At 41.0% G+C, this 144,179-nt stretch overlaps 1 protein-coding gene across 7 annotated transcripts; it reads left to right on the forward strand.

Annotated features, from left to right (window-relative positions):
- Positions 1 to 50,424: 50,424 nt before the first annotated feature.
- pbx3b (pre-B-cell leukemia homeobox 3b) lies at positions 50,425 to 105,649 on the forward strand (the record flags this gene model as incomplete). 7 transcript variants are annotated; one of them, XM_079161382.1, is made up of 10 exons in its annotated part: positions 50,425 to 50,636; positions 51,232 to 51,305; positions 94,288 to 94,529; positions 95,521 to 95,711; positions 96,766 to 96,901; positions 97,715 to 97,744; positions 101,619 to 101,784; positions 102,920 to 103,032; positions 103,882 to 103,971; positions 105,557 to 105,649. In XM_079161382.1, the coding sequence occupies 10 exons, from the start codon at positions 50,440 to 50,442 to the stop codon at positions 105,647 to 105,649; spliced, it is 1,332 nt and encodes a 443-aa protein (XP_079017508.1). The 7 variants fall into 7 exon arrangements, with proteins under 7 accessions (XP_079017508.1, XP_079017512.1, XP_079017509.1 ...); XM_079161386.1 differs by lacking the exons at positions 102,920 to 103,032; positions 105,557 to 105,649 and adding an exon at positions 102,375 to 102,452 and having other exon boundaries at positions 103,882 to 103,928; XM_079161383.1 differs by lacking the exon at positions 97,715 to 97,744 and having other exon boundaries at positions 50,440 to 50,636; positions 96,766 to 96,922.
- Positions 105,650 to 144,179: the final 38,530 nt, after the last annotated feature.

Below are 144,179 nucleotides of genomic sequence, written 5' to 3' on the forward strand. Positions count from 1 at the left end.
GTCATGGAGGATGCTGCGGGAGTTGTGAGAAGGATAATATTATTGTGATGTGAAGTGATAATTCCGTCCTGTCCACCCTCATTATCCAGCAGCCTGGTGTATTTCTGGCTCGCAGCTGTATGTCTAAGTGTGTGTGTGTGTGTGTGTGTGTGTGTGTGTGCCGATGCCCTTTCCTTTCTCCGCACACTCACAAAACAGGAAACATCGGGAGAAACATTTGGCATCTTTGCGTTTTATTGTTGTCAAGGCGCCCAAATTGGGGCACAGGCAGGACATGTTTATATGAGTGTGTGTGGTAGAATGAAGGGTGTGTCCTTGCGTGAGTGCGTCTTGTGTGTGTTCGGATTGGTGATTATGTTGTGTTTGCATAAACTCAAGTACACTCAGTATCAAAAGTAGTTCCCCTCACTCCCCTCCCCTCCACAGCAACAATGGCACAAAACAAAGCAGAAGATCCCATTCTGAATTACATGCCGAGGAGCAACACAACAGCAAAAAATAACAACAGCCTCGACAAACAGCAGCAAACCATCCACATGCAACACAAAGAAATTGAACAAGAGGATGATCCGGAGAGGCTCCACATTCATGCAGACCCCAGCAGTCCGAGATAAGGTATATTTTTGTCGGGCAAGATAAGGGTGAGAAAGCAAACATATTACAGGGCTCAAAATTCTATATCTATAGCTCCTTTTCGTGAGTCCAATAATTCATTCATTCATGGCCTCTGTTTCCTCTGCCTCTTGGAACATCTGCCTCATACATACATCACTGCACTGATAAAGATCGCAGACAGAATTGGTAATACACTGTGAATGGGAGACTGCAGCGCTGATTAAATAACTTCGGTGGCACACTAAAATTGAAGCGGCCATGGGATGAAAGGGGACTTATCGGGGGCTTTATTAAAGGCAGCGGAGGATGATTTTAGGTTTAGGGTGATGTACACAATTTAAGACACAATGTCCGGCAACACTGCCAAGGGATTTAAACGAGAAAACAAAAATGGCCTTTTTAACCTCTGTCAATGTATTTTCCCCTGACACACACATAAAGGGGGAGAGAGTATTATCCTATATGTGCCGGGAATGAAAATAAATCTAAGGTTAGGACATGTGAGGGGGAAGTTTTTGTTGAGAACTTTATATCATCAGAAAGTGTTGCTCTTGAGAGTCTTTTTTGAGAGATTTTTGTTACTTTACTATTGTGTTTCTTCTCAAAATTAATCTTGAAATCATATTTTTTCCTGATAAAAGTGTAAACATCTTCCCTGGTTTACTTTCTGATGTATTCCTGTTTGGGAACTATTTCCTATGTCTTATGGTGTCACTTTATTCAAAAGTAAGAGTGCAACGTCATCTAAATCAAGTCATATAATCTCTCCTGAGTATGAGATTCCTTCTCAGTCTTCCTGGCATATTATAGTGGAACCTAATGAGGACAGGGTTGACCAGTATCTAATCTAGTCTGGTAAGGACTCTTTTAATCAATCACATTGTTTTCTCTTCATATCAAACACTACCAATAGCCATCGGGGGATTTGGATTGCTGATATCTAGCTTCAATTTAAAACAACAAACACACAGAATAAAGTGGTAAAGATGGCATCGCTAGTCTTGCACATCTTGATGAGGGTGACAATACACATGAATGATACAAAACATTGTCTTTATACCAAATATGGGGATATTTAATGTTTTATGTTATATGGGCTACACATGAACAAATATGTCACAAACTAAATGTACGTTATATTATCCTATAGGGTCATTTTACTTGTGTTTCCAGTCAGTTATCCCTCTGTCAGACCTCTTATGAACAAACAGTACTAAATGTCCAATAACAAAAAACTAATCACAGATGTGAGAGCAAATCAATCCATTGTTCTTAAATCACTCTGAGACTCCAAACTAAAGTAATGTCTCATTCTCTGTTTTCTTAAATATGATAATTGTTCAAAATCATGTTTTAAGCAATTTTCACAAAAATGGGGAAAGTCTTGAAGTGTTAAGGTGATAAAACCATGGAAAGTATGTTTTTTAGCTTTTATGGATGGCCTGGTGTCTCCAAGACATAACATTATTATTAACATAAATTGATTTTTTTGTTGATTCCTGTACTGTCAACGCTCTAGCCTACAATTCACAAATTTCCCCTCAAGGGCTTTACAATCTGTGCAGCATATGACTCTCTCTATCCTTAGACACTTGGTTTGTGTAAGGATAAACAGAAACCCCAAATAACATTTAATAGGAGGAGGAAAGAGGCTGCATGTTTAGTAGATGTGCATATGCATATATAAACGACTAGACATCAGGACACAGCTTTCAATCACCGTAAAGTTCAAAGGTGAAATGTTTCATTTTGTTGCAGCTTTCAGTAAAACAGTTCGACTCTGAATAAACACTCAAAGCATTTTAATAAGACATTTAACAGGAGGTTTCTTACTGTTTTTCTTTTGTGTTTTTTATGCAGCAACACTTCCTTGCAGAGTTTCTGACAAACCATAAAAGTAAAAATGTTATGTTTCTATTTTTTGCCTGCACGAGTAAAGATTACACTCGATTTAGATTCTATTTACATGCGACTCAGAGAAAGCCTGAAGGAATTTACCCGGTGCAGTTAATCCACACTGATGGTCTAACAGGGATTGTCTACACAGTATCTCCACAGCCAAATCATACAGTATGAAACTGCATCAAATGAACAGATGGCAGTGACACGAATTAAAAGCACAGAACAATAGTAGAATATAAACCAGAAATGACACCCAAAGTGGCTGTTGATTTATAGCCGTAGCGAGTTTGGTCTGGGCTTCCATGTATATTAGTGCTACAAATCTGGGTCCATTTAGCAGGGAGATGCTCATACATACATCACCGACTCCTGCTCCAAGCCAAGGTCAGTCCTTATTGCATCAATCTTTTCAACAGAGGCTACTCCACACAGCAGCAGTTTTGTAACTGTCGCAGCTGTAATGGAATCTTTTTTCTCGCGCTTCATCTTTCTCTTATCACATGAAATATATATTCAACTTCTCTTCTTTCCCTCATTCTCCTGATTCTTTTTATTTTATCTGTAAAACATTCCCCAAGACCTCATCCCTTTTCTGGGGGGGGACACACTCCAAGTGGCACAGATTTTAACCCCCTCAGGTCTCGATCGCAGCAGGTCACTTTGGAATAGCCTACATGGATATAACAAAATGAAAATTTAAAATACATTACGTAAAAATAGATTTGTCTCATTTATAGGATGCTTTAAGTAAGTGACATGACATATATTAAAATCTCTCCACTTCCCTCTGCTGTATATATTATTCACAAAGTCATTTCCCAAAGGTTTGGCAGACATAAAAGCACTTCTGTGCTCCACTTAAAGTAGAAATAGGATGTTTCTTTAAATAGGTGTTTTTTTAAACATGAAATGTCCCTTTTCCTGAATTTGTATCTGAAATGTCATGAAAAACCTCCTCGGTGTGTTATGCCTAATGGATCCGGTCAAACCACTCCAGGAAGAGAAAAGTCTGAGTTGCTGAATTGTGAGGTGCCAGTTTTCGACATTCATGCTGAGTCAGTTTCTGTTGTCCTGATTACTCATGCTACAGCCTCACATAGTACTTTAATAAATGAAGAAATAATAAAATCAATCATTTTAAATAGCACTGGACCATTTACAGCGAAGGGAGAAAAAAAGAGTAGACTTTTAATTGATGAACTTGACCCGCTTTTCCCTGATAACAAATTTCATTTGTTCTATAAAAATTATGCTCAAGTGACATTATTTGACGGGATCTTTATCACCTGCAGAGTAAATAAGAGTAATTTATGCTGTTTAATTTTGAGCGTGGATTATAAATCACAGCTCTATCATACATTACGGAGCTTGCATTGATGAGGGAAGTGAGAGCGGGGGCCAGCTGATTGGGTTGTTAAGGTAGCAGTAGAAAGCAACAGTAACAGCAGAGACTCATTCTCCCAGCATGGTTCTTTACAGCCAGGCGGATTGATGCAGATGATAAATGATGATAAACACCCTGCACAGCCAAGTGGTGAAAGATAGACTTTTAAATAAATTATAAAGTATGCATCATTAAAAATCAGACAACGGCTTGATGCAGAAACAGATTACAGGTATGTGTATTGTCTTCCTTGTAGTTCAAGTTAATAATCATCACTGTAAATCCAGTTGTGTGTTCATGCTACATTGCTTTTGCAGTAATAACAATATGATTAGGTGATACAATAAAGTGCAATGCGTAGTAATAATGATAAAAAAATGATATATTTTGCTTTGATATGACAAAATGTAATGTATATTAATACGGACATAATTTCATCTGCAAAGGCTGATTGCAGGCATCGCTCTCCTGAAGCCTCGCAGCGCGATGCAGCAGTCATACAATAAGCCGTCTCTTGGCTGAGAAGACCCTCAGATCCTCTGTCAAAGAGACGGCTTCTGACAAACATCAGTCTGCAGTGATGAAGACATGACAGCTGTCAATCATCTCCTAATAACGGGGAAGCGGAGCAGCTCGCTCGCCGTGAGTTTGACCTGCAAGGCCACATAGACACGCACACACTTGATTTATCTATCGGATTTTATTAGCAAATATAAAATAGCAGGGGGTGAAGACAGTAATATTTAAAACAGCAGTGGAGCAGTTAACATCATCAGAAAATACAGGCCTAACATAACCCGCTGAGCATAAAAACATCATGCAGAGGTCGAAAGAAATAGTTTGATATATTGGAAGGTATGCTTATTCACTTTTCTGTCAAGAGGTCAGGCCTTTACACTCTGGGGGCGTGAGAAATAAATAACACGAAAGTGCGAAATACCCGCCTGCGAATGTGGCTAGGGCTTTTATTGTGAAAGGTAAGAATGGAAGGAGTTGATCTGGTATTCGCTGTCTTTGTTGATAGGAGGATATATTTTACCCTCTTGGTTCGGAAGCCTCAATGTTGTTGTTCCATAAATATAGGTGCAACTGTCGCATTTTGTGCGAATGACAAAAAACAAAACTGTAATAATTTAATACATATTGACGTGTGAATTAATTGCACGGAAAAAAAGTGATTAAAATAACATAACAAGAGATGCATTTGTAAATGTGCACAATTTAAAATATTTACATTCTGGAGATTTAATTTTTAATGTGATTAAACAACTTGCTGTAAATTATTATACAACTGCTGGATTTTAGTTCTGCTGTAAATTCAGTCCACTTCTCTGAAAACTTTAAAAGTTTACTATTTAAGTCTTTTGCCATCTGACTTCTGAAGTGTCCATAAAAACGACATCTGCAATCAGTTAACGAGATGCAGCACAATACCGGTCTCAAGACTGGATGCTGTGCAGCACAGAGCGCCGTGTATTCAGATGAAAAAGGATTAATAATGCTCGTCCTCCTCTTGTCTCATGCTGCAGAGCTTTATGAGTTCCTTCGATCCCTGCTTTCAGAAGCCATTAGTGCTCTTCCTCTTGAGAGATAGAAGGCGAAGCCCGGAGCCATAGTGAGAGTCCTCTTCCTGCTCTAACTAGAAATGACACAATGTCAATAAGTATACTGATTATTCTGCCCATTTGTTTTGCGCAATGCAGTTAACGAGCTTTATTATACAAAAGACATTGTGAAAACCCAATAACCATTCTTTATCATTTGTTTTGATGAGAGTAATAGAGTGGCTCATGCGAATGGTCTGCTCAGTAGAAACTTCTGTTAGTGGAGCACAACGAATGAGTTTGCCCATCTGTAGCGGTTGTAGCAGGTACGAGGAGGAACCCGCCACTGTGCGTAGTGGGATAGGGAGACCGGCCTCAGGCCACTCTATCGTCTTGAAGTGTTTGTGTTCCTGCATCAGCTGTCCTCCCAATTCACCATTTATCTTCCCTGAACTGTCCTAACCTTTTCAAGCTTTCACTTATGACAGATTTTAGATACAGTGGGCCAAGCCTCAGTGGGAGCCAGCTACAGTATCATACACACAACTGTCAGTATAAAGGGAAGCCTACACATGGCCTGGCACACTGGATTGGCCTCCTCCTATACAGCCACATAAATCTCTGCAGCATCAGACAGGTGGGAGGAGGCTCTGGCAGATGTAGCCGTGAGGAATGGAGGTAGTGATGCCTCAGACAGTTCCTCTTCCAACCTCTGGCCCTGTTACTCCGCAGAAAGCCAAAGGGTTGTGGGAATCTGAAACAAAGGTGAGATTTCTTGCGAGCACAAAACTTTGGCGGCAGGAATCCAAGTCTGAAGCACCACCTGTCAAGAGTTTGGTCACACAAATACAATTAAAAATAATTACATAAAAAACTAATATTTGGTAGCAAGAAAGACAGTGCATCAAGATAAGTCACTTTCTTTTTAGCATGACCTAGAACAGCTTGATTATTATCATTATTATTATTATTAATTATTATATCAATGCGACAATTAAATCACCAAAAATTCCTGCTACTTGTCATTTATTAATTTATATACATACAGTGTATATATGCATTGCATTCAATAAACACAAACACAAGTTTGTGGTTGCTGTCTTCAGCTGATTTTGACAGCTAGGAGGAAAGTCCCTGGTCTCATCTTCGTGCTATAACAAGCCCAAGGAAAAGATAGAAACATGAGATCTCTTCTTGGATTTGTTCTCTCCTATGGGGATAGCTGAAAACGTCATTTCTAACCGAGAGCCTTAAATGAGCAGCTTTGAAGCATACTTGATTGACCGAACCTTACAGCCTGTCATCTAATCAGCGAGCTAACCAAGTCTGTGCTGTACTTACCTTGCCATTCACTCTCTGTTGTTGTTGGAAAGCTGATAGACCAATTCACTTCTCGTCCTTCGCAGCTACAGTAACAAAGCCGAGGCACACATCCAGTCTAAGGCTACATCCAAACGTATCCGTTTTCGGTGCTCGAAAACGCCGGCGTAGTGTGGACATGGCATAAGAGGTCTGGATGATTCAGTGTGCTGAATGTGTGCTGACATTATTTATTTTTTGTGAATACTTCATAATTCCAAATAAAAAAACACCATTAAAAAACACCTTTATCTCTCAATGGTCACAATGTGTGAGAGTTAATGTTATCATGTCTAAAGAGTTTCACTTATCCATTGGTGTGTTTGTAGAGGATTTTGTGTTTTGGGTCTTCTGTTTGTTCTGTTTTTCTTGATTCATGTGATTCATTCAGGCTTAGTGTTTCATTTCGTAATTTCACTCTCCCTCTTGTGCCTTGTTTTACTTCCTTGTCTTTTGTGTGTTTTCCCGCCTTTGTTGACTGTCTGCCCCGCCCTGATTAGTTTTTAAACCGAATGGTCATGGTCTAAAGAGTATTTTCTTAGGTTGAACAGCCATCATTGATATTAGGAAGTCTGCACTCAACCCAAAACTGATAGATATAGAGGGGAATGAAAGTGACCAGGTGGAAAACCACAAGTATTTGGGTCAACAAGTTGAGCTCCCAACTAAACCTCGATACAATTTATAAAAAGGTCCAATAACTTCTGTACTTCTTGAGAAACATTGGTTATTTTAATGACTGCACTTAAATGATGAATTCTGTATTGTGGCTTGGTCTGGGAACCTGAATCTGGCCAGTAAGAATATGCTTGGCTGGCTTGTCAAAGTGACCAGCAAAGTTTTTGGGGTTAGTTAGCTACAGCTTCCTTACTACTAAAGGCAGGTCCAAGGGAAGGCCCAGGCCATATTGGACTGTCCTGCAGAGGGACGTTGAGCTACTATCTTTAGGCCGTAGATAAAGAGTTCATGCTTAGAGGACAAAACAATTCAAGGTATCCTTTGTTTGAACAGCAATTAGTAGATTCCATGTGTACTGTAACCTCAGCACCTAAACACTTTATGCATTCGGCATTCAGTTTGTGTTTGCTACTTCACTTCAAGGGAATTTTGTGATTATATTTTTAAGATGAATGTGTTTGTTTACTGGCTGCCACCAGATTTCCCCGGTGGTATAATAACTTTGGCTTGAAAATAATATGAATGATAGTAATCGGGGACGATCTTAATGTGTGTGGTCATGAAGTGTGGTGCAGCTCTGTGTCACTTACATTTGGGTTTCACAACATGGCAACTTGTCATGCCACACAGCTCCAGTCACATGCGTGGTCTCCTCCTGTGGGCAAAACAGTGAGTGTAATGTGGGTTAGTTACAGGAGACTCAGGCTTGTTTACTTATCTCTAAATGAGCGATATGACAGGCTGACTGACGACGAGCTCTTGAATGTTGTTGGCCCCCCTTTACCATCCGGCAATTATCTGACAACCTTGATTAACATTAAAACACCCAGTTATAGGCTTTATGTAAAGCAATAGTGTGTTTTTCTTTTCATTAAATCTGTCTTCCTTGACAAAAATTGGATCCAGACTTTGTTCACTGCATCACATTTTCATTATTTATTGTTTGGTCTTGACTGAGCTAAGGGACAGCACAACATGTATTGGGCTAGGGAGGAGGGCAAAATGTTATATTTCATTTTATTAAAAAAAAAACAAGGCTCTCCACAGCATTATTATTATTGTCTGTGGAGCCTGGAGCCAACAGCAGTTTTTGCTATAATGCAGATGATATGCAGCTATCATTATTATTATTATTATGTTCATCATTCTCAGAGAATAATTGACACAGTCTTAAATGTAGGACTTTTCTGATGGGAAAAAAAATCTTTGTCAGTATTAGATTATTATTATTTAATTGTTTTCAAAATAATAAAAACGCCACTGAATGGCCTTTAGACCAAGATATCAGTAATTACATCATAAAGAACACCTTAGTACTATCATGAGTTCATCAAAATCAGCTAATTACCAAACAATGTGATGGGATTGGTTTTAAATAAGGCGCTAAGATACACTTGTGAATCGACTTTTGGATTTATGAAATAATATCTATGCAGATAGCTGCATTAGCTCCAAAGGTAGCAGGTTGGCAGTAATGATGTTTGCGCTGTGGAACAGTGGGGGTGGTTGGAGGGGGGTGTGTGTGTGTGGGGGGGGGGGTGTTGTTCTCAGCCATCTCCTTGATGGGTTTGCATTTCAAAAGACCTTGGTCCAATCCATTAGGGGTGTAGGAAAACAAGATGCTCCTCTCCAGTTGGACTAATTAGGTTTTTTTGAGAGAACCTTCCATATCCTTAAATTGCTGTGGGGATCCAGATGTGTAACTAGGCTAATGACTGACTGGCTAACAAAGAAAAATGGGCTGTAATCCTTGAGCAGCATAATAAGTCACCTTCTGTGAGGCAGTAGTGAATAGTCATTGTCCATGTAGCTCTGCTCACTGTGCCCACAGTAAACAGCCAACCTTGATCTACTCTGGGGTCAAAGCATATGCAAGTTCCCCATTAGATACACTCTAAATAGAGTGATTACAAGTCCATTTACATGTGGCAACATCCTCTGCGCAGAGACAGAGGAGATGAAAAGTGACCATGAGAGGATGGGAGTGGCCCAGAGGGTGAAGGGTGAGAAGGCGCGGCAGTGTTGTGCTGAAGCCGTGTGTCTGCTTTGAGGAGAAGCAGAGCTGACAGAGGCCACCTCAAGAGACTCTTCACTCTCCATCAAAGAGCTGAGAAGAAGAGGCAGGGTCTGTCAGGGGTTCCCAATTCCTACAGAGCACCCACATGCTGCACCTCCCACCCTAAACACCTTTAGTCAGTCTCACAAAGCTCCTCACGCTGCCACAAGCCTCCAGACTCATTGGTAATGCATGACCAATCCCCAGCTCAACCACCCAAACATCACCAGAGTTTAGCACTTAGGACATGACAGACACGTCCAGGGGCTTCATTTCCACACAGTCTGCAAACACTGGGATCATGTAGCAGGCAGTGTGATAAAATCTTATTATAGGGGGTATCAGATTAAATGTACAGTACTGTTTCACATCACAATTATCAAACAATATTATATTATATCTGATAGAAATCCTAAACTATTGAGACGACAACGAAGATAAGAAATCTCCCAGTGGACACAGCCCGACCATATCTGGACAACCAATTTGACTTGTTCCCCCTGCAAATTGAGATTCCTTCACCTGCTCCCCCCTTTTGAACAAGGGCTATCAGTTTTAATTTTCCAAACTTTCTCTTTTCCGTCAAAATTGGGTAAGAGGAAAAAGGGGAATATAGAGCAGAGACCACCATTCCAAGTTTTATCTGCTCTACGAAATGCCGTTATCTTAGTGCGGTGTCAAGAACTCTATCTCTTTTTTTCCAGGTGACAGGCACAGACGAGAGATAAGATTGGAAAAGAATCCCACTCCACTGAGTAAATAAATAATCAATACTCATCTAAATGTAAATGAGAAAGTAGCCCCCTTTGATAGGAGGGTTTTTATCAACCAACCAATTTTCTACAGGCACTCACTGGGCCTCAACCAAATCACCATCATTCAGCTCCCATGTAATGGATAAGAAAGGGGAGGGGAGAAGGCTATGGGGTGGGGGGGGTGGGGTCTCTGCGGGAGAAAAGAGGAAGGGTCATCTGAGATCAGCCATGTTCAGAGGGCTGCATCAATAGCACAGTACCAGTGACTACTGTATGCACAAGCTCTTTATGAAGAGATGGTCAGATACACAGTAGGATTTTCCTTTTTATCGCATGACAAATAATGCTACACAAGTTTTCGAGATAATAATGATGAATGATTAAAAAATACATAAAAAAATAACAATTGCAGATTACAGATACAAACAGCATGCGCTTGACTTATTGTACTTTTCTTTTGTCAAAAGTGGAAGAAGCTAAACTAAAAGAAGTTTCTTTTGACATAGATCAAGAGATAACCTGCTTATTTGACCATTCATCACATCAACTTTCTGTAGCTGAATAATGTGTGAAAAAATATGTTCCCACAACGAACCCATAGCTCTATGTTTGGTGAAGATAACTAATCACATTCGCTGCTGTCAGGTTAAATTCCATCAGAATGTCCCTCCAAAAATCAAGAAAGACAAGTCCGTAGACGCGAGGGTAATTTCTCACTCTCTCTTGTGTTTACAGTTTTGATACCTCTGCACTTTTCTAACCTTTTTGGATGTCGTACACGCTGGACGAGATCAGCATTTTATTGTCATCAGGATGCACTGCTCTGACTTTAAATTGATCCAATAAAAACCCTCAAATACCATTTTCCTCATCCTCATTGCGTTAGGTTTTATTTCATAACTCATAGATGTCAATAATGGAAACCATTATATAGCAGTATACTCAATAACAGAATTTTCCTGCTTGAAATGCATGCAGTATTGATTTCATGTTTTTCTGGGTCCATAAGGGCAAGTAGCGTGGCGGAGGTTGTTTTACTGTACTCAGTCAGCAATGCAGAAGCAACGTGGAGAGCTTCACAGCTAAAAAGTACAGCTTATAAAATGTAATAAAAATAAATAATATGAAATAAAGGACAATTCAGACACACTTCTTACAATTTCAGATTTCTGCCATCAGTTCACCTTCACACATCTGCACACGTTATGCCCAGTAACATAAAAAAAATCCAAGGAATAGCGTGTTATTTCAGACATATTTAAACCGTAAACACCACTATGATTGTGATTGCTGTTGATGCAGCATGTGAGTTATGAGCTATCGCTGTGCAGGAAAATGCTTATTTTTCAATTACAGTCCATTGTTTTATAAAGTATAAAATGAATGTGGACAGCAGTATTTTTACAGCAGCTGTATAGAGTCTGAGTACTGGTACTGCATGTGGAAGGCTCCAGGTGAAGCTGTGGTCTGTGGCCAAGCTGCATTTGATTTTTATTGTGCTGAATTGGAATGACAGAGCAAAGCATTTCACAGAGTGTGTCTTCCATTTCTTCCTTGGGATCCCTCCAAGCTAGCCTCTCGTGTCCCATGGGAAACAGACCCATCCAGCTAATATGCCATAAGCTGACAGCACTCCTCTGAAATGTGTGTTAAAGAGCCTGGTTTGGAAACATAAAGGCATTTTTCACAAGCTGACGCAATTCCTTTAGAAAATCACACCTCCCAGTAGAACGCTCACAGCTCTGTTAATACAGGACCACACGTACATAATACAACATTATCCATAAGAAATACATTGTCTATTAATAACAAATGACATAAACAGACAAAATGTTTTAGATGAACTTCTAAATTCAGCACAGGGAGGCAACAAAGTCACAGTGATGCTTTAAGCAGAAATACAAAATGTCAAGAAAATGGACTATACAGTATTAAAAGCCTCTGACTCACTCATATCTATGCAATTTAGCAAGTACATGAAATTGCCCCAAGTTTTCCAACCTCAGCTGTAATCCGCTCAAGGAGGATTTGCAGACTGTTCCTCCAAACCATTTTAAATCAGACAGAACTGCGAGGGTGAAAAATAACGCTTTAAACGGATATCTTGACAGGATAGTGCAATGTTGATGTTACACCACAGCTGCTTTTGTTTAAATCCGGCGCATACACACCTCTTAAAAATGTTGCATCACTGCTGCTTTATAATCTCTATGCAATTTCACTCTTTGATGGTTTTAAAGAATAAAAATGCTGCTTCCTGACTTAATTTCATGAGAATTACTGAATACCTAATATGAGCATTTATCACGCCACACAGGCCAAGCTGAGCTGCAACATTTAGACAATGTCCACACCTACTGAGACTCCCCGTTGTGCCGTTATTCAATTTACACAAAAATATTAAAGCCAGAACTTTTAAGTACAAAAGGCAATATTGCTGTTTCATAGAGCAATCTCTCGCAAGCACATTGTTCAACAACAGAATCACCAGCCATTTAAAGACCAATACCAGAGACCATAACGCCTTTATAGTTGGTGTTGTCAACTCAATTTTCAAATTCCACCCCACACTCCGGCTCTTCTATTGAAGTGTCATCTGATCTGCTGAATTACTGACAAGGCCACAGTCATCACTGTACTGCTCTGCCTCTCTCTCTCCAACAACACCCATCAGCAGCTGCATTACCTTCACCTAAACCAGGGAAATAACAGCTCTGTGGAGAAAAAAAAGATGCTTGGATCCAGTGTGTCTTTTATCTGAAGGACTGCGTTTCTGCTTATTGTTGTACTACTAGCTGCAGCCCACAGTATCATTGGGACAAGATATTTAATACTTTTTTAGATATAGCACATATGACAAACTACTGAACTGAAACCGCCAGCAAGCTGCATTCAGTCAGTGCGAAGTTCTTTAAAATATTTCAAATTAATCAATGATTATTCTGTCTTTCTATTAATATTTACATCTGAACTGTCTTCTTTTTAAACTTCCTTTCACTAGTATGTGCCTTACCACCTGCCTGTCAGACTGTACGTCAACTCTAGCTCTGCCTTAGCTTGTGCTGCAGCTTTATCGGACTGCATCATATCGAGAGGTGCTTCTAACAGGCTGTGGTATTGTGCTACGTTTTATTGTATATCTACCTAGCCTAAGCAGAGGTGGTAAATCACTACAGATAAATCAGTTATTTTTTGGGTCAACAGGAGTGAGCTCACTTTTACAGTGGTAAGACCAAGATGACCCACAACTCATCAGCTCACACTGAAAGATTCGGCAACCTCACCTGAGGCTCTGGTCCCGGGGGCAGCAGAACGGCTGAGGGAGGTCCCCTGGGAAAATATGCAGCTGTCTACCCAACAAAACTCAAGGACACCAAGTACGGCGGGGAAAGGTTGCCGATATGACCACTGGGTAGGAGCGACAGACTGTCAAAGAGAAGAGGTGCCATGAGCTGGCTGCACTCTCGCTGCTCATTGGTGAGGTTGTCAAGCGCAAGCTTGCTCAGATTCAGTTTTGTGACAGAATCAAGCAAGGACACTGGGACTCTTGTGTCTTTGCTGGTCAGTGATAGCGAATGTTATTCCTGCATTGGTTTGTTGTAATTCAGCCTCTTATCATGCAAGGACAAGAGGATGGAGCACTTCCTTGTTTCTGTCTAGGAGACAAATTGCATTTTATTCTATTTCCACTTGCCACTTCCATTAAGTGTAGAAGCATCCTAAGCAACGACCACAGCTTCCATTTTGGGGGGGAAAGGGTTGAATTAATAGAGTCTTAATTAGGGTGAATGGAACCTTGCAACAAATCATTCAGAACAACATTCTTCCTCCCATCAGCACCACTTAGAAAGAAAACAAACATTTCACATAGGAATCCTTTCAAATTTAGAACCGCTTCTCTTTGTGTGTTATCTGAATAAAACTTCTATCTCCCGCATATCACAGCAAGAAGCCGTTCTGCGCTTCTTGTTTTGTTTTTCTTTTTACATAAATGCACTTTCTGCCCCAGGCACCATCACATGGCAGGTTTTGAGAGACCTACTGTATGTAACTGTTTTACAAACTTGAGTCCTTTGAAGACTTTTGCTCCTCTATTATTCATTATCAAAAAGACAAGCTGATTTTGGATGCTGAGAAAGGGTGAAGAAGACCTTTTGACCTGCAATATGGAGGATCAAAATAAATGTCACAAATTGCATGAAGTGAATGAAGTAGAGCATCTTATGATTTCACAATATACTTCACAATACAATACTCATTGTTTAGCCTGGGACTGTTTACATGTCCTGCACCAAACCTCAGTTACTAATGTCAGAGATATGTATGTGTGGTTTTTAGAAGAAATCATTAAAAGTTTAATTTGAAAATAACAGAAACTGCACTTAATCATTTCTGACAATAGTCACGGGTGCAGCCCTCATTGTTAGAACATCATTAAAGGTTCCCTGCGGACTGTTGACTGTTACTTGTGCTATGGAGCAATGTTTTTATGAGTGGGCCTCTGCTTTGTTTGAATTAGATGCAATGCCATCCCACTCCTGCACACAGTTTCACACACCAACAGTTGGCGGGTGTAATGCACCAAGAAACATCGCATCGTTCCAGCAAGCACAAGAAGACTGCAAACTAGCAAATATGACGCAATCAATGCATGATTTAGAAATAGTTGAAAATATCAGCTTTGCACATGTTTTATGAGGAAGGAAATGCCTTCAATGCTTATGTTAGGCCTCAATGCTAGCTGGCGTAAAGCACTGACTGTAATAGTTACTTGTCTTAAAAGAAAAATCCATTATTTTCTTTAATTTAATGGGTCAGTTTACCCTTCTAACCTTGCAGATAGTTTTAGTCGCTGAGATTTATCCTACACTGAGACTTCAGATGTTCCCAACACATCCACTGTTTGAACCAACAACTCTCATTTCATTTTATTAGAAAGTATTTATGTAAATACAGTTTAAAGTGAGGTTTCTGGTTAGAGACATTGCTGTTGAGTTTCAGTTTGAGCCCCACAAATGATATTTAATTCACTTCCACTGCATGGAGGTTATCTCAAAACCTCAGCTAATGCAATTGACACTATCTACATCACTGGATACCACTAAGGATAACTGAAAGAATATATGTGTGTGTGTGTATGTGTGTGTGTTGTGAGTGAACTGACCCTTTAACTTGCGTGCCTGTACATACAAGGCTTGTTTTTCAAGCCGGTCCTCCTCCACACATCTGCTCCTGGTAATGCCGTCTCCTAACAGCATTCCTGATGCTCAGGTGAGTGTTCTCCTGGTGTGAATTGCAGACCTTGTGCTGAACATTGATGCACTGCCTCCATTACCGCCCTGCCTCCTTCCGAGGAGTCGACGCTATTGTTTATGACACTGACACATGCAGTAATGGGTATTTCACTTCTGCACCTATACTGAGCGTGTGTTGAAACTGGAAACACAGATAAATATGGTGCGTATCCACAACATCAGTAAATTTCTATTTCATCAAGTGAAGCATTAGACTGATCACTAGGAAACCACAGTGTAATGGTAGCATTGCTCAGGCGCACCGCTATTAGAAACTGAAATTATAACGTTGTCTTCTAAGATCAGGAATACTCCCATGGGTAAAACAGTTGCTTTTACAAACTCACTATCACTCTGTGTTTGGTCCCTCTGTTATTTTTAGGACTTAAATGTTCAGGGATTTCAAGGCTCAAAACTTCTGAAAAGATTTAACTGGGACCTCTCTTCAGAAAAATCATCAAACATGTAAAGATGTGTCTCGGGGGATTTGAGGAACTTCAGACATACTGTACAAGTCAGACGAATCCTCCAGTACAGTGCGTCCCTGCAGACTGGGAAACATGGCAGCTGTCACTAACAAGGAAAGTCACATGCCACTCTTCTCCTTTATGTTCAAAAACAAACACAGACTCTGGTGTATTAGTGCCAGATATTTTCAATTATCTGGTGTCAACCTTTATCTCTTCACATTTACTGCCGTACAGCTGGATTGATGCCTTGCTTTTTTCATATTTAGAGCCCTGTTTCACTTCAGAGGAGAAGGAGGAGGAGAAGATCACAGAAGTTTCATCCAACTTTTATGTAGGTGTTTTAGATTCGGGTAGCCTCGGGGTATATGGTGCACACTGTTAAATTCTTTAACAATGCTCTTAGCGGCACAATGACTATGAATAAAAAAGGAAGGCTCCCAGGAAATGTTTGTCTTGAAGAAATCTTGTTCGCCAAACAGCTCATTCATTTCAAACACAGAATTATTATCAGTTCAGATAAAAGACTGATAGAGTTTGCAGATGCAGAAAAAAATCCTGTGTAGTCACACTGTTAATGGTACACATTTGTATTACAGAGTAGCTGTAGAGCACAGCATGGCTTTTACATCTCCTCACTAGTTTTCTATTACTGTACAACAAAAAGCCTTTTTCTGTTTACATAGCAAGCTTGCATCAAGTGGAAGATTGTGCACATATAATTACCATAATAGGTTGGCCACCGAGTTTGCTAATGTGCTTCTCTGGATGATAGCGCATGCAGAGACTTGCTGAGGGACAGACAATGTGGCAAAAAACAGACAAACCCTCAGAATATCCTCATTTTTCCAGGCCCTCTTTAGTACATGAGTGTGCAGCCACCCCAGGAGCAGCGAGGTTACCCCACATCTGGAGAAATGAGTTTGACCCTCTCAAAGGGCACAGGAAGTTGCCCCTGAAAGCTGCAAACAAAAGCAGCAGTGGCGAGCAGGAGCCCAGAGCGCCATTCATCGCGGCTAATGACTTGTTCATTAAGAGTGATGATGGATAAAGACTTCTCACGCTGAGATGAAATCAAGATTTATATGCGTTGTTTCCTCACCCAACTTGTGGGAAGATCATCATCATTTAATTCTATCTCTGCGGCCGGTGATGGGCATCCAGAGAGCGGGCTATCAAACGGTGCAGTCAGCTGGCAAAATCCAAAACGTGCCGTTGGCACATCTGGAGCTTGCCGTCGCAGCTGAGGGTGAGCAATGGCTGCTGGCGGGTGGCCAAATTACAGGCAGAGACGCTTCAGGACTCCACAGCCTCCACCCTGGCTTCTCCTCGTTTAGATCATCATCATTATTTATTTGCTTATTTATTATTTTTTCCATTATGTGTGCTGTGTTGCATTTCAACAGCACTTTTTGTTTTTTCCTCAGCATCAGCGTATTATCACACTACGCTAGACCCTCGACCCACCTCTCTCTGTAGGTTCTTATCTCTAGCTGGAAATAGGCCCCAAGACACTTCATCAGTGTCCTTCACCCTGCTATCTGCTGCTCCCAACTTTTATTAAAACTTCAGCCTTTATCAGCTCCTGGGTAATTCAGGCATGACAAATTGGGCACCAGATGCCACCTCCATTTGAGGCCGCTGTACATCTCTTGCTCCCCTATCAAGACAATGGGAGGTGGCGGGCTGCGGCATTGTGGGATATCCACCTTCAGCCCACCACATCAGGTTACTTCAACAAACTTCCTACATCCGTCTGAATGCTGAAAACAGTGTGTGCCATGGAAAAAGTTCTTCACTATGCATCTCTTCTTCATCAGTGCAGGGCCACTTACTGCAGCCTGTTGTAACCTGTAATCTCATCCAGGATTATTTCAACAACCAGTTGTCTTTTCTTCTCATAAAATATAATGTTGTAAAGTATCACAATTTCTCAGTCAAGTATTCCATACAGTAGACACAGTTTATGCTTTAAAAACATATACTTGTTGTTTTTCATTGCACTGGTATTGAAGTTACAGAATGCATCTGAACCATCAAAATGTATGAATATAATGTTTATTTTGTAGGAAAATACATCTACCTTTATGTTTTCTTCTATGGTGTAGGAAAGAAGAAAAAAACAGCAGTTTTTTTTCATGGTGAAGGGTGACAAGTGACTTATTTAGCCATGTCAAAATCATTATTTTGTGTTTGACTGCCTGCATTAATCTATCTTTGTCTTGAGAACATGAACTGTACGATCATTAAAAACAATAAATAAATAAAAAATATTTATAGAGGCTTGTCTTTCGGGGCCAGAAATCCACAATTAGCCTTCCACTGTGCCTTTGAATGCACTCATCTTGATGACATGGACAAGAGGAGCACTGGACAGCTCATATTTACTGTCTCCTCCTCCTGCACATTTCATTTTGGGCATGTATAAAGATAGGACATAATTTATGATGCATTTAAAAAGAGGGAATGTGGAGCAGAGTTCTACGGTCTGTTAAATAAAACCACAGCAGCTCCAGGATATAGAAAAAGAATCAGTCAATGCCATTTGTTCATTTATATCACAGAGATTAATAATCTGCAAGGTTTTAGCTGACTGTGGATCCTCACCCTGACAATAGACATCTACTCACATGTGAAATAACCTAATTCTGAAGTAAAAAGGTTTTCAAGTTGACAGCATTCATTGCCCTGCACATAGTGGAGCTAGTTGGATCAGTTACTGGAACTCTTGAATCGTATTCATAGTGATAGGGACAGTATTCATAGGATATGGCCTCAACCTAGACCTGCACATCATCTGCTCCTCGGGGGATTCAGCGAGGGTCCTGCCTGTAAATAAGAATCCATGATAGAGGGGCAGCAGGCGTGAAGCATGAGATTGGAAACCAAAGGCATCACACTGGGCTGTTGGATCTTAGTGATGTTTAGCAACACATAACTCTACACATAGACCCTGAATTTGGCATGAGCTAGTACACACAGGGGCAGCCATGCATGTGAGCACTCTGTCAAGCACTGCATTAAAGTGAACGCCCCTTTTCACAAATGTATAATGCCTTTAAAATTAGTTTGCAATAATCAAAGCGTGCTCTCTCAAAGAGTTGTTAGGTTAGCACAGGGGATGTGTTGGGAACGAAATGCACACAAGATGCACTCTCATCATTCCAACTGGGTTCCATTTTAATTTCGCTCTAGCATCTACTTTTGGTCCTTCCGTGCCCAACACAGCGGTGCTGGCCAAGATGCCAGCTGTGTTTCAGGGCTAAAATGTGTTTTAAGAGCTGCTGCAGGATGGTAATGTGCTGTGCAACCTGCCAGCCCACGAGCATCCTGAGGCAAATGGGAGAAACAGTGGTTAAAAAGCAGGCTTTTTTGGGCTACAGCCAGGGAGTAATCTACCACATGAAGGCCTGGCATAACCGGGGGCTATCATAAGGGACATGCTTCCCAAAAGACGTTATTTTGTTTAAGAGACCTCCCATTATTTGGTGTCAATGGAATTTGGCACTGAAAGCCTCTTTTAGTCAATTAACATTTAAAATTCAAAAGCACTTTACATAGCCATGTTAAGTAAATTAGCAAACAATAGATTAATTTGTCAGTGATGTTGCCACCATGATATAACTACAGCGGAGAAAACGCTCACACTGAACAGGACGTGGATACTCACCTCGAAGACAGGACTGTGCTTTTTGTTCACACATTTACCTTTTGGTTTGAAAAGTCTACCAATTCCCCGGCTGAAAAGCCTTTCATTTTGGCAATTTGTTATATCAAATAAGTTTGCTGGGTAAACTGGACTTGGGTACAGAAGCCTGTGATGAATAGTATCCATTAAGCAGGAATCTTACAAACCTTATAGTGAAAACATACCTAAAACAAGAGCATCATTAGGAAAATGAGCAAACCTGGAGTGTTTCTGAGCAGAGATGAATGATGGCATCACACCTCGGTCCATTATAGACTCTATTTATACACAGGGACACAGAGGAGCAACACTGGTTAGAGGCTTCTCTCCAATTAGGTTAATACTGGTCTGGGAGCCTCTCTACTCAAGGAAAATTCAGAATAGAAATAGTGTCTTTAATCAACCATAAGGAAATCTGTCATGGAATAGTTGACTTTTAATGTTGTTTCTTTTATATGGAATCGAAGCCCTTCCTTATGCTTCCTTATGATTATTTACCATTTGCATCCAGTATAGAAATATAAAAGTAAATATTCTACTGATTAATATTTCTTCCATCTATTAATTTTCTGCTATAAAATGAGTCACAAAATACATCGCTGGAATGTCACTCGTTGGAGAATATTGTACACAAATATAGAAAGAGAGATTATTTTGGTGCTAGGGCATGTTTGCTATGATGTCTATGGTTCAACTCTTTCCTCAAAGGTTTTGCTTTATTACCTTATTTTTCTTATTGTAAACGAATCCATTTCAAAACCAACAATACGTCAGTCCGTTTCTTAATATTTTGTGCCTGTAGCTCTAAGTCCCAAGTGTTTTGTTTCATACTGAAGATGCAAATCTTAATAAAAAAAAAAAAGACACTGTAGTTTTTAGCAAATGTAACTCAAACTATTGACTAGGGACTATTTTCAGCTGCGGATTAATATCCACTAAATGGTATTCATGGCATTCATATGGGATTGACTCCAAACAAACTATGTGTGTTCATAGAAACACAGGAACCAAGGGCAACGGTGTTGCTCATTGATATGTTTGGACAACAATGGAGGTATAGCACAGAGGAATGATATATCACATCGTTTTTTGTCTTTTTTCATGAGATTTGTTGACAATAATAACAGTAAAGATATAACCAGTCATATCCTTTAATGCTGTAGTCTATCCATGCCCTTGTTCTGAAGGGTTAGTCTAAGGGATATGAGCACCAATGTGTTGCCAATAAAACATGGGGCCAATGTGAGGAATAGTGTGGCCCCTTGCTCGCAGCCTGTGCGCTGAGTGACAGGTCAGCGTGCAGCCCTGGAATTCCCCCGCGCTCCTCCTCATCGCAGGACATGGTGGCCTCACTTGAAGTCGAGCGAGGAATAAAGGATTGCCTTCTGTATTTTTTCATTAGACTTTTCTTTTGTTACTGAATACATAAATCCATTGTGGCAAGATGCAATATGTATCATGGCGCTCCACCTGCGGACGTCTCATAATGGCTGCCATGTCCCTCCAGTCAGGGATGATAAGTGAACCCCCCGTGAATGTTAATGATAGTGATCATTCTGAACCAGACCGCCTCTTCGTCTTCGCTCACTGCCCGGGTGTCACACACAGGGTGGCAAGGTTCAAGGGACTAAAATGAAAACAAACACTCAGGGAGATATATAAATAAATAAAGATGGAAATGAATGAATGAGGCACTAAATGAATGCATGCTGCACCTGGGGGGGAAAAATAGGTTTGACCATATAGATGCATTGATTCTTTTGGTGTACTTTTACTTCAAGCTATGTTTTGTTTCATGTTGCTGATTAATTATCGTGTCATTTAATGCAAAGTCCATGCTGCTGTAATATTTGTTATGCAGTAATACGCTGGACTTATTTCATTATTTACAGGGCCAGTAAACACTGGGGAGCAGGTGGGTTCAAACAGATGTGGCTGTTTACATGACCGCCATAGTCTGGGCTTCATATCTGGTCATTGCTGGTAAACAGCTTTGACAACATGCACACTTGCAGGGCCAGACAAAGGCTTGACTCAGCTAATCAAAACTGACAATACTGAAATCACAATGAGCCTTTTTCTATCAAGCACTATGAGTCAAATGGGAGATGAGCTTAAGCATCCCAATAATCTTGAACAGCACCCGCACAACAGAGATAACCTGGAAAGTGGAAGGACTCTGCTGCTTGTTACCAAAATTATAGGAACAGTTCCACAGTCTAACATGTAATGGGAACCTCATTTAATCACATTTTCACCCCTCTCTCAGCAGCTTGCTCCGTCTCTGTCTCCTTCAGCGATCGGGTGGATTGTATTGACCAAAACAGCAGCCTCTCCAAGCAACACACCCAGCCCAAGTAACAGGCAGGGGAGAAAGCAAACACAGAGCCCATGCCAGCTCATCCCCCTCTCTACATCTCACCGCTTCCTCCTTGTCTAACTTTGCCAAAGTCCTTGGAACTTGCCAAATCCGGTCATGCCTGCTTAGCTCGCTGGACTGATTGTGCCAGAAAAGAAAATAAGACACAGATGTATACAAACTCTTGGTAGTGCCAGTGGAGAGACAGCTAATGGCTTCATCTCGACCCTCCCATTGTAGCCGGGCACAGGTGGGGATAATTAGAGATCTCTCTCTCTGCTCAAAGTCGATTCTTTTCTGTTGTGACAACTCAAAAGGAGGCTAAGATTCTCGACCCCTCGCCTCATGAACCTCCTTACCCCCATCACAGCCTTGGTAACAACATCAACACCTCCCCCATAAAGCCTCTCTTATATAGTTAGTGACACCACTGGACCAATCCCAACATTGGTTTGTGTTGGCAACAATGGAGGAAATTCAGAGTTTTCCAAATAGACATCAAGAAACATCACATTGGGAAAAACAAAACTCCTTAGCAGACCTTCTCCTGTCAGGCCAGGCTGTGTCATAGCAGTGGAAGAAGCACAGCAAAACCACAAGCAGAGGGACTCATAGCCAAGACTAATCTACTGCTCAAAACAGCTCACGCTTGGTAGACATATGTTGTTTTTTTTTATATAAATAAATGTGATTTTTGAAATAGAATACCTCCAAGTGCACCATGAAAAACTGTTAGGTGTCTTAGTCCAGATTGCTGCCTCATTTAATAATTTATGTTCCTGAACTCCAGATGTTTGAATGAGCTCCAGAGTGTGACCTCTGTCCTCTCTCTGGGAGACTTCGTAATGAAATAATCCTGCATGAGCAGTTCCTGATGCAAAGCGGAGCGCTATCATATAGCCCGTGTGCTTCAAAAGCCTCGAAAAAGCCCTTTTCCCTGCGTTAGCCTGAGTGACAGCAGAGAGACATGTGTCTTCAGATGAGAGGAGGCGAGTCTCATTACGCCGTATTTGGTTGACACTGAGTGATTCAAGTGTTCCTGGACAATTCAGACACACTGATATAAAACACATTAAATGTCTTTCACAGCACTTTACCTGACACTGTTCATCTACGCTCATCTGTTATCCCTGACGAGCCGGCTTCAAGTCTGGGATCAGGACTGTGAGTAAAAAGGAGCTGTAATGAAATACAAAAAAAAAAAAATACTATTAGAACATAAGCTGTTAAGATGAGAACTATCACATATTTCTATTAATTTGGTTTTCAAAGACAATTTGCAACTTTTATATTGCTCATAGGTGTAATATATTTCAGCTCATACGCACAATATCTGGGTTGCTGGAAATCCTCGGCGGGTAGCAGCGTAGTTACACTTTTGTCAAATTTGATAGATCACATGCGGATAAAAGCAAACACATCCTGTTATATAAGCTGATAGTGTCTGACAAGGTAAACCTTCCTAAAAAAATACTATTTCATGTTGCACAGTAATCATACATGACACACCTTAATATAAATTTGACAAACTGCATTGAAAAAAAAAGAGAGAACAGTAACAAAGGCAGGCGTACGTATATGATGTACAGTTCCTCTCAGAGTGACAGGCACAGAGACAAGATGACACATGTGAACCTGAAAGACAATCACTGTGACAATGAGGACTTGCAGCTCAGTGAGGATGAAGAGGAAGCTCCATCTTCTACATACAAAACTCAATGAATGAAAGTTGTCCGGGTAGTTCCCAACTATTATATAATCTAAGGCTATGCAATGCATGCAATCACAAAAAAAAAGTTTTTCACCAAAACTATTACTTCCAGAAAAAAAACGTCATTCTCTGTTCACTAAAGGAAATATACGTGATAAGTCACTTACGTTTAAAGTGAAGGTTTGTCACTTTGTCAGACTGGGAGTATAATTAAAATACCAACAAACAGAAGTCAGCACGCGGAACCGATACTTGTAAGTCCGCAGTCAGAAATTGTTAGCCTACATCCCTCCTCGTTGACACCGAGGCGTTGATCCTCATTCTTGCTGCAAAGGGTTTGAGGTGAGAATGAGGCGAGGGATGGAGATATGGCGGAGGCGGTGATAGGGCAGGTGAGTGGAGAGGATGCCAAGCCCAGTGGTCAGCGGGTAACAGAGAGAGGGCGGCTGTCACATCCTGCTGACTTAGCCAAGACAGATGAGACAATCAGCAACCCGAGGCCCGGACAGTTCTTCAACGCTGTCCGCATCCTGTGTTTGAGGGCAGCTATCCACAACATCTCAAACCTGAGACTAACCTTTCCCTCTGCTGCAATGTGAAGGTGAGGCTGCTGCTCGGAATGTTCTCCAAGTGTTGTTGAAAGAAATGACACCTCGGTAAGACTAATGCTAACTATCAAAGTTGTATAAACTTTTTTAAATAGTAACAATGGATGAACGGGGGTTCTCCTGCAGTGATGAACCCACAGAAAATGTCGTGTTTAGCGTTTAAACTTCACTGATTTGGTTGACTCTTGAAACTCCAAGCGGCTGCAGGCAAAGTTAGCTTCTAGCATGTTCAGCGTATGAAGCATTTAGCAGTTAAGAGCCCGACATTTTTTTTCACTTGATGAGACCAAAACAGAGCTAAAAAGTTTGATGATTGGACTGAGTGAACATCGATATAAGTCAATACTGGCCAAACACAACTCCAAATAAATGCTCATGTTACTCCGTGTCTGCTGGATGCGTAAATAATACCTTAGCCATATCAACTTCATAAGTTAATAATATGCTAATGTTGAGTTTTCGGCTATTTTTGCTGCTCTAAGTAGCCCGAAATTGAATAATTAGTGTTTGAAAAAGTGAATGTCAATCAATATAAAATATAAATTAGTTTTTCTTCTTTTGACCTCATATTTTTATCCCCATTTGTCACTTTAGCCTCACGAGTCTCTGTGAACTAAACTAATGGCATCAATCTCTTCACTGCACAGTATGAAATATATCAAATATCTTGAGTTCTTGAGTTCTTGAGTTTCTTGCCCAGTGCGCTTTGTAGCACTAAACCCGATCAAGTCCTGTGTTCCTTCACTGATAGAGGCAGAGCTTCCTCTTGATAACAGACACTGGACAGAGTGAAAAGCTGATAGCAACATGTGCACTTGGACCAGACCAGAGGTATTGAAAGCAAAGGGGTTTATGGGAAATGTGGCCTTAATTTTGATTAGCGCTAACATCAATAAAGGTGGTGTGAGACAGGGGCAACCAATCATCTGGACCGTTGTCTCATTTGTTTGTGGTAATTACACCGTGGTGCCACAATTAATTTGACAATGACATATTGATGTTTAGAAATGCAACACACTGCACCTTTAAGCAGTGCTTCAGATATTTTGCTGAGTACTTAGTGGACATTCAGTATTACTGCTGCTAATGCTGACCTTGTATGTCCCAAATAAGAAATAAATAATAAGTTTTGAAGTGTGTGTGGGTTGTGTGTGTCAAAAAATGTCCTAACTGGACCCCAGACCGCCTTCCAGCCTCTCTTCTAATTGCATTGATTTTTAGCACAGTAAATCTAGCCGTGTCACAATCTGCACTCCCCAGGCATGATGTACAGCTCCGACGCCAGCCTGCACGTCTGCTCCCAAATTTGCTGGCTTAAAATCTGAACAGTAATGACGTGATTAATGGTTAAATTAATTAATTGCTAAATGTATGCTAATTGTTTAATTGGTTGCCTGATCTATATAAGATCATTTATAAATGAAATGAGTTGATTTACAAAGTTTATTGATTAAATGTGACAATGAGTTATACGACTGACTACCTGATTTGCAATTTTCCCAATTAAATTCACAAAGTGTGGTTTTGCAAAGTGTGCCCTATCCAAGTGATCTATACCAGACCTGACACTGCTGTAGTTATTTATGAAATCAGACAGCTGATAATGATGCATTAATATTAATGCCAACTGTAAATTTTCATATTGCTCTGCAGAAACCAGTCCAAGAACATTTGTCATTGCAACTTCACATTTTTAATGCAAATGAAATTGGAAGTCCTCGGTAAGGTCAAGTATCTGGGAGGAGTCCGATTTTTTGGTTCAATGAGCTACAGGTGAATTATCTTGTGAAGACATGTGAAGGACACTTTTAAGGAAAAGTTCATGAATAAGCTGCATCTCTATCTATTCTCTTTAAGACCTCAAAGGAATTCTTTGCATTTTGAGCACATGGAGAGCATGATGATAAGCGTGCTTCCCAAAATGTCTCACCATCCCTTGAAACAAAAACACTGATGAAATACATTAAACATCTCATCTTTAGCAATATATATATAGTAATGGATGTACATTTTTGACGACTCTCTCCTCTTTTATTTATAAGAATTGTATTAAGATACAATACAGAGAAGCTCTCACTGTGTTCTGATCCTCTCAATGAAATAAAAACTACACAGAAACAATCACTGAGGCACTACGCTACACTCCACTTCCTGTCTGTGAATTACCACTTTTGTTGTTTCTCCCCCAGGGGCTGCATGACATGAAGGGATGTTGGGAAATACGGCATTATGGCGACCAATACGACTGCCCCTTTAGGCGTTTAGATATGTTCCAAGCTCATTAATGACCCAATGACCTCTGATCCCAGGTACTACACATCATATATATTATTTTTATTAGAATAACATTGACTGTGGTTTGAATATATAGTGCAAATTGTTGGTTAGAACAAATATAATGTAGTTGCAAGCAGATATAATTACATTTTTACTAATGTATGTTTCAACAATTAATTATAACTCTTCATGTAAAGCAGAAATCATGTTGACTTAATGAATGAATGAATTGTGTCTATTCAATATAATACAAAATTATATTATTATTTATTAATTAAAGAGTTACAAATACATCACTCTCACGACAACTGAGTAAACTGAAGCAGCTGCGGTTGAAAGCTCTGGAAAAAAACTAGTAAGTGCACATCAAGAATTTCTCCATGTGTGTTATCATGTATGAAGACATATGAGCTAAATTGTACAGCCATGATTATTAAGTTATGGATGCGTCACACATGGAGATGTGATTGTTGACAAATGTCCCCATATATCTGCTTACAATTGCATTATAGTGTGTTATTAACCATGTACTGAGTGTTTATATACAATGTGTGAAGCTACTGGGGAGCCTCCAGTAAGTTTGATAGAAACCAAGAGTCTGAATTCATTGATCAAAATCTCAAAAAATATTTAAAAAGTATCTGTTGATATCTCTTACTGAGAGCTATTCAATGCATGCAGAAGCATGCTCTTAAGTAATATATATTTTTAAAAACCTAAGGTGTGATAAGATGAAGAGCTGTCACTCTTTTGGTCATGGGCTTCCTTGCTTGAAGTTGGGTTTCAATACATGACAGATCATACTTTTTGCTAATGTGCGCTGATGTAAATAAATTTGATTTAGATAAATACTGTAGGTAATAAATATAGTGGTGGTCCAATCCAACTTGCTAAGCTCAGCACTAGATTGATAGTGAGGGTAATTTACAGTATTGAGCTACAGGAAAACGCTTTCAAATAAATACATGGTGCACGGGGCAGGCGCTGTCGGCTGCTGAGTACCTGGATGGGGTGGCAGAGTGTGGCAATGCGATACAGAGATGGAGGCCAAAGCAGAAAGCAGTGAGGATATCTAAGTCAACTTCAGCATTTTTTTTTTATCTCTAAGTGATTTGTAAATTATGTTGAGCTGTTCTAATGTGGAATCATCCATTAATAGGGCAATACAGGCACACTTTTTCATCCAAGACAGTTGTTCCAACTTTACAATCATTAGCATACTTGGACAAATGGATGCCTTTTCTTTTTTTTTTACCTTCACCCTCCATCTCCATAGTGATTAAAGCTATGTCATACTGAAGCTGGCAGGGAACCAAAGATGATAAACAAAAACACATGCCGAGAGAGAGAGAGAGAGAGAGAGAGAGAGAGAGAGAGAGAGAGAGAGAGAGAGAGAGAGAGAGAGAGAGAGAGAGACAGGAAGACTTGGTCTGTTCATGACTAGTTTGGCTAATTTGTTGTGGTCCACAGCCAAAACGTCTATGTATGAAGCACGTTGGTCTGGACAAAGCGGATGAATTCCAAAAATGAAATCCAGGTTTCCGCTGAATTCAGAACTGCCAAGAATCCTACCTTTCAGACACATTCATCTTCGTCTTTGTCTTGTCTCCCACCGTCTGTTTATTCTGGCATTCATCAGCGCCATTACTGCCATGCCCGTCAGATCCCTACGAGGGAAATGAAAAAACAGTCAGTTTTTACGGCGCAGGCTAAAGGTTAGTCCATGTAGAGGGAGCCCGGATCATCATTTCTTGCATGCGTCTCTCCCATGCTGGTAAATTATGTATTGCACTGAGCATATGAGTGCAAAAGTACAATAAAAGTTCATGAAATGCTTCTGAATTCTGTGTCTGGGTTTTAGAAAAGGTTACGGGAAAAAAGGAGGGAGAAAATACAGAAAACAGTTCTGACACTATACAGACGCTTTGGGATTTGATTTTATAGGCTGTCAGGATTAGTTCACGGTGTTAAAATGACCAAAAGAAACATATTCTACCACAGAAAACGTGTCCTCAATTTAGCACTCGACACTGAAGAGATTTACTCTTTGAAAAGTCTTTCCTTGTGAGAAAGTCATATTTTCCGTCTCAAATGCCTCATTAGATTATATCCATCCCTGCGAGTAAATGAAGAGTAATTAGCTCCGTTAAATTCTCCAAAAGGCCACACTGGCAATAAAAAGGAATGATTGTGCAGGTGGCAAACATTGCATTGTCTTCAGGAGAGGAATGCACTTGTGCTAATGTTGGTGGTGTTGGTCCAGAGGTTACATGGGTAGCTTGTGGTGATTTTTTTTTAGCTTTTTCGTAGTTCCTCGGAGGTGATGAATGGCAATGGGTGTAGTGCCAGTAGCGATGTCTCTAGAAGTAGCTTATTCTGTGCTGCCAAGCATGATTTATGACAAGAAAGGGAGGGGGGAATCTCTGACTTCACCATTTGCCCTCCTGCACTTTTCCATATCGTCCAAGAGGAGTTTGGGGGTAGTGGATTGACACAGAAACGGCACACATCTGGTTTGGAAATATAGGCCCTTTACAAGCCAACAAGCATTTGAAGGAAATAGGTGGAAATGGGTAAATGGAAATATGATGTGGCAAAAGAGGTATCCGCAAAAGAAAGATTATTATTGCTTTTTTAAAGATTTAAACATTGTTGGATTTCAGTTGAGTTGTATTCTGTTAGGGCTTTTTCAACAAATGTGGATAACGGAGAGGCTGTGTGCTCACATGCAGACGTATTGACTGGCTGGTGGTTCAACTAATACTGCTGAGTGCAGGTTTTCTGAAGGGTGTGCCAATTGAAATATTGCTCTAACCACCTGACTGACTGGAAGATTTAAGCCTGTTTTTGTATTTTCTTAGATGGTGATAATGTGATGCATTTGGGAGCTGGTGCTAATCTAAATCAACTGTGTTCTCCTTTGTATTTATAGAAAATACATTATTTCTTTTAAAAGGCGGGGACTTCTCAATACTTTCTGAGGTCTTTCAGGCCAAATTACTTGTTAATTAACCAAGTAAGTAATCGGCAGATCGATCATAAATGTATCTTTTTTGCTATTATAGCGGCTATATGCACATTTTAGCTAAAAGGTAGCATTTGTAAATTGCAGTGGTAGAAAAATAACATTTGCTCCTTTCTTGCATTTAGGTCCTGAGATACTTGAGTATTTCAATTTTCTGCTATGTCATACTTTTACTCTATTACATTTATTTGATGGATTTGAGCTTTAGTTACGTTGCAGATTACGTTTTAACAAACAAAACCCAGGATCAGTAAATACTTTTGGTATTGCTATCTTTCTGGTAAATAAGTTCTAAACTGTCACCATTTTTCAAAGCTAAAATATAACAAACAACAACCTTCCTCTAATGACTCATTATGATCTATTTTTTCTAGAAAGATTATCTATCTAAATCAGATTTTTGCATTCATTTTGATGATACTTTAAGGAGGGACAAGGGTACGAGACAGAGACGATAGAGATGTCTACATTGGGTCAAGTGCTGTATTTAAACTCTTAAAGATGATAAATACTACAACCTGTGATGCCAAAGAGCTCCTCGACTGCTCCATAAACTTTGCACTTAAACAGATTTGTGGCATTAAAGAAGAATATAATGTCCCTGTGACCTCAGGCCATTAGTCGATTCAAACAGGAGTTAAACATCTACTTTGGTTTGTTTTTCCACCTCAACCATAAAGTTTAGGCGTCAACTGACAAGGTTCCAAACAATCCCACTCTAATGTGTGTGATAAATGTAATGCTAATGATGCAACTTCAGTCTCAAGTAATTCTGTTTGAGCATTTTTATCCTTTAGACATGCTTTTAAGGACCTCTGTCTTCCTAAATAATATTCATAAAAAATCAATACGGTTAAAATGTTCAAGGAGGGTTTTAGCACCATAAGGATGAATTAGACATTCAGAAACTCTATTAATTTCAGCAGTACGAGGCGTCATATTTAGATTTAATAGAAAGTTTTTAATGAAGCAGATTGGAAAAGGGATCCTTGCCTCCATTACCAGATGATGGATAACTGAGAAAGGTTAGCACCAACTCATTAACACTCTCTTAAATTACGAAAGTACTTGCCGCTTTTTTCTCTCTCCACCTTTCATTTTTTCCCGTAAATGAGATAAAATAATATTGAGAGGATGAGCGTTGAATCAAGTCCAACCATAATTAAATACACTGATGGGGTTAAAGTGTTCTCCAGTGCTGCTGCTGTTTGAAAATGTTGCTGTGAGTTAAGATCATGTTTCAATCCACTCGGCTGTCTGTGGGAGTGTGATGGATACGTGCAGAGATCCACGTGTTGAAAGAGATATGGCAAAAAAGTACAAACTTGTATGTGTGGCTTATAAAGAAAAACGGAGTTGTGTTTTGAGTCAGCAAATGAAGTCATCTGCTCCAAATTAATATAATCCTTAAAAGAGGCTTGAATATTGTCTATATGTAAACGTTGTGAATGTATGTATTACACGCGTTCTAACCTGTCAGATTTGTTCTCACGACAGGTTAAGAACTACAGTAGATACAGAAAAGGGCGCGAGGGGTAACAGAGCATCTGATAAAAATAGAGGTCATAAGGTATTCTTCATTTCGCTGAGTGCTACAGAATTGGAACCACTTGGGATGTTGGTATATAGGACACCCGCTGCTAAAACACCGGCATGCAGCACCATGATTACGACTTGATCCTTCCTCCTCTGAAAGCTCATGCTGGCGGAAATCTAGTACCCCGAGGCTTACAGCTCGCAGCCCAAGGCCTAAAAGGTAATAGCATGAAATATAGATACGGAGGTGACAGATGTTTACAGTGCGTTGCGAGATGGCATTGAGACACAACACAGTGGCTCCCTCCATTGGAGAGGAACCTGATGAGTGGTGTATAGTAAAGAGATGGAGTGATATAGGAGTCGCTCCGGCAGTGTTTGCAGGCAGATCATTAGGGCCCCTCTTTAACTCAACCCCCAGTGACAATCTATTGCTCTCCTCCCCTGTCAGCGAATCATTATGGTCTGATCATTAGTGACATCGCCACATGCCCATCACTCAGGCTGGTGCCATATTGGCAGATGAACAGCCTCTGCCCCAGGCCCACTAATCTAGAGACTTCAGACAGGGAGGATGAAGGAATGTTCGCCGAGCATCAAAATGACTGGACTCACTCAGATCAAATGTGGACCTCTAAGCATCAGTGTACACAGAGGGGAGCAATGATACGTGTAATAGTTACACTTAAAATGAAGGGCACGTCATTATTGTCTTAATTTATTTGTTTTTTTTCCTTCAAATGTTTTTTTTTCTGACAGTGATTTGGAAGGTATCTGTAGAAATGACATCCAGGTATATGTTGAATTACACGTGACTGCTTCCATGTTGGTGATACTTTTATAAGGTCACTATCTCTCAGGTCGGCTCGTCCTGTTCCTACACAGCAGATGAGGAATGCTACTCACAAACATTATTTGGGAGAAACAGAGACTGTGAATTTCTTGAAACCCCTTAAACTTCATAAACAACCAGAATGTGAGATCCAATGGTGTCCAAAGACACCAGATACATCCATTTTATTTTTTTAAATCATGCAAAAGACCTCAGAGAATATTTCCATTTGATGAGTTGGTGCAGCCATAAAACCCATGAAGTATTTTATTATATTTTATTATATTTAACATTGTATAGCTTCAGTTGGTACAGAACATATAAGTTGTCACACATTGTGGAATAAGATGCTTATTGGTGGGTTTAATCATTCATTACAACTTTTCTTCTCCAACTGTTTTTAATGACATCTTCTAATGGAATCACTTCATTTCAACATCCACATGGCAGTGACTATTAACAGCAGGAAAATAAGCGGTTTGATTAGTTTGATTATGGTTGATTGTGACATGAACTGTCTTCATACATGTGGCTTGTGGAATTAAAGAGATCAAGGTGGTTTGCAGTCAGATTTCAAGCCACGTCATAGGTCTGGTTTATGACTCACAGACCTCTCACCAGTGTAAACTCATCAGTGTTCATCATTATACTCTTCCTCTATAATTAATGTCATTGAATCAAAAAATTATTTAAGCTCAGATCAGTTGATTTATACTTGTATCACCTTTGTTTTAAAATGTTTTAACTACACATCTGGTCCACATACTGTTCACTCTGTATTGCACTGTATTTATTTTTGGTTGCTTCTTTCTCTCATCATTTCACATTCATAACAGTTACATGAGCAAAAAGGAAACATGCATCGCGCTTCCACATGTACAGTAATACCAGGACAACAAAGTCATTAGTTTTGAACATAACATTCATGTTTTGATTGATTTCATGTAGAGGAACTCCAGCGATGCTGTATGTTTTGAGGTGACGATGCAATGAGAACAGAAATGCATGGCCTCTGCTCTGTGACCTGTAAATAATTGATAAATCAATTTTCTTGACTAAAACACCAAATAATGAAGCAACGCAATTCTTATCAATTACATTTTCGTCTTAATTGTTGACTTCACTTAGCACAAAGCAGCACAGCGAAACACCATGCCATTTTTCAATTAAAAGGTCCAGATGTTTTTGGAGGCTTCAGTAGACACAGGCAGTTGTGAGAAATGCTTTATCTGCATTGTAATAATCACTAGAACATCAGCTCCAGGCTGCATTTACATACTCATGTTTTATTCCAGCCCTCTTTTTAATGCACCGCTTAATTATACTGAGCGCAGACAATGTCAGACCCCCATAGCCGCACATTTATTATTGCACTGTGTGAAGCCCCCACATCACAACATACCACACTCATCACTGCGTTCACTGTATGAAATGCATACATAGCTCTCAGCGTTGAACACATGTCTACATGTCTGATTTTCTGATCACATTTCATACTAATTTTCCTTCCCTGAGATGAGAGTGGAATGTCGACAATTCTTATGTAATATTGGAAGAAACAGTAACACTTAGGAAGAAATCTAACAATGTCAGAAATGTTTTTGCAAAGTCTTTCTGGATAATGCATGTGTTCATCTTTATCAGTCAGTAGTGACTATAACATATGAAACTAACTATAACATGTAATAAAGCAGAGGTGTTTCATGATGCATGATGCACCAGCAAGATCTCTGTCTAATGGCTAACTGCATGCTCATTAATGTCCATAGGGTGTCTAAATAATTGCTATTGAGAGTTTGTATTGTTAACTGCACACGTTTTTCATGAGAAAGATTACATTGTTATGAGAATCATAATATAAATTGGATTCAAGATGAATAATCATGAGATCTAATTACTTTCTGAGGCCTAACAGCAGTCTATCACTTGGAGTGTCTGCCTCAAAACTATTGGCTTTTTTGTTTCAATCATTTCAGTTGTAGCCTTCATTCATAACGCTGCTAAGTGCAGTGGAAGGAGTAACTATTCAGATCCTTTATTGTTGTAAAAATACTGCATTCATATACATCCTGCGTTCATATCGTTCAGTAAAAGTTAGTATTAGAAAAGTTTATTAAAAGTACTCATAATGCTGATTAATGGCTTTTTTGATTGTTAAATTATTGTATGGGTTATTTTTAGTGATGCATTAATGTAACTAGCATTTTTAAGTTCTCGTTGTTCTAGCTCTTAAATAAATGCAGTGGTGTAAAATAGTGCAATATTTCCACGGATGTGTAGTAGAAGTATAAGGTAGCAATGGAAATAATCAAGTACCTCAGTACTTATTAATAGTATTTAAATAAATGTAGTTAGTTGCATTCTAGCCCTGATCATTTATACCATACACACATTTGACATTTTGTACTTGGTAAATATTTACTTCTGGGGTTATGATTTTACCTGAATTTACCTTCAGAGACATAACTCAAATAGAAAACTTAAAATAAACCTCTCATCCAAGTATAAGTTCAGTCAAATCATATAAAAAGTTGATTTATGATTTGGTTCTTTATGCGGGGTGTCTTCTCATATCTTGGGATAAAACAGACATCCTAAGTGCACAGTACATAAGAAAACACTTCTTCTAGCAATTCAAGCCGACATCTCCAGTTTGGTGAGGTCACATGTTCCGTTACAGTGAGCAGAGAGTGGATCTCCCCCCACCAACAACGCAGCCCTGCTCCACACCAATCCCTCTGAGAACAGCCAAGCATGGAAGAAATATTCTTATTTAGATGAGGGCTCTGCGAGGGACATAGTATGGCATAACAGAAGAAGAATACAAGGTACTGTAGCATGCATTGAGAGTGACTCCAATACAGCCCCTTTTACAGAATGCAATCAAATCTGGCAGTCATGTGTAAAGATACTTATCTGCCTGGAGAGGATTTCAACACCATATTTCTCGGAGAAATGGAAATCAATGCTGACAGCAGCTTGTCAGTGTTATATATTCAGAACATCTGATCTCAATAGAGGCACTTCCTTGAGAAACAGGGAATAATGAAGAGGTATTTCATAGTGAAAGGTCAATCCTACATTGTGAATAAAGTTAAAACTCAGGCCAGGAAAGATTTGTTCATGCTGTAAGGTATTCGGTATCCTGTTGAGGTTTGATATTTCACGAAAACCCGCTGATCTTGCAGCATGCGTTTTACAAACTTTACATTCCATAATGATTCTTGCTTTTGTTGGGATTCTTCGTGCTTTACCCTGCTTCACAAATGCAGCATATTTCTGAATTCACAAACAAATATCTCCCCTCTGGTATGCTTCTTCAGATGCGTTGCTGTACAGAAGTCCCTTGACATAATCTATAAATTAAGTGTCAAAACTAACCACAGTGGAGACTCATGAAATATGACAATACTCCAGTAAAGAGAGGCTTCGGCATGGACAACGGCACTTTATGAGCTGGTATTCCTGCAAATGTGGAATTATCGCCCAACCAGCGAAAACGACTTCACAATTTCAGCAAGCGGCGTTAATCAGATTTTCCCACCAGAGCTGTAGTTCATTGTCATTGCTAATGGAGCCTCCTCTGCAGGTTGTTGCTCTTCACTAAATTAGTGTGAAGTCTTATCCCAAAAACATTGACTAATACTGCACTTAATCTTAGAAACTCTCAACTCCCGTGAAAAATCTCATCTGGAATGACACTGATGCATCGGAGCGTCGCCCCGCATTGCATTCATCATGTTCCTGACAAAATTAATCTTGATAGACTGAAACCAAATTACACCTGAGTTCACACCCATTGCTCACCACAACCGCTGAATAAATATTTATTGATGATACGTGTAATTTCTTCTGCCTGTGGTGAAGTAGTTTTAGAAAATAAAGACGACATGAGAAACTTTCAAAAAAACAAAATGCAGAATGTTTTTCGCTGGTTGAAGTCTGATAAAGAAGATGCTCCCAGGCAAAATGTGGAAAAGAGCCGAGGGCATTTCCTCAAGGTGGAAAACTTGAAAGACGAAGAAGGCTAGTTGGAACTGAAGTAATTTAAAATGTAAACACTGCAGTGTGCCTTGACCAGACTGAATGTTGGAGTTATTAATAATTTCAATATAAACTGACCTCATAAGACAGACTTTCAAGTCATTAATCTCTAACTTCTACCTTGATGCTGCTTCATGAGAAAACTTAAATACTTAGAAAATGTGTGCTGCTTTCAAAATGTGCTTGTACTGACATCTCATAGAATAACTCAATGACAGAAACAAGTTAGCAAAAGGATTACTGTTTGTCACTGCATAGAGCCATTAACTGACATTTACTTACATTAATCAAGTGGCATTTGGTGTGATTACAGTGCACATATGGAAATATTTTGAGAATGCAAATCCCTCTTAAAAACACTACTATTTTATTTGCAGGTTATACTCGATAATTTTATATTATTCTAAACCAGCATGAAGCCATCAGCGTTCCTCTTTAAGTAGCTTTGTAAGCTATGCAAATTGTGTCTCTCCTCTCTGGGGTGAAAAACACCCATCTTTAGCCCTGCCAACCAAAAACAGACATGCACAGCTCACGTTATTTATCTTCCAAATGAACTCATTTTTCACTACTAATTAAACCATGTTGAGATGAGGAGGAACATGGGAAGAAGGGAAGCATTTGTTTGAGAACTGCACAGTCACTCATTTAGACACGTGTGTTTGGCTTCTGTTTAAAGAAAGCAGAGTGATGTAGGAACACGGAGCAACTTGTTGTCACTAATAGCGAGAAGGAGTTGTTTGTATTGTTGCGGTGACGCTGACACACCAAACGGATGGACGGACCTTAAAAATATTGGGATGTTTGCCAACCTTTTTCGGGCACCATGTTATAAAATAGATCATACCCGTCACTTCTTTAATGTATCTTAATCTATTAGGTACACAGTAAACCAGCAAGAATATTTTTAGATGATGGGTTTTATGGCTTTGTGTTGGTGATTAATTGAATAAAAAGGAGGCCTTTCACAAATCATCCCTTTAATTAGTCTGCAAGCGTCAGAGTGACGACGCTGCCTCTGTCTGAAAACACGGCGACGGGGCTGGAGGTACACGCCAGAGCTCCAGCAGGGGCCGGGGGCTGTTAGGGGGCTTTGTAGGGGGGGGGCATTGGGAAGTGCTGGTAGGGGGGCCGGCCTGCCCCCGGCAGCCTGCGCTGCACACCCAGGTGCTATTGTCAGCTGGAGTCCTGCTCCAGCTGCTCGCCAAAGATTGATTTAATTATTTCTATTCCCTCTGTCCCTGTATTTCTTTAATTCTTTGTCTTATACCTTGTAGCCTTTTTGGCTTCTCTCTCAGTCTTGACTCCATGATGATATGAAAACCTAAAGGTCTATTGTTACCGAAACAAAGCTTGATATATATTCAAATATATAATCAGATACACAATCAAATGACGCTCCCTCACTTTGTTCCTCACATTTCCAAGCAGCACATTTTAAATTCAAACACACTTGATAACGCACATCTTCTAAGCCACATTTTGACTCTCGTATCACTTAATCTACTTCCTTTCATTCGGGTCATTTTCACACATAATGAGACAGATTCATTTTATAATTACGGATGTACTGTATTGTTACAGTCCATAAGTGCTGAAGGAGATTTCGGCTCCGCTCGCTGAGTTTGAGGTCGTAGGACTTGTGTTATCCATTCTCAATGATTTAAATTACTAAAGTTCTTTTTCTCTTATCTGATCTTTTAAAGGGCAATGAAAAGGCCCATCTTTTCACTGAAACCCGTCCTCAATCACTGTTAATGTTAACTCCATGTACACATAAGAGGGCTGATAAAGAATCATTAGTCTCGTTAATGGAATCACAGGTCCAATCCCTCTATCCTTTTCTATTGAAAAGCGCTCTTCATTTCAAAGTTGTTCTGCTTTATTAAAGCTCATTACCATTTCTCTTTTAATAAGCACTCTTTAAAGTCATTACCTGCAGTGGAGTTAAAGGCTCAGCTATTAAAAGGTTACTTTAATGTGAATAATGGCCTCCCGATATACTCAAGTTAATTACTATTGGATACTGGATCTAGTTTAATCTAATGCTTAAACCTTAATGAAAGATATGTCACGGTACAATGAAATGGTAAAAAAAATTGTTCCTGATCAACAGAACTATTTGTGCTATCTCGCCTCACACAGGCAACATTCCTCCACCTTCACCTCCAATGCAGCCTCCCAATACATTGAATGGTAATGGTTACTATTTTCTCAGAATATCAATAGACACATGTTTAGCAAGGTTAAGTGCAATTGAAGTCAATCTTATCTATTCACTTTTTCTAACATTATGTATGTTACAGCTCTTTCCTTTTATTCCTCAGGCAAAGATGTTATCATTTTTCACTTTAAAAGAAATGTTGCGTTTAAACGCACAATGTGAGTTACTTTCTGTTTTTAAAATTTTCCAAAAGCCTTTTTCGGGTCTGAACTGACAATCCAGTATTCTATAATAATAATATGACATTTAGTATATTCAACATTTTCTACAGCAACTGCATGTTTTCTGGCCAAATAACATTCCATTTTACTATCAGGATCAATTTGAATGCATCTGCCAAGTCGCAAAACGTTATTACGTGTTTCGTTTATTTTCTTGCAGTATCCGCTCTATAGCATGATAGAACATTTGTGAGGGTGTATTACCACAAGCAGCAGGACTTTGTTTATATAATATTTTTATACTAACAATGAATCACATGACTACTTGAATGTGAAAGTCCTCCAACCCACAATACCACATGGCTCGTTTGTTCCGACTCTCTAAAAACTACGAATCGCAGCAGTGTTTCCTAAATTAGCGCCCCAACCGGTGGCAGGAGATCAACACGTCCTCGTACCTAAACGTAATGGTTGCAGTTTTGGACATGGGGTCAACGTCGTGAAGCGGTCGTAGTATGGTTGGGTTTGGGCAACAAATAGGCAATAGGTTTCGGAAAAGATCAAGTAACAGTGTGTAGCATTAAGTGGCTCTTCTGGCAGAGATGGCTTATAATATTAACAAGTACTGTATGTATTGTTGAGTCTATTATCACTTGAAAATATGAATCGTTGTGTTTTCGTTGCCTTAGAATAAACCTTTGACATCTTCATGCGGAGCGGGTCCTCTTCACAGAGCCGGCCATCCTGATTCTACTGTAGCCCAGAAAGGACAAACCAAACATTGTCTCTAGAGAGGGTCACTCACGTTTTCACATCAGCCGCCGTAGTTCTCCGACACGATCGGCACACAAGAGACATTTCAGTTGGTTATAATCTGACACCTCCCAGCTAGAGGCCGCAAAATCCTACACCCTAGACCTTTAAATTGGGTACGTAAGTTAACCTTTGCTAAGCACGAGATGTAAGTTCAGCGTATTAAGTATGTGACGTAAGTTAACTTGTAGACGTAAGCTAAAATGAGTCAACGTTGACATTTGGTTTCACACGATGCACAAACAGTGGCTTCTCTTTCATCCACCCTGATTTTCCTCTCTGTGGGGACTTTGTCACTTTTGTCTGTTAAATATTTTAAGCGTCAGCAGTGAGTTGAAGTTCAAGGCACAACAGGTTATTTTTCAACAACCTTCTTTTCTTAATGTTCACAAAAGTGCTTTTGTTGCCACATGCAGGACTCAGATTGCGAACCCCTGGTCGTTTTGTTCACTGGAAGAAAAAAAGCATCCCCACTGAAAATAATCCTGACACTAAAGCTTCACCCAAAACTTTACTAGGAACAAATTTAGTAGTATACGGGATTGTTATGGGTCAGGGTTCCATTCAAGGCAACAAATTAGTGCAGAAGGAAACCAAATATGTGCACATATTTGCAAGAAAAACAGTCAAAACCCAGAGGGTGCACATCAAATCATTCACCGCCCAGAATTCACTCTAATCCTAGCCCTGTAATATGAAACCTTTGAACTCTGTGTTATCTTCCTCTGTGAGTGCACGCGGTCAGATGATGAAAGCTGACCTCTTCATTTCAAACGGATTTAATTCACAAGTGAAAAGCCTAATTGCGGTGATCTGCACAGAAGGTCAGAGGTAAAGGCTCCTGAGAAGCATTAACCTTGAGATCCTGGTGAGGTACATGTTCTAGAGAAATCAGTGCTGCAACTCGGACAGAAAATTGAGATAAAATGTGTGACAAATTTGACCAAACACATTAGGTCAGCTGCTGCTGCTGATGTAAAAGCACAACACATCTAACAGTGCTGTTAAAACAAATCCTGAAAAACATTTCTTCTAACCAATTCAAACTTCCCACCTTCCTTCCAGGAGACTGACATACATAATTAATGAATTTCAAGATGCTCTCGCTAACACACTGAAAACCTCTCAAATCAGCAATTTTCTCTAATTCGCATATTCTCACAAGAAAAATAATCATAGCCACGATGATATCACCATTTAACAAATTACATGTAGTCCTAATGGCTAAAGAGCAGATTCCATTAATGTTTAAGATAGAGAAAGGAACGCATCACTCTTAAGCTCCATTTTTATTTTTCTGAAGTGAAATATGAGTCGTGTTCATGCACAGAATTAATGTGCACCAAATGCACCACATTAGCATTTTCTAGTGATACGTTTTCCTCTCTCTTAAGGTCATGTGGCTTTAACTGGAGGCTTAAGCAAGACTCGTGTGCATGTGTATGACCCATTTCATAAATCCCTTCGCCTCTTCAGCAAGATAGTGGTTGCTAAATGTCACAAACCAGTGGGTCATCAAATCCCTTTTCCTCAACAAACTGCATTAAAACAATGATAAGGAATAAGCAGCGGCTGTGTTGGAGGGCTTCACCGTGCTAAAACACTCTGATGACAACAAGCATTTTCCATCATGTCAACAACAAACGGCGCATTCATGAATAGGTTTGCTGAGATGTGGTGGACAGATGTTGTTATAGTCATTGGTCTCCATGCTTGACAGATTATTTTTGCAGAACTTCAATGTATCTTTGAAGCCCAGGGGTCGCCCACTGCCAGCCAAACAGAAATGGCACTGTCAGAGAAAGGATGGACAAGCAACTTCCAGCAAAGAACGGCATGATGAAAAGACACAACATTGTTTCTTGATCAAGAGCATGAGGCTTCTATTGAGCATTGGCTTTTAAGATCAAATATTTCAACTGAAAATTGGCTGTAGCACAGGCTGTATGATGGTGTGCTTCATAAATATTGTACCGTATGTTTCACATGAATGCCTTGCTAACAAGACGAACGGGACACAGACAGACATATTCACCTGGAGATGTTTGAAGCAATCTGACAATAAAAAGTGTAATCTTGAGACTTCATAGATGCTAAAAATAAGATATATTGCTTTTAGCATTTATTAAAATGCTCCTGATTACACAAACCCGGCTGACTGCTGAGATGTACCTGATCTTTATCTTGCTTTCTTTTTGTTTTCATTCTTCATGTCTTTGAGCTCTCCATCCAGGACACATAAGAGAAAAGAAAGACAGTTATTGGTGAGTACGGTCACATTCGCTCCGCTGCTTGTCAACGCTCCAACATTAATGAACTCACCGTTGAGTTGTTAGGTACAATAGGATTATTTTCTATCCGCCGTGTCTTCCTGAGAAATAAAGGATGACAAATGTTTGGAAAGAGGAAAAACAACTTTCTTGACTCCTGCCTGGCATATGTGTCAGCATGTCAAAATGAAACATTAAGATGTAAACCGTATTAATACTGTAAAAATACATTTCAAGCTTATTAAAGAAGTTTCCACTTAAAAATCTGGAACGAGTTGTAAAAAGGCATTGTCGTCTATGGATGGCTCAAAATCATTGGATATACTATTTGTATGCTGCGTGAAAAATCTGTTAAATTCAAAGAAATACACTTATTCACCTTCTTGCTGAGAGTTGAATGGGACAAATAAACCACTCAATCCATATAGTCAAAATGAAGCTACAGCCAGCAGCCACGTAGCTTAACCCTGTTTTCAGTCTTTGTGGTGAGCTACTGTAAGCTAACCGGCTGCTGGCAGTAGCTTCTTATTTACTGTACTAAACATTACATTACATTACGTTACAGTCATTTAGCAGACGCTCTTATCCAAAGCGACTTACAATAAGTGTATTCAACATAGGTATTCAAGAGAACTACTAGTCACCAGAAGTCATAAGTGCATCTCCTTTCCCAAACAAGCATTGAGGTGGCAAGAAGGCATCCTTCTTCACTGACGGAATAAGAAAATGAAACAAGCTCTTGGTACCTCCGTATAAGATATCAGCACGTAAAACCAATTCAATTAGCATGGCACATGATCCTATTCAGCAGCATGTAAAATCCTAGCTTGATGTTCAATACTAGCATTTAAAAAAATGTTTTTATCTGCATGACATTAGATCTACAAATAGTCAACAAACATTATGTGGTGTTCCTCTTCTGTTACATGGTCCCACTAGCCCAGATATGGAAAATACTAAAAAATACCCTAACATAACTATGCAAAGGACTATGGACAACATTTTGATATCATCATAAAGACAATTACAAAATCAGCCAAACATCACTGTAACAATATATCAAGAATTCAAAAGAATCTATAGCTTGAGTCCTCAGGAGACCAGGAGAGGGGATTACATCCGTCTCAAAACCTCCCGTGTTTCATAGAATTGATTTTTAATTGTGTTTTTATAGTGCATTTTTACATTGTCACATGAAAGAAATATTAATAATAATGTGTCTTTTCTTAATCCCTTTTGTGTCTTATTTAAATCATGTTCAATTGCCTTGTTGTTGAAAGGTGTGAAATAAACTTGCCTAATCTCTGCAAGGAAGCAAATAATTCAAAGTCTGAAACTTTAACTTTGATGAAAGCATTTTTATCATGGTTTCATTACATTTTTATCCAGAATGTGATGTTTGTTTGCACCCCACTATTTTTATTCACAGAGGACCTTCAATACAATGGCACCTTTAGATAAGACAAGTTATTTCTGAACAATGCACAATATACTGCTCGCGCTACACTCTTTCCCCGAATGGAGAGAGAAAGATAGTAACACTGCACCTCCATAAGAGCCTCTTAAAAATAATGAAACTCTGATGCTAGCTGCTCTCCCTGCTTCCAGCAACACTACGTTTGAACTGTATGTCAACAAAGCAACAAAGTCATCACTATCTACAGCGAGCGCTTGCATTTTGCTGATGAATGGAGAGCCCTGCCAGATTACTTGATTTGATAAGCAGTACAACCCATCGGTAACATAATACATCACAAATTGTTTTGTCAACAATTTATGATACCATTTATCAAATGACCATCGCAGTGGGCTGAGTTATGGTGTCATAGCTGGCATAATGTCAATACTCATGCTGAGTTGAGGGCAGTCTGGCCACAGTGATTTAGACACGCTACACTCTGACCTCTTCCGAGATTTTCTCTTCATTACCAGACAAATTGATGTTGAAGGGAGAAGAAAAGTTGTAAAATGTAATGTTTAAATCTTTACAATTACATATATGAAGGAGTTAAAGTAAGTAAGATAAAGGCCAAAGTCAATGTTGTGTAGGCCCGCTGCAGTTCGATGAAGACTTCAGATTCACGCGGTTTATCTTAAGATTTAATTTTGACTTTGAAAAATGAAAAATAAATTATTTAACACTAGTCAATTTTTTTTTTTATATATATATTTTTCCTTTCCCTTTCCCTTTCCCCAGCAACTTCCTCCAGCTGAACACTACATAAAAAAGTCTTTTTTTGTACCAAAAGCACTGCAATCAAGGTCGGATTTTATTCCACGCTTGTAGAATCAATTTGGGCTGCAGCCTGGTTGACAATTAAAATGTAAGGCCTTAAAATGCCTCCCCAAGTCAATCCGGGTCTCTGGTATTGATCACAATATATGGCCCGTGTCCAAGCCACCACCACTCACTGGCCAATCTTAAAGGTTACTGCAACCACTACATGTACCCACATTAGCAGGACACTCACCTCTCTGGGTTTATGGCCTGTGTAATAATTTTAAGCAAAGAGAGAAGTGCATTCAGTGGAGACAGTAACAGCGAGAGAGTCGAGGGAGGACAAGTAGAGTATGATTGATCGCGGTGAGCAGTGTGGCTGTGTACCTCTCACCTTCCCCCCCTGATTACTGCCTGCTCCTGATCTCTCACATCTGTCTTGACTTCCTAAAGAAAGCGATTCCCAAGATGTGATACTTTTCACTCTTGGGAATAAAACTTTGTCTTACGGTTGATTTTTGAAGGAGCACCCTGCTTTACATTTGTGCAGTAATGCACATGGATGGAGTGTACACTGAAGTTACAGTTGTTGAAAGGTATTGATTAGGAGCATTTACATGTTAGTGATTAAAGAAAAGGGAAGCTTCTCGTTTTGGACGTTTATCACCTCGTATTTTTCCAGCTCGTCCACAACAACACACCACAAAGTCACCGGCTAAATTCACTTCTGTCCCACAAACACGTTGGAGATGTATCAACTCTCTAATTGTGCATTTAACATTCTTAACCGTTTATTAGTTTACCTCCCACACTAACACTTGAAATGATTTAATAACCACAGAGGGAGTTAACTACACTCATTAGCAGATGCAATATTTCCTACATAGTTATCTACCTTTCAAGCGCAGAACTGTATGTGCAGATTGTGGTGGGATGTCACCATGTACATTTACTCAAGTACTGTACAATTTAAGGGTACTGTACTTTTCTCCTGCTGTATTCTTTTACTCCACTATAAGTCAGGGGATAATAACTTTTTACTCCATTAAATGTATTTGATAGCTACATGCTTTGCATATCAATTACCTTTTTCCATACAAAATATGATCAGCTCATTAAATATGACACATTTTTGTAGAATTATCAGCAGTATAAAATCTACTAAGAAATGTGTTCCCTCTCGACCCCCTACAACAGTAATAATGATCCATAATGAGTACATTATTTATAAAGGAGTTTTTGTTCTTTTTTTTTACAGTGCTCTGATACTTTTTCTTAAGTTACCCTTCATTGTCGAGCAGACACAACACCTGATATTTTGAATTTTTAAACATACATCAGAGTTTTTAAAGGCACCATTCCTGGATGTGAGTTTACGACACAAAACCAGAGAGCAGATTCAACAAATAGTCCTGCTCCCTCTCTCTGCTCTCACGTGTGCAACCGTAATGAAGACAAAGTGCATGCACACCAGCGACAAATACCAGGAAATAAATAAGAATAAAATATCCAAACCCAATGAAAGACTGTTCATAATTGGGTTAGTAATGTCTCTGGCACCGTCTGCTCGGCCATTTCCTCCAATCTCCCCGAGCAACAGGGGATTATACAGGCAACACTCAAACCAGGAGGTATCTTGCTGCGGTGTGACAGGCTGCCATCGCCAGGCTCCAACATTCTTTCACCGTCTCCAGCTCCAATTCTGATACGAGGAAGCTCGGAGAAAAGACGAACGTCATCTGCAGATGTAAAACACGCAGCGATCCCACAAATCTTTGAATGATTTGTGACCCCTTTGTGGACAACGAAATTGTGAAATCATGCACCCATAACTTCTCACTTAATCTGTATTACTCTCATCACAACAGAGCAAGCCACTCTATCAGTAAATGCTAATCTCCTAATTAACAAGCTAATTAGGCAATTACAGCTTTGCAGAAGGATGCCTAAATGAAATATGACAACACAGTCACTTTCTACAGCACCTGTGGGTCTTTTCAAATGTCACAATGAGAGCCATGATGACAAAGTGTTGTCTCTACACTCATAGGTGCTAATTCCTATGCCTCGCTTAGCTCATTTGTAAAAATATTGTCATTTTATTTAACCCATAAGTACAGTCTGTGTGGAGGCAACTTGTCAAATTACAATTTTAAAGAACTGCAGCATTTTCAGGACTTTTTGTATTTACAGCAATGTGATTTTAGAAATGGAGTGTACAGAATGCAGGAGAAAACAAAACCTTGTGGTTATGTAAACAAGGTTATGTGAACTAGTAGCGCCACAGTGTCTTACTGTCGGGAGCTGTCACATACGGAAATGAATTATGTTGACATATGGCTGAAAACAACGGTGAATAGACCTGCTATGCAATGCAATGAAGAATCATGCACTGCAACAGAGGAGAGGAGCCGAAGCTGTACCTTTGAGCCCCTCTTGACAGGTATGTAGTGTGACTTGACAGCTCAGTATTTCAATGATAAATGCAGTAGTCCTGGGACTCCCAGTCACTAAACTCAAGAGTGTGTTGCTCCAATACTTCAAGGTCAAATGAATGAGCAGAACCACACAGACTGCTAAATACAATCTGTATTTCTTTTTTTTTCAAATGTTAAAATCTTGTTATATTACGATTACCAACTTAAGAGTTTAACACAGTCATATAAACTGTGTCTGTGTGCATCAAGTTGCTTTATAATGACAAATACATGATGCAGAGCTTTTAATCTATACAACTATTTGTTTTAATTTATTTTGATTCTATTCTAGATCAAATTAAACGTCATCTAGTTCCTGGACTGAAAATTGAAAAAAGGACAGGTAGCAGCAGGGTAATGTTCTCCTCCTTCTTTGTGGGGGATTTGAAGAGTTATTTTAAGAAATGAATCACCGTGTCTTAAGTTTTACCAAAAGGTGTTTCTTTTTCTGAAGATTAATCCAATCACACAATTCTGACTCAAAAAGATGAAACCTTTCCTGAGACCTGGTGGCCCGTGATCTATCTATTCTTTGTACTGACCAAGAAGAACATGCAGTATTTCAGAGGATCACTGACTAATACCAGGTCCATATTATAATGGGTACACTTAACTCAGGATTCCTAAGGATTCATATTTTTGTAATAATGAGAAAATTAAATAGAATTTGATGAAAATACAATTCAATTTTCAATCACAATTGGAGATCATGTCCGTACGTGTAACATGTGAGAACACTGAATACCTTGGAATAATTACCATAAAGGAATTAGGGCTTCCATGTCAGAGATGCGTTTTTTTCATAAAACCAGTAGATTTCTGTCAAAAAGATGGCGCTGTGCTTGCACTTAATCTCAGTGTCACCCTGCAGGTGTGTTTCCTTTCTCTTCTTAATTTCAGTGAAGAGGATAAACACACATTTGACTAATTTCCCAATCATGTGAATATTATTTGCCCCGTTTGTGTTTTCCTCTATTTTGTACCAATCAAAAAGTGTTCTTTCGTTTGCTGTAAAGCAGTCAAGCAGATTCCAGCCAAATCTGACCCAAATGCTGCCATAACACAGCACAGAGACAGTTACAGACTGCTCGTGATGCCCAATGATGCTTTGTCGGTTTGCTGACGGTGTTAAAAACATTTATTACTCACAACATAATCAACAGGCTGAATAAAACTAGTACCAATAACAAGACCTCTGAAATATTAAGATTTTGGACTGGGGGGATTTCCACAGAAAGTGCTCCCTTCCATCGTGACTGAAAAAACAGTCAAAAGTTATTTCTTCCCCAGCAGATCCGGTTCCTCAGAATAAACTGCAGTCCATGAGGATGACGTCTGACAGGACTTCTGTTTAGCTTGTCAGTGTGCGGCATTATAAGAGAGGAATGAGACTGAAATAAAAAAACAAAGATGGAAAAATGTTGCAGACAGTTACCAGCTAGATTTTCCAGGGATAATGCTGATCATTGCACATTTTTTCAAGTGGAATTTTATGCGGTTCAACACATTTATTGATTCCCTGATGCCTAGTTTTGGGAGAAATGACATCCACACAGTCTACTTTGGTTGCTGGAGGATAAAATGTATTATGTGAGCAAACAGTAGGCAACATAAAGCAGTAGAATTGTCCTTAAAGGTTATTTACTGCATGTATTCAAAGCATTAAGGTGGCAGCAAAGAAGTATTTGCTATGTTAAGATATAGAGGAATTCATAAGACAGTTGTAATATGAGCTAGTCTGTTCCTTGTTTATATAAGCGGGCCGCTACACTACGAATCCTGCTGTGGCCAAGGCATGACCGGCTTTACTCTGCCTCTGATTGGCTAGTGCTCACTGCCATCGTTGGTTGGATTGGTTAGGTGTAGGCACGAGGAGTGGGAGTGGTTCAGTATATGCGAGCTGTGCGCTGTGCCCCACTGGTTAGCTAGCAAATGGCCGCAGCGCTACACTGCCCTCATACTGCGGTTACCGCTGCGAACGATGTAATGTTACTGACCCATGGTGTCATTGCGGAAGTTTAGGCCTAACTTACTAAATGAACATCATGTTGTATTGAAGAAGGCCTGAAACTAGCGATTGAGGCCATTAAACTCATGTTAACAATGTTTACTGAGTTAGTAAATCAAGTGAGAAGTAGGCTCATTTTCTCATAGGCTTCCATACAATCTGTCTTCTTTTTGCAACCAGAGGAGTCGCCCCCTGCTGGCCAGTAGAGATAAAGCAAGTTTACGACACTTCCATATTGGCCTCACTTTTCTCACCAGGAGCTGTCCGCTTCGGTTTAAGCAACAAACCAACTTCATGAGGTTTGGGAAAAGATCATGTTGGGGTTAAACTAAACTCTTTCTGTCAAAAAGTCCTGAAGCTAAAACTTCTCCTGCATTCAGTATTGAGCACCTTTACACTGTTTATGTTGACTTTGTGACTTTATGGTCATTGTAAAACCCTTATCAAACTAATACCTTGTGTCAGCAAGTTCAGCCTCCAGGTCTGTAACATCAAACCTGTCTCTTTATTCCTGTGTGGTTATAATGAAACCCCCCTTATATTCTCTGTTTCTTTACAAACGCACATCTAGATGTTTATTGTGGAGGTGCGCAGTGGGTTTGCTGCCTTGCATCCAGCTCAACAACTCGTCTGCTGCCATAGCAACTGCGGAGGAGCACGGAGCAGCGCCGCCTGCCCGCGCAATGGATGTCACTCGTAGCAACGACCAATCAGAAGTTCCCATCCTTTTGTGCGAGCGGGTGTGAAAATGGAGGGATGGAGTGGGTGGGCTTTCAGCATCATGTATCTGCCAGTAATAGGACACACTGATCGTCAGTCTTCGTCATTCTAGGCTGCGATTGGTCGAGGAGCTTTACTTTCCAATAATATAAACATGTCTGCTGCTTGCCTGGCTTGAACCAAGGCTTACAAGGGACTATGCAGTTCTACATCAAACTGTATAAAACTCTCATTATGCATTTGCCTTGTGTTGTTGCAGGGCTAAATCTTTATTATTGGTAGAGAATATGCACATAGCTGCACGTGCACGCGTGAGGAAACGAGGATACCCTGCTGTCGCTGCTGCAAGAAAGAGAGAGGGATTTCTGCCGTGCTTTCATCAATATAATCACCATCCTAAGTACTAGCTCTTAACATTTTGTTTTTCGGTGTTCAGGCGAGAAGTGACAAGAATATAGACCCCTCCTCTGCAGGGCGGAGCGTGCATTTTCATTTCGTATTTTGTATTTTGTATTTTTTTTTTTCTACCCCTGTTCCCTGCTCTGACACGTCTGCACTGAGTGAGTGGCATTGGCACACTGTCAATCGCTCACTACCGCTGCCATCAAACAACATAAAACACACACAGGCAGAAGCAGGAGCTCATAAATTTCAGCAGGGCAAGATATTTTTTTTCCGCATCGCCTTTATACAGCGTTGTGTCCTAATTAATTTCTTCTCGTTGTTGCTTTTTTTTTTTTTTTTTAACCGTAATCTCCCAACTTTTTTTTGTACATTTCATATTTTTATAGACACATTTGGACACCTTATGCCGCAGATTGTGTATTTTTTTTAATGCTGTCAGTTGTCGCGGGAATCATTTCTGCACATTTATAGTTGGCAACACCTGCAAGATTTTTTTATTTGTTTACACGTTTCCACATTGGATATTTTTGTTGCCGGTGCTTCGCTAGGAGGATTTGGACATTTTGGAGAAGGAATGCGCCGGGAATCCCACGAAGAGCGCTAATAAATGAGAGATCACCAAGGAGCGTTTCTGTCTACACTACCCGTTAAATCCCAGAGAAAAGACAGATTGGCATGAGGATCCGCGCGGATACGATGGACCGTCAATTTTGACAAAGAAGTGTTAAGAAGAAGAAACAAGATTTATGCATTTTTCTACAAACATAGTTACGCGTTTTGGCACTTTGGACCGCGCGTAAAAAAGCGAGAGGACAGCAACTTGGACACAAGATTTACGCTTTAACATCACTGCTATCGGCTTTTTCTTTTTTAAACAAACGTGTGTTGCCTGTGTCGCTGAAGAATCTCAGCCGTGCATCCTTCTTATCTGCGGCACGTGTTATAACCGATTTCGTATATGAGTTTTTCAATTTGTGTGGCTCAGTGCACAGACTCTTTAGCGGCTAGTATGGACGATCAAGCCCGGATCATGCAGTCGATCGGCGGTGTCAGTCTGGCTGGCCACTCGGTACAAGGAGGCATGGCATTGCCGCCTCCACATGGACACGACGGGACAGACGTAGACGGAAGAAAACAAGACATTGGTGACATTCTCCATCAAATAATGACCATAACTGATCAAAGTCTGGACGAGGCGCAAGCAAAGTTGGTTGATTTATATGTTTTATTAACTTCGCCCTCCCCCCTTAAAAAAAGCACAAACGCTGAACGCATCATTATTGAGATGTGGCCCGCTTAACTTAACTCCCTCATGCATAACAATAGGCTAAAGTGGCTTTAATGATAATCATACACTGAGGTGTATTTACTGCCTTGCAAATAATAAACACATGAGAAAGTTGTCACTGAGGGGACAACAGCATTTTATTTAAAGTGCTTATGTGCTAACTGAACCTGAGTGAGCTTGTGTTGTTCCAAAAGTTTGTCTGCACACATGTCCTATATGTTCATATATCTTCAAACTATAACTTGTGCTGGAAAATTGAAGCTCATGTCAGTAGGCTCATTATATAAATTAGATGTCATTGGACATTATATATTAGTCTAACCCGATTAACCAGTACTTTTTTTACTGTATAGTAGCAAATTCTAACTTTTAAGAGACGTTTGGGTTGAAACATTGCAAGGCATGACATAGTCACAACTAAACCTAATGTCTAATCCATTTACTTTTTATGTCTAACATGTGATTTATCAGTGAATTTATTTCAGTATTTTATCTTGTCTTATACTGAAACAGGAAACATGGACTGAACTGTCACAGAATGAAACCAGCACTCTTCAGCGTTCTCTGTGAAATCAAAGAAAAGACAGGTAAGACCTTTCTGTAAAAACATGTTTGAAAATGAACTCAAAGAAAAATAATATTGGAGCCTCAATACAACAGCACACAGACATTCTCACCTCCCAGTGATCCGATGGCAGCCTGCATCCAGGTTACAGGAGACCTCTGGCCATATTAATCAATCACTTTTTTTTCTTTCTAAATATGTCATTGTGCCACACAGAAACACTCCTGTTGTCATAGCAGAGGTTGGTTGTTTTTTTTCCCCCCACGGTTTCGGCAGGAGCATCTTTCTCCAGCACTGGTTGGTTGGATTTAAACAGAAAGTGACCCCCAGCTTTCACCCTCACTACCCTGGCACCGAACAGGACGGGGAAATCCCGTAACATATGCTCTACATAGCTGAGATCCCAATGAATTCATGCTTTATAACCTGACACAAATTGCCAGGTTTTCAAGGCAAAAAACACTCTCGGCCAATAATTGTGCGGCAATTGCATGCAGACTCCATTCCTACAAATGTAATACATGTAAATAATAGAATCAACTTGTAGAAAATTATTGAAAAATAATTTTGAAAAGAATAATTGCATGTTAGGCATTTGCTTTTAATAAGTATCAAGTCTGCAGATTTCTATAACCAGTGTTGAAAACCTGCATTGCGTGTGCACGCATTAAACATATATGAGAGACTGCTGAAATTATAGCTAATGTTTTCATGACTTATAACTTTTTCTAAAGCCTAAAGTTTGCCATATTATATTTTTGAAAAGTCACCTTTGTACAGACAGATTTCTGTACTCTTTCCCCGTGATGTTTATGAGATAATAAAATCTGGTTCTCTTAAAATTCTTAATTGAAACAATTAATTTTATAGTAATAAAAGATTTTTACAGACCAGGTATATTATGCCTTATATTTATGTGATTGTCCTGTCTATGAAAAATAGAAACATAGTACTGTTGAACAGATGCTTCAAATGTTCAAACTACTCTACATCACTATTTACTTTCCAAATATAATGTTTGACTGTTTTCTCAATCAAAGGAAATGTATGAAGACTACAGTGCCGTGGGTTTGGTGTAATTCAGCAGACTTGATGCCTTGTCATATTTGTGACCTTTGTGCAGTTTATGAGGAAATTGGCTTGGGAGAGATCATAAAAGTTTATGAACTTCCCCAACACAGGTGGCGTCCACAGGGGCAGGCAGAGTGTCCACAGTCTAGCCGAGGTTATCTCCTCTGTGTGTGTGTGTGTGTGTGTGTGTGTGTGTGTGTGTGTGCGCCTGTTGAGTTTACATAATGAAAGAGACAGAGCGAGAAAAAACAGAGGCTGCAGATCGCACATCACACAAGATGCCAGCTTTTATTTTGTATGCGACCATTGATTTGATGTGAAAGTGTTTTCCAGCACAGAGGCTTTGCTGCCTCTCTAGAATGTAGTCCTCACAGAAAGAACATACTAAACAAGTGACTTTATTTCTAAACCTATACGTCATATTAAAATCCCGTTCCAATTACTCTGCAAGTTACTTTAATTGGGTGATCTACCGATTTGTTGGTTGAAACTTGTATGACGGCTCCAGTTGAAATACTTCTGCTGTGAACTGAGCTCTCAAGTTTAAATAAGCCACTCAATGTGCATGAAAAAAGTAAATGAAAATCACAAAATTGTCCAATAAATACATTCACATGTACGTTTTTTATGTGCCCGGGAATGAGTGTGTCTGACAAAGAGATGAGACGGTGGAGGAGAGAGAGAATAAGTGTGTGTGTGTGTGTGTGTGTGTGTGTGCATGGTTAACCTGTGGTTTAGAGTCACAGCCTCCCCCTCTTAGCCATTGACAGAGCTCAGCTGGTCTGGTGGCCTTGTTGACCGGCCTGTTTTTCCAGCACACAGTGAGTCTTTCACTGGCTCCTGCGTTCACAGGGCTTCCTTGGCCCTTTCATGTCCGTTCTCATGGCACAGGGGCCGCTGTCTTTTAGCCACGGGATCCACCGTTGGCTGATCTTGACTTTTTAATAATACATTTGAAAGCGGTCCAAGAATCATCGGCGTAATTGCTGCGCGCATGTATCATGTTATCGAGATGTATTGTCTAGTGTACAGATAAATAGTGAGTTCAGGGTTCCGCTTCAAAGCTTTTAGTGTTCATGTTTAAAGTATTATTTTGTGATCAGTGGGGAGAACAGTCTTACTCTGGAGTTTCTCGTAGCGATAAAGAAGATCATTTTCCAGAAATAGCAAGAGATCTTGAAGCCGTTTCAGGGTGTTCGGAAGTTTCTGGCACTCTTCTAACTTGTTATTGTAGAGCTACAACATATTTCTGCATTGCTAATGCCCTAGAAGTATTAATTCACTTTGATATGCTAATTAGAGAGCATTATGCAAGAAATGAGATTAAGTGGCAGCATGAAGTCATTTGCCTGTCACTAAATTGAGTGTTTTTAGCAGGAGGGTTTTTTTCCCCAAAATTTCCTTGGTTTTGCATTTAGATAAGCTAAATGTGAGATTCGGTTTGGACTTCTTTGTCCTTCAGTGTGTGATGATTTTCTTTTGGAACATATATATATATAAAACTGGCAACTAAAATGTTTTATTATAATGTTTCCAACAGTTTCAGGACAAAGGATACATTCATGTACCTTTTCCCCTGTAGACTGCCTGAGAAGACAATGAATGCATTGAGTGAAAATTGCCTGCGATTCAGATGAGCTTTGCAGTTATTCCTCTGTGCTGGGGTTTGTTTTATCCTGCTGGCTACTCCCTTGTCTTGCTCTCGTGCTTGGAGGAGAGGCTCACAGCAGCAGCAGAGGGAGCGGCAAGAATAACAAAGGTGAAAGATTACCTCCATATGGTATTTCTGACCAGGAAAAGAGAGGTTCTGTAGCAAGACTCCTTTTTGATGTGAGGTTTAATCAATAGAAAGAGATTACAGAAAACTATTACAGGCTAAATCACGGAGTGCCACAGAGAGGCTTAGCCCTCTCCACAGCTCTCTCAGCTGCATGGCGCTTCTTTTGGCTGCGTATTGACTTGTTGTTTTCCTGACCTTTGACTCATCAGGTTCAGAAACAGGGGGTCTGGAGAGGTAGGGGGGGAGGGAGGGAGAGAGAGAGAGAGAGAGAGAGTGTGGCAGATTCAGGCTGATAAATGCTCCGATCCAGTGTTTAAAGCAGTGGATTAGGGAGGGACTACACTCACACTCCCGAGCCAATGTCGGCGTTTTGTTCCACATGTTTGATTTGGCTCCTGAAAAACGCTAAACATGCGTTCGTGTATGTTGATCAGTTCGTCTGCGTTATATATAATGTTCAGCAAGGAGAGACTGTGTTAATTAAATACAGTTCAGGATGAGCCTGTAATTAACCACATGCAAGGCCGACTAAAAGCATTACCTGGAGTAAATAGAGTTAGGACTGAGGAGGTAAGCATTTCTGAAATCTACAGGAAACATTAATTTCAATGTTCCCTGACAAAGTTAATGACTTCTCTCATTCCAATTGGGATATTAATAATATAAATGTATTATAATTATTATTAATAATAATATTATTATAATTATTATAATTATTATAGCAGCTGCCGCTAAAGTAAAAATAATTCCATTTACAAGCCATGGAACATAGAAAACATATTGTGTTTGACTTGATTTTTCTACCTTGAGGGTTTTCTCGGTCCTAAAGAAAAAGCTCCAGTAAATGCATGACAGAGAACAGAAAGCTATTCAGCAGGAGAGACAATTGACGTTGGCTGCTTTTTGTCTCAGAGAGCCCCAGTGATGCGGCTGCAGTGACTAGATAGTGTTGTGCCGAATGGCTCGCACACAGCTGGGTTCCTGACTGGCTCAATGGCAGGGCCACTAGTGCTTCCTCCTCTAAAGCACGAGGGGGACCGGGGAAGATGTGGCTATTATCTAAGTAGCTCCCAAATACCCTCCGTTTCCCCATCAGCAAAAGATGAAAAGAAGAAGAGCCAGACAAAGAGGAAAGGGGGAGAAGAAAAAAAAAGTGTATACATCAGTTTCATTTGGAAGGCTAAATGCTTTTGTGCTGAGGAGATAGATGCCTCTGCACCGGTGCTGCCTGGTGTCTGCACGCATGGCTCCTCAAATCTTTTTTTTTTGTACGATGATTCAGTGCTGTCCCTCCATCTGCACACACACGAGCACCCATCTTGCAAACGTCTCCCCTCGCTCCCCCTCCATCGCTCCGAGCGTTTTCTGCCGGCTCCTGCGCGATCAACAGCTCATAATTGTTTTTTGCACATACGTTATGCAAATGAGTCTTTATGGCAACTGGCACAACAATTAGCATCCTCCAACAATATTTTAGTAGGTTAATTGCAAAATTTCTGAATTGTACATCTGAGTTGTTAATTAGGCATGACAGAGGTGGTGAAATAGTTATCTTCAGGCGATGGCAGCCAGCAGAGGCTGCTTGGGATGCAAAGAGGAAGGATTGATTGAAATGAGTTTACAGCAGTAGCAGCGTGTCTGTTTGAGACTCTTTTTGCTTTTTCAGGCGTTTGCCTGTCGCTGAATGTAGAAATAAAAACCCGAAGCAGGCAGGGAGAAGCTGGATCAAACTATGACCCCCTGTAGAAATAGATTAAACATGAACGATACAACTTGTTGTCTTGTCGGCATGAGTTACCAAGGATTTTTTTTCATGCATCACTGGGGCTGCACTCTTGTCAAAACAATAAAAGACCTTTGACCAGCCAGACATAGTTAAACCAAGTGTTTCTTCTCTAGAAGTTACAGTATGGAATTGTTTAAATAAAGTGAATGCCAGCAACACACACTTTTAATATTTCACACTTTTTCATTTTATGAGGCCGAATTAGAAAAAAAGGAAGTGTTTCCTTGTTCATTTTTGGCACCAGAAAGAAAATTAAAAACCCATCAACCCGCGTTAATGAAACACACAGATGCAAAAGATGAAATTAACTTTTGATGCTTTTATGATTATGAGAAACAAATGTGTTATTATGTAATTGTATATGATAGGGTTAGGGTGAATGCTTTCAGTTACCTGTATTTATTTACAGCTAAAAAAAGAAAAGAAAAAAGAAATTGTTTTTTTTCCAGTCTCCTGTGTCATGATGTTCATTACTGTGTCACCCGATGGCCGAGTCTATGCAATGCCATGGAGCCGGTTATTAGTGTAAAAAGGGTTAGAGTGAAAGAATGGTGCAAAGCAAGTCCTCTCTCAGTAATGACTCTGCTATTTATAGGTCCCTATTTCATTAGCTCTAGTGTTTCAGGGAAGAGTTCTCCTCATGGGACAGTAGACACCATGATGTTCATTTACTCTGTACACATTACATGTGGACAACTAAATGACCTATCATTCGTGAGTGCAAGAACACTGAAAACAATCCCGCTTTTGTCGCTATTTTTTGCTTTTGCTCGAGTAACCTCTCCTGTATTAATCTTTTATTTTGAAGGATCTAGCGTTACTTCTATGTTTTCGTAGATAGTTAAATGCCTGTATTTTAGACTGTTTTGTCATGCGTGTGTGGAGCTTTTACTCCTACAGGTGATGCATTTCTGTAAATAAAGTGATGGAAGAATTAGAGGCAGAAGTCAGTAAATGTACACATTTTTAATTTAATTTGTCATATTTTGACGCGGCAGCAGTCTGCAGTTTGTTACTTGACAAAAACAGGACGAGACGTTGTCGTCACCTTTCTTTTCTTTGCACACGATTGTTTTCCAAAAGCAGAAAAAAAGAAATCCTTTCCTCATTTGCAAGCTTGAAAAAGAAGCCCGTCTTCCCATTGTTCCATATGCCATTGTTCCACATGTTTCATACATTACAATGATAAATTGAAGGCAGAAATGGGAAAAAGACTGCAATGCAATGAAATTTTAATCAGCGTCTTCTGCTGCTTTAATAAGGCAAATAATTCTTATTGGCTGCTGTGTTAAGATTTCTAATATTTAATTCATAACAAACCTTGCATTATTCTGCTTTAGCCCTAAGACAAGCTCCACTCTGCTGCCTGCCAAGAGGCAACTATGGGAAAAATAAAGGGAGCATGGGGACATAAAGGGAACTGCACACTGAGCATTTTTCTGGTCAGTCGTGGCAAAATACTATCACATTGTTTTGAAATTGTTTGTGAGTTTAAACATTTATCTCGAATCTTTTTAAATAATATGGTTGCTGGAGCCGATGATAAAGAAGCTGGACTGCTGCTGCTGCTGGTGATCGGTGCACAACACCTGAAAATGCCTCCTCTTTTTAACTTTGCCAGCGGTCAGTAAAGTACGACCAATCCACAAACATCATTTTATTTTCTTAAGTCCTTGAAGCATATTCTTGTGTCTGAAGTAATGGAAAGATGGCGTGGGGCCAGCAGCTAGGTGCTGGCTCATGTTACAGTGAAACGGCGGGCCCTGTTTTCGTCTCTCGTGAAATGGCTTAATTGGTGTCAGAGCCCCAGGGATAAAGGCCTCTTGCTCTGAAACACAGCCACACAGGCCCTGTCTTCCCTCAAACCAGGAGGAACGGCCGGCGTCTGCTGGTGAATGAGGACTAAGCCGTGGCATAACAATACCAAATGATGTTTGGGATGACAGAAATTAATATGCGCTTGCTCCCAGAAAGCTGTGATTAATGGCGGCGAGCAGGGGAATGCTGTCCCTCCTTTTTGCTCCTCTTTGATGGGGATTGAAAAGCAAAAAAAAAAAGAAAATGGTTTCTCCTCTCTTTAGAAAGTGGAGGTCATCCAGAGTACATTACAGCTATTCTTCTCTTGTTTTTTTTCCGAAAGCAGGAGGCAGGAAAGGACGGAGCGCTTGTAATGAATGTTGGAATGATTCACTAACATTGGGAGCCGGTGTGTATTGTCCCATGAGCATGTGGCTCACAGAGACACTACCTGTATATCTTTACCGCGCTGCTCATAATTTCAACCGTAATAATTAATAGCTGATAGTTACATGTATATTTTACATAACTCATTCAGGGTCATTTGAAGTGAAATGAAGCCGTTCTCATTTTAATATTAGAGTTGAGAGCTGATGTGTCTTCTTTTCATGTGGAATTTTGAACACACATTGATTTGGAGCCAAAACGTGTGAACAAAATGGTGGTGCGCTGTTGTCATGATAATGATCTGTATCTGTTGTGTCCTAGGAGGAGACACATGAATATTTAATTGTGTCTGCTAGAGAGATCCCCAGACCCTTCTGTTCATTTCTTACTTTCTCTAATGTGTTTCCACCCTCCCAGGTACTTCCTCTCTTAGTAATGGAGAATTAAAGCGTGCATTAAAATGATATAAATTGCAATGTGAGGGATTTCTAAGGACATTTGTCTCCCCACAATGCGGTTGAAAATTCAAATGGCAAGTTTTGACAGCGGACATACTGCTGACATGGCGTATTTGCCTCACGTTGGCTCCTCAAATAAGCATTTTCTCTGTCAGAGTGATTGATATGTATTAAGCATGCACTTTTTTTACATCTAGAAGATGATGTGGGTGCAAGGATATGAGTTTGAAACAGTGAATGAGTTCCCCCCATATTGATCTATTTGTGTTGCTGGAGTGGCAGGTGCTATACGAAGACTGTGTCAGCTTTGATTGTTTGTGTCAGTGATCCGAGCCGACATTGAGCTCTCTTACTGTTCGTCACTGCACTTCCTTTTGATGAATGGCAGCACACTGCACAGATTCTTAAAAAAAAAAAAAAAAATGTCTACGCTGTCTCGCCAACCCTGTGAATCAGCATTGGTCTACAGAGATTATTTATCACTCGTGTGCGCCTAGATTTCTTCATGCAAATACGTGGGACATACCTGCATTCTTTGCAGGAAATGTCCCGAAGGTTGTCTTTTAATGCAATTATGTAAAAGCTTTCCATGTGAATAGAAACATCAGTTGTTGAGAGACAGGAGGTGTGGTTTCTCTCCTTTTCTAAATATTCAAGATTAGTTCTTAACCTGTGTGTCTCTGTGTGCGTGTGTGTGTGTGTGTGTGTGTAATGGCAGGCCTGCTAGGTTGTGGCGTGAAGGTGAGGTGCGTGGAGCCTCTGTAAGTATGCAGAGCACGGCAGGCGTCTCGCGGGTGCTGAAGGAGAGCATGGAGTGGCAGAGTTAATTTATTTAATGACTGAGCGTCTTATATCTCCCCAGCCCTGATTAGAATCCATGCTTGATGAGGGAAGCGATAGAGGGGTGTGCACTGCCCCTAGGCCCTAGCACGTACGTCCACGGTTTTCTTTCTCCAGTGCCTTTTTTCCCCTGCCCCCTTTCCACTGGGTTTTGCAACAAAAAAAAAAAAAATGCTCCACCGAGTAGGATAATTTCCACTTCTGTCTGTTGCGATATTTTGCGATTATGTCGGTACATGTGATCGGTGTGTCGCACATGGACAGGGAATGCAGCTCTGAGGCTGATTAAATGTGTGTGTGATTGTGTGTGTGTGTGTGTGTGTGTGTGTGTGTGTGTGTGTGTGTGTGTGGCGTGCCCCGTGATAAAGACGAAGTGCTGTGGTGCTCTATGAACGTGGGAAAGCCAAACAGAGTGTGTCACTTTGGCAGCACGGGCTGTCAGCATTGGGGAGCTGCAGTTGTAAAAACCATGACCTTCCTCTTTGCCAGCATGTCTCCTGCAGAGCCAAAGCGCTGCCCTGTAGTTCTGGGCTGGCTGTGGGAGGGAATGCAAACACAGAGAGAGGACAGGCCGTGGAAAAAAACGGTAAGAGCCATAATTGTGATGGGGGTGGGGGGGGGGGGGGGGGGGGGGGGGGGGGGGGGGGGGTGAAGTAATGAAATACTTCTTGAAACTATCATGACTGAGAAGGTGAGGGAGGGAAAGCGAGAGGACTGGCGAAAAAGGAAAAAAAATACTCCGCGGCTTCTAACATTTCCATGAGCCATCATCAGTAATGCCGCAGCAGCCTCACAAACCAGAAATTATTTCTTCAGGCGTTGCTGTCAAGTGTTATTCAAATAACACCAGCCTCACATTTGAATAACAGCCGACATTTTGAATTAATTAATCAGACAAGATAGTCTGGGCCTTTTCTCATTAGTCTACGGGTCAGGCTGTGGAAGATATATGCGCTGGTGATGATATACTTGTCTTTAATAGTGATTTATGGAGATTTTGGATTGTATGCGATTTGTCAAAGGGCCTGGTAGCAGAAAAATAGGACAGTGCATATTTCATTACCTAATCTTTGATACGTTCCATGATGCTAAAAGATACAACCCCCGTTGTTTAGATGCACAGGAAGCTCTTTTACGTTCACTCTTCTTGAGTGAAGAGGGGCACAAGCACACACTCATTTTTGCACGCACGCACGCACACACACACACACACACACACACACACACACACATTTAATCTCCTCTCATAGACCTCTCCCATTTTACTTTTCCTATGCAATTAAGCGAGGGCTGTAAATTATAACTGTGTCGTACTTTAATTATCATGGTGTAAAAATAGAGTTCCTGTCTTTGAGAGGAATTCATTAACTTACTCAATATTCCATGTCAGCTCAGAGAATCACAAGATTGCAGCGAGGTTTGTGTTTAACATGCTTTGAATCAAGTGTGTTATTTATTTTCATGTAGTTTAAACTAGGTAGAAGGGTAGAACAAAATAAGAAGATTTCCATATAAATGTAGACTATAGATTTTTTATGATTCACCTCAGTATATCGACTGTTTACTGGATGGTGTGACATTTTATGCTGGGTTCATTGTGTGAGTGTGGTCACGAAGGTGTGAATGAAAACGTGTATTTCTAAAAGTGTGCTAACGATGTAGTGTCACCAGCTATATTGGGCGTTAAATAATAATGAACACGTTCAGTTTACCAACACATTTTACATACACAGGTTTTAATTATCAAAAGTAGACATGCAGCACATGCATTGTGCATCTGGGATTTTGTGCTAGTCCAGGTGTATGTTTGTGTGTGTGTGTGTGTGTGTGTGTGTGTGTGTGTGTGTGTGTGTGTGTGGGTGTGTGTGTTTGTGCACAAGTGTCAGGAAGCTACGAGCTGTTGCCATTCCGGTGAGCAGCCCACACAAAATGCACCAACACCAGTGTGACAAAACATTCAAATAAATTGCTGTCAGGCTGCCGAAACACCAAGTGCAGCGATTTTTATCTGACATGTGGAAGACCCAGACATGTAGTCCTGACAAGTAACGCCGGAGCACCTGTGAGAGACAGGCGATAAAAATCAGGATATGCCTGATCCTCGGCATAACAATACCTATCATTACTTGATATTATTACTCTTCTTTAAGAGAGAGCTCAAGATGGGAAGATAGTACTCACGTGTTGGCTCGATAATAAATGATCTTAGCCCGTGTTTTTGCATAGGTGCACTTAAAATGTACACTGAAATTGAATTTTGCAGTCATGACAAAATCAACAAGTACGGAACGGGCTTTTATATTCATGTATTGTTTATTACTCAAACTACTATGTTTTTGTTCTGCAGGCTCATTGTAAACAACGTCCAAGGTTAGGACATTTATTTATTCTGGTTCAGCATCATTGTTCACAGATGTATTATTTGGAGAACACAATCAAGTTCATGTGGACAATAATTGTGTAGGATTCATTCTTTTTTTTCTTTTTTACGACAAAATGTATATTTTTTCCCTTTACGTTGCACCGCTAGAAACATAAAACATGTAATGATGGATTCTACTTTGTAGCTCTCTGCAGTATGAACACAATTTAGTCCACATTTGTTTTACGACTGATGACTCCGATTGACTTTGTTTTAAGCAGCATGGAGGCACAAACAAATACTAAGGAAGCCTGTGTTGCTCCACGTATTTTCATTGTGTCTACAAAATTGACTCAGTAATTCTTAAATCCAATTGAGAAGCGTAAAAATAATGCTTTTCAGTAACACTGAGACAAAGGACTCACTGTGGAATGCGCCATCCATTCTCTACTGTATTGTTATTTTCTCCCTTATAGGTTACTAATGAGGAATCGGCCCTCATTATGATTTTAAGGATGAGAGAGGAAAGCTTTTAATTAATGATATGTAAATGGTTCTGAATTGATTATGTTAGAATATCAAGAGAGATGGGTAGAAGCTGTGGTGTAATATATTTTAATTAAGAATTAATTAAAAATGATGGCAATTTTATAGAGGCTCACAGAAAATAGAAGAATTTATTCTCTGTCACAAGTAAATCAACCCTTGATTAAATAAACAGACACATGCTGTATTCATTGAGGAGTTATATTTATACTTTGCCAGGAAGAATTATCCTGATTATTTAAAAAAAAAAAAAAAGATCAGTGGGGTATGTCAGTGGTCGACCACAAGCTGGGTTCGCTGGGGTTAATGGTGATTTATCTCATTCCTAATTCATGAGATCCTCCTGGTCTGTGTTAGGTGGATCAATAAAGCTGTGTTTCCTTTTTGAATTCAGTGTCTACAATTAGATTTGCAACGTGGAACACAATTATAAGTAAGACATGAATGCCGGTTTTTATCACTTGTGGCAAGTGAATGTGCACCCGAAAAGATATCAATCTGTTTATGAGGTAAAAAGATTTGTGTGAAAAAGATGAGTTGTGACTCGACATGCACCCTCGTTAACCTTTTTAATTGCTATCTGCTTTCTTTCATTCATTCTTCAGGGCAGAGGAAAACAGACGACATTAGCTGCATTAACTGCATGCGCCACTATTAAAGGGAGAGAGGTCTTTGTTTTTCCGCGAACGGTGGCATGCATGCTCTGTGCTAAACTCCGCGATCAATGGCAGAGAGGCTGCTATCACAGCACTCAGAGCAGGCGTAGCTCAGGGGGGAGGGAAGGGGGGGGGTCCCTGGTGGTTCATTTTGATTGGAGCGCAGAGTTTTGTGTTGAAAGGCGAGGGAGAGACAGGCTGTTGGAAGCAAATCCCCCTGGATCAGTTAGAGCTTTGCAACAAAAACACCTTGATATTCCTGGGAACATTTGCTTAGGAAAGAGAATGAATTTAAATAAACGGGCAACAAGAGAACGAATGATCTAAAGCATTTCTGAAGGTTTGTACGTTCAGAGAAAGCGTGTGTACCTCAGGCTGAGAATTAATTTACAATCCACGTTTAAAATCACAGTAAATTGCTGCAGCGTAAAAAAGGGAATATTAATGTAACTGTATTTTGTCGATATGTTGTTCCACATTTCTAAAGAGCTTTTTTTTTTTTTTTTTTTAGATCTACAGAAATATATGTTGGAGGATTGTGTGATTAGGGTGACGGGCAGACAGAGACAGTGTGTGAGTCTGTGGCAGCGGAGAGCCTTTATGAGCTAACCAATCTGTTATGGGCGGCAGGGAGGATGTGCTGCTTGAGATGGAGGGAGTGTTGAATGGATTATTAGTCCGAGTCCCCCCAGGTCACATGTAAAGGCTTAAAGGCATCATAAACACTCACATGTGCACACACCCATGTACACACACACACACAATGTGCAGAGGGACGTGCGTTCAGAAAAAAGAACATGCAGGGACACAGACTGTCTGTATGCATGCATGCATGCATCTATACAGTGCATGCACAGCAATGGCTGGCAGAGCATCTTCTTTTTGACACCTGCAACTAGTTGCAATACATCACTGTCAGGATCACTTCCTCCACCTATCCACATTTGTGCATTAGTTATCCACGGAGGCCTTCGTCAAAAAGTTGAGCAGCCTTGACATCCGCTCCCTAGTGGGAACAGAAAAGGTGCAGTTGTGCTGGGGGATGCTACGGCGGGTGTCATCGCTGGCTGTACTCTTTGCACCCAACAGCATCCCAATGAACATACATGTTTAACATACAAACATTACGACACAATTAATTCTGTAATTGACACAGAGAGAAATTCTAAACGGCAAAAGCAAATATCTTTTGTTGTTGTTGTAGTTTCTAGTATTCATCTGGAGTCACACAGATTTGTGCACGGTGCAAGTGCTGTGTTTATGAAACAAAGGCAGAGGAATGACATAATAAGAAGCCAGGTTGAGGTTTATTTTGTAGTGAGTGTATGTGCTCGTGTAACTGACAGTGAGTGTAGTTTGTGAGGAGGAAGTGAGTCCACCGCGCCTCCTGTGTGAGCTCACTGTGAAGACGAGGAGAGTCTGCCAGTGGCACTGCTAGCGGTGAACACCAACAGCTCCGGCCACGACAGAGAGGGAGGTGGGGGAGTAAAGGGGGGGGGGGGGGTGTTGCAGGGGAGGGTCAGCGTCTGAACTGGCTGATGGGAGCCAGAACATGAAACAATGCCGGGGGAACGTCTGGTGGGTTCGCTGCACAGAATTACAAGCGAGGGAGCAGGCCTGCTGAGGCAATTACAGCTTAATGGGGTCATTTGGAAGGCAATTGCCAGGGGTTAATGTAGTATGGAGAGATGAGGTGAGATTGAAGTGAAATTTTTGGCTAGAAAATGTGTTCAAATGAAAAGGGAGCAGGCAGACAAGTTGTGCACTGATGGGGTGGGAGGTTGATTGGGGGAACTGGAATGCAGGCTTTCCACCGCCGCACAGATAGACGCGAAGCCTGGACGCGAACCCGTATGTAGGCGGCGCCAGGACACACTGTACACACAGGTGCTTTCTACTCCTCAAGCCAAGCCTGTGCTCACTTTTCTGGCCTGCCCTTGCTGCCTATCCCAAGAACAATAGCTCCACTGTGTACTCCTGATCGCTGTCTGTTTTACTCACAGACATACAGTACTTCTTTCGTCTTGAATTACCTGCAATATCACTTCCTGTATCGGGGAACACCAAACCAGCAGGACACAAAACTGAATGCAAAGCTGTTTCTGAGCGATACAGAGAAAGATGTGTCAGAGAGACTACAAGAGGCACCTTAGAGAACGAGGATAAAAAGGATCATTATGCGCTGTTACGTTAGCCAGTTCATTACCTTAATTGCCCAACATAATCCGGTGTTGGACGGGTGCACTGGAGCTTTGGGAAGGAGTCTTTGCCAGGACCTCCTAGCCCAGGTCTCATCTCCCTGATCCCCTGATCTGTAGCAAGCAGGCCGATCGTGCTAAACTTTGATCAAAGCCAGACTTATTTAAGGTCAGCCATGTGAAATCCCCTGGGAGCCTCCGTGTTCGCCGAAGCGGACTGCAGTATAGGAAGTAGTACAGCACTGTGCCTTGCTGCTGCTGCCTGTGACCGTGTTGGATCACTGGACAGCAATAGCATTATCATCAGCCCTTTCAAGTCTTCGACATTTTTTTTTTTTTTTTTGCGATTATGCTCAACAGAAGAACTTAACATCATCCACGGGTAGAGATTCCTTGAGAGTTTGCTCTCTCACTCTCACCCTTCTCTGTCTGTCTCCCTCTCCCTCTCTTGCTTTCTGTCATCTCTGTGAAGTCTCTGCCCCCCTCCCCCCTCTCCTCCCTCCCCTTCCCCTCTACACAGGGTTTTGGCCATGAGCCGGCCACTTCACTGAGGCAGATTTTTCCCAGGCTCCCCAAAGGCTATTTTACCAGGATTCCCATTAGGTCTTTACCCATTACCAATGTTCCAAATCATTTACAGAAGAATCTATTTACTTTATGTGGTAATAGATTCATTTGACATGGCTTGCTCTCAAGAAACTCAGCATTTAACACACAATTTCCCCCAATTCAATCCCTTACAGTATTTTCTACGTTTGGTTTACTTTTATCTGTTACAGCGGCGATTTTCTGGTACATGCCTTCAAATCGTCCCCACACTATGCTCTCCATCACAGTGCAATATTGCACAATGTAGAGGTGGTGGAGCATTGTGTCAGTGCTGCAGGAAAAACAAGTATGATGCAACTCTGTTGTCATTTAAGAGTGACAAATAGACAGTGGCAGACCATCAGAAAGGGGGAGCGAGTGGAATGGTGTCGCTGACAAACTGCTGTGACCTTTGGGTCCTTTTGGCCTCCAGAGTGCATGGCACATACAGTGTTTACCTCAGGTCAGCAGCAGTGTGAACATGCTGGTCCCTTGTGGAGAAAAGCCCGGCCTATTGCTCTCATCACATTTGAATCGGAAAAATCAATAATCAGTCCGATAACCTTCAGTCAAATTGGATGCATGTGTCTGGAATGCAACGTCTGTATGTCTTTGTACATTTTAAAATACTATTAGTTGGCCATGCTAAATCACACTTAATTCACAAACGGTCCATAAAGCAAAGCAACATCAAAGGAGAAGCATAGCGCCTAAAGCTATACTGTGCACTTCCCCTGCCTCTATTCCATGTCACCAAAGCATCCCATCAAAGCCTGCCTCCTTCCTGTTGTAAGGTAGGGAAAAAAAAAATCAATGCCGCAATCTTTTCTTTTTGCCTCCTCCAATCCGTAATTGAAATGGAAAATCAAATGAACGGCAAGCAGATAATTGTTTTATCAATATTCCCTGCCTGCCCTACAAGGGTCAGTGCAGAATGATCATGAGTCGGGGATATGACGAGGACAAAATGTGAAATTGAACAGCTAGGAGGCAATAAATCAGCCCTGACAACTAAGAGTGACCAGCATGTTGCTGCAGCAGGCAGCGCTCCCTTCAGAATTTGTCCTAAAGCTGTCTACACTAAATGGGGAATATTCATCTCATTATTGTTGCACTTAATATTGCTATCAAATATTATTCTTGCAGTCCAGACGGGAAGTCAAGGTCACTAGTGCTATTATTGTTGTCATTGTTAGTGTGTGATATTGGGAGAATAATAGAGGGCAAAGCCATATGGTCTGCAAGCCTTATGAAGACGCAAAGAATAAATGTAGTCATTTGTTAGAGTTTTGACATTACTATTACTGCTGCTCATAAATAGGTATACAATTTTGAAAACCACCAAAGAGTGTTTTTTACAAAAACACCAAGACAGATAATCTGCCCGTTCCTTATGTTCACAAGTTGATGCAATTATCAGGTTTCACTGTCAAACTGTCGATGTTTGCGGAATTGTGTGTAAACTTAAGTCGGACAATAACAATAAACGGATGCAGATACAAAGACAATAAAGTAGTGCTACAGCTAATCATTTATTTCACTATCCATACATTTTGGAAAATAGTGTTACTGTCCAAACGCCAAAGATATTGAGTTTACTAAGATATAAGACAAAGAAAAGCAGCACACTGTCATAGTTTACAAGTTTGGCATTTATGCATAAAAAATGACTGAAAATATTCATTTATTTTCTGTCAATCAACTTATATATCAACGACTAATTGTTTCAGCTCTACAACAACGTATGCCAGCTTATTTGTCTTATATGTCTTTAAATAAACCCATCGTGCCAGCTTTCTAAGTCTTGTATAAACTGCAGATAAAACTGTTGCCAGAAAAATCGACATCCTAAATCATGTGACGTCCCTTCCCATCTGGCTCATCCAGTTGCAAGGCATTGACAAAAATATGAAATTGATTTGGTTGAAGGGTGTTAAAGAGCCGACAGGAGAATGTCACAAACAATGAATGGTCACAGCTTGGAGGAAAATCAATGACAGAGGTTGAAGCCAGTCTGGAGTGCTACTTGGCAGTGTTGCACTCTAGCTGGAAAAGAGCTGTCTTCTGGCCTTGGTTGTCTGATCAAAAGGAAGACTTGATAGGTTTAATGAAGGAGGATAGAAATGACAATTGAAATAAAGACATTGCAGCAAAGATTGCGTGACTTCAATGTAGGTGGCAGCTACGTATATGCACTGTTTGAAATTCATTTTTAATTTGCTGCTGTGGGATGACTTTCTATAGCCGGACTTCATACGTATATGCACGATTGTAATGCAGAATCACAGTGACTCACCTTGTAAAGCCTATATGTACTGTAATGTGTACATATCATTACAGTGTTTGCAGTACAATTTTACGTTGTGGAGATCCATAAATCATACTGTTCTAGAGTCAACGGATGAGACAAATGTCTCTATTTTACACGAGTTATGTTAATTTTACAGGCTATATTATGATCCTTGGAAGGAGGGAAAAAAATGAATTGGCAGAGTGTCTTTCAAGTGGACAAAGTGATGAAAATCCCCCCTACTTTGTTGGGATTGCAGTTGTAAGCTTTGCACCATATGCTACTTTCCTCTTTAGCTGGGATTATGCCATCATTATTGCTGATAAAAGCTGTTTACTGCCTTGGCTCCAAATCGATGCTCGGGGCGCTCTGAAACTGGCATTCCCTCTCCAGAAGAGTTCATTCCATGCCAGCTGCTCAGGATTCAACCCCCTTTGTTTAAGATTTCACAGTTTTTGTAATGTTTATTTTCTATTTAGTTTCTACCCCCCTTTTCCTCACACATGAGGTTTGTCCTGCATTAGCATATGTTTGCAGCAATTTGACATTTACATTTGATTTGCTTACAGCAGATTGAAGGTGTCTGAGACATGGTTATACAATGCCTCTTGGAGCTACAGTGCTCGTTGACACAGTAGCCAGAGACTGTAAAATACAAATAATAAGGCCTGTTTTAAGGGGTTGTTTTCTGCACCCAAATGCAATCACGGCATTGAAAAGGCTCTAAATTCAGAGTAGTATCCTAAAGGCTCCCGTCTCACCGTGTTACCAATCAATGGCATAATCAGTCAATGCAGATTCAGCCCGACAGCTGTGTTAAGATAACAACTGGTTCTCATGACTATAGCGGCCTCAATGACCTTGTGTGTCTCAAATTAATAATGTAAAATCAACACAAGACAACCACCCCCCTGGTTCCCATGCAGACAATGATGAACTACCTTCGCCTTACCATCAAAGGCCACTCAGACTGAGTCATGTTTCAAGGCATAGACCATAATGTCACGTTTTTGTTTTTTTTCCTTTTCCTTTTTTTTCAACTTAGGCTCCATGTCCCTTAAATAATGTCTCTCACTCTTCCTCTACAGCTCCATAGTACCCAGGGAAATCATACTGATCAATATTTCCCATTTGAGAGGAACTGCAGCAAACATTCACACAGGATTTACTGTAGCCCTCTGTTAGACTTTAATCAAGCTATAATTTAGATCCTACAAACAAAAGGTTGTGTTGGAAATAAATGTAAAGTCTATTTGCAATTTTACGGATTTAGTCCTTTATACGTTTTATTACCTATTTATCTATCTATCTATCTTTTTACGTTTACTTATTTTTAGCGACTGTGTGTGTGTCGGTGTTCATGCATGTGCTTGCATGCATTCATAATGTCTTCACAGGGCATAAATCAGAACATGCTATCTCAGTACTTCTTTATATTGGTCAAGGGCCATTGAGCAAAACAGCTTAATGCGCCCTTAACCATTTCAGTCGTGGCAGGAAGTGAAAAGACTGCTGACTGGCTGACACTGGGACCGACACACTCTATGTCTGTTTATTGTTGAATAAAGTGTGGAGGATTTTCTCAAAAATGCTCCAAAAGAACATTTGTTAAGTTTAAAACAAAGGATGGATTTTAGTAAGCTAGCTGTTTTAGTAACTGAGCTGTTTTATGAAACTAGCTGTTTTAGTAACTGAGCTGTTTTATGAAACTAGCTGTTTTAGTAAACTAGCTGTTTTAATAAAATAGATGTTTTATTAAACTAGCTGTTTTAGTAACCAAGCTTAAGCTAACGTTAGCTGTTTTAGTAAGCTAGCTGTTTTAGTAACTGAGCTGTTTTATGAAACTAGCTGTTTTAGTAAACTAGATGTTTTAGTAAACTAGCTGTTTTAATAAAATAGATGTTTTATTAAACTAGCTGTTTTAGTAACCAAGCTTAAGCTAACGTTAGCTGTTTTAGTAAGCTAGCTGTTTAAGCCTTGCTTTGCTACGCAGACAAAATTAGCACAGAATCCAGGTACATCTCAGGCATAATACAACTAGTGAATGTTAGTGATGGTAATACTGATAGCAAAATATTTGCTAACAGTATTTGACAACAATACAAAACTTCACCTGTAGTCTTTTATCATATCAAGGTCTGTTGCTTACGTCAAAATTGTCAACAGTAACGACCATCAAATCTGTGTGAAATGTCGATACATTGTGTTTTGAACTGCAAAAAAAAAATGAAACAACCTAAACAAAAGGCAGAACACAATGATAGATGAAGTGTTTATCTGGTCTTCTAATGGCAAGGTTTTGGCAGTTGATACCCCTTTCATACCTCTTGGGTATTGTGTTGCAGCTCTTCGTTCATGCATGACTGTCGGCACACAAACTCAAGCTTAACCCTATCGAGCGAGCGCTCCCAGAGCTCCCAAAGGTTTGGCAAACTCAGACAGGATGTGGAGGACTGTGTGGAGCCGACGCAAATCTGTAATGAACATATACAAGCACAATTGCACAGGACATATACAGTAGCCTACATATGCATATAAAAGGAGAAATTGGAGATATGTAGCCTACATCTTGCAGCTTTTCCTAAAGCCAGGAGTTGTTGCCGTGTGCACTTACATCTCTACAACCAAGTATGACCATTGTGCTTGAAAATATTACTGGAACAGAGTACCAGACATGTGACTCTCCTATAATATCTACTTCAACGTGGTGATAACTGGATGACCAGACTGTTGTTGACTCTTCTCCATGGCAGGTGGTGACAGAGCATGTGTGGTCCCCATCACAGGTGTGTGCAATTAGCCTGACAGCTAGTTCTGGATTGCAATGAAATAAGACCCTCAACTGTTTATGTGACCGTGTGTGTTAGGAGTCTGCCTTTTGTACACGAGTTACCAGCAAATATAAACTGCTGTACTTCCACTAGAGCATTTAACAAAGCAATGTGGCGCAGCAGTGTTGTATGATGCTATACAGTGCACGGCGTGGATGCAGACTGCCTGGTTCTCGTTGTGAGGTAGGAGAATCTGTGTGTCATTTATTCAGCCTGCTGTAATGGGGAATGGATTTGGAAGAGAAGAGAGGGTAATGTATTGGAAAATATCCCTTTCAGGACCTCAGCATTACTTGTCATAGGTCAGGCTTAAAACGTAGCTTGATACAGTTATTAACTCTAATCCGGGCATAAACACAAATCCTCAAGCACCAGCCCAATTAATAATTTGCATAATTAACATGCATTTTAATAGAGGCTGGTCTTGTCGTTGCCAAAGCAGGGATGGGGGTAATTAGGGCTAACGGAGCAGTGCCTAGGGCCCTTACCCGCGGACGTGCTGCAGTCGTTTCCAGCAAAGGGATTGACAACTGCAAGACAAGCGCTCTCGGCTTAGAGCAAAACCCCCTTTGACAGAATTAATAGTTGACAAACTGCTCCTAAAGCCCTGGCATTGTTTCTGTCAGTTGTTTGGTTTGATGTCACTGTTAGACATTATAAATCAATAGTGTCAGGATTTAGTAATGTTTATCGCCATCCATGGTTTATTATTTCATGTGACTGTCATGGACAAATAGTATTTATCATAGCTGTCTATAAATTACTGCAGACAGAGTGTTGGTTTACCCAAACCCACTCTGCTCTTACAGGGCCCATTCCAACGTCCACTTACATATTTAGAGTAATTTATTTTCTCAGCCGTGGGCCCACATTAACCCTATGCTTTCTCACAGTCCTCGGAGACTTATTGTGGCTTGATTGCTGTGCCTCAGCTGACACATTAACACATCAAAAAAGCTGATCAAAGCTGGTTCAAAACTGCATGTTGCATCTATTTTGAGCCTGAACATATTTTATCTGTGAATTTGTTTTCAGAAGGTCTTAAATTCAGATAAACAAAACTGACAGCGAGTTCTTTTCATCTTTTTACAGAACATACCATCATTGGCTCCCCTGTCTAGGCAGAAGACGGCCATTATATAGTTAGTTTATTCATAAATAAGTAATTCCTAAGTGAGAAAGTCCAGTCCTGCTTTATCAGTGTCACACGTTTATGTGATAAATTTATAACGCATCCACTCAACGAGCAGGCTTTGAAATGGTCCTAACCTTTGCATCAGTGCCACACTCATCAAAAACAATTAGAATCATCAGTTTTAATGAGATGATTGATTAGTCAGCTCTCGCAAACACTTTGTCAACACAGAGCAAGAACACAATTACTGTATTCAATGATTGATGCTATCAGGTAGCATTACTTACATTAACACTTGGACTTGACTTGTTTACATTCTCCATCACAATGAACACGTCACAATGAGACGGTATTGATACTCTTTGTGTTCAACAGTCGCCGTTCAGGTTTATTGATGAGCTTCAAGATCATTTTTATTTTGATAAGCATTAACGCACGCGACTCCTAAGATAATTTGGTTTATTTTTTCATTTCTTTAATATCTTTTCTAAGACTGGGAAAGGATTTCAGTGAAGACTAAGAGGAGCAAAGAGAGGGTAAGCTGAGCTGAAGCGGCGGTATTGATCAGCTGTGCCGTGGACTATAAGGTCCACTTGCAGCAGGGAGGTCATTAGTTACTCCTGTGTGCTAATTCATCCCTGGGTTGAGGCGTATCCGTTAGAATGCTAATTCACTACTATGATCTGACAGCTGGGGTAAAGAAAGGGGCAAGCAGGCTGCCGCAGAGAGAGAGAGAGGAGAGGAGGGGGCTGCAGCGGCCTAGTGGTCTGGTCTGGTGTTTTAGTACAGAGGAGGACCTCAGTGCATGGGATGTGGTAGCGTGTGCACGAGCAAAGGGGTGCAGAACTGACCCCTGCTGTCTTTGCCCCCCCCCAGCCGTAATGATGTAAAAGAAAGATGACATTTTGTGTCCACATTTAACTTGCATTTGCAGTCCACTTGAGAGGTCCAGTATGCGTGACCTACCTTGATTAAGCCTGGGGCTGCCTAGGACTGTACCCTTTAGACTGAAACAAAAAGTGGAAGCTCACAGGAGAAAGCTGAGCCTGTATAATTGGGCCAAGTAGAGCTGCGGGAGGCAGCCAGTCTCCGCTTTGCCTTTTGTATATTCATGACCCCCTCGACTTGATTGATGGAAGGATAGCATTTGGTGACACTGTCATTTGCAAGTTGAAAAGGTAGTGCAGTGGCTGTAGCAACGCTGCGGCTGTGCCTTGGAAGCGGCGTCGTAAGGAGGCTCATTTCTATGCTGATGATATCCAGCCCCCTCTCATTTTCTTTGTCTCCGTCAGAAGGACATCTGCTGACAACACAGAGTTTAAAAGGAGCCGAGCTGAAATGAAAAGGGAGAGAAAGAAACATACATCTGCGTGTTGCATGTGAAAAGCACATGGTTGGACCGTGATTTTAATCAGCGCAAAAGTTTGCTGTTTGATATCTGCATAATTGTGTCTTATATTTCAGTGAAATGGAGCATTTTGAAGCAGATGGCTTAAGAAACATATTATATAGTAATGGGAAGACTCACACACGCTCCTTTTTGGTATTTCGACTCGGAGCTCATGCAACATCTGTCAAAGGATACAATCACAACATAAAAATTCACTGGTATTGTTATTTCTAAGCAGCTACTGTACTTCCTCTGAAGTTCTTTCATTTGTACGGTTTTCAAGGTTGTTATATTTTTAAGATAAATACTGACTGTTGACTTAATCTTCTGTTGTTTACTGTTACAGATTGCATTTCGTAAGAACTTAACAGAAATACCTAAAAGGTAGCATTGAATCTGGTATTGTAACCACCATTATTGACTTGGCCAACTATAAACAACATTTTTGTCTTTGACCTTTTAATCCGGAGTGACTAAGTCCATTCATGAGTGTACCATTGTTATGATCATGCAACATCACGTTTGTTGCATTAAACCATACTGTGCTGAGAACCAGTTCTGTTGATGCAAAGTGATTACTCGTTGTTGGTTTTTCAGTAAAACTAGTTCCATGTGGCTTGCGTTTCCATGCCATAAATATAAAATAAATTGTGATTATTATTATAATGATTTTTAGTTGCCTGTTGTTAGTCATCATCATGCCTTAGTCAAAAGCATCACCCAGTTGCTGTTGTTCCTATTTGTAGGTTCTCCTCTCTATTTACATGGCACTGCATTCAAATGGGAGTTCTGGAGACCAACGTTTTGCAGTAGAGTCAAATTTTGCAGCTGTGTACAATTTGCCCTTTTTTTTGTGTCTGATTGCAATGATCCATGTGGCAAAGTATAAATGTTGCCTTTGTGCCAAGAACACAGTAGGCAAAACAATGGCAGAGAGAAAAAGAATCTCCTGACCAACGAGGTGCTGTTGCATTCTTTAAAACTTCAGGCAAGGAATTTAAACGTGACAGAGAGGACATGTATTTGGGATTTCTATCAGTGATAGAGTCGGTCCTTCAGTTACCACCAACTCTTTGAATATGATAATATTTTCACTGTTACTGTGTGTTGCTATTAGAACTGATCTTTTTGATTTTTTGTGAATGGTTTTTGCATTGCATTTTGCATTTGCATAGAAAGGGTTCAATTTTGTGCCTATTGTATGCATATTGCCGAATTTAAATACGTGCAAATAGTGCAGGAGAAGTGTGAACCTATTTGCTTGGCAGCACAGTTAGCGGCTTTGAGAATTACACGGTTTCTTTTTGTCTTATTTGCACAGGTTTAGTAGTCGTACAAGCCATGCAATCCTTTTGTAAATTTGCCCCTTGGTGTCTGTTGGTGTCTGTTGACAACTTGGTCTTAAAATAACCTAACTATGACATTTGACATTCAAAATTGAATGAGACTTTCAAAACCAGACCATGCAAAGATGTCTTTAAGCTGTCCCAATTTTTTTTCTCAAGCTGTGCTGCGCTTTGAATGTGTAAAGAAGGACGAGGGCTGGTGACAGAAATATCACTTTCCTAGAGACACTTCTATCCCCTCAGCACTACAACCCACACTTATCAGAGCCACAATTTATAGCTGCGGTGTGAAGTGTTCGCCTGCAACTCCCATCTTTGTATTTACACCAATTAGCACATAAACTCTAATTACCGAGATCAAGGCAGCCGGGAGTCCATAAATGCAAAGCGACACGGAGAACCGAGTCAGCTGACAGAGAGGGAAGGTGACGATAAATAGGGAAGTATCAATTAGGCATCAATGACGCGATGATGCATATGCGTCCTGGGAGGTGTCACACAGAGGGAGATGGGAGTGTGAAATGTGTGGGGGCAGCAGGGTCCACAGAAAGTTGCACAGGCTGTGGGGTCTTGTAACTCACACGGGGCGTTGACACGTCAACTGTACAACACGTTTCCACATTAACACCGCAATCAGGCACTTCTCTTGTGTCTCAGTGAAAAGTAGTATTTATCACAGCACTGCGCTGCTTTTAAGGCAACAATTAACACATACCTATTAAAAGGGACCCGCTGCAAAGTCGAAAGGCATAAAAGTTGGTTCGGAATTAGAACAAATTATTATGTTGCAGCAAAGGGTCATTACGGAGCCGTCATCATTGGAGGGCAAATTTGACAGTTTAAACTTGTGTTTTAATTATAAAGATGAGAAACTTCATCACAGCTGGAGAAAATAGAGGCTTCGAATAATGACTTGAAATGGATCGTAGACTCCCGCTTAAACCTCAGGTTAATCCAAATAAATTGAACTTGATCAAATACTATAGCAGTAAAAAAGTATGGCTCCGCACATTAATCTCACAAACGCATAAAACAGGACTGGCTCAGCTCTATAAATTAAACTCTGGCTGCAATAATGCTGATCAGGGGAAATTCTGCCAGCATTGGCTCAAGCCGCCTCTGCATGTCTGAAGTCTTGTTATCCTCTTGTCTCGATGTGGAATAGTGTTATCTGTTCCCCTCTCCTTGTGCAGCTTGGGATCTTTTTTTTTTTGCAGGATGGTACAGTGATGGATTTGGAAAGAGGCTGTTTACAAGAGAGTGTAGAACATTAAAGAGCTGCCAGAAGGGCTATTAACATAAATGTTTAAATCAGACAGACAAAGTTATGCACCCAAAAATTAAGATGTTTTCCTGCATTAATGTGCCACATCTGCCTTTGGTCCGACAATTAGTCCCTTATCATCCCATCTACTTTTCACTCAGTGACCAGTGTTTGTAGACAAAAGACACGGAGTAGCAGATATGTGGGGCGCAATGTCGCTGCTGAGGCAGCAGCTTCCAGAGAGAGACCCCACCAGGATTCAGAAAATAATTGTCAGTCTTGTATAATATGATGGAGTCTGTGGCGTTACTGTGAGGTCTTGCAGACCTGGGGTGAAGCACCAGACAGTTTACTTCTTCTTTTTTCCTCCTCTATCAACACATGGCTCCACTGCTGATTTAAAGGCTTGTAAAAATGTCTCATTTTTAAATACTGTTTGCATGCGGGCCCCTGGAAGACATTTCATACTCAGCAGATTTACATTATGGCCATTATTATGATTTTATGAGGCTGAAGCCTTAAAAGCTATTTCCCTAAAAATGCTTGGGAATCGTCAGAGTGTTTGCAAGTGTAAATATTTGCCTCCGCTGTGTCTGAGTTTTTCTCCCACCAAAAGCCAAAAGGTCCCAGACTCAGACATCACCGGTCACTTTTTCAAAGAGATAAAAGCTTCTCCCAGTGGGGGTTAACGACATGTTTGTCCTTGACCCAAAATCAATCTCGCAGGCTTAAGTGGACTTCCCAGAATTTAGAGAAACAATGAAAAATAAAGTGCCACGTGAACAAGGAACGACCTTAATCTTGAAATTTGAACAGAGTTTCATGTTTCTTACCTCTTTGCTGTGACAGCAGATGGAATGGATTCTTATGGCGCTAACAGCAAGGATGGTATGACAGCGGTGAATTAAAGCAGAACTAACCTTTACTTCTTTAATCCGTATTCCTTTCATTATCTTATGTTTCAGCACATCACACCCTGTTGTATCAACACTGAACAGCATATTCCATAAACACTTTTCTCAATCTGCTTCATGTCCTGGAGATCTTGGAAGCAACCAAATGTCGCTGAGACGAATAAAGCACGTGAATTGATTCCTCCATCACCTGGATAGGCTGTTGATTTTCGGGCAGAGTTATCGCTGTTTTTCTAAGTGTGGCGCGGAGATTTGCTGGAGGGCTGAGTGATCGATTCAGCAGCCTGGAGCATCCTAGTGTGTTTATACATGGCTTGTATGGCAGCTTTCATAAGACATTTACCCCATGATTTGCGATGAGCTTATGTGTGAATAATTAATGGCAATTAATCCTTAATTACAGTAATTAGGCAAGTCACAGGAAATTAGGCTGCAGCTGGAGAAGCCTGTGCCTAGGAAAGGGAGGACTGGGGCTGAGAGAACGTGCCATTTAGTGACAGTGGAGCCGTGGTGATTGTGTGGCAGGCCTGCACCAGTGTGCTCGCTTGCCAGCGGATATAAGAGCATAGGAAGACACAGATGCTGCTGGCCAGTGAACCTTTCAGCGGTTAGCTAGGCCTTGAAAGCAATCACAGGCACAGAGCACCAACACACCCAATAAAACCCAACTATAAATGTCCCAGCAAGGTGACCTCTGACCTGAACACTGCTTAAATTTCCCAGTTTGCTCAAAATTACATGCTAAGAGTGTATCGTGAACCACTCCAACAGCTTGTGACTGATGAGCTAACGGTAATTGGTTAATGCTACACATCAAGCGCCTTTTTTCTCACTTTTATAAAGCTAGATTTACCACTTATTGGGGCCCCCGAGGCGGCAGACTTTAGCACCCAATATGTTGTTAACACCAAGTTTATGAATCTGCCGTGGCTGGAAGGAGAGACACTCCAAGAAATATCTATTTGTGCCTCTAATAAAACAATTAGCCTGCTTGGAATTATTAAAGGAAACTACAGCCGGCAGAGTTGTTTGGTTGCTGATTTCATTGTTTGGTAATGGCGGGAGAGATTAGGTGGATACGTTCTGGGCAAAGATGGAGCAGAAGAATGGGGACGAGGCTCTCTGCATCTCGCTCGGAACTCATTTGTGCTTTTCCATGCTTGCCTTGATGAATTTCCGCTTCTTTCTGCTCCTGTTGCTTTCAATTACACTCTTATTCACAATCCTAATTGATATGCCAGTCTCAGTAGATGAACCATGGACTTTTTACAGTCCATTTTTCTATTCTTAGACTAACGTTTCCCCATGACAAAATGGGACTACGGATATCACAGATGGGAATTTTGTAGCCTTTTGTTTCTTCCGACATTATTTTACAACAATATAATAATGTATTGCTTGATTAAAAACATTTGAATACGGTATCATTTTAATCTACCGCACTTATTCTCACATGGATTTTTGTGGGCCCTCCGCTGTTATGGGCTCCCACAGTCGTCACCTCCTTTCAGGCATTGCATACTTTTTCTTTCTTTTTTTCTTTTTCACGGACGGACTTTTAAGCTAACAGGGAATGTAAGTGAGTTGAGGAGGCATCCAACTGTGATATTACATTAACCCATAGTGCTTGGCCATGTCTGTCAGTGACTGCAGAATAAAGAGAACATGCTCTGCTTTACTCTTTAGCCTTCAGAAGTGCTATTAGAAATAATGAGGATTTATAGTAAGATAAAAGACGCTCTCCTTGCTCCTGAGTTCTGAATAGCCGGTCATATTCCACCACCAAAAGCGAAATGAGGCTTTACACTAATATGATTCGTGTTTGCATTATATGTATTGCATTGCCTCTCAGTTCTCTTGTATTCAGACACAACTAAATATTGCCTTTGTTTCCAGGATATGCGCTCATACTGTAATACAATCTTTTAATCAGAGCTCAATAGGTCATGTTCCTCAGCCATTCAATAAGCAACTGCTTTGCTGTCACACTCAGAGGCCCTTAGCTTCTCCTTTATGTATAACATGAGCAGGAAGCCACTGAGTGGCTGGGTAACAGTACCTGAACACCAGCAAGGCTCCTCACTAGCACGGGGGAAGATGCTGCTCGCGGTGACAAGGTCAGCATGTTCTACAGGCCCCGCACATACATTCCTCACTATAAGTAATATAAATGAGGTTGTGTTAGCCGTAAACTCACAGCATGTTGCCTGTAAGCTAAAGGGTAACTGCGCAACAGCAACGCCTCCAAATCTCCTCCTGAGCAGGTCTCACGACACGGGAGTCTGCAGAATGAAAGATGGAGCCACCTGCTCGAATCGCATGTCTTGTATGACGGTTTTTACAGATTTCAGCAAATCATTCCAACTACATGTTTATTTAAATTGCAAGCTGAATATATGCACATAAGCTGTATATATATATTTTTTATTTATGTAATGATAAATGTGACAGAATGTGGTTTATGTGCAACATTAGCATGCATCTGGAGACTCATCCAAATTGGTTGAGCGTACAGCTTTAAGTGGGAGCAACAGAGTTTGTGTTGTTAGGGGCATTCTAGTATCTACAGTGGTGTTTACTCACATTGGCAATTAATTATTAATGCAGAAGCACTGAGAGGTTACAGTGATATGGCGCTCAGGCTTTTCAAGCACTGTCTATATATGAACAGTCAACATAGTGAGAGCTTCAAAGGAGCCCTCTGAAATGTTTCAGACTCTCATGGAGAAAGCTTATTACAGTTGAAATGTTTTTCTAGGAGCCCCAGATATTCTTTGTGAATGCTGGAAAATATAGAGTATTTTTTAGTTTTGTTTGTCTATATCAAGAGACATGTGAACAAAGAGACAGTCAGCATTTGCAGCTTCACTTGGCGCGAGTATTCCAGTTCACAAGCGAGAACTTGTTTGTGCAAAAAAAAAAATGTTTTGCCAAAAAACTGTGAAGATTCGACGTAGAGCAAAGATGCAGGATTCCATTTATCAGTCCAAGAATATATATATACATATTTATTTTTCCATGCATCTCGTCACACGTGTCATGTGCACGGTGTACGGCTAATCAATTGTTACTCATTAATTTCCGGAGAGACGCAGGCTGCGGGTGTTTCAAAAAGGAGCCCAGAGATAAACTTCAGTTGGCAATCTGCTCTTTTTGAGGCGTCTTTGTTGCCTGCAGAGCCTTCCTGATGACACCTCTGCGGATCTGCTAATGGAGGAGGACCTGTAAGGCTATCCCCTGGCCTTTGTCTGACCCCTTTGTGGAGCTGAATTCTTCAGATGTTTGCAGGATCAAGTCACTTAATCTGTAGCACAGACAGAGGAGGAAAAAAAGACGACGGGGAGAGCATGGGAGAGGGAGGAGTGGGGAGGGAGGGTAGCAGACAAGCGCCTCACTCTGTCTGAGGGCAGAGCATTCAGCGCACAGGGTAAAGAACTGCAAATGTCTGCCTGTTCTGTTATGCACCATTGTTTCACACGGAGCTCGAAATAGACAGGAACAGTGTAGCAGGCGAGCTCTGGCAGGCGGTGCGTTTTATTACTGCGAGACCATAGACTTAGACATTAGTGAATACGGCTCATTAAATGGCATGGAATGTTACCATTCTACATAATTCCTCCTGTATCGTTGTTGTAAATGAAATCCTGTTTCTGTCTCTCACTGCACTCCAGTCACTCCACAGCCATTACAGCTTTCCCATCAGACCCTAGCACTTCTTGAAAGCAGCTATCTATAATTTCAGGTCCATGTCACACACAAAAAAAAAGCGCGCTCTACAAGCCTAATGGTACGGCGTGGTTGATGTGGAAAGGATGCAGCGCAAATGGGAGGAAATGTGAAGAAATATTTGAGAATTAGGCAATGATGTATTCAGATGGCTGGGGAGACCAGGGTGGGCAACAAATATAAATAATGTAAGTGGCATTGCCTCCTGAACATAAGCGGGAATTTGCCGCCGCACTTTTTTTGTTCTCAATCACCTTGATGAAACAATCCTGAAGCGATGGCTGTGTGAATGAGACCACTGACAAGCTGATTTTCCACCCCTGGCATGAGGCTGCTTTCTCCACTTAATGTTCTCCGATAAAGTGTAGCACAGAAGTAAACTAGAAGAGCCTCCGCTCCTGACACATGTGACAGTATTTGCATCAATTATGCAGTCTACAGCTGCGGCAGGAGGGAGCGGGGAGAGAGAGAGAGAGAGAGAGAGGAGGAGATAGGAGAGAAAAGGGTTTGTGACAAGATGCAGAGGCAGAAATGAGAATTTCTCCTTAAAATGCATTCTTTAGAAAATAACATTCAAGATCATTTACATGAAAGCGGCTGCAGCGGTGAACTCGACAAAGCAGCCACAAAGTCTGTGGAGCGTTTTTGACACTAAAGACTTTGGCAAACAGAGTACAGTATAACGGAGAGTTCTTTGTCTCCTCTGTATTCACTGTACGCTGAATATCTTACCCTGAAGAGTAGTGGAGGAGACAGTGAAATGAGGAGAGAGACTGGGATAGAGCTGAGAGGGAGGCTTGAATCCCATATTGCTGAATTCAACCAAAGGAGTCGGGTGTGCGAGGCCAAATAAACAGTGCTCTGCAGGAGCTGGACTAACAGAAGCAACACATTCCCTCTAATGAGCTTCTCTAAATTATGAAAGATGTTTTTTACAAGACAGAATCCAATGTTTCTTTTTAAATAATGTGCTACGTTTAAAGATTTCATATATCGGGCTGGCTAACAACAACATTTTAGGGAACATGCGTGACAAACAACACTAGCACATCCGTGAGGTTGCGATTCTCTTAAAACCACAGTAGTAGAGAGAGAAGCCTGCTTACTGGCAGAGGAAATAACTTTTAAACAGTGTCCCAGTTTCCAACAGACTCCAGCACACGTTTTATTTCACTGTGTCCAACCCTATTTCACATCCTAGTTAAGTACACTTACACATCTGCTGTGCCATGCTTTCTAACCTCTCATACGCATGTGAATCCACACTAGCAAACACACACACACACACACACACACACAGACACACGTACAGACACATCACCAGGCCTGTCACTGCCTTTTATCCATCGTCAACCTTCAGCTGTATGGTTTATCCGTAGTGACACTATAGCAAAGTGCTTGACTGCTTTTTGCCAACAGACTGCAACACTTTAACTGTACTTAGTCATGCATCATTATGGCAGACTCAAAGCGGTGTGTCTGGGAACGCCTGCAGATGGTGGAGGCTGAACCATTTGGAAAGGAAGCCTCTGTGACAATGATGCTTATTGCATGAGTAAGTGTGTATGGACACAAGGGGTGTATCTGTGCTGAATGGGAGAAGAAGAAGAAGGAAAAAAAACGTGTTCATAAAAAGGGTCACCGCTGCTAATTCAACAGGCTTGAGTAAACATTCCCAGTGCAGTGTCTGTTTGGGAGATATGATATATGAAATCAACATGTGAGTCTTTGTTAGAAGGATCCTTTTATGTGTGTATCGATCAGTCATTGTTTACTCCAATCGATGCCGACTTTGTGAAATACACCTTCCTCTCTGTTCTTCGTGGAGATTTAACCCTCTCCGTGTCGCATTTCACCGCTTTGTTCTCCTCTTCAAACCTTCCTTCAGCTGAAAATGTGATAGCATTACTGTCACTTGTCACTTTCTCTTTATTTCAACAGATGACAAAGCTTTTACGTTCAGTATTCTGCTCCACACTTGGGTATTTTCAACAGATCTCTTCTGCTATTGAAAGATAAATGTTAACTTCATTCAATAGAAACCTCATTCAAGGTTCATTCAGAGCCTGACTTCTTTATTCTTTAAGGAAATGAAGAAACCATTAACGAAATATTCACTCACGGAGAAAGAGAATCTTATCTTTATTCCGCATGACCATGCAGAGCCATATTCCTTTTGACATCATTATGTAAAACCAATTTCTCTTTCATATCATTTCCGCCGTGCTGCATTACCACATCTATACACTCGCTATTCTTTATTACAAAGTAGGTGGCCTAGAGGAAAATATATGCATTCGTTCCCCATGGCATAAAATATGCATATAGGTGCCTCATTTCATCTCCAATCTGTGTTATTTCTTTTAAAATTCACCGTTGCCTGCAGACCCTCTTTAATATTTAATTTGACAACTTTTTAATCTGTCTTTATGCGATGATGAAGTAATAGTCAGCTGTCACAAAAGTGATTGAATCATACAATGGGATTGAAGTGACTCATAGGATGTAGGCTTCATTATTTGTTTTGCTTGAGCTCTAACGTGAGCTTGAGGGAAAGAATATCCTTTCACACACTAATTTGTCTTCCATCTTTATTCATCTTTTTTTTCCCACGCCCCCCACATGAGGCAGAGCTATGTATAACGTTCATTCATCATTCATACTTTGTTTACCAGCTTTTAGTTTGAAGCACATCAAAATACCACAGCCTGTTGGTAGAGTATTTAAAAGACAGCATTTCCTGGTGTATCCATACTGCTTTTCCAAAGCCCTTCACTTATTAGCGGGAACCACAGAGCAACGATAATTACTCCCAATCTTTTCTTAGCTCCTCTGATCTTTAATGATCACAGATTATCCATCACGCTCGCTAAATAATTAGCACGAATGTCTGGTGAACAAGCCGCCGACAGATGCTCCCAACACCCCACAAGGTGAGCGCGGGCGACCCTTCTCCTCAACGAGGTGACCAAAAAAAGAATCATTGTAGAAAACAAAACAAATAGATAATGGAGCAACTTAAATGAATGTTGCTGCAGATAAATTATCATCTCCTGCTAACTCTGTAGCAGCACCTCTGCCGGCCTCTCTGGCAATCTGGCCATGTTGGGCCCCCACTGTGGAACAGCATGGCACTGGGAGCTGTGGTAGCCAGTCCCCCCCATAGCCCCGGGCTGCCTCTACCTTTGGTATGCTACTCAAGGTTAAAGGCTTCCCAGTTGGGTGTTTAACAGTGTTGTGCTCGGTATCCAATGGCTTTTTTTTTTTTTTCTTCTTCTTCTTCCTTTTTTTGACACTATCTGCACTGTAGCGAACTATACAGGACTGTTCATCCTTGGAGCATTTCTTCATCGACAATGCAGATCCTAGTTCACTCTTCCAGCTGTGCTATTTCTACAGCAGACCTTTGAATCCTTACACCTCTGTAACGCTCTTGTAGAGTAGCAGGGGTAAGTGATTTGAACCGTTTTACTGCGAGGAGCTGCTGTTTGCCATACACGTGCAGCTTTTGCTGACATTCATTTTGAAACCACTCGGAGCACTTGCGACTCAGAGTAACAATGCTGGGGGGAAAAGTGCCTGCTGAGCTCTACAGTGAATATACCTCTGACCCAGACCCGACGAAAGGGAGATTTATGAAATCCACATGTTTAATACATTTCATTTTGTCCAAGGGATTTGTATTGCTTACCACAGTATTTTAGGGCTGAAACACTCTGTATAGTCACAGCTTGTAATGTCTGAGGAGAATAAACCCCGTCTGGTTCTGGCTGCTGAAGATTTGTTTTATAGCACCTCTTTTTGCCTTACACACATCAGCCATGCGCTTGTCTGGGATATTGCATTTTATTGTGCTGAGGTGTTAGGTATACACACCCTTAATCTTTAATGCATAATCCCTTGAAAATCCGCTACATAAATGAAAAAGATAACCCTCGTATCAGCGTGGTGACGGAAAGTAAGATAGCTAGGTAATTTAATAAAGGATTGACGCTGGCCCCGGTGTGATACGGCGTGTGACCTCTGTGTATTTCATTGTGTAGCAGGTGAGCCACCGCTTGTATAAGAGTAGTTCTTCCTACTCTGACAAAACCCATCCCGGGAGTGTAACATTTGTGGTGACAAACAGAATGCACCATATGGATTAAAGCGCGGGGAGGATCGTCACTGAAATATTTGCTTTCCCAAAGTGTTGACACAGTGTGGGGGGAAAAAAAAAAGGAGAACCACAGCTGCACTTTCCCGCTGTAATCAGGTAGCAGTAATCGCAGCAAAGTGTTTGCTTACCTAATGGCGTTTCCATTTTGTGTGAGTCTGTGTCATCGGCTTCCCATTTGGAGCGCTGGCAGGAAAACGAGCCGCCTCCTAGTGCCGGCCTACCGAGGCTTAGTGTTTGTTCTGTCTGTCTGTGAGGAAACAACAACAGAAAGACAAACTGATGAATCGTGTGAGCAAGATAAGTCTTTTAAAAAAAACGTCACGATGCGGTCAGTCGCCCGCTGCAGGAAGCATCGAAGTTCATTTAGCGGCTGACCACATGGAGTCATAAATACTCCTCCCAGGGAACGCTTGTTTTACATCAAAAATGCACTTGGGTGTAATGTTGACAGATATAGCTTGTGACGAGTGATAGTCAGAATGTATGAGCGCCCATTATGCCGCTGTCAACCTCTGGTGCCAGACTGAAAATAAGCAGTTCACCTCTGTTTTCATTCAGGAGAGTGCAGCAGACAGCACCGGCTTCTCCGCTGTATTTATTGACTTGTTTTACTAGCCTGAAACAGGGTGCTTTTATACAGGCCTGCTCAGTCTTAAGACTCTCCAGACATTTACATTATTCCTGACTGAGTTACACACACGGATAAAGGAGCACGTCCGCGGGCCTGGTTAGATATATGCTCCCATTCCGCCTCTCTTTCTCTCTCGCATTCATACACACTCATGCACCATTTTATTACCCCACCATTTTAGATATTGTTACACAGTACTTTTCTTCTATTACTGCTTCATATTCCCAACATTGAATCATCTTTGGTAGTGCAAGTGTTTGCATTCATGCTTATTAAATGGCTTTCTATATTTTAGAAGTGTATTTTAAAAAAAAGACGAGCATGCATGTTTGAATACTGCGTTTAAAAAAAAAAAAAGAAAATCTGTTCATGCTGAAGCTGATCCAGTTGTGGAAAAGCATAGATTTTAGGAGGCTCTAAAAATCCTCTTTCGCTGACTAATCTTCACGACTGCAGAGGAAGATAATGAATGCCAGCACCAGAGTCACAGCCAACACCATGATCCCCCCACCCAGCCTAAACCTCCAGCAGTATTTAGATGATATTTCATTTTAGAATAAACCTCTTTTCTCTCCCACTGTGAAGATATTGAACTCTTTCACACAGATGTCATCTTAAGCAAAGCTTATTAAAAAGATGGACATCAAAGTTGTTGGTGCACATTTATCTTATAGCACTCTAATTGGCCACCACAGGCAAAAGCACAACTAACTCCAAAATAGGAGGCGTCGAGTGGTTGGACCAGAGAAGAGGATGTCTAAAGACCTCTCAGTGGATTCATTGCCAATAAATCCTCTCGAATGAAAGCAGGGCTTTTTCTGGGGAGTATGGAATTTCACAAATACATTATGAAATGTGATACGCTGAATTAACTGAACACTTATGGCCACAGGGTTCGGTTTCTTTGTTCTGGTGAGTTTTTGTGGATACATTGTCCTGCGCCTGACCTGCAACTTCAATGTGTACTTGACATGAGGCAATACACTCTGAAAAGGTCATACAGCGCCGTAGCCATAAATGGGATTTCATTTGGCCAACTCCATACAGTGCATTGTTTGGAACAAACGGTGCACCACCACGATGAATGGAACAGATTCTTTAGCCAAAGTCACTACTCCATCAAACACCACTCGCACAAGCCTGAGGTGAATAATGTATTATGTTTTCCACTCAAGTGGGCAATAAAAAACACAAAAACAAAGTCATTAATTGCCCACATACAGTAACCAAATGCCATCAAGAGCCTGTGCTCTCATTAACCTGGCACCTAATTATCTGCCTCCAGTCTGAGTCCTGACAAGCCCCACCGTCTGAACCCTCAGCCCGGTTGTGTTGTGTCGTGTCAGCACTCGCCGACCGCAGCCAAGGCACCATTAGGTAGAGAGAAGACAAAAGCTTCTCGCAGCAAAGGTTCCCTCTGCACGCGCCGCCACAATGTTCCTCCTGTTAATGCCTTCCCTTCCAATTAAATCTGCAACTGTTAATTATTGTAATTATGAGAGTGAGCTCCCAGCCCCCCCCCCCCCCCCCACACCCCCCCACACCCCCACCCCCTCTTCCCTCTCCTCCCTTGCCGGTGTGCAGAGACGCTACGGGAGCTGTTGTGTTGCTTCAGTGGCGCCTCGTCTCTGCTCCAGTGAAGCCCTAGCAGGGAATTGGATGCGGAGGGGGACTTGGTACACATGACAGGGGTGACGTGAGGGAGATTGCACGGTTCATCTTGGATAACTGGGCGAGCAAGTCACAGCCGATGGCCACGCCTCCAGTCTAACTCATTAAATGGTGTGTAAAGTACATGCTGGGAATAATTAGCACCAAATAACCTTTTTTTTTTTGCTACATTGTTCGCGGGGTATCGCACCTAACAACAACAAAAAAAAGGTGGAGGATCATTCGTAGGTGTACAATAAAACGATTCGGCTGGTCAAATGAAACGAGGGAGATGACTTTCTTACAGCAATCAGTCATTTTCGCTCCTCTCTTATGGTAATAGGAGAGTCTATTTTTTGCCGTGTTTCTCTGAGAAAACACTCGCGATGGATCCGAAGTGATGTGTTGAGTATAAGGAGAGCTGAAAAAGAGTGGATGGCAGGCCGGCTGCCTGTTAAGTCTCTGCGTGTCTCAACATCCTCTTTGGCCTGCTTCTGTCACAAGCTGTTGTTTGGCCCGGACCTGATCTGCACAGCCACTCCTTGCACTGCACTGGGGATGCTCGCAGAAACAGCACCGAGACACTGGAGGTGGATGTGTTTTTGTGAGCTTTCGCGGCCCTCACCAAGATACGCTCGGAGAATCGGCACGTCAAGAGCAGTCTTATTCCAGTGTAACCTCAGTTGCCTCGTAGCAGAATCCTTACACGCTAGCACAGCTAGCAAAGGATTCTGGCTTTACAATTCAGAGCTGAATTCTCTTCTATAAAAGACACTGAAGTAAAGAGCAGCTCCTTCTGCTTCAGGCAATGCAGCCTTTTCGTGGATACACTGCAAAATCTAAATGATGGACTGTCAACTCTCTTGCAGAAATGCCACTGCAAAGAATAATCTCTCTGGCAGTAGATCATGGTTGGCTGTATGCTACCAATGTCGTTTCTTTGTTTATATGAGCATGTAGCCTTCACACGCACACATGCAGACATGAGTGTATGCACACGAACACATATAAACACACACACACACATTTGCAGGCACACACAGAGACACACAAATACAGAACGCATACACAAAATGCTTCTAGCCTAAATCCTTTCGTTGGGAGCATACAGTGAAATATATGGGATTAATAACGTGAGTAGCATTATTTTTTTCACCTCTAGCCTTTAAAAAAATGCATGCTTGGCTTGGTGTCTGGATGAAGTTTTGCCCGCGTATTTGCCTGGTTATCGGTGTGTACAAGACCTGCTGTGTGACCTGGTTTCATGCAATCTCCATCTTCTAATTAGGAGGCTGCAGAAAGGCTGGAACGAGAGGAGGAGTGATTAGTTGCCTTTGGGTATTTCATAAGTGGCTTTCAGTGCCACATTTGCATTATTTGCTTGGGGTCTGAATAACAAATCAGCCTACCTTTGCAGCAAATTGAGGCTAGCAGCTAAAGACCATCAGTACATGAAATATAAAATGAAACTGAGGAAAAGAAATAAGCGAAACATGCTAACACAATATAGGGGGATACAATGAAATATTGAAACACAAGACACAATAACTGTCTCAGACGGGGCAAGTCTGACAGCAGCACAGGTATTAAAATATTCTTCGACTCTCCTATCGAGTGTATTTTCCTTTTATGTCCGTCCGAGATGTCTGCCTGAATAACACACAAGTGTCTCAGTGATTGCGGCTCATTCTGTGACTAGCGGACCGTGTGAACCATGCGAGCCCTATGTTGGAGCCCCATGCTGTATGTGTCCTGTAGGGTCAGTCAGTGTGCTGATCTGTAGCGGAGGTCCTGTCCACTCATTTGGCCGGTCTCCCCTACCGCTGCGTGCGGCCGCCACCGCCAGGCCTGGTCAGCCATCACTACACCACTTGGCCGTTTGCCCACATCGAGTCTTAGAGGGCAGGAAACAAAGCAGGCGCTCGCACGTCCACATATAAAACACACATCTCACACACACACACACACACACACACACACACACACACACACACGTGCATGCATGATCACAGCGAGTGACAGTGGCTCTTGTTTACCCAGCCCTTCCCACCCCTCCTCCCTCCCTCACTCTCCTTTCATCCTCTCCCTCTAGTCTGTCATGTTGTGTGTCACTTCCCACAAATGTCAGTGCCACCGTGGGACAGTGATTAATTTTGGTGTGCTTGGCAAAATGTCTTCAAGATGTTTGTTTGGGATGTCTTTTCCCACCCCCCCTTCGCCCAACCCCTCTCCCTGCGTGTCTTTTAGTCGTCCTCCTTCCCCCCACTGTCACAGCCTCTTCTTATGGAGGGGGGGGGGGGGGTCTCATCATCATCATGGGACAAAGGCTACCTGAACTGAAAGAGATCTTCTTTTACTGACCAGAGCCACTCCCCACCTCCACGCGCTGTCTGTTTAGTGTGTGCTGGTGGTGTATGATGGGAGAAGTCTTGACCTAGCACTGAGGGGCTGTAACACTTCACTGTCAGCGCGGCTGATTAGCTTATCACTCACCACACTGGGAGGAAATACATCATCATTCTAGACAGGGATTCCCCAGTTTAGGGCCCATTCCCTGCCTCCTTTTACTCTGCATTTAATCACCAGATGCTCTGTACCCTCCAGTATTTCGGCCTCACCTCTACAGACAATCCTTCATTATTTTCAATGAGAATTTTCTACCTTTCAGGTGTGTTTTTTTTTTCTGGAATCAGAACAGCTACATTATGCGTGTAAAGGCACTTTCGGGGCTCGACAGGCCACTCTTCAATGACACGGCCACTGATATTTTCAGAGGAAAGCAGAATGAGCCATCCTCCCAACTACTTCTTTGCAGCTCACTCAACAAAGAAAGTGAAGCACAAAGTGGCAAATGCGCCTCGGCTTCCCCACAGTGCGGTATCAGGTATGGTAATTACTCTGCCATTAACATTGGGAATAGTTAATGTGTATTAATGTGTTAATGGCATGTTAATTACTGTACATGCTAGAGAGAGCCCCCAGGCATTCTCTCAGATTCTTTGTGCCATGTGGATGTAGGCCAAGCTTAAAAAAGGCTTTAAGAACATCAATGAAAGCGGATCCTTATGTTTCATTTGTCAGAACAAAAGATCTTCAATGGTAATTTGATCCAGCGCCCCACTTCTGGAGCTGAAAGTCACTGATCCAGGCGCCACGACAAAGGAGATGATATGAAGTCAAAGGAGATGTGGAACGCGGCTGTAGTGACACTGGCCTCTTTGTGAAATGGATACTCTAAGCCCTCTGTAGTCTCCAGTGTGTTGCTTTGGCAGCGCGTTTTAATAACACACTGGATTAGAAGCCTTGGATCCTGAGTGCCAAGTCGGAGTTAAAGCTCACCTTGGACGAGCCTCAGTAACAGGCTAGATGCCACGGTCCTCCTCCTCCTTCCTCCGAGCCGCCTCTCTGCTCACAGCGTCTACTCCTCGGCTTTAAGAGAGATGACCTTTGCAAATATTGGCAGAAAATAAATTCTGTTTCGATTAGTTAGCTTTGGGAGACCTTTGCGGATCAATGCAATTAGATGAACAGAGTGTCGATACGTGGCCAGAGCTGTTCACTGGAGGTGCTGGGTAGGAGAGGCGCTGCAGGAGGTTAGGGTTACTTGTAATGAACATGATGTTTTAGAAACAGTGGTGGAAGTAACGGAGACTCTGTGTGTGTATCGTCAAACACGGTTAAACACACAGGCAGGGCCACTTCACTGCAATGCATATTTCTGCAACCAGCAACATTTTAGCATTGAGAAACTGCAACAACAACAAAAAACAAAACAAAAATGACAAAAGACAAATCTCTGGCTTTATCTGCAAGAAGCGCTGCTCTTGTAGGGTATTGTCTGGCATCTGACAGTGCATTCAGTGCAGCAGAATGAGGTGGAGGAGCTCAGAGCCACCCCTTCTCTCTTCAGCAGGCCACATTAACCCAGCAGGGCTCTGCCTTTATGGCTCTCCTGCTCACACTTCAGTGATGAGAGTAAACAAGCAGCGGGCCAAAGGTCAGCTAAGCCCACAGAATAAAAGAGGGCACAGGGGGGGAAAGAGGTGGGAGGAAAGGAGAGAGCGGCCCGAGGCAGTGCTCAGATCACTGTCAGGGCTTCAAGCAGGGAATGATGTACGAGACAACAGCCCAGAACCGGAAATGATTATAAACAGAGAACAGGGGAGAGTGTGTGAGAGAAAGGGGCTGCATTGTCTTTATCTGTCAAATTTGTTACTTCCTGGGATCTGATACGGACGGTGAAACCTGTAAAAAATGAAAAGGAGAACCACCCCTGACTGATAGGGATGGATTAATCACAGTGTCTCTTTTTGTCTCACCCACAGAGGAGAAATGAGGAACAATCATATAGGCAAGTGCTTTTCCCCCAGCTACTCCACCTGTATTGTTGAATGACAAATGAGGCAGATTAAGGACATGTTACATTATTATAACAATTTCAGATTTTTTTTTTTGTCTTTTCTTTTACATCATTAAATTCGTTCTGGTAATTAAGTGAGCCAGCATCATCAGAGTTGTGTGAAATAACCACACCACATATAGATTTTTCATTCTTAAGTTCCAATTGCTCGCGGGCTTTACCAAGGTGACACGACTCCAGCACTTTCTCTTTGCACTGAGATTAATCCCACTTTGACTGTGGAGGTGGATTAGAGCTAAACTCTGGTGCCCAAACTTGTTTTAATACCCATATCATCAGACAAAAACAGGATAAAGATTTGAGCAGGCGAGCAGCATTGCGGGTGCTAGAATGTGACTGTGGCTTTGCAAGTTACCATACAGATTTGTCAACCACACAGCAAATTAAAGATATTATCTCGCTTGAGCCTATTTTGTGGAAGTCGTGTGATGGTGCCGAGCTTAGACAGTTGAATCCACAATCTTTAGCCCATTCAACAAAAGGTGCACAGCGAGACAGAGATACATTGCGCCTGTTTTTTAAATAGTTTTTCTGTAGGCTATGTTTTCTTATTTTTCAAATTTGTTTTATATTTATGACAGACGCATCATCCCTCCCAACACGTGAGTTATGAATGGCCAGCTGCAGCTGCTGTGGCACAAACGCACCCTGGTGGACTCCTGCAGGGCCGTCTGCTTCTCGGGGCAGCACAGTAATCATTTTTATCCCGTTGATTTCCCAAATAGAAATGGACATGTATGATAAAAATGTCACAGCCACTCCGCATGTCAGTGGACTAACAGGATTACATGTCACTTTCTAATGTCTCGCTCTGTTTTTCCTTCACCGTGAATGGCCACATTATTGCACACTGGAACTTTGAGGTAATATATGGTAAGAGACTAGTAGCTCTTTATGGCCTGTGATTATTTAGTTTGAATGAAACCAGTGATTTATGCCCATTTAGCTGAAAAGCCCTGTAAATTCCCTCAGCTGCATTTCCCCTGGATATAGAGTGAGTGGAGTGAAAGTGACAACTGGGTTTGGTGGGGAAATGTACGCTGTGTCCCAGAGTTATATTTAATATACCTGACATGAAAAACATGCCTACCTACTTACCACCACCCGCAGCACAAAGGAAAGTGCAGCCCGCTGAACTTCAGTTGAATCCGAGACTGGGAGGAAATACTGAATTAGGGAAATATGAACTGTAATGGCAGACAAACCACCAGCTATTAGAGCATGTTGAGATATGTAGCCCGGCACCTGGTCGGTCAACATTTGAATCATGTGCCATGTTGTTTTCATGCTGCACAAACTGGAAAAGAAACAGTCGAGCCCGTCCAGAACGAGAGCTTTGGGTGGAGTTGCGCAGATGCACCGTGATGTGGATGAGGGTTAGTGGAGCAGCGGCATATTGTCCACATGGATGGCTTGGCTCTGCAAGCCTGATGGAGCCTTGTCCAGCATCTCAATGTCTCCAACACAAATAGCCACATTCATCCACTCCTCTCACACCATTACACCTAAAAGACTCGAAGCCAGCCGATCCATAAATAGAGGCAAATTTGTTTTTCTGTGGCACTGCAGTCGAGCAAAACACCAGCAGAGATGAAAACACCAGGAGGAGTCGCTAAAATATGATACGTTTCCTAATTTGTTTGTTTTTTTATTCAGGAATGTGTTTATAAGAGAGAAGAAAGGATTTTTCTTTCTAGTATTTCCTCCTGTGGCCGGCGTGCAGGGTCAGTCAGTCAAAGCGTGGTTAAAGGGCTCCTCTGATTGCATGCCTACTGGCTGACACAATAGAGCCACTAATCTCCTTATTTAGAATCCAGTGGCTGGCCATATCTTAATGAAGCTGTAATGAGCTGTTGAAAATCCTTGAATTGCGGCAGGGATTATTGAATTGAAACAACTCTGGTAATCATAACGTTCGAGTAGCCACTCAGTATTTACTGCCCATTGAGCCACATTTGTATCCACTTATTAGAGTGGATTGCCCGAGCTTGTTTTCGTTGTAATTCTGACCCGCAGTGTTCTTTTGTTTGTTTATTCTCTGTGAAGCCTGGCATTGTGGGTGCATTGCCAATGCATCAAGGTGAGCATGTATGCTATCTGCTGGGTGATTACGACTTGCTGACAGACCGGCGAGACAGAAAACCAGAGGAAATAAGCAGCAGGGTCTGAGAGCGAAGACAGAATTCATGAATGAGCACTTTACATAAAATTGGCTCCACGCTCATTTTGCTGTATGTAGATTTTTACTTCACCAGCACATTTTTATTGCTTCTTAGAATATTGCAAAATCAGGATAGTAAAATTATACATGATTCAAACCGTATAAGCAAATAGAAATGAGGTTACTTTTTGGAGTTCCCAGCATTCGCTGTGTCAAAGACAGAGACACTCACTAGAGGTATAGTTTTCTGTTTAGCATCCTTTCGCAGTGTAGAAGTGCCACTTCACCATTGAGCATTTGTCAGTTTATGGATGTTGCTGTCATGTCAGCCTTCCCGTACACACAGTGTGCAGCGCAGTGTGTAAATAAAAGAGAACAGGCATAGTAGACATGGGCGACAGGAACGCAGCACACACACACACAACAGGCACCCAGTTCATACCTGCAGGGGAAACATCACACTATACTGAAGCAGACTACGCAGACATAATGCTTTTAATTGCTCTTAACAATTCAGTTTGGGCCTATTTTATGAGTTTTATTTCTCATTGTTCCCGTGTTACCGTCCCTGGATGACGTTAGTTGACCCAGCGTTCCTGTTTGTGTGTTTTGCTACAGGTCTCAGCATCCGTGGTTCCCAGGAGGAGGACCCCCCAGACCCCCAGCTCATGCGTTTGGACAACATGCTGCTGGCAGAGGGCGTGGCAGGACCAGAGAAAGGTGGCGGATCCGCCGCCGCCGCAGCTGCAGCCGCGGCCTCCGGAGGGGCGGCCGACAACTCCATTGAACATTCCGACTATAGAGCCAAACTCACCCAGATCAGACAGATCTACCACACGGAGCTGGAGAAATACGAACAGGTTAGGAGACTTTGTAATCCTTAGGTTAAAATGTCCCAAGAACAGCTCTAGGATTCTTTTCTTTTTTTTGGCTTAAAAAAAACCACACAGCTCCATGTACTACCTCCGAGAAAATGAGACTAACTTCAATGTGCTTTTTTTTTAACTATTGAAAAGGTTTAAATAACCATGTGACTCCCACCAGCTATTTAACATCAAATAGACCTAATGAGTTCACAGCTTATTCCTTCCATTTCCAAGAAAAAAAGCAGGGAATAACATGCTCGATGGGGAGAATGTGTTATCAGTTAGGGGAAAAAATAGCAATTTCATTCACTGTGTTGTAGCTGATTATAGAGATCCAAAGGAGAGCCTTAGTCATCTGTGTTAAATGAAAGTATGATCAGCTCCTTCACCTAGCACTTTGAGCCCGCCATTAAACACAGGCATTATGGGCGAAAATAGAAGGTGTAATAGTGATGCCTCAGCAAGCCAGTGAGGTAAATTAGACTAATTTACTCCGTGCTCTCTGAGAGAGGAGGTGGGTACGCGGGGGCACACAACACTTCGCCTGGAGTAAATGCATCTTTCTTAAGGGTGTTTCCAGGTTTTAATTATCTAAATGTAAATACTTAACGAATTTTGCTCAGAGTAATGAGCTAAAGTGTGCACTACGTAAATGAGTTATTCTAATTAATCATGTATGAACTACTGGTTTAACGAAAAGCTGTTTGAATTCGCTCTGCATTAGGGCCAAGCCAAATTGCAAATCTGCATTTATATTCAAAGATGACTTCACCTATTATGTCATTAAAGTAATACACAAATGCCGCACTGTCTTTTTGAGCTTTTAACAAAAAGAGCTTGCATGTAAAAAAAATAATAATTCAGATATGCAAAATGTACACAACTTTGGAATATCCGTCAAAGAGCTTTGTGTAAGTTCACTGCTGTGACGTGGGACATTTACGGAACTCTTGGCTGCACTTTCTGTCTCTCTGTCACTTGGCAGGCATGCAACGAATTCACTACCCATGTGATGAACCTGCTGAGGGAACAGTCTCGCACGCGGCCCATCTCCCCCAAAGAGATTGAGCGCATGGTGGGAATCATCCACCGTAAATTCAGCTCCATCCAGATGCAACTGAAACAGAGCACCTGTGAGGCTGTCATGATCCTGCGCTCCAGATTCCTTGATGCCAGGTCAGTGGATTGTGTAGTGTTGTTGTACATATTTTTAGATGTGTGTGTGTGTGTGTGTGTGTGTGTATTTTGTATCCAGAAACTTTTATTGCATCCGTATGACCCATATAAGGTCAGTTTTAGACTGTGTGCAGGTCAGAAGTTTGTTTCTCCTCTGACTTTTCTGGCACAGCACACAGTGTGAGCACTGCAGAGATGCATGATTTTAATTATGTCCATGTTCCATGCATTATCCATTTTCAAGACAATCACGACCCCACACCTGAGAACAGTTAGGACAAAATGAAATGGGGGGGGGGGGGGGGGGGGGGCGAGTCATGTGTAATGGATGGAGAGGAGGTCATCAGCAGGTGTTGTGGATTAGCTCTAATCACTCACAGTGTGGTGCAGCGTGGGCGCTCTGCAGAGAGCGGCACAAGTTTGGGCCAAACAAGCCAAGTGGAAGCACATTTGCTTGCCCACTGCCTTGGTGAAGCGCTAGTAAACAAGGCAAAATAAGCAAATGCTCAACAACATGATAAGTAGTGCCCTTGGGAGGGAAGGGGACCCAGATCTAGTTAGAGTTTGCTTGTTTCTACTGGAGATCCCTGGGGCTGTGGCACTTCAGGAGCAATGCTCAACTGTGCATGCCATGATTTCTATAATGTACCGAGATGCACTCCGACTGGGCTTTGCGCTCCATCACAAAGCCCACCCATCCGCTGCACTAAACTCTACACATTACACGCTTGGACTGGAGATTTCAGACCAACAGACCAAATTAAACATTGTATGTGTTTTGTGACTGTGCGTGTGTGTGTGTGTGTGTGTGTGTGTGTGTGTGTGTATGGGCTTGTCAGTCTATTGGTCGGAGTCTGTTCTTCTGCGTGTTGACGAGCCTCTTGGAGCGGGACACGATATTCTGCTCCTGAGGGCCCTTAGAGCCCATTCCTCATTATTTTCACCGTTTATGTGTGAGATTGATTGTGCAATTTGTGCAGTCCAAGTGGATGAGTTAATGCTGGTCCCGCTAATAGGCGCGCTCGGCCTTTCTCTCATTCTGCTCCCCACTCAGGCGGAAAAGGAGAAACTTCAGCAAGCAGGCGACGGAAATTTTGAACGAATACTTCTACTCGCACCTCAGCAACCCGTATCCAAGTGAGGAGGCTAAGGAGGAGCTGGCGAAGAAGTGCAGCATCACAGTTTCCCAGGTGGGTAATGCTCCTCGAACAGTAGCTGGTTGGCAATCAGGGGGGGGACAGGCTAAAGCCTTGAGGGATAGTTACCGTAGGTCACACCACCAAGACACAATGTCCTCAGCTAACCTTGACATTGTGGCTGCCTAATGATGCTTCAGTCAAGGCTGGTCCCAGTCAGTCAGAGCAGGGCCACAGGGAGGGAAGGCCTATATCATCTTGGCCTCAATCAAAGCACTATGCTGTCCTTCCTTAGCCGCCCCAACGCTGGGTCCCCTGCCATTTCCCCCTCTCATTCCCATCCACCATGTGTGCTCTCTCTGTTGCCTGGTCAGTCGCTCTGGTCATAAGCTGGGAAGAAAAATGGCATCATCCATTACGTTAAGAAAAGCAGTTAAAGTCCGGTGCTTCAAAACACTAGACGATACTGGCTATTTATTTGTATGTTTTGCTGTTCAAGTGACCTTGCAGGACTCTGCTAATTCACAGTTATATTTTAGACTTCCCCCCCCCCCCCCCTTTATATACAGTAGAGCCTCCTTGTTGGGTAAACCTGAAGGCGATATCTCTCACACCTAACCCCCACATCCAGAGTATTATTATCCTGTGCTCTCCTTTTTTTTCTGCTATGATTGTGACTACTATCTAGATTTTTTTGATACTCTATTGTTCTATGGTTGTCCTCATGAGACACTATATCACAGAAACATGAATCTATACAATAATCTGCGGTGTTTTTTTCTGTGTGGGGAGGGGGTGTTGAGGGGTTTATTGAGTGTAGTCATGAAGAGTCAGATACTGTAAAAGCCCATTCTTTTTTGCCTTCAGGGGGTGGGAAGCACCATCACAGTATCACAGGTATGTCATAACTTCTCCTGATCCACTCTTTTCATTTTTTGTAACTCTTTTGTTTATGTATGTGATAGCCTCACAGTTTTCCACTGCACAGAACCTCCCTCCCTCACACTGCTGGATCAATGCTAATGTTATCATGAATAACAGTATTTAAAGTTTGAATTGACATTTTTTTAAAGAGTGGATAAGTAGCATTTACATCCCACCTTCAAGTCACACAAGAACACAAAGTCCTTTTGATTGATTCATATTTTTTAAGCTACACCCATGTTCTCACCATATTATGTGTGTACAAATGTGTCACATACAACTTTACTTTTTGGCTATTGTTTACCACATTATTTCTTTCTTTTTTTTTTGTTTGTTGTAGAGCGTCGACTAAATGTTTTCAAACTGCGCTCTGAGATTATTCCCCCCCCCCGCCCGCCCGCCCCGTGATCGCTGTGTGCTTTATAGCGGTTAAAGAAATGGCCACCGACCCTCACAAATGGAGCTCCACTCTGTTTTTTTTTCGAGTGCCTCGCAAAAACAGGCCACCGTTCCAGTTCCCATGAGAACAAATCAGTGTATGCAGAAATTAGAGGGCTTTTAAAAATTCACTTGAACTCATCTCAGGCCCCATTAGTGGCGTACTCCTCGACCGGCGGAGGCCACGGCAGACATTCTTATTGACTTATTCTTAGTGCTTTGGCTCATTTTAAGTGAGTAACAAAGTCGGAGGCTCGACATGAAGCCGAGTGCGCCGTAAGTGTGTTATCCCTCACCGTGCCCTGGCCTTTCAGAGTCGCAAACCGCTCGCCGGGGCCATTCTGAGGGCTCGGATAAGTCATTTTTCAAACACCCACAAAATACTTTTTTTTTGCGGGCTTTGTTGATTGCACAAGCAGCTCATTAAGTAAAAACCATCCGTCGTGAATGGTATGCCAATATCAGTCCGCGGCTTTGCTTGATTCATCATCGCTGACGAAACACCCTGCATCATTTCAGCAGGGATCATTTAAAAAGCCTCTTTACCTCAGGAGATCTATGCAGCTCACATCCAGTGTCTTAGTTCTACCTAAATGCTGCGATGATAACCTTGAACAAAACAAAGAAATGCCAATGTGTCTGATTTGTTTAATATTGAACCCTGAAAGTACAATGAGCATTGCTACGATTACCCAAGTGGCTCAGTAAGGACAGGATGCCGTCTTATTCCCTCTGTCACGCTGCATGAGCGGAGCTGGGCTCCTGAATGAAGGCGTGGGATTGGATGCCTGTGGTTTGTGTCAGGGTTTACGGAGGTCATATATGAGATAATGTGTGCGAATGGTTCAACATTCAAGCCAGATTCCTGTGCAGAGACTCCTTTACATTGCTTCCATTTTTCTTCTGAGTGACGCGTTTCAATATTTCAGATCGTAGTGAATTCAGAGAAAGCTGAGACTTGAGCTCTTATTCATTATTAATGTGGCTTGTATAATTGATGGTATCACAGCAAGTGAGACCACCTTTTGTATTTGTATTTTAAAGCTTCAGGCATTGTAATCTCAGATATATTGAGATCATAGACAGATTGTGCATTGCATTACATTGACTTACGAGGAGCATTGACCTGAAATAGGGTGAAATAGTTTGAATTATTAACCACAGCTCCACGGCCTCTCTAGTGGGCAGCAATGAAGGCAGCGGTATCGTGTTCTTGCAAGGAGCCTGCATGGTCATTATACAATCGCTGCCTTTGAGGCTGCTGATGTCAGGTAATTCAATCTCACAACCTGGCTCTCACCACACATAGGAGTCAATTGAATGCATGGCCTGCCACAAGATAAAAGGGAATTAGTTCTGTAGATTGGGTTGTGCTCCACACCTTACAGTGCCGTGCATTTGTTCAATATTTAGCTGAACCCGAGAATCACTGAAGCCAGAGTTCAGTGGGCAGGAGAGAAATGTGCTCGAGCTCAGGAGGCTGCTGTAGCGTCCAGAGGGAGAGAAGTCTCAGGCTTGTAACACCATATAGTGGCAGAATACAGTCATAACACATTTCATAGTAAAGGACAAGAGCAGTTTATTTTTCAACTGTATTTAACTTTTACAATTGTCAAATTTGAATATAAAACTGTAGTATTAGCATGTATCACTGCCATGTTTGGTTAGAAAAGTATACTAGTGTCTATCTACCACTGTCAACGTTCAGACTTATTGATACAAATACGTCTTCTTGTAAAAACACCCCATCTGACATTTTATTGTATGTAGTTCTGTTTAATACACTGTTTGCATGAACATTTTGTTAAATTAAACAGACGGATGAGCTTTAGAAAACATTTCTTTATGATTTCCGGGGGTTTGTAGGCACTTTGTGAGCTGTCTAAAAGAGCGAGAATATTGCATTGTCTTTGGCTCTACAATCCACTATAAGCAGGTTAAGTAAAAAGGATGATGGCCAGGGCTTTCATTGCTTCCAATTAAACCTTGCTTGTTAGTTTAACCTCTAGGTAAACCCATCAAACAATTGATGTCAAGGAAACCCTGCCAACAGTGGGCCTCGTCTGAATGGTCATTAATTTTAATTGCCTAGATATTAAAGATTTAGAGCACAGAGACATGCAGGATAGAAATGATCTGATGTCCTGCAAATCCAGTCAGTTTTTTACACCACAGCATTGGCGGGCTGCTGGGGATATTAAAATTTAAGCACATGGGTGGAAATTAAATAAAGCGTCATTAGGGGCAGCTGCTCTTTGGCTGGTCCAGCCGTGGGCTGCAGGGCCTGAAAGGGGGGGGGCAGCAGCCCAGCGACAAGACACTCTAATTTATAGAACCATTAAAAACAAGCATCATGTCATTATTATTCCACTGTTACTGCAGAGCCAGCATTCACACATACGGTTCACCCCTCATACAACTTCTCAGCGTCTGACTGATTCAACAAAATTTGCATTTCAGACATTCATTTGAAGTCAATGCTTCCTCCTGCCTTCAAAGTTACATTTTACTTCGGTAAAATATTTCTCTCTTCTTTAACACATCAATTAACACTGACTGACCCGATAGTCTGTGTTTACTGCTTCACATGTCTGCAGGTCTTCACCTCTTAACTCTTGTTTTTGATGATTACAAGCAGAAGTTGCTTTCAGGATCACTGAGCATGCATGTACACACAAACACACACACACACACACACACACATAAAAAAAACAAGGGTTTCATTGCTGTTTTAATGTTTTGTTATTTAAAAAAAAAAAATGAAAGCACTTACATACAGCTACACAGGCCAGCCATTAATTAAAGCAGATTGTTTATTAGATTATAAGGTGCTATGCATGCTTTAATGCTAATTTTTAACACAGATGTACATTTAACTTTTTTCTGTTATTGTGAAATTTGACGTGCTGCTTTATATTACTTTGCCCTATAATATTGAATCACTTAAATTGACTAATTGGAGTTGTTTGCATAAGGTGTCACTCACCTAGACTCACTGATCTGGAATCAGTGAGCATTCTTTAGAGGGTAAAATATGAACATTTATATGTTTTATGGAGAGAAATGTTAGGATTTGTATCACGTCATCCCTGATATGAGAAATAAATAAATATATGTATATAATACATTTACTTAAGCGTCTGTGCAATAGGAGCCCCTTGTGTTTTAGTTCTGTCAGGAGACAGAACTGAGAGCATGTCATGCTCCCATCCATGAGAAGACACAAGTGGCTCCTGATTATGGCTTAATTAGCTTGTGTACCCGGCGGACATTACTGCAGGGGCTGGGAATTGGGTACTTGATGGACCCAAACATGACATCTTGAAACAATCACACTGCTCAGTGCACGGTGTCGTGGCTGCTTGACGTCTGACTCCTCTGCTCCTCCTTCTTCTGCTCTACCACACAGGTATCCAACTGGTTTGGCAACAAAAGGATCCGGTACAAGAAAAATATCGGCAAGTTTCAGGAAGAAGCCAACCTGTATGCCGCCAAAACTGCTGTAAATGCAGCACACGCTGCAGCCACTGCAGTGCAGAACAGCCAGGCCAACTCCCCTACCACACCTAACTCTGGTAGGCACTCCTGCATATAGACAAAAAAACAAAATATCTGCCCTCTATCTCAGCCCTTAACCTGCTGCCTACCTGCCTTACTCTCTCATGCACGATTCACACAGGCAAGAGTGACAGGCTCTGCTCCCAGCTTGGGGATCACAGTGTCTCCTGTCTATAAGACAGTTGATGCCAAGCAAACTCATGCATAAAGAGAGCGTTCCTGACTTGTGAACCGAGAACACATGTATTTTTGGCAAAGTAAAAAAAAAAAAAAAAAACAAGAATTCAGAAGGATGCCTGCCAGTGGGATTTGTTTTCCCTTGACTTTCTGTCAACTATCTGTCATTTGTAATGTATGTAGTGCCACTGAATGGTAGTGCTGTTTTTTGTGCTAAATAAAATGACACATCATTGCTGGGAGCATTGTACCCTACAGTAATAGTATTATATGAAAATGGCATTATATGCATGTCATATCAAAAGAGGAAGCCTAAAAGGAGGGTATGTTTAGTCCAGTTTAATGAGTAATGTCATGCTGAGTTTGGACTAGGTTGACCTGCGTCGGGATGTGGTAAGCTTATGAAGTGGTCCCTTTTTCTTGCACCCAGGATTCCAGATGAAAGATGAAGAGTTTCAGCTGGATTCTGCAGAGAGCAAAAACACTCTTTTAACCAACATGTTTACTGGTACTGGTCTTTTCATAAGCTTCTTATTGTCCTTGTCATTTGCCATGTGATACCTCCCTGCCAACATTAGATTGGAAGTAGGTGATGTGGAACAATTGGGAGCTTAAGCGACCAACCACATATAGAACTGCCCCCCCCCCCCCCCTTTCCCCTTGTGTTATGTGATTTTCATTTCATTTGAGTCTACTGCACTTGTAAAAGAAAAAAAAAAGATCCTCTTCAGTCCTTCTGCATATCGTCCTCTTCTGTTTGTTTCTTTGCTTCCCTTCCTTTCTCTCCTTCACCTCGTAGTTGCCTGCTTTATGGGAGTCTTTCTTCAGTGTATCTGTCTGCTTGAGTCGGGTCTGTGTATGCAGACACGTGCGTGGTGTGTGTGTGTGCGTCTGCATTGTTTGTGCGTGTGCGTGTCTGTGTTTTCCCTTTATAGCCTTCTCGTGTATTCAGCTACTTACATCCTCCCTTTCCAGGTTCTTCAGGTTCTTTTAACCTCCCAAACTCTGGGGACATGTTCTTGAGCATGCAGAGTCTGAATGGGGATTCTTACCAAGGGGCACAAGTCGGAGCCAATGTACAGTCACAGGTAGGATCAACAATCGGGGACAGTTGCTGACTACCAGTGCAGAGAGCTGTCCTTGTCTTGCCTGTGTACTGAGCCATCCACAGTGCAGTCTGAAGCACATTAAGCCGAAAATAGAAAATAAGAAAAAAACACGCTGCTCATACAGCAGTTCAAATTACCACGGCGAGGCCTTCTATAACCTCAGATTGACTAAAGTGTTTACTGACTATTTCGCTTTGGATGGAATATTTTGGCAGCCAAAATATGATCCCACCCCACTGCTATCATACCGCAAAGCAATTTCCTGGTTACTATTCCAAACACCTTAAGTAAAACATTTTGTGAATGCATTTGGCTTTGACTTGAACTCTTGGGTTGGTATTGGGTTTTTGGTACTGTGTTTTCCCCCTTTTTTCCTGTATTCTATATTGCTATCTTCCTGTCTCATCTTGTTATTGTTTGTTGTTGATGTCTTCCATTCTGTAAGTTTAACGCAGCTGCACAAATGACACACGTGTAAAAAAAAAAAAAAAAAAAAAGAAATGCTATGCTTATTCATGATTAAAGTAAAAAATAAAAGTTAAAACATACATAGTGTATTTGTTATATGATTGTCGTGAACGCTTTTGTTTATTATTCCATAGCCAGTATAGAAAATGTAATAGATTTGAGCATGCTAGTAATGTCAGTCTGCCCTTGTTGTTTCATTAGAAAATCTATTAGCTGCGTTACAAATGTGCTGTCTCAGGATTCCCTTTGTGATTTCACACTAGTCAGTATCTGTTGCTTCACTGAGCATGTTTACAGTTAGTGTTGACCTGCTTTGAGACACTGAGTTGAGCAGCTTGTCCACCTTGTCTGTCCCCTCAGGTGGATACCCTGCGCCATGTTATCAGTCAGACGGAAGGATACAATGATGCTCTTGGGAGGAACACAATGTATAGTCCACATGGGTTAACTGTAAGTAAAGCTTTTAACGGTTCCATATCTGCTGCACGGTTATATTTAAATTATTGCTAATGAATGTATATTATATTCTACTACACACATGGCAGATACAGAGAGACATAACCTTGCATGTGTTTTCCCATAGCAGACATAGCATCTTGTCACTTTGTTACCTGATATGAATAAAAGTTGCCTTTAAAAAATCACATTACAGAGCAATCTTCAGCTTTACTTTAATAAACGTCTTTTAATACTTTGTGTGACTCAAACCAAAAATGAGATGGAAAAAAGGTACTTTTTTTTTTTCTCCACACGGTATCTGTTGCATTTAGCTGTTTTTAAATGCTTCGCAGTATTTTCCATAGCCTTATCTTCATGATAAAATACGATCATGTGATCCCCCGCAGCCTTTTCCAGACATGAATTCCATCTTCCTTGATGAGGTTTGATATGACTCCTTTTTGTAAAGCAGCTCACAATCTGAGGCCATCAGAGTAAAGATTAATTTCGTTGATGAGGGAGGATGAAGAGAAAAGGGAAAAGAGAGAGCAATATTATCAGACAGCTCTCTCTCTCTCTCTCTGCACTATAACAGAACCTCAGTATTTGCTCTCTTTACACTGTTATGCCTGTTGGGTAAAAGGCACGCATATTTACAATCTAATATTATTTGAAACTCAATCATCAAAAATAGGGTATTAGATTTACAGCAGTGTTACTCGAAAAAAAAAAAAAAAAATCATGCAAAAAAGAATTAACACATTTTATGTAAACAAATGGTGGGGGCTGTTGCCAGCATTCAGTGCTTTTGGTGTCATGTTGGCTTTGCTGAAGCCTTATTGCTATAAGCTCTTCAGACATGTCAGCTCCTACCAGGATCAAGCGTTTTTCACTTTCTCACAAGGTTTCTCACTTCCATGCGCCGTGGAGACCTGTGCCTACTGGCTCACCAGAGCTCAGCATGATCCCTGCTAAAACAGCAACTGACGGCACTGAGCAGCCATGACAAGAGAGAATCGGAAGAAAATATAGTCATAAATACAATATTTTGAATAAGTCAAATTGTGGCAAAGCTCTTATGTTGCAGCAACAAACCTTAAAGTTCCACACAGATATATTAGCATAGACTAACCTTTAGCTTTGTTGGTGACGTAGAAGGATCCAGTAAAGGCTAGGTCATGCCTGGAGCAAAGCAAAGTCAGGCTGGCTAAGACTGGCTCTCTTGGAGAGGCCCTGCCCTGTCACTTTCACTCAGCTCCCCCCACCTCACCCGGCCCGAGCCCTCCCTCTCCTTGACTGACAGGAGAATATGTAGCGACAAGCTGTCGGCCTGCTGCCGAAATCTGCTTAGACACTGATTCCAGGGACTGCTCCTATTGGTCGGGACACGAGACAAATTTGTTTCCAAGATGCTGATGCTACTGTAATGCAAAGACTTATCGCACAGTGTCGGTGTATGTAAAACATGTTGATATCAGCTGACACATTAGTGCGGAATCTAGTTTGTGTTGTGTTACATTTTAGGGATAAAAATGTACCAAGCTCATATTGCAGAGAATGTGATTGTAATCTCAACCCTTTTCCATTTGTGTCCCAGGCTAGTGGGGGATGGCAAGATGCAACGACTCCGTCTTCTGTAATATCTCCGACAGAAGGACCCGGAAGTGTGCACTCCGATACCTCGAATTGATCCGCTATTAATGCATCTTCGCCTCAAGCTGGGCATGGACTCTTTTCACTGACTGCAGAGGATATACACAAAAAAAAAACTACTTTTCACAACAGATTGGTTTGTCCTGTACCTTAAAACTTGCCACACACGAATGACATCATCATTAACACCCAGTGTTTCCTGATCGTTCAGTGTTTTCTTTCTGTCTACATAAATCAGATGTAATCACCATGCTCTTATTTGTTTGTCGTAGGGGTAAGCACACACATGAACAGAAAACAGCTCTGAGATGGCACTCAGTAAACTTTCAGGATAATTAGCTCCTCTGAACTTAAAGTACTTGATGACATTCACACATTTAATTTGACATTTTAAATGCAGCCATTTGTTTGATTCTTGCTTTAATTACTACTCCCATCTTGATAATTGGGTTCTCTTTCAGTTCTTACAATACATAGATTAAAGCAGCTGTTTCTTTGACTGTAATGTGCATGCAATCTTGTCCAGCAACTCAACAATGCTACTGTTGACAGCTCAATGGCAGCTTTGTAGTTACTTTCAAGATTTATTTTTGCCTTACAGCCGTGTACATTAGTAGAAGGAAATGGCTATTCAAACTCTGGAACATAAAGAAGTGTAATTGATTGCTTGACTATAACATGACACCATTCCATATTTTATCATTTGATGTTTAGTATGTACATATGTAAACATTTTTTTTTGTACTGCTTATCAACAAATCCCCCACAGTATATCATTCCTTCATGGCGCACATGAGCAGGCCCCCTTACACAGGAAAAGTTGTACATAATATAGCTCAAGAGTAATTATACATCCCACAAATCAAAACACAGCTTTATTACCTCATTCAAATTCACACATAAAACAATAATTTCCAACATTTCTGTAGCTTAGAGTGCTCACTTACTACCTCTAAACAATATCACCACCATAGTTTCCTTTGCCCTTATTTAATGTTTTTATAGTTATTTTGATTACATCCTGTAACACTGTAAACTCTACATCCTCTATGTAATCTAATGTATATTTTAATCTTTTAATAAAATGCTGTTGCTGTACTGCAACTTAAAATGACAAAAATAAAAAATGAAAGTGATAACAATATTAATACCATGAAAACGAGACGGGGGGGGGGGGGGTGAAGAAGAAGTTGTTGGTCTGTGGCTTTTACGAGGGGGTGTGATTAACATTGTTGATAAATTAACACCAAACAGTGAAACTGTTGTAAATATTGAAGAAGAAAAAAAAACATTTTGAATGTTGCTCATCTTGTTACTAAATCATGCAGAAAAAAGAGAAAAAAAATCACTATAAAAACTGTAATGCATAGAGGTTTCAGTATTCAGAACTGTACATTTCCAGCTCTGTTCAACAGGGTTCAAAACTTGTTTTCTCTCTTTTCTATTGTATGTGATTCTGAAACTGAAAAAGTCATGACAAATGATTTGTGGCAGTGATTCTAATGTATTAAAGATGTTTAGTGTTACTTTCTAACCAGACTACACCCTGGACTGAAAAGTCTTCCTTGTGGTAGTTGTGTAATTTCAAACATGAATAAACCTTTTGCTTTCATGACAGTAAGTTGTGCTTCCTTTTGTTGAGTCAGTGGGAGAGGCTTGACACTTTTCTCCCTCACAGACTGCCAATTCATTTAAGCCTGTACATCTGCTGTCTCCTATTGGTTTCTGTCCCCTTTTCAATGATACAACTTCATGGTTTTTTCATGTTTTGAAGCAATTTTATTGTGCTTATTTACACTTGCCTTATTTACTCATTGATCAAATGTAAATTCACTCCAATATTTCAAGTAATGTATGCATCATTTGCACGCAGTGATCCCTGCATTCATAAGCCCTGCACAAGGCCTTTGCTCCTGTTTTATATGGTGAATAGAAGGTTAAGACTTAACCTGGTTTGCAGCTACTGTGGAGCTGACATGGTTAGCGCAATTAACTGAAATGTCAGGCACTTCTAATTCAGGCTTTTTTGTCTGTCTGTTGTGGAAAGACTGCCTTAATGGATCATTGGTTACCATTTCCATATGGAGATTGACATCCATTTATTCTCATTTTCTCAGCAGAGTTTTTCATTCCTGTCTTCCTCCTCGGGCTCGAGTCCAGTGTTTGTGTCTCTCAGTCATGGATTTCTGAGTTTAAATACCACTGAACGACAGTGTGTTTGTACACAGCTGCAAATAGAGAATAACACCACTCTCAATGTGCAGCTAATTTAAAACTTCTCTGTGTGTGTGTGTAAGTGTGTGTAGGTGTGTGTCTGTGTGTGTCTGTGTGTGTGTGTGTGTGTGTGTGTGTGTGTGTGTGTGTGTGTGTGTGTGTGCACGTATACTGTTTGTAGATAGACAGGAAAGAGAGAAAAGAGATGTAACAGCAGAGCATGAGTTTAATTCAAGCGCAAAGCACAGACGGTTTCCCGGGAGAGCATATTTGTCCACTCAACCAGTGCAGAACCTCATCGAACACCTTTCTCTAGAAATCATATCTTTATCCTGAAATCACACACTTCGTGCCTCACATGTCCAAATGCATTGAGATACTTTTTTCATATCAAAAGTCTAGTGCATTTGATCAAAAAAAGAAACTTTAAACTACTTGTAAAGCACAATTTTTATTATGATTAATAGTAATTATAGAGTTCTGCTTGAGGGAGATTTTGGCAACCTTTCACCATTGTTTTATTTAACATTTAGTGCATCTGCCGAAGCTAGTTTGCTCCATTTTAAGGCTGTTTAAGGCCATTCTATTCTAATAAAATGAAGTGTGCATTTGCATGCATACTCCCTCTCACAGGAATTATGAAAGCATTTGCAGTTTGAAGTCCAGTACTGCTGTACCCTGCCATTTGAATTACAATCTATTTGCTCATTCTTCCTTTACAAATAGATACATTTGCTTCCCCAAGACTTCAGCTATTGGATTTTAAGTACTGCACTCAGCAGAATTGGCCCCAGAACCTTTTAAATAAAGAAGTTATATTTTCTGAGATTATGCCTATTAGAGATTTTTCTAAGGTTCATTAAAGACGACATTTTCTAAGTAAAATTCACCATGAAAAGCATGCATCATTAAATATGGAAATCCAGAACTATATTAGCAATATGCACATAGCTAGTGCCAATTGAATTAGAGAAAGATATCATTTATATTATTAAGGTAGAGTTCATATTAGATTAAATATAAAATGTAATTCTTTCACGGTTTGATTTATTGCTTATAGTGCATTGTTCACATACCCGTGTTATACTGAATTTCAATAGAGAGCTTGTTTATATTTCAATGTAAAAAAACTATAATTGCATCACACTATCGCTAAATTAAATTGGTAGGAGGTTCAAACAGGAATTCTCAAACTGGCCCATATTTTTCATTCTTAAATGTGACTCTATATACACACAAAGCCCTTAAAACATCATTAGTGTCTGCAGCTACTTTGTTTTTCACTTACTTAATAATTATTACTTTCTAAAAGTCTTAGTGATATCAGAATAAATTAAGTAAGTCTGAGTGTCCAAGACAATATTCAACATGTAGCTTCAATCCTGGATCAAAGACTGGGATATGTACAGTGTGAGGAATACACAGATTTACTTCAGTTTATTCAATAGAAAGCAATGGGTATTCCCCAAAAAAGCTAATTGTGGATATCAGTCCACTTACAACAGCTGATGCATTAGATGCATTTTCTCAACCCAAACTGTGAACATGATCAGACTAATTCAATAATCAAAATACTTGATGCACCTGACTTCAAAACACATCTGAGATGCATAGCACAAATCACAAAGATTTGAAGAGACAGACACGGTGTTTAGAGCCACACAAAAGCACATAGAGTAACAGAATGAGAACGTAAAAGCCTCGTGACAAGCGTGACTATTTAGGGTTCATTTAATTGAATACCGTGGATCGTCAGTTTTGACAAAATGCAGCAGAAGTCAGCCATGGGGTAATGTGGTGCTATATACGTGTGTTGGTGCACTTATCTACAGATCTTGCTTTTATTACTGGCGTGGATCATCTGTGTGAAGTCAGTATTGGAAGTGACACGATTTAGCTTACATGTTTTTTAAAAATTGGTAGCATTTCACTTCAATTCCCCCTATTTACACAATTTAACAATTGTTATACGCACACTATAATGCAGTAGTATGCAGATATAAGATCATTTTTAAGTGCTTATTAACAATTGTATATTCTCCTGAGACATATTGCATATCATTACTCTTTTATTCTATTATCCTTCATTATCTGTTTATACACCAGCCTCCACATGCTGTGGATGCCCACAGGAGGAGGAATTATACCTTTGACAAATGTATTAATAAACACTGATATCTGCTTACAACTATATAGTGAGTAATAAACCTTTTATTAAATATTACCAAACAATTTTAAAACTTGGAAGCAGCAACACTGAACGGTGCTTTATGATCTATGCAGTGAACTCCTTCAAATTGGTTGTAAATTCTCTTAGATTTATATTTCTCTTACTCAGTCCATATTGCATCTAATTCATGGTGAGAATGCTTCTATCAAATTGCGATTCTGATCGAAAAGAAATATGCTTTATTCTTATTGTGAATTTTAAAAAAGGACTTTAGTTGACTCTGTAAAATATAGATTTGAAAATCCATGATTCCCCTGAACATATCTGGTTAACATGCTCATTTTTTGTGGAATAATCCCTCTGTATAATTTCAGCTTTGTAAGAGCTGGCTTCATGAGACGCTCATAAAGCCATGAGCATGAGAGAAGTGTACAGTAGTTTGATTTACTCAGCAGGAGTATAATGGACCACAGACTGCCTGCACTGATCTCTTCAGTAGCACTGACTTCTATTACGAGATGACTCCTGAGTGGCCTTTGAGCTTAAAACTGTAGAGTTAATTAACATTTGATCTTACCTCTCCTTACATCTCTAGAAGTTCATTTGCAATTTCATTTCAGGCCATTCGTCCATTTTGGTGCTCGAAGATTGCTTTACGATCACACGAAGCCTCATCTCTGAACTGATGGTGGCTTATCATAGCTTGTTGGGCAAAAGCAAGCATGTGAAGGCTTGTGACAGGAGACAGATGTTTGCCTTACCTCTTAGCAGACGCGTGTCAGCAAGCAAGGGCTGCCTTTGTGCTGCTCAAATAAACTGACACCGAGCCACGAGAAATAGAAAACAGCACAAAAAAAAAAAAACAGGACCTGTATCTGTCTTTTCCTGTGTCTGTCTGCCTCTTACACACATACACACATTGCACAACACAAATTCAATATATACATCATGCAACTTTATTAAATCAATGGATGCATTCATTTAATGTTTGGACCTTTGTAATTTGGTTTCATAAAGACTTCATTACCGAGCCGAATGTATCATCATTCGCTGAACTGCACAACTTACAAAGCAGGTGCAAATCACCGAGGCAGATGATAGATGAAACCTATGGAGCACCATTTCATATAAAGCCACTAAAGACTCAAGTACCATAATATAAAACTGATTGTGGTGACAGCTCTTAAATTCATTTGATCTATAGGGGTGCAGCATCTGCTTTTGATTAAAAAGTGATCCTTCATTCATACTTAACCCTTACTGTTATTTAAAAAAAAAAAAATGTGTAATTTATATAAATGATCAAATAATGGGCTTTAAAGGCAGGGACATTGACATAATGCAGACATGGCAACCCTGAAAACCTTCTTGAAAGTGGTTCATGTGCCAGTTACACTTAACACTCATACTAATGTTTCCATTGGGCTGTGACTGGAACAACTGGGCAGCTTTCTACATAAAGATGCACTCTACCACCGCTGAATTCAATGCATTGGTGACAGTATTTTTTTTTTCCAAAGATCAGTAACTAAATATATTACATGAAAATGTACCACAATAATTAGAATATATTTTTTTTTTTCACGAGAAAAGAAATGCATTCAGTGCGTTTCTTAGAGCTCAAGCATTTGCACAATGCACTCTGGTGAGAAACATTCAATGTAAATATATGTTTTTATGCTTTGCAAGAAAATCGTAAGGCACCTTTTAATGAACACATCATGGCATGCAAGCATCTAATTTCCATTTCTATGTCCATTATTAGATTACTGGTATTGGCATAAGTGAAACAAATGTTTTAATAGTGTATTGTAATTCACACAACTATATCAGTTCATCTAGAACACTATGCACTCACTGGGCTCTGTTTGTGTATTCTGAAGAAAACTCAAGAACAGCATTTCTGCAAATCCGTGGGTATAAACTGGTGTGTCAGCTAAGAGTTGTCAGGGCATGCCCATGGACAACTGTATAACTGTTAGGGCTGATGGAAAATTTGATTAGGTTGGCAGGGCATGGTAAAATGAGTGCTGAGTCAAGGGTACACTCTAAACCTGTGATTGGGCAGCAGCCGTGGCATGAAAAATGATCCTGTTGCTTAGAGAATGATCCGGTGACGTCGTAAGAAGGGGACAAATATATCTGTGGGTTGAGGGTGCTAAAACTGTAAAACAATAATTTACATTATATTCCCTCCTTCATAACTCACACAGGTTATGTCAGGACACATATTTAAATTAATTAAATTAACCATGAATTACTTGATATAAATGTTGATTACAATTGGCATATAGTGATGAACTGTCCACTCTCCAAGTGGCTTAAAGATCAAAGTATGAAATGTAAATTCAATGTCCTGTGTCGCCACCCGGGCTACTGTCTCATGTTTACTTCCTCTCTCTCAGTGTCTGACTCTTTGTCTCCCTGTCTCTGCTTGGATATGCGTCCTGACAGTCAAAAGCAAACGATCCTGTTGTCAACTTCTGGGGAAAAAAAGATGAAGCGGCTGAACCGATTTGTTATCCAAGATTTGGCAAGTGGATCATTGAATAAGTATACCAGACAACAGACTAAATTCATGTACAAGCTTTAAATAAAGGTATAAAGTGACAGGTCTACCTAAAGTGACAACATGTTTGTGACTAGATGCCTATGATGTGTGTCTTTTTTCTTTTTTTTCAAAAGCATAAAATGGCTTGTTAAATATCCTTTGCTACATGTTTTCGTGCTGGAGGTGGGGTGATTCAAAGAAGGATGGCCACATGCTGAGAAATATTATCAAAAGCTTCCGCAAGCATTCAGATGTAGTGTTGAGCTGCTAAAGAAACGGAACAGTCAGAGTTATATTTGAGGTTTATAACCTGGATGAACCTTTATTGTTCACCCTCATCATTGTTTGCTGCTGCAGCACAGGAGTTGTTTCAGCAATAGGTTTACATCCAAGAGTCTGCAGAGAGCAGTCATTTGTTTCTAGATTCTGAGATGAGCTCACTATGGAGTTGTACCGAAACCGTTTTAGTGCTTGTTTTCAGCAGCACAGATCATTGCTTACAGTGTTCTCATGTGGCTTTTTGTTTGTGTGAGCCATGTACTGGTTGTGTTTTGTTTGTTTGTGCTGTAGTGTCTCAACTGGTGAGGCATCATGAGATCCTAAGCACCAGCAATTCAGTTTAAGTTTAGCAAAGAGATTGACAGTAAGACAGTCTTTCCAAAGCAGATCTATATGAACATTCTGTATCACTTCATAATAGACCCGACAATTAGCAAAGGGTGTGTCTGTGTTCAGACTGTGTTTATAGTGTTCAAATGCACTAATAGATGCCAAAAGACAGGACGTTTTCCAGAATGAAATACGCGAAGAAGCAAATAAATTGAAAGAATCACACAAATGTTTAGAAACATATTTAGAGGACATAGTTTTCCTGAAAAAAAACATAAATAACTTGTAAATTATGAAGTAAAAGGGATACGAAAGGGGGAGCTGAACACAAACGCACAAAGACAACCACCCAAACATACCTTTGAAGCATCTTGTGTTATCTTGCTTACAGCTGGAATTTGGGGCGAGCATACAAGAGCTGTACAAACACCCAGCGGTCAAATTCAGGTGAATAACTTAAAGCACAATATTAATATCTTTCTGTGGGAACACATTTTTATTGCGATTGTTAGATGAGATGATCGATACTATACCTATTAGCTAAATATGAGGCTACAACCAGCAGCTAGTTAGCTTAGCTTAGCATAAAGACTGTAAACAGGGGGAAACAGCATCCAAATGAGTTGTGGTTTTATGGTGCGTTATATCCTCGACTATTTTCAAAGTGCAGTGACTTCCTGCTTTTGCATTTACGTAGCCAGGCAACCAGTAGAGATTCCTACAGTCTACATTTCAAGCTAACTTTATTGTGTCAATATGTGAGCTTCAGAGGTACTGGTAGGGTGAGGCTAGCTGTTTCTGCTATTCAAGCTGAGCCAAGCTAACCTGCTGCTAGCTGGAGCTTTATATTTAGAGGGAAGCAATGAAAGTGGTTTCAATATTCTCATTCATCTCTCAGCAAGAAAGCAAAGTCAATTTGTTAATTTTATTGAAATCTATCCAAACCTGAAATCCACCTCCCAGCTGCTTTGATTTTGGTAATTACTTGAAATAACAACACATTTTTTGCAACACATTTCGCCTCCTCCATGCACTATCTGGTGCTGAGTGGCTATAGGCTACATTGTGTAATGGGAAGTCATTAGCTTTTGGTCTGATGCAGTTTGTTTTCAGTCCCTCGCTGCTACATTTATATTTCATATCTTTTGTTTCACACTGTATTAACAGCTGTGGCTTGTTTTTGCCATCTGCAGACAATTACTTAGTTTACTTGGCTTTGTAATAATAACATGTTTTCTTCTTGCAACTCTCTCAATAGACAACATACTGCAAATTCTTGACAGGTGCTGAGGCATTTGCTCGGGAGACATGGTGAGAAGGATTATTACTGCATTATTTAGATCTCCTGAAATAAACAAACACATTTCCCTTCCTAGCATCATGTGTGACTACCAAGTCAGCATTGTGTTTTGCATCGCTCCAGCTCGGAGCAGCCAATTATGATTTACGTCAACCACCAGGAACCTCAGTGCCCCTTTTCGCTACCAACAAGACCCACTTAGTGTTGAATATTTCCCCCTCGATACCCTCTCATTTGCTCAGTATCTCCTCCTTTTATGACCTTTTTACATTCACCTTGCCTTGTTTCACCTTCTTGCTATCACCACAGTGGCTCAGGTTCCGCTCCACAGTCTAGTTTCAGTATAATAACTTGACACTTCACATTGCATTAGTCTTAGTCCCGACAACAAGGTTATGTGACCTATAGTGTCAGAGAGCATACACCATACTTGCCTGGAGTAGCTATTTATCAAGACAGCTTTGGGCCACCTATGATTCAGAGCAGAACAAATACAGATGTGAGGCGGTTTTACTGAGGACATATTTGTCCAGCAACCAGAGTTTTGGCTAGCAAACAACATCACACAGTTGCCTCTCACAGGACCTGAATGGGACATTTAATCCTATATAAATCACGGGGTTGTATATCACATAGTTAAAAGCATAGGTGTCATTTTCTTTATAATGCAGTGTTAAATACGGAAAATGTTACATTTATTCCGTCATAAATGTATGAGTCTTTTTATTTTGTATTGATTAAGCACAACGAGCGGAAGTGTGGAGGGCCGCGCACTGTATGGACGCGGTGGGGAAGGAAGGAGGCTGAGTCTGAACCCCGAGGAAGTCATTAGGAGACCAGTGACCTCACTGGTGCAGCGCTCAAAGAAGCTGCCCACAGGCATGATGTCATATTTTACATGCCATTAGTCATTCTACCACCCCTGGTCATCAAACCTGACGAGCATATAGATATTGACCATTTGAGATCATGAAGAGGAAACATGTGATCTGAGCATTTATGTGGACGTTTTGTGTGTTTATTACAACAGACACCGACCATGTTGCTGTATTCTGCTCAGTAATGTGGTATCAGAAGATTTAAGATGAACACATTTAAGGCAGGCATGTATATTCTTCACATGACCACAAGTGGTAATTACAAGGGTCGTTCATTCATGCTTGAATTGCCTTATGGGTGCTATTTTGGTTTAACAAGTTTGAAAAAGAAAAACTAAATACAATTCAACCATCTAGATCTGAACCACTGTTACTGATGCTCTAACACACAACTTCCTGTTTCCCACAGCAATTCTTCTGGGACATTACATGACATGTTTGGAATAAAACATGTTTTCTCAGAGTAGCATCATAAATATTATCTATCTATACAATTTTTTTTTTTTTACCAAATGTACTTTTTATCCGAATTTTGTTTTCAATAGGCATTTCTTGGTGCATTAGCTCTTAGAGTACATCATCAGACAAGGGTCATAAAGCAAGCTCAGATTGAATTTATATTACAGCGACAGACAACAACTGTACAGCACAACACATAGCAGCAGCACTTTGACTAACTGACATTATCATGATGATTAAACCAGAGAAGAAAATAACTGTAAGCTTACTGGTATGCCAGGAAGAGGCATTCGAGCAACACTGTGTACATTTGCATTCATCAAAAACCCCATGAGACTTTTCACATGTCTCTGCATTAAGCTTCAATGTGCTTCAAGAATCACCTCAGAAAGCAGTGTAACCAGTGTGGCTACTATGTTGATACAATCTGCACCACTGTGCTGCATAATTTATTTTATTGCACAAGAAGTAAACCTCTATCACTCTTCCACACAAACGCAGCCTTAGTAAATGTGTTTATCTTGTTTATTTCTCTCTCTCTCTCTCTGGGTCTCTGGGGTCCGAGCCGCCCCTGTCTGCTTCCTGGTGGTGTCTGGGAACCCAGGTCTATGAGGCACCAGGATCATTTTCCCTCTGTAGCTGTTGTCACGAGCATGGACCCAACTAATTCATCTTGCTAATGGCAGGTGGGTCAGTTGAGCGCTATAATTGTGATTTCCATTTTCTCATTCTCCCTTTTTTTGTGGCTGTAGTTCTTTGATCTAATAAAAATAGCAGAACCTGCTTTAAAAGAAGACAGCTCTACCTGCCATCAACATGTTTTACCATATTATTAGGAAGATATGCAAATTAACTTTTGTTTGTAGTTAAAAGAAAAGAATGACAAATTGTAAAGATTCGGAGTTCAGTGTTTTTAAATGGCATACGTATTTGGTGGAACTGGTTGTGTGATTCAAGACTGACATACACATTTTATTTTGTATTTTAAGTGAATTAAGAAATTAGAGTACGATTTTAGGTAATTCAAGCCCTTGAGTGGCACTTAGATTGTATCTGTGTTGCACGGAACCAACCGCTGGTCATGAGATAAATAATAAAAGACCTTTTTTTCGCCCGAATGGTCTGGATATAATGAACTCTATATGCTTTTTAAAGAGTGAACAGATTTTTTTTACCAGAATGAAGTCAGCAGCCAGTTGGAGTCACTGGGGCATGAATCTCCAGAGAGCAGTGGACATGGAATGAGCCCGGGCTGATTTCAGTCAGGAGGAAGGTCGTCACCAGGCAAATGAAAAACATGAGAAGTGGTTGAAGGTCTAATCAAGTCCTCAGACTGCACTCACTGGGAGCAATTAAGTTCCTCCCTCTCCCTCAACATACGTAACCAGATCCTTCTATTGACATTCTCAATAAAAGGTCATTTACTGTATGGATAAAATGATCAGCCTCTATAAGCTGGAGAACCTTATAGAATAAAATGAACTTGAAAATTGTGGTCAGAGCTATGGCCAACAGTTGCACGATGTTTACAATATTGACACGGACATAAAATCGAAAAAAATGATTCACATAAAAGAACAAGAGGAATACATTTAATACAATAAATGCTTGCGCTGTGTGTTTAGAATCTACATGCATCGTCACTGCATGAATTTCAAGACCTTGGCACCGAGTCCGACCCAACCGCAGGAATTCATTACCATCATTGCTAGCCTGACACAAATTAAGTCCTGGTACTCTCAGACCACAATACTTCACCATAAGTCATCCTTAATTTGTATGGTTGTCGCAGGCACTTGTTGTCAAGTCTGTTAGCTTGCAGCTCCCTTTGTCAAAGCCTGTCAGGACCGTGCAGACTGGCAGGAAGAGAGAGAGACGATTTTCACACTTTGATTCCACCTAGAATGCCCCAAAAACTCCTGTTTGCCTCTGAGCCAAAATGTAAAATATAGTCCTAGTGAATGTGTGTTGTACTGTCTCCCTTTATGTACATTTTGCAATAAGCATGACGTAATAGGGTAAATACTATACATGATACCACTATAGCAGAATTCTACACCGTCCAAAATGTAAGATGATGCCGTTTTGGCTTTAAAACCCTATTTCAAAACAGGATTTTATTGATGCTGAGAACATGTTTCCTGTCTCTGTTTTTCAACCCCCAAGGAGGAGTAAACCTGTCTCTGTTTCTTCACTGAGCATCTGGCTTTTACAACACAAATTAAAATTAAATGCAATTTTGATGCTTACAGAGTAAAATTGAATAAGGGGTGAAGATTCTTAATGATACTATAAGAGTTGTCATTTGCAAAGGTTTAGACGCAGAACATGTGCAGATTTAGGTGTCACTTGTGAGTCAGACTGTTTATCTTTTGCCAGGGTCATAAGGAGCAGATATAAATTATCTTTAGTGTGTAGATCATCTTAAGTTTTAACACAGTGAAACAGAGTAACACAGCCATATGTCGGTTAGTAATCACCACCGCTGCGCTCTAACCAAAGAACTGACACTGTCTCCAATTACTATGTGATTATACACAAAAGAATCAGATGGCATCTAATAAATAGCTCTGCACGTAGGTAAAACATACTCTGCACTTCAGGACAGCATTAAGGGGAAACAGAAAAAGGACTCTGATGGTGGTGGGGAGTCAGCCATCATTTCACTGTGCTTTTGATGCCACCCCTCTATTAATTACGTCCATAGCAATACTCCCCTGGGCTCTTTAACAAAAAACAATAAACATTGTTTCACACTGACTCACCAATTGGCAAGCAACTGAAACACAAATAGGCTAACCAATTAACCAGAAAACCCATTTGCCCTGACTGGCAACATTTTCACTTTTCTGATAGAAATGCTGTTCTTGTCTTCATTTTCATTTTACAAAAATAGTGTAGGCTTATGCAAATAGCTTTGATGTTTATAAATCTGATATGACTAAATAACTGTTTACTTATGTTGTACTATATATATCAATGAACACTATTGCATGTTTGTATTGTGCTTTGGGTGAAGGAAAGAACTTGACAAATAAAATGTATTATTGCTTTAATTATTATTAACAATCATAATAATAATATTCAAATTTGTATTATATGCTTCTTCGATCTTGTCATTTAACTTTGGGCATGAAAACTGCTTCATATGGTGTACAGCAGCTGTATTTTGTACATTATGACGTGGCAGTGTAACTTTCACAAACAGAAGAAGCCTATAGACCCTGAATAAGAACTCTGCAGTCTATTCTCAGTATAAACGCTGTTTCTTCCCTCTTTCAGCAACACATTAGCAATCTGAAGCTAACTTATTACGCGTGTAACCAAATCTAAACTCTGTAGGGGACAATTATCATGTTTTCCATAAAGAGTTTCCTCAAACTCCAGTTTTAGATTTTTCACTTTCTTCACATTTCATGGTTGCTGTTTTGTCTAAGATTTAGGTAATTTAATACAGAGGCAATTGAGAAAACATGAGATTCATTTATTACAGAGTGCTACACATTTTGGCACTCGGACTGGCAATGTGCAAAAGACATTTATTACATTTTGGGAAAAATGGTTTCTGAAGCAATAAAACACATTCAGTGCTGCATGTATCTGCCTTCATTTGTTGAATTATTGTGTACCATTATTTGGAAAAAGTTCATAATTTGCTCACTTTTTACAACAAATTCACCTGCATGAATGCTTTATTTTGACAACTAGCAGAAATACATCCACGTGAAATGAGAGCACAAAGACTGCAAAGTAGCATCTAACCTTAACTTCTAACTATAAAGCAAGAGATCTCTGTCTGTCTTTAATAATAAGAAACTTTGAATTCAGGGCCCTGCAGACTGAATGACTGTGTGCTCGAAGCTCGCGCTCCATCTCGGGTGGGGGGCTCGCGCCACGTTGCCAGCGTAGCTAGCTAATGGCCGCAACTCTGCACGGCTCTCTTTCTGACTGCGCGGTTGCTGATGATAACGCAGTCCCGACCCACGGAGCCTTCGTGGACGCGTATCGACCACCCTCTGCAGGTAAACTCCTTTAACTCTGTCAGCACTGTCATGGTTTGCAATGTTCGTGCTGTTAGCACAGTTAGCTGTTAGCCACCGGTGCTCTGTCGCTATGCTAACTATTAGCATGTGCCCTGACTGAATCACAGACGCGCTGAATACCGTTCATAACTTATTTAATAGTATGATGATTAACAGTACCACTATTTATACTGCACAGTAAACGTTCTGCATTCAAATGAAAGAGAGGCATTCTCAGCACAATGTACTTGAATTTACTCAATGTCTGTTCAAGGTGGAGCTTTCAAGATGATGCTGCATAGTTAAATGAATAATAATGCATCATATTTTAATTGTTATGTTTTGTGAGTAAAATCTGAATCTGCAACATAACCAGAAAGATGTCTCTATCATGGAAATGTATTAGTAGAATGTTTTGTCTGAAGTAGAAGTACACAGTATGTAGTATACAGTTAATTTCAGGGCAAAATTACTTTGAATAGTAACATAGTTCAATCATTTTCATATCTAACCAGCATTATGAATCTTGAACTCTTTGGGGCCCTTTCAGCTGAGGGCCACAGGCTGTAAAATCTGCCCCAGGTGTTGTTTTCCGTTGTATTCTACTGGTGTGTCTGAGCAGCTGCGACTGGAGGTGTGTGACATAACTATCTTTGTCATGGCAGGTGTATTGCTGAGGACCAAAGGAAGCACAGTGTCCAGAGGGAAGTTGTTTGTATGAGCGAGCAGCAACACCACAGGCCAATCATCCAAACCCTGTCCTGAACAGGCAGTGTTTTGAACGGCACTGCACTCGCCAAGTAAGATTTTCCTCATTGTTTTCTATCATTCTGAAAAACACAACCAGCAGCCCAGCAGGCAGTGTTGGGTTACAGAGAATATTGTTTACTTTGGGTCTGCGAGTGAATTTTTGGTCCAACTTCAACATGCAACACGCAATGCTCTGGCTGGGCTTTTCTGTGGTAGCACTTTAGCGGAGAAACAAATGCCAAGTTGTCTGTTTACTAGATAGCACTCTTGAGTTCCCCACATTTGCAGTCATTCCAGTTTAATGGTCGTTTGAAAGCATTACGATTGTGTGTGTGTGTGTGTGTGTGTGTGGGGGGGGGGTCCTAATGGAGTCATAAGGGCCATAATACAACAGTTTGGGTTAATGTAAAATTGTATAAGTATGTTCTGATGTCTTTTTACAAAGCTACTTCCTTAAAGGAGTATTTTGGAAATAGGCATGTCTCTTTATTGCTGAGAGTTAGATGAGAAGATTGATACCGATCTCATTTGTACACTAAATATGTAACTGGAGCTAGCGGCCAGTTAGCTAACGGGGGCAAACAGCTAGCATGGCCACGTCTCAAAGGTAACAAAATCCACCTAGCAATTTAAAGCTAAAGCTCACCGAATAACCGTACAACAACTAAAATGTAGCACTGTAGTGGTTTAAAGGGGGGTTAGCCTATTTTTGACCAGGGAGCCGTGTTTCTCTGGAGTTTTTGCTTTTTCCCCTGCAACCGTCACTGTTATGTTACCTTTGGACTGAGCCAGGCTGGATGTTTCCCCCAGCTTCCAGTCTTTATGTGAAGCTAAGCTAAATTGGCTGTAGCCTTAGCGGACAGAGTGGTACCATTGTCCTCTAACACAAGAGTTAACACATTTCCCACAGACATTTTTTTAAGCTATTACTTTATTTTACATATTTAATAAGTATTAAAATTGCCCGAGTGTCTGTGGTATTCAGCGGAGGAAACAATGCAGCAGAGTCTTTTGAATAAGTAAAGAGACACTATTACTAACACATTCATGTTTGGCACTATCAGCAATGAATCATAGATGTGGTGAAGGGCTGTATTTATCTGCGAACAGGACAGGGACTGAAGAGGGTTATCAACAGTTTCACACATCCCTTTGAAGTGAGATGCACTATAAAGACGTAAGAACAACGACCAACAAGAAATGCAAAATTTGTCATGTTGTAATTATTTATGGAGTAGTGCATTTAAAGTAATTACTGAGGTTCCCACAAAACAAGCCAGGCTGCGCTGCCCTTTTTTATTTTTTATTGTCCACGTCAACCGGATTGTTCTGAATGGCGTCAATGCAAAAAGCACATTTCAGCAAAAGGTGTCACAGACAAACATTTTGTCATGTGGTCATAGTGCTTACTTGCAAAGTGCCAGTCTTATTCATGTCCGAGTGGGCATATGCCACACAAAGGGCACCTCACACAGAACGGATTCCAGTCATTGTGTAAGTAGAAGTACAGCCGTTGCACGGATGCATTGACATGACATCACATCAAACCTCAACATCAACACATTGCCGGCTATCTTTGGAAAGTGATGATGATCTCGGCTGTGCTTCTCATCAACAGTGAGAAAGATTGCAATGTACAGCTGTCTGCGCGCCACATCCATTTGACATGTTGACACAGTGGGTCCTTAAAAGTGCATGTGTCAGGAACTAGGAACTAATAGCGCAATGTCTAACTTCAGAAGATTAGTCCAGCAGCAGCATAAGCTGTGGCTGCTCTGGTGTTTAGAAGCCGTTTCTTTAAAAAATGTGCGTGGCGCTCGTACGTGAGGAGAGAGAAATGAAGGCGACGGGAAAAGGCTCTGCAGGAGTGGAAAATAAGTGAAATGTAAGTCATAGGTAGCAATATTTTGATAAAGTAATCATGCTTCAGGAGCGAAGCTCGGACTCCGATATCAGCCTTTGGTGATTCCACGGAGCTCCGCCGAACATGGCAGCATCAGATTTACAAATTGAAAATCATTAATAATTCTAACCAGGATGTGATAAATCTGGAATCACTCCCGATGAACCTGGACACACTTTCATAAATCAAAAAGATTACTTGGAAATTTTTTAAAATCTGATGTCAAAGTGTCAGGCTTACTAATGGTTTTTGTAGATCCCTCGCCGTGATATATCATTAATCTGAGATACATTTGAAGTGTGTCACCGGGGCAATATGTGATCCCTCTGATATTAGGAATATGCTGGTCTGTGTCAATACAGGCGATAGGAGGAATAAAAGCGGGGGGGGGGGAGCTGCTGGAGAGAAAGTTGCCGTGGGTTACATTTAGAAAAGGTGTTCAATGAATAGCCTATTTCTAATCCGCGTAAAAAAACTGAAAATCCGCACGTGTGAATGTGACAACAGTTCTGGTGGTGGTGCATCACGATGAAGGTGATGATGACGACGATCATACATTGCAATCAAAACAGATAACCTGCTGCAGAAATGATAACGAACACTTGTAACACCTGTAACACCGATTTTTATTTTGTTTTTATTATCTTAACTATACACTAGGTGTGTTGTACGAAGGGCAGTGTGAAATTTACTGTTGGCTGGTGGCAGTCTGTGCGTGTACTGTAGGTACTGTGTGTGCATGTATGTGGACTGGCGACAGTCTGTGTATGTAATGTATGTATGCAATATGTTATTTGTATTGTTTTAACACCAGACACTGTATGTTTCCAAGACAAATTTCCTTCGGGACAATAAAGTCTATCTTATCTTATCTTACTTGTGTTTTAATGCAGCTCCGCGTTTCCCTCCCTAAATCCTGACAATATCCACACGATGAACTCTGTATCCCCAAAATCCACATCGCTGCCGAAACACTTTATTCTGAGAGAGCAGCGTTGCGGAGACTTAGGAGTGGTATTGTGATGAAGGAGGTATTGACCGTGATGGTTGAACAGGGCACCTCTGTAATCTAAATGTCATTCACTGAGAAGCATCTCCCACACAGCCAATGGCTTTCATCTGAATGCTCCTCCAAAAAGATTCAATTACTTTCTCTCTCCTTCTATTCCTTTCACCCCTCTGATCTCCACCCTCCTTTCCATGCACTAGTTGCTTATCTGCCGTGATTATAGTCATTATGAAGCAGCCGTGTTCTGTAGTGAGATTTCATCAGGAGCAGACACAGCCAGCTGCCTCTGCAACCAGGACCTGTTTAGTAAAAGAGCCGTCCAAAGACGATGAAATACTGGATGCTTCAACGACACTCACCATAGAGTTTTGCACTCAAGGCGTGACATGTGAGCGTATCGCTAATAAGTATGTATTCTGTGCCACGTATTCTGTAAACATCGTGCACATTGAGCATGAATGGCTCCATGTATGAAAGCTCCATAAAGGTTATGCACTGTAATGCACAGCCCTGGCTGTATTTCACTCTTCTGGTGAGGCGAGCGGAGAAGCATGGCAGCCCGAGGATAGAGGGCTGTATCAGACAACACATCTGCTCTTTTCATGTTCAGAATCTGTTTCTCGCACGTCTCCGTCTAGGTTTCGGCGGAGGGGGGGGGGGGGGGCGGAGTTTAAATGCAATGGAACAAAACTCATTTTTTGACAATGACATCAAAGGAGACGGCTGCTTTTGTGTTTGAAGTGCAGCATGTTTGAAGTGTTCTGAAGACAGTAGAGTGGTGGGGCAAGTTCATTGTTGCGTCGCTCTGGAGATGATTATCAGCTGCTATCGCCGTGGATCTCTCAAACAACTGTCAGCATGACGTGTGAATAATGATCTCCCCCTTTTCACCTGCCGACGCCAAACCCACTCTGACACCTAAATACCTGCAGTACTACCGGAGTTCAGACATTCCTCCCTTCGTTCTGTCTTTGGCTGCAGTTTTAGACAATTGTTTGAAATGATGGCAACATTCTATTTTAGCATTGCATTTATAAGTCGATTAGTTAACTAATGTATTGTTTTGGTCATGGTCGACTGAGATCTCTTTTGTCAATTAGTGCTTTATGTTTTTTTCATGCTGAACAACTTATTACCAAGAAACTTACAGATCTGTCGATTTAAATCAACCATTTGATTAATCAAGAACATTTTGTTAGTTTAGTCGAGGACCAGCTCAAAAATGAACAATGAATAAATGGTTTTATGACACACTTTAACACAAATATAAGGATGTTACAACAACATTTTAGTTGTTTATTTAAGTTTTATAATCCTAATTGAGCTCCTGCTATGAAGCAATTGTAAGTGATGAATCAATGAATTACTGATAACACAGTGCGACATCTTTTATCACACTGTGTATTTTAAGTATTTTTGAATACCTATAGCTTGGAACCCACTGTGTATGTTTAGAAACTGTTAGGAAATACTATCTTAAGTATAAAATTAAGTAAATAATAATTATTATTAATTCTAAACAATTTCAAGATACTTTCCTTCTATCTTTTTTTTTTTTAATTAATATTATTATTCCAAAACATCTGTTCTGGATGAACATCCTCCACGTTAAACATACGTGCTAACATAGTCTCACGTAAAATTCTAAATGTTTTTTCACAGGAAATGTTTTCTTCTCTCTGATGATGCTGCGAGTCAGAGAGCAATGGCCGACACTGACCTGAAATATAAACCAGTCGTTGATATTAGCTACCATCATATAACTGTGTGCCCTTAATGGTTACATTAGCCTAGTAAAATAGACACGTTAACAGTCTTCCCAATACGCGTAGTGAGCTGTAGATTTAGTTGGGCCTCTAAAATCCTCCTCTGCTAACTATTATTGTACATGGGTTGGCAGTCTATAGTCCAGCCTGTAAAATCTTTCAGGAAGGGTCATTAAGGATATTTCATTATCTCCATATTGCCAAGGTCAGGTTGTCCATATATCCACTTTACGGCTGCTAGGGGAATATGCTGCGACTGTAGTATAATAGACCAGAAAATGTCCACACCAGGAATGATGGGAAATCAATATTGGGCCCAGCTCATCAATACAAACCCCATTTTCACAAGCAGGAAGAAGGTACTCGGGGAAAAAAACGTTGAGGAAAACAGATTGAATCAGAGCGAGAAAATAAAATAAAACAATGTTTTATTGTTAATAAAATGTTTGTTTTTTGGTGCACAATTTGCGGGGAGACTCGTCACAGAGGAGGTTTAAACTGGTTTGGCTTGATTTTGTTTTAATCTGCCAGCAGTGGATCAGGCAGTCCATAAATGTCCCGGCACAGTCGTGTAACCACGTTAAAGCAGAAAGAAACATGGGTTGTGACAATGATTTGCTCCATTTGTTACAGCAGTGGCAGGGGCCTCAATCTGCCTTTGGTTTGTTAGAAGAATGTTGATGCCTTCGGTTTATTGCAGGGTAATGGCGAAGAAGAAAAGTAGGATGCCTACAAACAAAGAAAAGCCGTTATCATTACAACTTCGGGAGGATGTGTCGTATAAACCATCCGATCATTACTAAAGCAACGGCACTGTCATACTCAGAAGACATTTTGTACTAATCAATCAAAGCCGGAACATAAAACATACACTCCTCTCTTCTGAGGTGCACGGTGTAAATATTATAATGTGGAATTGTCAGTACATGTAGGCTTATTTGTTAAATAAACAAAGCATGTTGTGGTCCAACAAGGAATTCACAATGTTCTATGGCGGAGAAAAGAGAAAACAGCCTGTGGTTGTTTAACCAGCCAGTGGTAGCCCTGGGCGTTGTTTGTTTATGCAGCACAGCTTCCAACAAATGAATATAACACTGGCAAACTGATGTTGGAGAAGAAAAAAAAAAAGAGTGCCTACAAAAAGCATCTCCCTTCCTTTTTCCAAACGAGTGCTAGCATCAAAACAATCCTAAATACTCCAAGTGATGCTTCTCAGCTCTCTTTTTCTCCCTATTGAACATCTTTATATTGTGGCGCAAACACTGACTCACTACAGTCACTGTACAGTAGACACACTGTCTTTGTGTGGACGTTACACATTGTCTGCTGCATGTTAATGGCTTATTGACCATGTATGGTGTAATGAGACCTTGGGTGCAGGGGCAGCCATGATGTATGAGGGTGAAAATTGGCCTCTGCTGCACTGATGACCTAATTTCAATATTCAGGGACTTGGGGATGGAAATGACACTTTTCACATTTAAGTGCTTTGTATTAGCCCCTGGCTTACTGTGCCTCATGCCTAATCCCAGTCCACAGACGGAACCACACGCCGCACACCCAGAGAGCACACTGGCTGGTATGGACCCCGCCAAATTACCACCATTCATTGCGGACACAGCAAGGTGTACACCCTACAACCGCCAAGGCAGCGTGCACACAGAGAGGGAGAGAGAGGGAGAGAGAGCATTTAACTCATTCTAGGAGTCACCTTCATCTTTTAACCGTTCTGCTGGCTTGATGCATGCATTCAGGAAACTAAAGCAGGGGCAGATTCCAAAAGGGCTCTGTCTTCAGAGATAACCTTGAGGATCTATGGCATTTAGCATTCCGCTCAACCCCGGCCATGGCTTCCTGAAAGCGGTCATGGCTTCCCTAAAGCACGTATTGTGATCCCTAGCCTTGTGTAGGGGAACATTAATACCCTTTCATGCTTTCCTATATTTTTTTCTTTCTGAGGGGAGAGGCTTCAAACTGGAATTTAAAGACTGTCATTGCATGTTAGGGCAAAAAGGGGGATGAAGCTCAATGACCTATTTGCATTTCTGTCTAGGAGAGGAGGAAGAACAGGAGGATGAGGTGTGTAGCGGACAGGTTGTGGAGATGCAGATTTATTTATCATTCATCCCTTATTTCTCTTGTATTAGTGAGTGGAGGTGTCATGTTTGGCACATCGAAACTCTGTGTTCTGCCAAAGAGATGTGACGCCAAGAGAAATAGGTGTTGTTTTAACCTTGAGCCTGATTTAAGCAAACATGAATATATTACGCGCAGTATCCCTCATCCCCCAGCTGACATGCTCGCACTGTATTTTTTTTTTGCTCTGCTACTGTATATTAAGTGCAGTTTTTTTACTGCAGACAGGAATATGAAGTGTCAGGTTCTGCACAAAGGACAAGTGAACCACAGCATGGCAGCTCAGCCTTTTTTACTTGACAAGGGGAAAGAAATCCTGAAAGATGCTCCAGAAGCTCTAACAAAACGTACACTTAGATAGATAGATAATTTAGTTTTTGACTCACCTGAGAGGCCATACAAGAGCAGATGGGACAGTGTGCTGGCCACAACTACTCCTACGTAAAGTGTGTGTGTGTGTGTGTGTGTGTGTGTTTGTGTGTGTTTGTGTGTGCCATGGGGACAGCGCAGTAGCTCACGGTGCTCCGACAGGTCCACCGTGTGTGGTGTTCTGCAGCATCAGCAGCCGGACAGGGGCCAGACGGTGGATTTATGATGCCAGAGAGCGGAAATGACCTGCTTCTGTCATTGGGTGTGTGCCCCATCACGAGAGGCCCTAAACTATATTGGCACAGCGCTGACAGACATGTTTGTCATCCAGTCAGTTTTGAAGATACCATGCAAGGGGTATTAGTCCTTTGACAAGTCCGTCCACTCAATCTGTGTTATTGTGTGTGTGTGTGTGTGTGTGTGTGTGTGTGTGTGTGTGTGCTTCTGTGTGTGTGTGCTGCGTCCGTCTTTTTTGCTCCGTCTACTCTTTCTCTACCTTTTTACTTTTTCGAGCTGCTCTTTTGCATAGCTCTTTTGTTTGCTCCTCATAATTACACCAGATTTCTTAAAAGTGATGTAGAAATAGTCTTTACAGACTGTGTACGGAAGGTGCTTCCCAGGATGAAGTGTGCAAGTGTTGCATGAACAGTGACACCTTCTGGCTTTGTGAAAAGTAAAGATTTAATCATTAGCCAGTTAAACTAAAGGAAGGGGAAGCTGACCTGTGTTTTTCTGGTGATTCATCTTTCTTAGTTATATGAATATTCATCTTAATTGTTTTTTAATCGATAAGTTAGGGTGTCATGTCAGCAACACTTTTCTAATACGTAGCACTATTATGCTAACGTATAGCTGTGCTTATTTATCAGAGATATACTGTCCCTGCAGTTCCATGCAGAACAAAAATACTAACAACATGCACTCCTGAGAGGACACTTGCTAATTGTCTTTTTGTGTTTCAAGAACTTATTTGTTAACATGATGCAGGTTAAACAGAAGCTCACAGATAGTCATGTAAGAGGTAGTTGTTGTAACTGGAAATGTGTGATCACATCAGGGATCCACATGGTTATATAGACTCGGATAATATAAAGAAGGCTCCTGCTAACATTAGCATCAAGGACCATAGACTGCTGAGTGGGCAATTAAAGATCCAGCTGTAATTTAACCACGATCATATTTTAAATCAATCTTTTGTCAGCGTAAAATGGATGAAAGATGCTGTAACAAAAGCAATCTCACAACAGCAAATCACTCGATCAGCTCATTTACTAGACGTACAGCATTTATTTAAGGACCTTATTCAATTCTTTGCACCACATCTTTTAAAAGGAGTAAAAAAATCCCAAACCGTTTTTTTTGTTGTTGCCTTTTTGGCATTAAATTGTCTGACCTACTTATGTGCTTTACACAGCAGACACCAAATTCTGTTTATATCCACTTGAACTTCCAAAGATTTTCCTCCATCACCAAGCAACCATCTACTGAGCCTTGCCTCACCCATCCACTCCAATGAATATTTTATAAAGATGCAAAGATTTCCTCCATCTCAGTGTGTAATCAAATGCACACAGTGCTGCAGGGATTTAAAGAAGAGATATAAAGTCACATCTTAAGGAAGAAATCCATTTTTCTCTAGCCTTGCATTCATTTAGGAATCAATGCGCCTCTCAGGAGACCAGCTATGTGAATCACACACACACATGCACACAATTGGAAACCTTTTTGTTATTATTCTGATCTTCTGAGCTTTAAATGCTTCCAGACAGCAAGCATTAATCGACTGCAGATACTTAGAGGGCTACCGTGTAATGGTGCTTAACTCAACACTTATGAAACATGTTAATTATCAGAGAAAATAAGGTCAAAGCGGTGAACAAAACACAGCACTCAGACATAATATATATATAGTTGCTATTCATAATCTGTAGGTAATAACTGGTATATTATAGTTATAAAAAACTTCTGCTGTTCGAGTGAATAATGTAATACCTTTATTCATTCATGCTCAGGGCTTTTGTTTGATATTGAATCTTACATTTTTCCTATATGTTACAGAGAAACTGATTTAAGGAGAATACTAAGAAAGTGATGAATTTAACACACAAATATCTGTTCTTTAACTATCTATATTTTTAACACAAGAGTGAATTCAATGCCCTCTTAATATCTGATCCAGGGTTTTCCTTTGAACTATTGGCACAGTGTGCAATCCATTTGGGTCCTCTTGTTATTTTTATTGTCATGTTTGAGAAGCTGTAAAGCTGAACAGTTTTAATTAGTACTCTGCACTTTATGGAGATCATTGTTCACGCTTGCCTAATTATGTTGAGATGGCCCAAATCTCCATCAAAGGAAACCATTATCCTACATCGACGGCAAAGCGACGGGATTCCATCTTCACCCCCCTAGACAAGGCTATTACTGCTCTGCCTCGGCTTGGACACGCTAAATAAACACATCAATTTCATAGGTCTGGAAAGTTAGAGATTGTAGTTATCAGCTGCTTATGGTTGATGATACTGATACTGCTCTCTGCATCACAAGTGTTTCTGCACCGGACGGATCGACCAGCAGATTTCTCTCCAACCTCTGTTTAACCACAAAGCTACTTCCTGACAGGAAACCAGTAGAAAGAAATGAAATGCTATACACTTCCATTACTTACATATTTCCTTTGTGATGTCTTCTTAATGGCGGTATTTAAGAGCAGTGGGGGAGGGGAAGGATTGGTGATGTAGTCTTTTTTTCCTTTTTTTGTTGTTGCATGCATCCTTGCCTGAGAGCCTAGTGAATGTGATGGTTTCAGATTTGATTAGGCAGCCCAGGGGCCTCAGCAGTCCAGCCCTGCAATAGGCCAGCAGGGGCCTTGTACAGGCGTCTCATTGCTCACCATGCCTCAGTGGTGATGTACACATCGAGTGTGACCGCCCGCCTGATTTAAACAGCAGTCCAGTCCTCGGTGTGGGAGCGCGCTCACTCAGTGCAATACTGTGGCCCATTCATCCAGTAACCACTGGACATTGGTCTCTGCCAAATATGTCGAGCTTGCCACCGCATTTGTGTTCGGAGTGAGAGAATCGATGGCGTACGAGCGCCGTGAGACTTCACGCTTGTGTGTCGCGTTCCCTTTACACTGCACTAAACACACTGAACACATATACTGACAAGAGCAGATTCAGTGCAGTGTCACAGCATTAAATACAATGAATTCAAATGTTGGTTTACTTTTCTCTTCCTACCGGCTACCTGGCTAGTATATATAAGTACACAGAGCTATTAAGAAGTAAAAACATTCAACTCTGAGAGAGAGTTTTCCTCTTCCTTAGAGATATAACTTTAATCCGTAAGCAATGAAACACACTCGCTTCAATGCAGTCAGGGGTTTTGTTGCTACGTGCTCACTTAGTCTGGTTTGACAAGTACGGTGGCTAATGTTAGCTAGCTTTAAATAGATCTTTTTAGCATGTATCATCCCTGTACACTACAGTAAGCTTGCTTTAATGCTTGCAACTGACTAGTATAGCCTTTTAATTAGTCTTAAATGAAAAACAGGTGCGTGCATGGGATACGAGTGCACAGAACGGTATCAGCGAGCAGAAAACGTCCTCGCAAGGGAGCATTTCTGCTCCGCGTGCACGAAAGTTCACTTTTCAGACTTTGAAGGTGGAAATCAAACCGACCAGTGGCTGACGCCTCCCGTCCTTTGATTGGTCGCTTTCAACCCCCCACAGCCTGGTCAATGGTTCTGTTGTGATATAATTACACCGCCGTTGGTGTTTATGTTTTTTGAGGTGCCTGATGTCCTAATAAGCATGGTCAAAATAAAGTAGGCTTCATAGTATGTCTACATTTTAGCTCTTACAAATAAGAGCTAAAAAACAAAACAGAGATACTGTTCTGTGTGCTCGTAACACGCGCCTGCCCCTTGTTTTAATGTGCACGAGTTTGGTGACTGATTAAACGTCATAGAAAAGTGAGAATACAGAGGTGCACTATAATAGTAACATGGTTAATTTTCACCCATGACTTTGTTGAGTATTGTTTTGCTTGCAATAAAAAAGAAAACTAGATAAGGGATTTTAAAAGAGTCACAAAATTCATGGTTTAATTTGGTGGTGTTATATTTGAGATAGTTAGCTGGCAGCTTTCTATAACATTCAACCTAATATAAGTGTAATATTTCAGATTTTAGCTTAACCTGACCCATTTCTGTGGACCCTCAGTGGATACTTTAGATCAAATATCTGTGATGTCAGACAGATGCTTCTGCATCGAGGATTACGGGACCTGTTCATTCTTACAATAACAAAGACTCTATTTGCAACGTAGTGGCCTTGTAAACTAGCCCATCACACCATTTCTGCAGCCAGTGAGCACTGAAGTTATATTTAGAAATCCAATTCTTTACTCAGACCCTCAGCCTACAGGCCTTTGCTTTGCACAAAATGAGCAAAGTTATTTTCATTTCCTAATGGTCACCACAGCCAAGCAGTAATGAGCAGGGCCAAGGAGGATTGTTATTTTCTTAAGGACCAAATTAAAAAAAAGAAAGAGGAAATCCTGAGTAGTTCCATCATTACAAAGGGAAGCCTAGAGGACAGTTTGCAGTTCATTAGTCTACATGCTCGGTCCTCCTGGTCCTACAGGGTGAGGGAATATGGGTGATAAATTGTGCATCCATTTACTTCCACAGTGCAAGTTGTCATTAAAGGCCCAGTCTGGAATTGGAACATAGTGCCACCTTTGAGCTCCACCTGCTGCCGTGGCTGTGTTTGTATTTATTTTGTAGGGCTGGAGACTTTTATAACTCCCACAGAGACGACTGAGTTCCACAGTAAAGTCTACCAAGTAATGGCCTTTAAATGTATTTTGAAGCGAGAATGATGTCGCTTTTGTAAAGTTTAAAAAAGCTAGAAAAAAAATACAGTTTAGAGAAGAGTGGCAGATTTCCTTATATCACCCACATGACTCATTAATAAACCCTGTGCATTGCCGTGCTACACAACAACATAATGTGCTGTACGTATACCTCCTCAGGAGTTTAGCATTCTACTGATTCTGCTTCAGCGCAGCTCGTTGTTTGTAGATGCCACAGGTGATGCTCGTCTGCTTGATTAGGTGAGGCCGCTGCTGTATACCAAACGGAGGTGAAGCCGCCAGGTGCGTGATGTAGTTCTTACAGTTTTGGACTCGTCACTGTGTCGCCGTGATGAAGGTTGACATGTGAAGTATGACATCATGCCAGTGGGCAGTTTTTTTTTTTTTTGAGCTCCGCACCAGTGAGGTCACTGGTCTCCTAATGACTTCCTGAGGGTTCATAGCCAGCCTCCGTCTCTGCAGCCCTCTCCCCCCTCCATCCAGCGCCTGGCTCACACGACAAGAGCAGCTCAACGCTTGGCTGGCCTCCCTGCTCATTGTTCCTAATCAAGAAAACGTGAGGCATAAAGATGCAGCAAGTCAGCCCATGCATGCCCAGTGGGGTCCTTTTTGTCAAGACAGTCGGATGAAGCCGAGTGGAAAAAGCCTCTTATGCCGCACAAGCATACAGAGGGGTTGTGTGGAGAAAACGATGGCTACCGCTGGCTGGTTCGTACGTGAGATGATCACATATTCAGTTTACATGAATATAATCTTTTGCACATGAACTCGTGTTTGATACAGTACAGTGGGCATTGTAATTGTACAACATCACGCCCTTAGATCTTCAAAGCAATGCATTTTCTTCACAATAAATCTCTATTCTTGATCCTAGTAATGGACCACGGGCCTACAGTGATCTTTTTCCTTCCTGCTTCTGCATCTAAAGGCGGGATGAGAGGCATGTAAATCAGGCAGCCCATGTACTTCTTTAATATTTAACATAGGTTATTAGACAGGGCAAAGATTTGACCCCCCGAGCGCTTCTGCACATCACATGAATAACTAATGTTGGCTGATTATGTTAATCAGCAGTACTAGGCAGTGATGACCAGGAACGCAGCACCACTGCTGCAGGAGAGAGAGCTATAATCTCAGACACATCACAAAAACACAGCCCGAGCCCATCATTAGCTCTGAAACAAAACCACTGCACACTGTGTGCAGCACCGGGTGATTTACACTTCACATGCTCAGCTTGAGTTCTTCCTTTTAATATGTATACTGGAGATAAACATGCTGCATTTGTGAAGCAACTAGCTGTGATCCCCCTTAACAGATAATCAAATATTTGCATAATGATGAGAACACTGGAGCAACTCTGTATGTCTGCAGCTCCAAATGGCAGCGAGAGGAAACAGAAAATGTTAAACTTGTTTATCTAGAAATCATGTAATGTGACTGCAACTCAAACAACAACAAGATTATCGGCAGGTCCAACACTTGGAAAATGTTAGTTGTTAAATTTATATTCGTCGATTTACGTAGGTAGGCATACACACTGCACATTACCAGGATTTTCTAATCAGCCGTATAACATCCCGATTATAGTTTGGATGAGACACCTCTGTTACAGCCTCTTAAGGAAGCTCTTTTTAATAAGAACTATTGATTTCAACTGTGTGTAGGAAAACTCTTCAACGTATGTCTGTATGCATTCGACAGCTACGCCAGTTTCGACATTTTTATCTTAAGAGTGAGTGAACTTTGGGTGAGCCCAACGCAATCGCCTACAAGGTGACAGTGCTGATTTTAAAAGCTTATTGCTGCGTCATAAAGCAAGTGCCTGTCTGCTCTCCTGTTTGTTTTGAGCCAAAAGATAAAAACATACTCTCGGAAAGCCATTTAGAGGTAGAAGCGGGCCGATCGTGGCTATATTCCATCCCCATCACCAGAGTTCTTTGGCCTCCACCATAAAGAATTCCAACGAGACAATTTTGCGCAGTGTGGGGTGAGCTGACAGGGAGTGTTATTAAAGCGCAGGGTGCTGACCGCTCTCAAAGTTATTAAAGTGCTGTGAGATTGTGTCTGTGATAGCCCTGCCGGTCGGGATGTCCTTCACACACACACAGGTACATTACAGTGGGGATGCGGTCATCTCAGGGAGGGGGGGGGGGGGGGTATAGATAGACTCACCAGGACCCACTACGGAGAACTGTCATTGTCTTCATTCCACCATTAGCGATAACCACAGTTAACCCCTGGCTGAAGATTCCCTCTATTGCTGTATCGGTGTAAATAATTCAGAACTACAGGCTCTTAACATTTCAAAGTTGGGTGCTCCAGCGGTTGTAATGGACACACAGTTAACTACATGAGACCTATTCTGGGTTGTAGCATGCTCACACCATTTAATTTGAAAGATTTCAAATGTCATGATGTAAACATCACAGGAAATGTGGACTGGTAGGACTTTGACAGTTGTGTTGTTGTCAAAGTGACAATGAAATGTTCAATTAGTGATGGATTTGGGATTGTTTTGTGTTTTTGCTCTTCAAGGAATATTGACTTATTGGGAAATACATTTTTTTCCCTTCTTGCCACGAGTTAGATGAGAAGATTGATACCATTCTCACGCCTGTATGGTAAATATGACGCTATCAACCGGTTAGCTTGGCTTATCTTATTGCCTGGAAACTATGGTTTAATCCATGAAATCATGTTTCACATATCCAAAGTGTTTACCGTTTCCAGAGAAATATAAAAACGGGACAAATTACGATCTAGGCGTGAACCAAGAAGGCTGATACATTCAAAATAAAGGTATTCCTACAGAAATACATACGAGGAACAGCAGCATTATTTTATTGATTATTTCAGAAGCTAAAAGTTTAGTTTGCATTTAGTGTTGCTTCAAATATGCCCAATGCTTTTTAGATATAGCTGAAGTTATACCTTAAAAACAAGTCAATTTCCAACGGTTTCGGAAATAGCGTGCTTCTTCTCCTGGGACACAAAATGTCTCATTTTTGGGAAAAATATGAATCCCTGCTGGAAACGGGGGAACTTCAATGGCCGACAAGGACAAACACGCTACTACGGCCCAAAACATTTCCATTAGCAGCTTCAGAAACGGTGCCAACAGACTAAATCTTACCAAAATGTCAAACTATTCCTTTTAAGTTGGACTCTCCATAAATTACACATAGATGACTAAGAAGACCAAGCCAACAAAAGACAGCAAAAATCACAAATACATCAAAAACATGATTTTACATAAAAGCATTGTAAAATTAACGTAAGAAATGTTAAAAAAAAACCCCGATATATAAGGAACTATATATAACAACTAGGGAAGCTATAAAGACCCCCCTGGTCTGCTGCATGTCTTTGGTTCAGGCCCTCGGTGAGTCCCACATTTGAATGTGGGGGCAGCTGCCTGTGTAAAATGATAGGCAAATAGGAGGAGGGCTAATGGACTGATTCTGTGTGTTTTAGAGGAGAGGGAAGAAGCCTGCAACATCAATCTGTGCTGTCGGCTCCCTCTCAATCTGTTTCTGCTCCACTCTGACATGACAGCATGGGGGACTACGGCCCTCGATTCATCACCGGGTCTGGAAATAACAGGACACCTCCAGTTTGTCATACTAGATTAGTCTGTGGCCCGTAACCACTGTCCTTAATAGAGTCTCCAGCGTTTCATCTGAGGTGTCCACTAGACCACCACTGTAGACCTCAGGGGGAACACAGAGGGTGTATCGACATCTCTTGTACCGGCGTACATGTAGAGACCGCTGCGGTGTATTTCCCCCTCTGCTGTATGACGGAAGACAAGGAGCCAAAACCACAGGAAAATATTTTCTTCTTTTTCTTTAATATGAGGATTTACATGGATAATCAAAACTGACCTGCATGCGGTAGATGTCTAGCCCGCAGGCACAATTCTCTGCGGCCCGTAAGTCTATATCCTGCACATAAAAAAAATCAATCGATTGTGATCCATAATATTTCTTAATTGGTGATTAGCTGCTCCTTTGTGGATCACAGGTCCTGGCAGTGGAATTAGCCTCGGTCTTTAATAAGTGCTTGACCATCCAGTGGGGAAGTGTAAAGGACAGTGCCGGGTTAGGTCAGGACCGGGATCCAGCAGCTCCTCGCTGGCTCCCCTCCTGACCTTGACTGGCAGTACGGCTCTTTGAAAATCTAAGTGCCCATCTTACAGTATGCCTGAAGCAATTTAGGAGTCCATACACATTCATATAAGTCCAGTTTATTGATTATTTTGCTGCTGTTCACACACAGTCTGGCAATGTAGAGTTTCAATTATCACGATGTGACCTGCCATTGTCTGGGAAAAAAAAAAAAGTGATCTATAGCCAGGCAACCCGAAAGTTTGCAGAAAAAAATAACAACGAAAATATGTGAAACATCTACACCAGCATGTGATCAATAAATAGATAGAAAAACGTAAAAAAATAGCTTGTATCTTTTTTATATATCAGGGCCTCTGATGGACACAGGGCTGCTGGGGGGGGGGGGGGGTTGCTTATTTAGCCTGGGATGATGTGTGCTGTCTCTGGCTCCAGAGGCTGCCCCTCTTCCTGTTTACCTGAGTCCTCTGGGGGTGAGGTAGAGCCGAAAAGCCCAGTCAGAGCCAGTCAAAGGGAGCGTGGCGCAGTCTTGACCCTGGCGCTCCACTCATTGTGTAGTGCAGCGGTGTAATGAGGCCCTGTGTGGATATTGATATGACAGAACAAAAGGCCAAGGTGCAGTAAGGACAGCAATCCACACGTTTCACACCATTTGTTTTTCACACCGTATCCATCACATTAATGGGTCACCTTTCTGTGACAGCTCATGATTACCTGCTTACCCATGGAGAGAAAAGGGGGAGAGAGAGAGAGAGAGAGAGAGAGAGAGAGAGAGAGAGAGAGAGAGAGAGAGAGAGAGAGAGAGAGAGAGAGAGAGAGAGAGAGAGAGAGAGAGAGAGAGACAGGAAGATGGGGAGAGAAGGTGCTCCAGTACTGAGGGTAAAGGGTGACTTGGGGTTGGAAGGGGGTTCAGGGAGTGTGGGGGATGGGGAACCTGGTGCCATTTCTTTTTTTTTTTTCTTTCATGAAGATTGGCTCCAGCCCTGTCATCATCCCCACAGAGTGAATTTATGACAGGTCAGCTCTCCATGTAGTCACCTGATGGATGGAGAACATCCAAGTTTATTTGGGGCACTGTGGAAATGGACCAGCAATTCCCGAAAGCACCGCTTTTGTGAAGCGAGGGGAAGACTTACATTTATCAATAGATGTTCCAAAACAAAATCATTGTCACTTATAAATCTGTACATTTTTCCTTCCTAAAGTACCTTTTTTTTAATTGTCGAGTTTATAAGGAATTGTAAGAGTGTAATGGATATATAATGCGTGGTAAGTGAATAATTATTGGCAGTAAAATACTAGAGAGCAAAAGGGGGTTTCTCCCATTGATCACATATCTTGATATGAATTTCATGGAGTATGTATATTTGCTTTGTTTTTCCTCCATCTCTCTGTTGATTATTGCCCATGCATGGCTCATTTGCTGTAATGTCCAGCAATTTCAAATGCAGAAACTCTCGACTTGGATATATTTTATTGCCGCTACAATGAGTCTGCAGCTGCTACTTTGAAGGAAGGTTAAGACAAAATATAATTTTTTCTTTTCTTATGAAGGCTGTTCTGACACTCGCTCTGGCCTCCCTTTCAAATTACTCACTATTGCAGAGGAATACTTTGCAAAAGTTAGAGCACAGTTTCGCTTGAAAGAGTCAGCCGTGTACAATGAATACAAAAGAGCTTTTGTTCTCCGCTCCTCACATTATTTTATCGGGGGTTTCGGTTGCTGTTTAGCTTGGATCTTGCAAATATGTTATGTTCTGCTTAGCTCAACAGCTATTGATGCCTTCCATTCCCAAAGCACCAGCGCCGGTGTCATCTATGAAATCTTAAGTCACTTAAAATGAGCATTTCAACTTCCAGTCATTGCGGGGAAATGGCAAGATCCCATTTTATGATAAAATGTGACTACAGCTATGTATCTTTTGGAAAAGGCCTTAGCTCAGCATATCAGGTGAGAGGCAGGGGAGGATGAGAGAGGAGCGAGAGAGAGATCACTTTGTCCCAAATTAAAAGTCAGAGTGTCATCTTTCGGTCTAATTGCCTGGAACCATTATTGGACACTGCAAAAACAAATTGTGTCTGCATCTGCATTTATTTTGTAATCCATTGATGTACTTCACTCCCAGCGTCGTCTACGGGGACCGAACCCCAACGCATGCGAACATGCAGTTTTTGTATGAATGGGGGAAGGATTGCCGCCTGCACAGAGACAGCTCGCCATATGTCATCGCACCCAGCAGATATGAGGTGGTGGTGTCAATACATCTTGCGTCTGCCCAGTGGAGGCTCACTCCGCATTACACTAAAACATGAATAATATGAGTGGAACAAACGCCGTGTTGGGCCGTGGACGTAAATCAGAACGCAGAGAAACTGCTGACAAGTTTTGCTATTAAAAGATAATTGTAATCAAGGTGCAAGACGAGCAATGAAGTGGTGATAGCAGATAGATAGACAGCTGCAAAAGATGGATTGTTTTAATTTGCACCAATTAAATTGAAGTTCACTGGATCATCTTCCTCAATCTTCATGAATACTTGATTTTCTGGCCGCTACAAAGCTATTAAAAAGAGTGATTGGACTCTAACACTCGGTATACCATATTTTATGCTATACTTTCATTAACCCTTTGTAATAATAGGGGCGCTAATAGACATACCACTAAGCACAATATCGCATGCAGATTATGTGCAGATTATGCATATTGCATTGTCCGTAAATGATCTCATGATAACAACTAATGATTGTGTCCGAATATTGAAATCGGCCATTGGTTTGTGTGTGTAGAGGATAAGTTTTACTTTGATATGAACAGTTTCATCCCCACTTCAATCATCAGTAGAGCTGTATGAAGATAGCACCACGTGACCTTCTTGTTGAAATTCTGGTTCTCAGAGTATAACGGTGACTTTATTTTATGTTGTTACCGTCATCAAATTCCATAAGAAGACCAAAACCAATAATGCGTTATTGTAAATCCATCTCCCAATACTTTTCCACTTCTCTACCCTGTCCGTAGCACTCAGCACCAAGCCCATTGATTCATGCTAAATATGTCAATCTTTATAACGGGGGTCTCAAATATATAGTTTCATAACAAAAGATGATCTTATTTCCTAAAACAGCTGGGCGCTGTACTTTTCAGCAAACAGTACTCAAACAGGAGTAAATAGGGAATTCTTTGGGGAAGTATTTTCAACCACGGATTAATACACATCGGGCACGCTAGTTAGCATTTACACCAGGATTGACTCAATATGAGCTAATAGTTCCCTCATTGGCTCATTGAGTTGGTTTTGCTCTGTTCATGGGATTTGTTGATCTTGAATACTAGCCTTGTTCTTTTAACAACGCGCAGGTTAGGTGAGTCAAGGTTTGCCTTTTTGTTCTTACTTAACAGCATATTGAGCAGATTACAAAGCTCATCAGTCGTTAGGAACATCGCTAGAGGCTGAACATAAGTGGTCATTATAACCTTCCTTATGGTTATCCCACGGATGAGAAGAGAACAACTTAATGTTGCACGCACAAACACATGCACATACGTCAACACACGGACATACATGTGTGTTTAATATGCACATTACAAAACTCAGAATATATGGTCGGTGGTAGAGAAAGCTGTGTATTAGTCCGAATACTTTTTCTTTCCCAAATGTCAATCCCTTTAATCTGGATGAGCACGTTTCTAAAATAGTTTTCATGCTCAATTTAAAAACAATATTAACAAAGATATATGCAAATGTCTGGAATGGTTCAGTCTTAATTGATGCTGATCCTCACTTCTTGGTCATGTTGTAGTTTCTAAAAGTCAGTGATCTTCATGTTTCTTTATATGATATATATATAGTATACACTTAAGATATGTTTTAAACAGCCTCAGAGGGAGAACACGGACCTTTTGGAGCAGAAACTTCATGTATTTAAGGAAAAGTTGTTTGGTATTGGCAGATGTAAATTGATGTTGTAAATCACAATTTCACACACAGGAAAGGCGGTGGGGCTGTGAGTGTGGTGAGGCGTTCCAGCGGGGGCTGGGAGCAATGTTCCACAGTGTTTGCTTCTGAGCCAGACTCGCTCCGAGGCAGGGGTGATTAGTGCTCGTTGGTAATTTGGCAACCTTGACCATGTAACCTTGCTAAAGCTGGATTAACATTTTACCCCGGAAAAGCCAGAGATGCCTTAAAACATGTTCCATTTTCCCTGCTGCTTATTATGAGACAACAGCCTACAGAGGCTATTCAGATAAGTGCCCATAGTACGCTGCATGAGCACTCAAGGAGAAACTCTTATTAGACTTAAGCATGCTAAGTGTCAAAAAAATGTGGACATATCCAGCTGATCACTCTGTGAAAACATCACACTTAACATATTGTGAGCACATGAATCCCAGGGGTTAACAGCCACGGTTCATACGCAACTTAAACATTTACTCAATCAACAACAGGAATCTTGTGTGCGTAAATAAACTGGAAGGAGCAATGAATAGCAGCAGTTATCGTGAAAGAAAATGCACTTTCTGTTTGACTTTGAGAAATATCTTGATAATCTGTTTTGCCATTGATATCTAAAAGTGCAGTAAGAATTTTAACATTTTGAACTCCAATGTAAAGTATCAATGTTAAATTAAAAAATAATCCCAGATAGAAGTGGAACTAGCAATTTTCCAGCTATGGCGAGCATAACAAAATGCTGCTTCCTGCTAACCAAATTTCCCATTTACACCTTTTGACTCGATGTGCTCTACTGTAGTTCTGCCTTCTGTTCAGAAGCAGAATAAAGGTAAGGTGGACGCTGCTAAAAGATAGTGACAAAAGGCGGGCTTTCTGGAGAGATAACATCCAATCAATACAGACCACCTCCCCACACAAACACACACACACACACACACACACACACACACACACACACAATGTAGACTCCCCTCCCTTAATAATTGTCATACAGTCCCTAAAGTAACCAGTACCACATGAGCCTTTGATGGTAATTGCGCTACACTTTAGCTCAAAACCCTCTTTTTCATTACAATACACGGTTGTTTTCTGATTTCCAATGCACCTCCAGTATTTGTGACATTGGGGTATCTGAGGTAGGTGGTACATTGGTCCTCCTACAAAAAAGCTTGAGCTTATTATTGAGCCTCTTTATCTTTACTGTAGCTAAGTTGTTAATTAGCTAGACCTTGAATTAGATTATTTGCATGTCTGAACAAGGGCTAAGGTATTAATGCTCCCTCAGGACAAACTGTAATAACCTCTTCGGTGGCTCCACCGTGGAGGGGGCTGCGTGGACGCTAGCCCCTGGAAGGAGGGAGAAAGCACAGCCATTTCATCCAATTAGCTGTGGATTATACTGCTCCTCTCCCTTTGAATCCTATTTGCTGTGATAAGGTGTTCTCCTACAGGGACGGACCTGAGCTTTGCTATCAGGGGAAAAAAAATGATTAATTCACAACCCAATATTAAAATGCAGTGCCTTCCACAGTGTCTGACATAGGAGGAAGAAACGGCTCAGAAATCAATACAGGCACTAAACAACCACAGCGCAGAAGGAAAGGTTGGGCAAGTGAGAACATGCCCCTACGAAGCTCAGAGGCAAGCTGCATTTCATTCTACACATCACACGTATACGGCTCTCCATGGTATGGTTTGTCCTTGAATTATTCAGAGCCCGCTAAACCGTGGGAATGCTTTTAAGACTAATGTGGCACAATATCATGGTCGCTATTGTTATTGCATTGTCCCGGGCCATTTTCTAAAATATTTACATCTTTCTTCCGATCTTCCCAAGGTCATGTATTTATTTTACAATCCCATGCACCTCTTTGAATGAAGGACGTGGTCACATATAGGACGGAGTCAACGGGACATTTATTCACGTCTTTTTCTGTTCTGTATCCGAGATAAGCGCGGAGAATCCAGAATCCAGATTTCTATTTTCCAATCCCTCCGATGCCTCACAAATGATGTTTAAACACCCAGCACCTAGGGTTTAATTAAGTCCCTCTAATCGTGTTCCAATCAGAAGCTTGGACTGATGGGCTGGAATTCCTGATGTGCATTTCTGTCAGTCTTAATTGGATAATTGATTGCCAATTTGAACCTGGCCACACACTGCATACACAATAAAGCGCCTGGCCATGTTCCTTGAGGATTTATTTTCCATCCGAATAAAGATGCTGCTTCGATAGGCAGAACTCCAGCTACTGGTCCTGCTGAAAAATAAGCCCCGGCTGATGATGTGGATTGGACGTCCACTTATGAATGCCTTTTGAATTTTTAGTGCATGAACACTGTGCAAGAAATGCGTTTGTATCGTCCTCTGGTTCTTTGTTTTTACACCGCATATACAGAAGTGTGAGGCTGGATCTAGCTGTTGCTGTTGTGTTTTGTTGCGTTACAGGTAACGGTGACCTTTCACAGAAGTAATTCTACCTATTAGTTTGTTTACATACAGACACAATCTAAAGTGCGGAGATTTTAATTCAAAGCAACACTTTTTGTACTTCAGACCAAACGGAGAGCAAGGTGCGAGGTCTTATTAACACCTCCTTTTGTGTTTCACACCAAACTCAGTCAGTTGGGATGCAGTTGTCACAATCTTTGTATTTGCAAGTCAACATTTTTCACATTGAGCTCAACATTGATGAAGTTTGGCCTCTGACCGCCCAGCTGTACTAGATCCTATTATTCCTCCATGTGTGTAAATAAAAAAGTATGACAAACACTTTTGGTATGAAGTAAAACTACATAAAAAAGATCTACTCGGATAGTACCGTAGAGCTCAGTCAACACACAAACAAATAAAGAAGTATTCATTGCAGGTCTTCTGTATTGCACTCCATTGCATCATGATCGGTGTGTTTTTCCGGTCGCTCCGTGTGTTTTGCTGCTCGTGTTGGTGTATTTTGTTAACGCAGCAGTAGCTTGGAGACAATCAAAAGGTGACACTGAAGGGGAGAAAAGGTGATAACAAAAGACAAGGAGAATATTAATATTTATCAGGCAAAATATATACGAGATGGCTGTGAAGGGCTTCATGGATACAGACACACAGCGTCTGTCTACCGATGCCTGCTCCTGAATCTACTGTATACTTAGAGGATACATGCTCTCGCACTTAAAGATACTTACAGTATAGCTGAACATGTGATCGCAAGATATGTCACATAACATTAAATTGTGATGTAAGTCTTGAAAATGTCCAATGCGATTGTGATAAAACTGCTAAAATAAACATTACAGGTTGACAAGGCAATATTGAGATAAAACATTTTTATTTCTGCGATTTGCGAAGTATTGATAATTGTGGTTTTGTGCAAAGGTCTGTGAGAGAAAGCAACGGTACATTTCTTGTCACAGAACGATAACACGCCATGATAATGGTGACCAGATTTTCTAAATATCTTCATGCAGTTATA

This window comes from Pholis gunnellus (assembly GCF_910591455.1).
Source record: "Pholis gunnellus genome assembly, chromosome: 6".
Classification (NCBI taxonomy): domain Eukaryota; kingdom Metazoa; phylum Chordata; class Actinopteri; order Perciformes; family Pholidae; genus Pholis; species Pholis gunnellus.